The 117,737-nt window shown below is 40.8% G+C and overlaps 3 protein-coding genes and 3 long non-coding RNA genes across 9 annotated transcripts; 1 reads left to right on the top strand and 5 right to left on the bottom strand.

Moving 5' to 3' along the window:
- Positions 1-4,259: 4,259 nt before the first annotated feature.
- On the bottom strand, positions 4,260-37,482 carry fndc1 (fibronectin type III domain containing 1). The gene is given in 23 exon segments (XM_044049863.1): positions 4,260-6,142; positions 6,977-7,099; positions 7,215-7,376; positions 8,582-8,611; positions 8,909-8,988; positions 11,574-11,682; positions 13,833-14,066; positions 17,049-17,192; positions 18,133-18,207; positions 18,819-18,967; positions 18,969-19,155; positions 19,277-19,388; positions 19,718-19,833; positions 19,912-22,497; positions 22,585-22,773; positions 23,483-23,590; positions 24,116-24,303; positions 24,408-24,525; positions 24,628-24,726; positions 25,479-25,724; positions 28,692-28,760; positions 30,510-30,704; positions 37,316-37,482. Coding segments are annotated over 23 exon segments (5,508 nt in total). The 5' UTR covers positions 37,389-37,482; the 3' UTR covers positions 4,260-6,026.
- Positions 37,483-38,438: 956 nt separating this feature from the next.
- Positions 38,439-39,661, bottom strand: LOC122783687. The gene is made up of 3 exons (XR_006362069.1): positions 39,500-39,661; positions 39,156-39,346; positions 38,439-38,536 (listed from the first exon to the last, which is right to left on the bottom strand). It is a non-coding gene; the product is annotated as an uncharacterized LOC122783687 (long non-coding RNA).
- Positions 39,662-43,095: 3,434 nt separating this feature from the next.
- On the top strand, positions 43,096-105,628 carry otofa (otoferlin a). The gene is made up of 48 exons (XM_044048777.1): positions 43,096-43,374; positions 49,565-49,623; positions 59,778-59,866; positions 70,817-70,916; positions 73,624-73,823; positions 81,444-81,517; positions 81,871-81,997; positions 82,216-82,270; positions 83,475-83,606; positions 85,554-85,616; positions 85,967-86,051; positions 86,320-86,479; positions 86,721-86,907; positions 87,422-87,608; positions 88,312-88,535; positions 89,681-89,789; positions 89,936-90,122; positions 90,263-90,383; positions 90,676-90,776; positions 91,183-91,273; positions 91,671-91,787; positions 91,882-92,034; positions 92,214-92,406; positions 92,689-92,813; positions 92,898-93,032; positions 93,671-93,832; positions 94,554-94,625; positions 94,790-94,909; positions 94,997-95,158; positions 95,240-95,402; positions 95,866-96,032; positions 96,474-96,503; positions 96,642-96,776; positions 96,865-96,940; positions 97,743-97,861; positions 97,935-98,069; positions 98,152-98,289; positions 98,394-98,521; positions 98,665-98,835; positions 98,983-99,143; positions 99,491-99,633; positions 99,703-99,791; positions 100,043-100,141; positions 100,369-100,467; positions 102,141-102,382; positions 102,473-102,651; positions 103,112-103,212; positions 104,488-105,628. Exons 1-48 carry the CDS (start codon positions 43,293-43,295, stop codon positions 104,666-104,668), a joined length of 6,228 nt encoding a protein of 2,075 aa, XP_043904712.1. The 5' UTR covers positions 43,096-43,292; the 3' UTR covers positions 104,669-105,628.
- LOC122783863 lies at positions 53,461-73,793 on the bottom strand. Its single transcript, XR_006362108.1, has 4 exons — positions 73,731-73,793; positions 69,176-69,241; positions 54,041-54,095; positions 53,461-53,621 (listed from the first exon to the last, which is right to left on the bottom strand). It is a non-coding gene; the product is annotated as an uncharacterized LOC122783863 (long non-coding RNA).
- LOC122783862 lies at positions 97,857-99,735 on the bottom strand. Its single transcript, XR_006362107.1, has 4 exons — positions 99,676-99,735; positions 98,579-98,749; positions 98,107-98,453; positions 97,857-97,997 (listed from the first exon to the last, which is right to left on the bottom strand). It is a non-coding gene; the product is annotated as an uncharacterized LOC122783862 (long non-coding RNA).
- A 1,663-nt stretch (positions 105,629-107,291) lies between the features above and the next one.
- Positions 107,292-115,727, bottom strand: LOC122783861 (dynein regulatory complex protein 1-like). 4 transcript variants are annotated; one of them, XM_044048780.1, is made up of 16 exons: positions 114,247-115,725; positions 113,997-114,081; positions 113,260-113,387; positions 112,952-113,135; positions 112,730-112,867; positions 112,120-112,206; positions 111,890-112,012; positions 111,656-111,765; positions 111,452-111,577; positions 110,945-111,368; positions 109,371-109,457; positions 109,176-109,259; positions 108,927-109,054; positions 107,989-108,135; positions 107,790-107,892; positions 107,292-107,428 (listed from the first exon to the last, which is right to left on the bottom strand). In XM_044048780.1, the coding sequence occupies exons 1-16, from the start codon at positions 114,309-114,311 to the stop codon at positions 107,420-107,422; spliced, it is 2,028 nt and encodes a 675-aa protein (XP_043904715.1). In that variant the 5' UTR covers positions 114,312-115,725; the 3' UTR covers positions 107,292-107,419. The 4 variants fall into 4 exon arrangements, with proteins under 4 accessions (XP_043904715.1, XP_043904713.1, XP_043904714.1 ...); XM_044048778.1 differs by having other exon boundaries at positions 107,292-107,892; positions 114,247-115,726; XM_044048779.1 differs by having other exon boundaries at positions 107,292-107,892; positions 113,260-113,384.
- Positions 115,728-117,737: the final 2,010 nt, after the last annotated feature.

Raw genomic sequence — 117,737 nt, 5'->3', positions numbered from 1 at the left:
AAAAAGTCATAGTAAGTATGTCATCCAAAATCACTCAAAAAAGTCATAGTATAGTATGTCGTCCAAAATCACTCAAAAAAGTCATAGTGTAGTATGTCGTCCAAAATGAGTCAAAAAAGTCATAGTAAAATATGTCATCAAAAAGGAGTCAAAAAGTCATAGTATAGTATGTGGCCCAAAATATGAACAAAAGTCATATTTCAGTATGTGGTCCAAAATGTGACCGTTTTTCTTTTACTTTTGTTCAAAAAAATGAGCTAAGCGAACTGTGACAAATTTCCAATTTTTATTTTAAAAGTGTCGAGTACCCTTTGCTCACGTGTGTTTATATAGTTGGTCCTTTCATCAGATAGCCTATAGGTTGTGTTGAAAAAAGAAGATAGATACATAGATAGATAGATAGATAGATAGATAGATAGATAGATAGATAGATAGATAGATAGAAAGATAGATACTTTATTCATCTCACAGAGAAATTCACAGTTCAGCAGCTCAAAGAATATGTTACAAAATAGAAACATAAGAGGCATTCAAGGTACAATCTAAATATAATATGAAATATAAAAAAATATAAAAGATATAAAAAGACATTGAAAAAGAAATGAATTATAAATCAGGAAGTTCCGTCATTACAGTGCAAAGGTGAGTGTGTGCATGTACATGTGTGCGTGTGTGTATGTGTCATGTATGATGTAGGCTGAAGAGTGTAATGGCATGGGGGAGGAATGATCTCCTCTGTCGGTGTATGGTGCTGTGTAGTGGATGTTGTGGATTGGATATAAGACACTCTATATTGCACATTCTTATATAGCCTCTGTATAAAAGGTTTAACATAGTCCTGGACAGAAGCAGCCTAAATGCTCTGTGCTCTAAGTGTTAAATTAATCCAGTTGGGATTATGAACGGAGCAACAGACAAATGCCAATTTTAAAGTTGTGCTACTTGGTTAGTTACAGCACACAAAACCCTCAGTTTTGATAAATCACACTAATATAAACCTGATAAATCAAGAAATGTAACATTTACATGACAATACAGCAACAACAGTATTGTCATAGTTTGGTAATAGGGAGGTAATATTACTTATTCATAAAGTAATCACAAAGTCATAGATTGGTAATAAGAGTGGGAAAAGTGTGCAGCATTATTGTACCTGAAAACTTCTTGTTTTGAGTATCTGATTCTGACACATTTTCTTCTCCTTTGCTTTCCTCTCTCTCTTCATGCTTCAACTGATTCAGCCGATGATTTCAACTCTGCAGAATGAAGTCTAACTTTTTCCAGCATGTGACCCATTTCTATCAGGAAGAAACAAAAAGGCAGCATGTGGAAAACAGCTACAGGACTGCATTCTTTCACAACCACAAGGTTTTTCTTCTTCTTTTTTTTTTTTTCCTTTTTCAGATTTTAATTAAACTATTTTGTGCTGCCATATTCAAATCTATAGACTGTTAACTGTTTCTAAATGAATATAATAATGCCAAGAGTGACTGACCAGGCTAGTTTGAAAAGTAGCTGAACTTTTAAAGTAGGATCCATGTGTGGAAAGTCAGTGCGGCCTGGTTTCAATCAAGCAATAGTGGCCTCCTGCCCTTTTTTAATATAAAGGATCTGCAGTTTACTTCGAGCACAGACCTTGACTGAAAACTACAGAGGACATTACACACACTGGAAACTAGCTGACACACACACAGCGAGGTTTTAGTGCTGTGTCATGTCAATGAATGGATTTCATAGTGTTTGTTTGGATGAAAACGAGATAAATGTTAACAACTTTGGACAGATTTGAAATGATTGTGTGTGTGTGTGTGTGTGTGTGTGTGTGTACCCGTGTTTGGACCTTTTTCTGGCCTAAACACTGACCTTGTCAAGACCAGTAGTCCTCATGGAGACCAAAACCTGGTCCCTATGAGACAGAACCTTATTTCCGAGGGACTGGATAAGTTTAGGGATTAACGGATTATGGTTAATGTTAGGAATAATACTGTTGAATGGAATGAATGGAAGCCATCAAAGCAGGTGTAGTATATCGCAACCGCGTGCCACATCCCAAAACTAATATTTGTTAGTGATAAAGTCAAAGTTTAATGTGAGAAGAAAATGACAACAACATTTGGCATAGTTTGCTCTCATCGGCAAGATGCTTGAATGCAGGTGAATAGTTTTCATCGGTATGAAATTAAGTGGGGAGTACAAGTGTACCACTGAGTCCTCAGTTAGAATGTATTTTCCACGTGTGTGGTTCACTCTGTGTCTTTTTCTGCTTGTACAGATTTCAAGTATAACATTTATATTGCTTTATTTTTTTCTCTGGTTTCTGTAAGGAGTTGGATCCGCTCATTGCCCGACGCGCTGATCCAGTGTTGGCTACCGTGGAAACCTCTGTGGTTCCTCGCAACACGCCTCACAGTGACTTTGATGTCAAACTGACCTCGCAGAAACATCTACATGCGTCTTCAGAGCATTTAAATGTTCTGTGTTCTTATTGTGTTCTTTGTAACGGTGATATCTTGCCCTTTTGGTTTAGATCAGTGACTCATAAACAACATGCCATCGACCAAAGGTTGAGCCAAATCATCCGTTTGTTGACGGGCTGTATAAGTCATAAACTCCATGTTGGCAGAATGAAAATGATATTACATATCAAATCATTTCCCCAGAGACATTTTGGTAATTTGGGGTTGTTTGATCACGCTGGTGTATTCCATTTTTCTAAGTTTGGTTTCAATTACTTATTTGATTTTTACAAGATACAGAGAAATGTCATGATTGACTACTCAAATTATATTATCTTTAACATCTGTGTTGGATGTTCAGACTATCATGTACTAGTTTGTCCTCAGGTCTCTGCTGTTTCTTTTCCCCTTTCCTTTGTGACTCTTAGTGGTACTCATGTGCACAAACTTAGGTTTCTGAATTCAGTTGGTATTTTCCTTTCACACTGTCCAACTCTGGTCTCAAAGCAGGAGCGGGTGCCCCCGTGGTGCGGTGAGTTAGACCTATCATTATTTCCCCACTCAGGTTAAGAGGCACCATGCGCAGCCTGCAGCCAAGGAAAATATTTTGGTGCGCAGAGAGGCTCGTCACTCGCAGCAGGAGCTGCTTTCATCCACACGCAGCATGGCGGGGGAATATGTTTGCGTTTAATATTTGTCCGCCGTGGTGTTGACAAATCGGTCTGCTATTAACTCCGAGAAACGACTCCTGTCTCTTCATCCCTACCCAGGAGAATTCATTTATGCCCTCTCAGAACCTGCCTAATGTCTTTTAAATGTGACAGCCAGAGGAAATCACGGCCAACCTTAACAAACAGAAACTGTCTGTGCTGCTCAGATAAGAGACTGGACGTCAAGGGCAGAGTTTAAAGCTGTAGTGTGTCAAATGTTTTAAACGTAAACATAGTCCGTTACAACCAGTGGCAAATGAGTTCACACGACTCTCTGTGTCTGTGCTGCACACGCACAGTGGCACATTTTACATCATGACTGAGGTGGAAGAAACACACAATGTTACGCCAAGAATTGCTATGAGACGTTTTAGAAGCGGCTTCTTCTGCTAAAAATAAACCAGAGTGTTCAATGGGACTTCACAATCATCACGACCGAAAATGCTCCGCCAACAACTGCCTGACTTTGTGCCTGCACGATGAGCCAATTTGCCCCCGTGTCTTGCACATCTGCACCTCACACCTCTAAGTTTCCAGTCTGGACAGGTTACACTACAGTAAACGACAGATAAACAAAACACAACTTACTGTAGAAAAAAAGTTCTATGGACTTGCACATCACACTGTTTCTCTCTTCCTCTCTCTGTATAAAACTAGGTCATAGAGACCGCTGTGTTTTGGTAATTACTCAGAAGTCCACAGGGGGCGATAGAGGTGCCGCACTGTAGCTTTAAGTAAGCAAAGGAATAATCACGTCAGCCTAACTAACTGGAACAGACGTACTGCTTTTGGGAGAAGTTCTACATAACAGAGTTCTTCCACTAACTTGGGTCAAACTCAATTGATTAAACATCATCACAGTGGACAGGTTTTATTGGGGTTTTCCATGTGACACGTGGGATAACTACAAACTCTCTGAAACCCTCTTGAGGTTTTAAACGTCTGCTCCATTACCTGAGGAATGTGAGAGACGTGCTACATAGCTGCTTCTTCATATGAAAGGACAGCACTGGCTCTGCTGTTGGGCTTTGAGGAGCGCGAGATCAGTTTCCAAAATTGTGTAATGATTAATTAATGAGCAACAAACATGAAATAGAGCGATCCATTTATTTTGTCTTGTCTGTGTAAGATTTTCCAGCTGTGGTGCTGACCTGCTTCAGAGTATACTTTTACTATTTTCATCACAGTTGTTTCACACTGATGGACTATAATTCATGTTCAAACAACAAAAGAAACATTCTGGGCACCACAGTGGACTTTGGGGCATTAAAACAAAAAGTCTTTAGCCCTGTGAAAGATTTGGTCTGACCTTAAAGCAACAGTAACTGCACATTTAAGTCCACTAAGTCATTTGATATTGTTAGTTTCAAATCATCCAGAACAGAGAGCATAATCATTTAATTATTTTTTTTTTTTACTGCAGTCCTTTCCCAATTCAACAGTGCAGCTGTACTTAAGTATTCAGAACTTTGTAGCAACAAAGAAGCAAATGTGTCTGTTTCATGACAGATTATTAGGGATATATGTATTACGATTTTAAAGCCTGAATAATGTGAAATACTTTCCTTGCCAGAGTTTTCTGGGAGAGTTTCTGGTTGAAAGGGACAGGTGTAATATTAGCCACAATTTTACAAGCATCAGAATCATAAATCAGTGAAATCTTTACACTTTACAAATACTAATTATCGCTAATGTATAATATTGCAAATAAATGCCCATAACTCCGCTGACAAATTCCGTGCCTGCATAACTTCACAATTTTTAAATTGTTCTTCAGTCTACGTAATTAATTGACAGAAATTGCCAATAGTTCATTTGATGTGCTTAGTTTTCCCAAAAAAATCTGCAGTGAATTCATTAGTACCTCCACATTTTCTCAACAAATGCATGCATTACAAATCCAGTTTGTATATGTAGGTGTGTTAATAATCAACACAGGACTGATGTGACTGATTTGCTTGCGTGCCTAACACCAATGAATCTTTTTCCTTCTCACCGTCCTTTGTCTACTATACAGTCTTTTTCACATTTCATTAAACAGTATTTTTTCTGTATTAGTTGCCGTTCCAACCGGCTCATCCAAACTCCCTCTTACTCACGTCTTCCATTAGTCTGATTAAGTGGACCTGGATCACGTGCGGAGGCGTCTGCTAGGGGAAGAATGTGGCACCAGGAGAATTATGTTATGATTCATGTTTTTGGATTGTTGTGTGTGTTTTTTTTCTTAGCACCTTTATTCAATCTTCCACGGTTCCTGAGCAAGGATTTGGTCCTTTATTCTTTGTCTGTGTACATACACAACGTACAAAACTCTTAATGAGTTCTTGTGAATACCAAAAGGGTATAAAAACAAAACAAAAGAGGAGCTGTCAAAAGCTGTTACATGATCAAAGGCAAGTCTCACAACTGGAAATGAACAGACCTATACACACACACACACCTTTGGTTCTTTACAGCTCGTGCTTTGGTCCAATGTCACTGGTTTGGTTTGACCTCGTGTGGATTATTGGTGAGATAAATAACACTGGGTAAGGACCTGTCTCTGGCATAATTAGGAATAGTACAAGGACACTTTTTAGACAAGAGTTAAACAAAGCAAGAGCACACATGCTTCTTATTCCCTCATATACAGACTGCTTTATATAAAAAAAGTGCATTGTAGTGTAGTATACATTGAGTTATTTAACAGTACTATATTCTCTTTCGGTGAAGCTGTAATACATTTGTAGTGGTGTCTTCTTTTAATTCTCTCGTGGCAGGCAAAAGTCTGTGATTAAGGGCAGGACCAGTGAAGGTGTGAGCCTGCAACAGGATCTAGACCAGTTGCCCAAAAGGAAAAGTCTTCTCCTCGTTCCTCTTGTTACCACTTCCCGGGGATGGGCACTCCACATTCATACCAACCCACGAACGGATGGGATGTACGTCTGCCAATGACTCCGAATGTAACTGGCTCCTGTCTGTACGCGCGATAATAACCTGCAAATAAAAGGGAATGAATCAAAGTTCAAATTGACCTCAAGTTTTAATCAAATATTATTTCAGTATTAGAAGTTGGAGCATGTGAAACTTTCGGTGGCAAATTCTCCAGTTAGCCATAAATGTTTATAAAAAAGCGAGATGATGTCATGTAAAGAGAACCAGTCGAACCTGAAACAAACGACAACTGAGTGGAAAACGGAACAGAAATATTGATGTAATCATATTTATTTGTTGATTCAGACTACGTCTGCTTCCACTCCACTTAAAGACAAGTGTAAAAACATGTTAAGACCTAAAAACAATAACAAAAACACAAACATGCAGTGCTTTGTGGAGCCAGGCAAACAAACCAGGGAGGTAAATAGAATGAAAAGAAAGACAAGGTTCATTTTTAGCAGCTGACTCTCAAAGTCTTTGATGTCAAACTGTCCTTTAACATTTAAAAAACATTCTGCAAACGTCACTTACTCCCAAATACATAGTAAAAACCAGACACTGTTGTCATTTCTTCACTAGGAGAATATTTTAACCTTGTATAATTTGAATATTCCCCTGCACTAATATGACCTGAACCCAATGACTACCAGGAAGCAACCACAACTTTTATTAAATTTTAGAGTGGTCTACGCTGATGAAAAGCATGTGATATTCAGACTAAACACAACACAACTGCTTGATCTTGTCGCGAGTATATTAATTCAAACATCATTCGGCCCGTGTATTCTTTGTAGATACGATCGATCCACAACAGAGCCAAAGATCCAGATAGTTGGGAAACATAATAAAAGTATTAGGGCTAAATAAACAGCCATGTGCTGCTGCTTACTGTACCTTGTGCCGAGGGCAGATAGTTTGAGAGGTGAGCCGGGCCTGTCCTTCCATCCCTGTAGGAATCTACAAACTGGCAGTGGTCCTCCCCCTGTCCAAACGTGTCTCCTATACTATAAAAAGGCTCTGTCGAGGGAAGAATAATAAGGGATTTCCTTATTATTTACGGCTATCCCCAAATAATGGAGGGAAACACTGTTGTAAGCAGTGTTCCGATGGTCACATGCAGCAGACATGTTACCTCGGAGACCGTCGCCCATGAAAATCTTGTATCGCAGGGAGTTGCACAGAACCACGCCCACAAACTTCCTGTACCATGTCCGCTTGACGTACTGGCTGCCCTTACAGCTGCTGTGTGCCGAGTTGTACTTGAAGCTGAAGGGGACCCAGATGGGCTCTCCACCTGAGGAAACAACATTTAAGACATTCTATTTTTCCCCATGGGTACAGACACAATGCCGTGTGAAATAAATACATTATAAAACTAAGTCTATATATATACTACTAGACCAATACTAGAGTAAATAAAAACTTCTTTTATATCACCTAACCTCCGCCTAGAGTTAATTCACTGTATACAGGGTGTATTTCATTGTTTAAAATAGTTTGCTTACTACTCTAACTGTAATTAGTGAGCAGGGATGGATCGTGTTACCGCAGTAAACGGTGTATCCTTTAAATAGAATTATCATAAATACTTGTACAGAGAGAGGAGAGCGAGAGTTAAGAACAGTTGTAACTCTCCTCTGCGTTAGATCGCGTTTTTATATCTCGTAACTCGAGATGTTATGGTGATTTGTGCTGCTATGGGGTTTATAAATCACCAACTGTTTTCAGGGGCCAAAAATCCAAATTTGATATGCTGATAATGACCGATCCAGACGTCTCACATCATCTGGGACCAATCTGCTTACTGTTCCGGGAGTCAAAACAAATCATAATGCAGGAGCATTCACTTTTGTGTGTGTGTGTGTATCTCATGCATGTATATCTGGAGCAAACTGCCAGAAAACCCAAGGTCTGGGAGCTCAATTTTATTATCCTACTTACTGTTAATTATCGTTTCATTCAGTTGTTCTTATTTTATTTCTCATTTATACTACTGTTATATTTATGTGTCCTTTTATATTGTTCTCCATATCCTGCAAGTTATTTGAATTATGTGTTAGTCAGCGGTCATTTTTGCACATTTTAAATAACCCTAACCTAATGGCTGCCGTCCAGTAGACAAAGAGTGAATGTTGACCGTTTTAATAACCTTGTTCATGGTCACGCGGCACAGATTTGAACCCACATTGCTGACATTATAAGACAAGACATCCCTCTATACAATGGACTACTTACATATTTCTGCTATTCCCTATTCAACGCCAAAATATACACTGAGTGAACAGTTAGCAGTGAGCTACTACTGGCAGTTACGGCGTCCTGGCTCACTCTCCGGTCAGTCACTTATTGAGAGTGACATCTAAATGCATTGAGAGCAGTGTTACTGAGGGGAAATGATAAAGGAGGCACACTGCTGCTGAAGTGAATCCAGATGGTTTGTTTAACAGAATGATGGCGCTCTCTCTCTCTCTCTCTCTGAGCGGCTCTGGTCAGACTTACCAGGTGGCCTTTCGATGAGAAGAGGATCATCTGAAAGAGAAAGAAAGAATGCGATCATCTCACCGGGGATTAAATGCACAAAAACAGCACGGCAAGTTCAATCTATTCCCCTGATTATGGAAATAAAATGACTTAATACACAAAACAAATGCTGTGTCCATGTGAGAGTCTGCTGCTAACGCCAAATGTGAATATCTTGCGTTGCAATGAAATGAACACCACAGTAATACTTTCGTGTGCCCACATTTCTGTACAGGGAAGTGAAAATCTGACTGCAGTTAAACTGTGACAAACGAGGAACGTCGCAGGTGCCGACAGGATACACACCTGATTCAGTGACATAGGTGAGCGTCTCGCTGATTGGACCCAAACCAAACACATTCTTGGCCTGCACTTTGAAGTAGTACCTGAATGAAAAACAGAGGAAGGGCTTAATGAGAGATTTACTGGGTACATTCATGTCATGGAATATTTGCGACTGGGTGAAGGTGGATTAAAAAAGTTAATGACCGAAGCAGATGACGGGGGAAGCTTCAGTCGGGCTGATTTACTGTCGGGTCTATTTTATACCTGCATAAACCCAAAGCTATGTGCAGCACCAGAAAAGAGATATTTGGCTGCGGTTGAAAGGAGAAGTGGCGTGGAAAGAGAGGAGGGACGGTTGGTGAGCAGACAGCCGATAGGACGGCTGCTTTGTGTGTGTGTTTACTGTATGTTTTTCTTTAACTCTGCAAGGTCACACACAGTGAGTTCATGGTCTGTCAGTTTCTCAGTTTCCAGCCAAAGACTTTCAACGTGCACAGGCGCAAGGCCTGGATCCAATCACCCCAGCCATGTGACAACAGTGACCAAAATAATATCACCACAGTGAGAGAAGAGAGAGAAGGGGAGGGGTCACTGCAGCTGTAGGGAGATGATGTCATGAATGTTCAAAATGGAAAAACTTTAAAAAAAAGTTTTAAAAAAAGCAATATGCCAGTTTATTAAGAAAACAATGAATAGACGACAAAACGCTACATCGAGCCAAGCTGGCCATTTGAAACTCTCAACCTGATTCAGAGCATCGGACCCGATGTGTCATCACTCCGTCTAACATGGACCAACAGTGAGACTTGCCCTTTTACACGCTCCTCGGCTCAGCCACAAAACCGTACGGCAAATTCTAAGGTGCTTTTGCAACGTATTGTTTAAAATGGAGAGCAAAGAAAAAGAAAAGTTGTCCACCAAGATAATCAATTAATTAAAAAGTGGAGATACGACATAGACACCAGAGGGTGATTCTGGTGAAGTCTATAGGAAAATTTGCCTATTCGCCTATGTACATCTGTGAATTTCCATAGGGTGATATATATATATATATAGATATAGGGTTCAGATTCTAATGGTTGACTTCACAAAAGATTGTTACTTGGATAAAGAAAGGTAGCTGTTAGATGTCCCCTCCAAAATCTTATATCAATAATCTCTATCCAAACAGCCATCGAGGCAACAACAACAGATCATTTTGGAGACTTTAAAATCATCTTAGTTTAGGGAATCTGTCTTATTAATAGTGGTTATAAAATACTATGTAATGAAAGGGGCGTTAATTCAATAAACCTAGACTGTCTATGTAGATTAAAGGGAAACAGAGGATGTACATGTATCTTAGTGCATGTTTTCTTGCAGTAATTTGAATTATGTGTTAGTCAGTAATCATTCTTGGACATTTTAAATAACCCTAACCTAATGGCTGCCCTCCTGTAGACAAAGAGTGAATGTTAACAGTTCTTTAAAATTATTATTAGATTATCAAAACAGCCATAGATACAACTTTAACGGATCATTTTGGAGTTAAGTCTTTAGTTTCGGAACCTGTACTAACGATAGTTTTAAATTAATGACAGAACACTGAGCACAAATCTTTGGATCAAGGGAAAAAAAATACTTAATAGTCACTGAATATATAAATGTCCACAAGCGTGTATTAAGCTCAGTATATCTGGCAACCAGATGGAGTCTGCAGCATGTGAAATGCCACCACTCTCGCATAAAACCACACTAAGATCAACTGTAACCGCGGGAGACACACTTTCATGAATACAAGTTGGTTGTCAGGGAGGGAAGCCCCTGTTGCAGCCTCTTGGAAAACTTGACTCTTGCACGCAGCTCTGCTGTTTGTGTTCAGCAGCAGGTGTGTGGTTAAAGAGCCAAAGAGGAGACACCTGTCACAACACCAGGCAAAATGAAAACCACACACAACAAACAATACAAGCAACTATTAAATGCTAACATCATTTACACTGATGTGTAAAAAACGCATAGAAATGAATGAAAAACAAATAAGGTTGAAAAGCATTTCTGCCGCGGCATTGTTCTCATGCTTTTATTTTGAAAAGCGACACCTGCGTTTCATAAGACTTGGTTGTAAAAAACCACACTCTGAAACGACTGTGTTTGCGATGAAGAGACAGATAACGCGAGCTGCATTTAATTTCCACAAATTCTCCCTGTCACAACAAATGTTTCTCACATGTCACGTTTTGGTGCAGATTCAACTTTTTTCTTAAAATGTGATTCACGTCACTCCAAGGGTTTTCTGGTCCCCCCAAACAACAGCTTGGGTGTCACTACTCTTGTTGTGATTAGTTTCGGTCTGGTTTCACATCACAAATGGCAACGCAATTCCCACAACAACATCAACAGACATGAATACGTGAGCTCACACACAAACATTCAGACCATAATATGTATATTCCGCGCATTTATGTGATGACAGGATCTTATATAAACACTCTCTGGCAGAAATAAACGCGACAAAGCCACAGCCAAGAACTTGCACCTGCAGGCAGAAACATGATCATAAACAAAACACTCTGGTCAGAGATTATGTTATAACTGCGCAAATCTTAATCAATGTTGTTGTTGTTTTTTAAAGCATTGCGCATTAACTTCTCTCTAATTGTGAGTGTTGTGTGCAAACAGTGGGCAAACAACAGGTGGTACGTGTTACCTAGAGTTGGGTTTGAGGTTCTCCACGGCCAGGTGTGTCCCGCTGGACGATCCCAAGGACCATCTGTCATTGAGGACGTCGTCATACGAAGCACTGTGAACCATGTAGCCTGAAGGGACCAGTGCAAAACAACAAGAAGAGCTCATTTGTTGTTAGGGAAAAACACAAAAAATCAGATTCACTGACGCAGAAAGTGGAATTGGAAGAAGATGGTCTAAAATGAAACACAACATTTTTGAGAAATACGTTTATGTCCTTTATTTGCTCAGATTGGAAGCAAAATAGGCAAAAGTTAATATGAAGACACAGCACTGGCAGTTAAATTAGCTCAGTACAAAAAACATAACGGGAATCAGGTCCAAAGGTTACATAACCATTATACTACAAAGTATAAAATAAATGAAACACACTCAGGTGTCAAAACTGGAACACAAAAACTACCCACAGTGGTTTTCCGAGTTTTTTTTCTCTTGGATTCCTTGAGTCTCTGGCGGTAGCTTTTTATTATTCACTGTTTCTGCTAAGACTGTTTAAAAATAGAATATCTACAATATACGAATAAAACAGGAGACCTCTTTTTGTATTTGTCTAGCTTGGACTCACATGCCTTGTGGTTCTTTCTGAAATATTCACATTGTTTTCATAATTTTCCACTCGTTTTTTGAGAGTAGGTGGACATTCTGGCATGTCCTGTCTCTCTGTCCACCTGTCAGTTTTCTTCTTTCTCACAGTCAGGCAGACCAATCGAGTGGGACCAGCAGAATAACCCGAGGTCACACAGCAGCCCACGGTCATTCACTGTAAAACTTTGGAAACTAGCTCTGTTGCACATCAGAATTTCTGAAGGTTTCTATTGGAGTTTCAAGTTTGAGTCTCTATTTTTACTGGAGTCACACCAACATAGCTGGCTGCTGAGAGGAGGGAAGGGAAATACTAACTACTTTGTTAGTCTTCTTTCAGTTTTTCATCTCGTCTTCATTTAACAGGATTTAACACAGTGTTTTGTCTTTTCCATCTGCATTCTGGAGTTATGTTTTTTTCCCCTTCTTTCTGTAGAAATTCACTAATATGTTTGCCTGGAAGAGCCAAATGCAACACTCGCTTACTCTGTGATAAATGTGCATGTTTTGACCAAACCCTTAAAGCAAAAAGGGAATGAGAAGTTTGATTCATATTCCACATGCTAAAAGCTGTTTCTGTCCATTTGTTTTGAAAGCTGTGGCCCATAAGTTGCAAGACAAAACAGTGCTTTGTGTTTACTATAATTATATTCTGTATATCTTGTCTACTTTTTCCAGCCCTTAAATAGTTGACATTTGTAGGTAATAATCATCCATAATTTCACAGAAACGATCTGCTATAATAATTCACATCCACATATACTTAAAAGAAAGAAAAAAAAAGAGTTGTATCATGCAGGATATAATATGTGGCATTTTAAATGGAAGCGACTGGTGATCAGGTGCCACTGTGTCCAGACAGATTTGCTACATAATGTGGAAAATGTCCTGAGCAGAGAGGAAACACTGGAGGACAGATGGAAAACACCAGTGACAGTACAGGCCATCTATCTGTTTTACACATCAGAGGACGGACGGAGCAGCCCACAGCACGACCAGAAGCTTGTGTTTTACTGCCAAAGAAAACACAGACTGCCAGACTGCTACCTCTAGTCCATCATGTCTTATGTAGTAAGCGGTTATCATCAGTTTATTGTCTATCCCCCTTTTTCTCCTGTGCCACTTTAGGTTGTTGGTCAGGTGACAGTTTTGGTTCTCCCTAAAAAAAAAAACTCTGCGGGAAACGAGCAGCCCCATTCCACATGCTCACACTTCATTTTAATAACAACCTAGCGCTGGATTGAGTTTTGAAAGAAAGAGATTCTGGTAACACGTTCAAGACACAGTCCTGAATCAAAGCAGCCGCTTTTAACCTTCCTGACCACTGAAAATGCTTCACACTACAAGTCAAACAAACGTTCGTGGAGCCCTGTATCTTGCATCATTCATACCTCCTTATCCACATGCCCTTAATGCCATTTTGGTATAGTTAAAGTTTAAAGGTAAAGTACATTTTTATCAAACAAAAAACATTTTAGGCGATTAAGAAAGAGCCAGATTCTGCAGCGATGTCCTAAAAACGTTGGCACCAAAATGATCAGTTCATACCACAAATGTAAGCCTCTTTGTCAACATTAATGTAGTGCAGAAAGAAAAGCAAAAAGAAAAGGATCCGCCCCCCCCTCCCCCGAATCCTTACCTGACACCATATCCCCTTTCATCGGGAGAGCCCAGTCCAGGATGATGAATGAGTGGCAGCCCTCCATGGCGACCACAGTGATGTTCTGGGGCTTGTTCTTGGGAGGCTGGTTCTGAAGGGCTCCAATGTCCTTCTTCATCAGGTCTTCCAGGACATCGACCTGCAGAAACTCCAGAGCCTCGGTCAAGGAGCAGGGAGCACCTGGGTCCTTCCGGATATAGTTCACATAGGGAGCTAATGGCAGAAGACATTGAATACGTTTACCGCTCTTCATTTAGTAAATGAAAATTAGAATGAATTCAACTACTTTTCTACTTTTACGAGTATTCTGGCCATTCCTCCATGGTCCTTCATTTGTTGTGTCTCCTCCCTTTTGTCATTTGTTTTCAGTGACTCTGGACCTACAGCTGTGAATGCTTCAGAAATCCCACAATTCCTAAACTGACATGAATTTTGGAGGGAACCACTTGAGTCTGGAGTGGCTCCCACCTCCCCAGATGACTGGCCTTCTGCACAGGCCAAGAGGCTAACACGTGTCATGATCCACACATAAACATACCGTCTGTGAGGCTGTGCGGGATTAGACCATTGAGTCTATGTCGTGTTGCTACGTGCGGTCGCGGTAAGCAGGTTTACGTTGGTTTGTAGACACGGCGGTTGAATGCATGCGTTCTCGTACAGTATGAACATTTCCACGGTCTCTGCAGGCTTGTGCACGCTAATCCAGAGGATTTACTTTGAACATGTGTTCATTTTTAAACCTCCCTGCAGAGGCTCAACTGTCTTCTTCTGCTTGTTGAAAACCCCAAATCCAAAACACAGATTGACAACAGCATCCACAAACAAGCCTGACATGGATTAAATGTCACTTGGAAAACAACAGCCGGACAGTTCACATGATATCAGCTAATGGCTGTCTAGTCTGGTATAAAGTAGCCCTACAGTGGTCCAAATATCCTGGGATTCATTTTACTGTCAAATGTGCCAAATGTGACTCAAACCATCTGGTGTAAAGAAGAGTCGTGCAATTATTAATAATCGTTGCTAAATACTTTGTGTCAAACAACTGCCTCGGGCTCGTTTCAGTCAAACTAAACCAAACTTGGACGGAGAAAAAAACAATGATACGCTCTATTCTACACAGTTCTTGCAAAGCATGTCACTGAACTGTGCTCTTTCTGTGCTGAGGTCCGCTGCACTAACTTTGATGATTAACACCGCTCTCTGTGCCTGTCTGTTTTTGTCCTAGCACTTGGGGGAGTAATGGCAATCAGATGGCTCTCTATGAGAAGTGTGTGGAGACAAGAAAGCCATTGTTTATCAAAATAGATGGTGTGTCCGCACCATGAGCCATGTTATTTTTCCATGCTTGCCTCTGGAGCAGATGATCCTGATAGTTCCGTCACTGTACAGGTTACAACTGCAGCTGTAAATATCTCTGTTAACAAAGGCTTGAAGGAAATATTAATTTAACTGACAAGTTGCATTTAATCCGTCTATAAATGATACTTTGAATTGGCAACAGGCTCACACTAAAGCTAATGGCACTCATTACAAAAGTCCATCATTGTGACAGGCCTGAATCTGTGCTATTTTATGATATCTGCGTAAATCTGAAGTAGCTGCCTAATCACCATACTAAATTAAAGGGGCTCGACCGATTTTGTGTGTCAGAGTCAATTTAGTCAATATGGGGAGTATTACACACTGCCAGTGAAAACAATTGTACAGTTGTCTTTCTTTTTTCTCTGAAGGAACTTTATAAACTGAGATCATTACTAATGGGACATCTTTGTACCTTGGCTTGAGCACACTGTTTTTAATGGGAAGGAGGACATGGGAGTTTCCAAACAAAGTTGCTGATTTACATTACGGGACGTGTAGGATCAGGTGGTTTTAAACCTTTTCGAAGGACACAAGGTTAAAATACTTCCATCTGTCTCGGCAGAGAAGTCTATTCACTTCAGCTGTTGCAGGCATTATGGCCTCTGGCTACACTGCTGGTGATGGATGGATTGTCCCTATATTGCTCCGAGTACTAAAATGCCAACGGTCTAATTATGTTTATTATAAAAACTTCCAAAGCTGAAAGTATTTTCCTTTCCTTTTCTGTAATTACTAGAGCAACAATTTGTTATTGAAGCCTGTGGCTACATTATACATGGTCATGGTCAACTCTTTCAAGGACTAAAGAAAAAAAAGCCCTCCTTAAAAACCTATGTAGTTTTTAAGGAGGTTGCAGTTGCGTGGATTCTGTTTTTATGTCTGTCAAAAAAACATTTCGAAGTATGAAAGGCCAACGTAAACATACAGAAAATGTAAAAAGAAAGCAGGGGCCCAAAGTTTACTGTCAAGTCTCAAGACATTTAACAACGCGTCCTCAGTGAACCTTTATTATGATCCCATGTCATGTAAATGCCCAATGTGAGTTAGTAAGTTGCTCATACATGTTTATCCTGTAATTTTCCTCAACATAACATATGGAAAGTCATATATATGTATAAGTATATACATATATACATATATATATACATATATATATATATATATATATACATATATATATACACATTACAGTATCAGTTGTATGACCACCTCCAATTTGCACAAACACTATGCCGTAACATTTTAGATAGAAATGATGAGAAGAGAGAAAAAAAAGTTTTTATGTTTTTAAAATTTCTGGTTCTATAAAGTCAGACGGGGGCTATTTATTTATGAGGTATTGGCAAGATGGAACAAGTTTATTACCACTGCACAAAACAAAACAGAACTCCCATCAGCCTGTCATTATTTACGGCACTGAGATCATACACACACAGGGATGGTAACATATGATACTCAGAAACCAAGCATGTAAGATCAATTGGGCTACTTTATGTATCATTCTTGCTAGTTGAATTATAAGGTGAACATATAACCTATCGTAGAGATCTATGTCGTAGCAAGTACAAACCAGTAGAAATGTATAACCTGATCTCTTAGTATTTGGAGAAGCTAAGGTGATGGGTTTTCAAGAAATTACAACTTATTGTAGATCTGTCATCTGGTATTAAGTTCCCTTTCAAGATCCGTCATGCAAGATGGAAATACAGTATTAAATCATGAAAATTGACGCATTCAGTTGCACAAACTTGTCTATCCACCTTTGGAAGAGATTGCATTCAAGAATAAATGTAGGGTGAAAGAAGAAAAGAGAAGTACAGATTTCAGTACCTGTGAATCGCCTCTTCCCACTGAGGTCAAACTCAGATGAAGGGCCTTGGTTGGAAGGTCTTGTCTGTGGGGCTGGAGTCACGATTTCCGTGGTGGGAAAGGTGGTGGTAGGCGGTGGCAGGGTGGTCTGAGTGAAAAGCTCATCTAACAACAAAGCATGTGTCAGGGAGATTTTGAAAAATGTCTTTATATTGTTACTCAGAAATGCTGCCCGTGACTCATTAATCCTGTAAGTGTCACCATGAGCTGCATAATAAGAGAATTAAAAGATTAAATGAACTGTGGGATAAGATATGTGAGCTCACTTTGGAGAGACCCACCACCCAAGCCAAAATCATATTTTGCTACCCTCGTTTCCCATGTCATTTTCCCATGTCAAGTTTCCAAGGCTGAAAGTGTGAAAGGGTTCATTGGGTGAAATTCAATTAATTCCTTCATCTTTCATCACAGTTTTTTTCCTCTGTGCTGAATCAGTGGACTTTGCCATTACATCATGGTCCACACACATGCAACCAGCTTTGAGCCATGGCAGGGAAATGCTAAGAAAAATAATGTAATGCTCAGTGTGACTTTTCTAGCAAACCCCCTAAAAGGAAAACAGATAAAATATCACAAGCTGCTCACATGTTTACTCAATCAGATATCTATGGTGAAATCACAACATACAAACAACCAAACAGCAGTTTTCTATTCAGCTGAAGCTAGGGGTTATCTATAACATTACAATGCAATGTTAATCACTGCAAATTCATCACATCGGATCTTTAGCCGGGGCATTCTCTTAGTAATGCAGTTCACATGCAGTCTGAGTCAATGTCTTTGCAAGAAAAGTGATTAAAAACAGTCAGAATGGAAAGTATCCAATATACCAGCAGTGAACCAGGACCAAGTCCAAACAGATATACGAGAAGAGACAAAAAGCGAAGACCACAGGCAGTGCAAAGAGGCAGACGGAGGAGGTACAGATAAACAGATGGTAACCAAACGGGGCATTAGACGTTTAACAAACAATGAGAAAACAGTGCAGTTTAGTTCGTCAAGCCAAGTGGCAATAGTGCGGTCTGAAGCCAAACTCAGCCAATACCTTTCTTAAGAGCTAAAGCATCAGGCACCATGGTCACTGTAACCATGAAGTCCATTTCCAATCCTGAGGATTCCTCTGTCAGAGAAGTAGAACAAGCTGTAGCATCAATCTCATATGGCTATTGCATATATGTATACATTTCTGGTAAACTGGCATAGACACATACACATGCACACCCACACAAACCATCCTGAGCACAGATACAAGCACTTTAATATTTTAAGTGTCAAATGTGCACCTGAAGGTTTTGTAAAAAAATCTGTACTTTCTCAATTTTTCATGAATAATTGCATCATCAGGTCTTTTCTGCTTTTAGTTGAAACCCTGGCTACTGTGGATTAGGCATACAATTTACAAAGCATTTCAACTTCACACTGAGACTGAATAACAACAAAATTACTTGTTGACACCAGTGTGCTATCTATGAATAAGCAGTGCTCCAGTAAAACAGCCAGGCACCAGATGTGGAGACTTTAGTGTGGTTTAAGTGGTCTCACATCAGTCATGTTCTGATCTGATGTTAACATCTCTCTCATGGGATCCAGTTACAGGTGGACATCTTGGATGTGGTCTATGTGATTGGATCTCAATGCATCTAAATGTGTTTATTGTGGCTACTCATCAAAAATCCTTACTTTATTTTTGTATGACAATCTGCAGTTTGTGATGGATGAAGATAGACTCACCTTCTGGATAACAGTCCAATATTCCTTCTTCATCCAGAAATGGATACCCATACTCATTTGTTTTAGAAAAGGTTCCTGATGGACAGGTTGGGTATGGCATTGCAGTGGTAGGCTCCTCTGTGGTCATTGCAGTGGTGGTGGGTACAGGTGGTGGTGGTGGTGGTGGTGGTGGTGGTGGTGGTGGTCGATGTCCTGCGGTTAGGCAGGTCCAAGCCAAGCACAGGTTTCCCTCCAATCATGAGGACCTTCTCCTTTGGGTTGATCACAGGCCGACTATCTCTGCCATGGCCAAACAGTGCCATACCTTCCTGGTTTAACAGTGGACTGCCCCTGTGGTCTGGCAGGCCGCGAGAAGGATGGGAAACAGAATTTGCATGACCTCATCTCAGAACCACATTCACGTTCAGTCTCTATATAGTATGTTTAAATGTAATGTGAAATCGATGGTAGTGTATCACCAAAAATTGTGCGGCCATCCTCGCCAAGCACTATTCTCTTGGGTTTGCCTTGGGAGTCCTGGAGGATTTGTCCATCCTGGTTCATAAGAATCCCCCTCTCCAAGTCTGCCACCTAGATAGACACAAAGAACAACTATATAGAGTAATCCGTGTAAAGACAATGTGAACTTGTATTGACTGTGTGATTTAGAATCAAGCATTTTAATGAGAACATAGGATTTGAAGAATTTCAAGGACACTTTAGAAGGATGGAACAAAACTCAGCATTAAAATAATATTGCAATATTAAAATAATATGTCAGACGGTTAAAAAATAGATTTTACTTTGATATGATTGATTGTGATACTTAAGACAGCTTCGCTAACGTTCTCATCAACATTATCCTCTCATCTTTTCCTAAATGTTGAGCTTTTAAAAGTAAGGATTTAAAGTGGGGTTACCCATTTGGTTCCATCAGGTCCAGTGATGAACCTTTGACCAGTAGCCTTACTGGTTCCATGAGATGTGGAGGAATCTTTATTGTTTGCTGGTGTCAGGTTGGGTCGTCCATTTTTACCTGAGTGATCAAAGTATTACGTTTTTATTATTTAATTTTTGCTCATAAAATCTCATGCACTTTAACAACTGCGTTTACCATTTCCTATGGCAGGTTTGGATGAGCCTCCATTGGTTGGTTTCCCTCTGGTGATAGGGTACCGAGGCCTAGACCCCTGTCCCCTAAAGCTGTCTCTGGATGAAGAAGAAGCTGAAGATGATGACACTGTGGACTGTGAGTTTCCTCCAGTTTTTGCCTCTGTCTTTGTCTCAGTAGTGTCTGTGCCAGCTTCATTATCTGAAGTCAACACTGATTGAGGTGAATTTGATGAAGAAGAATCAAACGAGGATGAAGATGATTCAGGTGTTGACGAACCCAGTCTTGTGTTCTGAGCCGGTTGTGGTCTGAAGGGAATCCTAGACCCACCAAAATGCCTGTTAGCCGACAGAGGGGAGCGCACCCTCCCATTCGCCCCCACACCAGGACGACGGAGAGTTGGAGTGATTCTTAAAGATGTGCCTGTTCTAGTCTCAGAGCTACTTTCCCTTGTATCCACACTCTCGTTGTCCTCTATGTTTCTGTCAAGGTCAGTGGGTGGAACAGCAGGACTCTTTTGAGAGACAATGGGATTTGAAACTTTGTCATTTTTCCCACTAACTTCCCGACTCCCTACGTCAACAAAAGACTTATCATGATTATTATTATTATTGTTACGAGATGTTTCTCTATGAATGGTCCCGCTTGAGTTTCTGTGTCCACTCGTAGAATGATGGGAATTTGAAGAAGTGGATGGTGAAGAAGAGGAGGGGGTAATTGGGTTTTTAGAGTCACTAGATGCAATATTTTTATCAATCAAAGGTGGCTTAATAGAGCTTGCCCTAACCCCATTCTTTAGTGAGTCATCAGTGGAAGGAGCATTTAGATCTTCACTGGTCTCCTGTATTGTGGACACCCCAGAGGCACCTGTGGCACCTGAGATCCTGGTGGGTGTCCCCCTTAAGATGGGTCTGCCAGCCCCTACAGAGGATGAAGTCCTAGTCCATGCCGTCCTTCCATTCTGCCGGGAAGATGATGTCCTTGTTCCTGAAGTTCCTCTGCCTGGATAATGACTAGCTAGCCACGGAAACCTTTCAATCATTGATGGGCTAATTCTGGTACGAGAAACCGCAGGTTTTACATCAGTGCTCTCCTCCCTTCCTTCTTTCTTTACACTCTCCTCTGTGGGTTGTGTTTTAGTGCTTAACGTAGGCTCCTCACTAGGCTCCTCACTAGGTTCCTCACTACGCTCCTCAACTTTTGCTACTTCTGTATCAGCGTTTTTAATTTGACTGTCATAATTTCCTTTGCTGTATGTTAAATCTACCTCAGGTGATGTGTTTGAGTTGTGTGTGCTATGTGACGTTGCAGAGCTGTGAGAGCCTCTGTGTGATATTGATGGATGAGAACCAGATGTGGCGGCAGTGGATGGATGTTGTGAGCTGCTTTGTGATGTTGATGGCAAAATGCTTGAGCTTTGTTTATCTGATACTTTAACGCCATGTGACCTGGACTGTGAGCTAGTCTGAGGCCTGTCGGAATTATACGTATCAGATGTTGTTTGGCTGTTAGTCCTTTCTGGTACAGTGGATTGTGATGATGCTGAAATATGTGTCTTTGATGTTGCGGGGTTTAGAGTTCTGCTTGGCATATTCAACTGTGAGGTGATGACAGGTTTATAACCATTCAGCATTCGAGTTGAATTGCCTCTTAACAAAGGACGTCTTCGACTAAAACCATATCTAGAACCAAAGTTAGACCCACTGTTACGGCCTCCTGAAGCTGGACTTCTACCAACAGGGGCAGTCCCTGACTGCTGTGAACTGTCCTCTTTAAGAACTGGAGTGGAAGGTTTGTTGTAACTAACTGTGTCCTTACCAAAGGTATCTTCACTCTTGGGGTATGAAGATGCCACATACTCCTCTCTACTGGCTGCAGACTCTTGAATATGTGAGGAGGATGATAAAGAGGGTGAAGAAGGTGAGGTTGAGGGCGATGAAGAGGGAATGGAGGGAGAAGAAGATGTTGATGAATCAGAAGAGGGAATAGAGGAGGATGAAGATGATGATGATGAAGCAGAATTAGATGCTGTTTTTTTATGGACCCTTATTTTAATGGGCCTTCTGGGAAGTGGTTTGGGTTGAGCAAAAACTGGTTTATTTGGTGAGGGTGTCAAAACTTTGAGGCTGGGTGTTTCAGTAGTTTGCAGCTCCTCATTATATCTTGCGTCCTCCTCAAATTCAGGAGACACGTCATTGTCTGGTTCTTTTGTCTCAAGAACAACCTTCAATGTTGTTGTTTCTTTGACTGGAGGTGGTGTTGTGGGTATTGTCTCATCTTCCTTCTCTTCATCTTCTCTATCTTGACCCCTTCCTCTGGAGGAACCCCTGTTTCCCGAGTTCCTACCCAAGCCCCTTACAGAGGAGAAGATGCTGTGATAAGAGCGTGTCTGAGAAAGCGGGCGTTGACGCCTGTTGACGGATGCAACAGGGCGCGTCTGAGGACTGGTGACTGGTGACATTGTGGTTGGCTCCTCTGGTGCTTCTGTTGAGGGTTCAGATTCCTCATGGTCAATTTCCAGTTCGGAAGGAGTGTAGCTAGGCCTGTGGATGACCTTGGGTTTTGAGAACGACGAGGCAGTGCTGCTGGCTGGCAGTGGACACACATTGTCAAGAATTTAGGATTAAACTAATTTTGAAGTGCCCATGCTTGAAAATAAAGAGCAGCAATGCTTACATCCTGGCATGGCAACACTGAAGGCCTTGCTTTGTGGTCCCTGTCCCCTTCTATTGGTGGCTCTAATCTTGAAGATGTACCTGTCTCCCGGTGTGAGGCCCTCTACTGTGGCTGTTGTGGTGCTTCCACGGTATGACACACTTTTCATTCCAAATGGCTTCATGGCAGGAGCATAAGACATGATGTATTCTGTGCAGAAGTAGATGATGAACAGTTATATTTAAGGGATGTATTGACACCATTTAATATTGTAAGGTTGATTTAGGTTTTTGCTACGTTCATGTCCTTTTCAAGCTCAGGCTTTACAACAGTCAATATCTGCGATAACCCAATGTGCTCTTGTGTTTGTATTCCACTTTGAAAGCAGAGATGTTCTTCAGTTCTGATGTTGGATGAGAGGTTAAACATCTTCAAATTTAGCTCAAGCAAGTCCAGTTGCCACAGCTACAGTAACTAATGAAGAGAAGGAGAAATATCACTGACTTCCATTAGTTGATAATTTTGACACATTCGCAGTCACTGGCAGCTCCCACACTCAGTGATTTATTTGTACTACACATACATATATAGATACCTTGCTTTCATTGTTTTGATGGCAATTTACCTAATAGTCGCTATATTGAATAACTTTGTGGCTTTAGCACAGCACGCATTACCCACTTGAATCATGGCACTAAATACTAACATGCTGTGTAACACAAGGAAGTTGACAAGTGAATCACAAATGGCATAAAGCATATGACTTATTCTCATCCAGGTCAAATACAGTACCAACACTGTCAGTCAATAAGAAAAACAAAAGAAAAGAACAATATAGGTGGTGCTGGGATAGCAGAAAGTCAAATTTAAACATTTTCACATTTACTAAATAACTATTAACTAACCCTTTGTAACTGACCTCTTATCCTGCCATTGGGTTCCTCAGGTGGATCCCATGTTGCAATGACAGCAGTTCCTTTTCCTCGTAGTGGCTTGACTTCAAAGTTCTCCGGTGGTCCAGATGGTGCTAATGAGTGAAGGGAATACATGTGCATGTGACTGTAGAGACAACAGTTAAAGGAGGAGCAGCAGGACAGAAACCAGAAACCACACACAGGGAACAGCAGGAAGAAATTGCTGGTCAAATTAGGAAAAAACAGCAAGGATATTTCTGAAGGAAATACTGCTGCAATATATTGTCAGAGAACCTCCACTTGAGATCCTGTGTAGAAGCACAGAAGGACATATGAAATCTAAGACAGGTGCTAAATACTGACTTTAAAATTAACTGCAACTCTAAGTCTAAAACCTACAATCATGACAGATTGGCAGCCAAAGTTATATATATCAAATGAGAGAGTAAGATGAGAAAACAGGCACGAATGTGCAAAAGTAATTTCTATTCTGTGAGAACAATTACTCTTTTCATACTCTAAGGAAAGTGCAGGGCTTCGGCACGTTATACGCACCTACTTTTATTAAAAGTAAATAACTTTCCATCGCAACCTACAAAATTATAGTTCACAAGCAATTCTCAACTGGCAGTACAAACCTGACTCAGGAGTCCTTTGAAAGACTGAGACGCTCCACTTGCCATGATTTTCGTCCTGGGAGATTCTTACTGAGAATTCATACATGCTGTCGGCAGACAGGGACTCTATCATCATTCTCCTCTGGGTGCTGTCTTTGTACTCCCAGCGAGCCGACTCGCCCTTCTCCCTGTACCTAACTGTGTAGGATCTGATAGTAGAAGAGAATAAAAACATTCAATTTCAGTGAGACGGTGTCATTCACCCCCTCTCTGTCTCATTCACCGAACACATGTACTTTTAAATGGATCACACCTGATTTCCTCGGGGTCCACTTTCCCCATCTCGAGTGGGGGGTCCACCCAGGAGATAAGGACGGACTGAGGAGACATGACCCTGACACTTATGTCCCGAGCCTCGTACTCTGGTGGTTCTGGTGAACACATACACACACAAACAGACAACCGCACAAAACTGTTGAGCCATGTATTATTAACCTTACAAAGAAGAAGAGGGTGAAAATACCTGCAAATACCTGGTGTGGTTATTTTAGTTGCGACTGCTCTGTTGGCGGGTGCTCTCTTGCCCAGGACCTTCTGTGCCTGCAGTGACACCACATGAACGGACTCAGATGCTATGAATAAAAAGGGACACTTACACTTACACTATGGACACTAAAGATAGTACAAACAATATTGATGCATTTAGCTCAATTTATTCTATTTATTGTTGTTTGGAGACTCGGTCTCTTCATATGTATACATCATTATTGATGGCAACTTAACACTTTTATGCAGACCTGGTATTAACATCTGTGTTAGTGGACAGTGGACAGAATTATGACTGTTCACACCTGGCAAAAAAAAAAAAAAAGAACAAAATAGTGTTTTTAATGAGTTCGACTGTACAGATTTGAGTGTGTATGTGTCCGTCTGTGTCTCGAAAGACTTGTTGAGAGAGCGAGAGAAAAAGGGTCAGGAGGATCTGAGTGAATCAAAGCCTTATACAAACAGTAATAATAGGATAAAAGAAAGCATTCAATGATCAGTGTTACTTCTGTGGGGGCAGCAGCTACAAATAATTTAGTTTTGGCACCGGTGTGTGTAGAAATCGTGCAGTTAACAGTGAGACTGCAGCACGTCAGAGGATGCCAGCTGGAGACAGTTTCTGATCCGTCCTGTGGCCACATTCCTACATGCTCAGGAATGTGGCCACATGTGTCCTCAAACCACCTCCAAATTTCCTTTTTTGATCTGACGTGGAGGGAAATTTAGACGTGCTTACAAACCTGTACTTGGTGCTGTCACCATGTGATCGGACCACTCAGATGTTAATACCAGGACAGACCGGGGGCCTATAAGAGTGTGAGATGAGCAGTCTTCTTACTTAGTTTGGGCCTGTTGCGGTTCCTCTGATCCGATTGCGGTTTGGTGTGGTGGCGCTGTCTCCTCTCCAGCAGGGGGGTTCCTGCCACAGCTCTCTCAGGCTGCCTAGGACCGGAGGAGGACTGAGGTGCCCTCCTGTGTGTCCGAGTGTTGGAAACCCCTGATGGGTGAATCGTCCTGTCCACCCTGGTGGCCCTCTTGACCGAGGGCTGATTTCTGACTGCAGTTTGTGAAAACCTGACCGGACCTGTTGGTGGATGATAATGGAGAAGAAAGTCAAAATGAAGTTCATCTTCACCTTCATGATCTATAGTTCATTCATGGTGTGTGGAGAGATTCAACTGCCCTGGGAAATGAGTCAGTACAGCAATTCTAATCAGGACACATTGCCATCTTATCCAACTTTGAGTGTCCTGCCCTCTGATTTAATCCCACACAAGTAATCAGTCTAATTTGGAAAACAACTCAGGTTTCAGTGCTGAGCAACACAGTGCATTACTCCTTTGTCCCTCTTTTATCCATTTCTTATAATCACTGTCAGATGAAAAAGATTTGCTGTTTCCCAAGAGAGGAGCTCCATGCTAAATTCAAAGTCAGGTCCAAACCAGAGTGTGATGTAGGATTTCCCTGTCCAATGAGGATATGCCAACTGAGATATTGTGAGAAGGAGATTTTTATTTATGGGTTGTAAAATACATAACAGAAAAGGTGGTTTGTCTCAGTAAGACTTGGAGTGTTTTATTACGTGACTCTGTCTTTATCCTCCTGCCAGCACAGCTGAGCAAATTACTTTTTGTATCTGGAGAGAGCACTGACAGTTTATTTCGTAATGCAGCAACTCCCTTTTGAATCTTGCTCTTCCTCTCACATTTTTTTTGTTTTATTTTATTATCATTTTTCACTGTATCTGTGTCTGCACCTGTAGCATTTCTCTTGCTCCAAGTTCACCTGAGCGCTATCAAAAAACACTGGGGGCAGCCCAACATTGACTTTTAATGACAATTTAAAATCACTTCGACTTTCTAAATTGTTGCTGAGTTGTGGCTGAAAATAAGAAATGCATGCTTAAGTCAAGAAGGCAAATGTTATTTGCAGCAGTGTCTGAAAAGAACAATAATAAGTATAAAGCAAAGATCCTCTGCTGTTCCAGTGTCATCACAGGATCCACAGCTGTCTGTTTTTCCTCATACTATAGTCCGAGACAACAACGCTCGCTATAAAGCTCGCTCCATTTGGTTTCAATCAGCTGACTTTTCATTTTTCCGATTTTCTCCTTCCTGTCTTTCTCTGTCTGGAAAACTGTCACAGTGCATTCTTTGGTCTAGGTCGTCATGCCACGGACCGCTAAACCATTGACTCCACAGCGTTTTCACTGCCAGATCCTTTCTGTCTTTTCCTGGAAGCTCAAATGTCTAAAATGCTGCGAGTCTACAGCACACAGTCAGACACAGAGACATACCACTGTTGCAACAGAGAGCACCTCAGTGTGTTCAGGTTAAGTTGCTCTTGTCTCCTCCCTCAGTCTTCACACAACTCAAAGACTTTGGGCTTTAATCCTCGTCCTTTCAACAACTACACAAGCAAATCTAAACTTTGCAAATGTGATTTAGTGACTTTGGGTCTTACAGTGGATTATATTTCTCAGTTTTGCCACAGTTTCCTTCAACAGCTACACAAACAATCCTCAGTGGCTTTCTTGGAGACAGAAATAATGAAGTAAGCCAGAGCTGGCAGAGATGTCCGCTAACTGATGTCAAATAAACTACAGGATTATCTTTGTCATCCATTATTTTAGCCCTGATTATTTTTTATAAAGACATAGTAATAATATTGTGATAATCGGTTTAGATAGCATTTGGAGCGTTTTGTGACAATTAGAAACACAACTAAATAGAGTGAATCTTGGGCTTAAGTCCTGTATAATCTCCAAATGACTTTATATGGCAAACACTGTTCGTAGCAGGGGAGCTAAAAAAAAAACACTTGGTGACATTTGCAATGCCTCTGTGTTTCTACAAGGTTAAGTCACATTAACCTTCTTTGACTTCATTCACCAGAGATTTAACTTAACAATTATGTGCGTCTCCGCAGCAGCTAGCTCTGCCTTGAATAAATACGGGTGAAACTCTAGAGCAGCATGGCGGTTCAGTGGTTGGCACGGTTGTCTCGCAGCAAGAAAGTCCTGGTTCTGATGCTATCTGTGTGGAATTCGAATAGATTTGGTCCGTGTTCCCTCCACAAAGTCTACAGAAGTGGTTTGGAGGAGCTTAACTGTCCACAGGAAAAGGAAAAGTACAAACACAAGTGTGCGTGTGTCTACCTGTTCTACACTGCTGTGTGCTCCCATGACATACAGTGTTCTTTAGTGATTCATGACTTTGTAAGGAATTAAGAGGACAATAACAAAGGCCACGGGTCAAAGTGACGTACTTCCTTTCTCCTTTAACTTCAAAAACAACACATGACAAAACATCTCATTTCCTTTGAAGAGTTTAAATAACGGTTACACAAATATTACTGCTGCATAGCGATCCTTTTTTTTATATTCATTGTTTGATTATTTGGTCCTACCAATCCATTCATCATTCTGTCTAAAAATTTGCCAGAAAACCCGCACATTGTTTTCAACTGTGTACACGGAAACCAATATGTCCAAATTCTTGTCATGGCGAGGCAACAGTTCTGACCACTGAACCACTGTTCTGCTCTTTTGTAACTTTCTACATGTTAAAAATCCACATGAATAGTATCTCAAAAATAAATTGATAATAAAACTAAAACTACATTTGTTTGTACCTTTGAGACTTTTGCGCTTTGCTTGATTAATTAATTACTGATTAAGGGCAATTCATTTGCTATTCCTTGACTACTCAATTAACTCTCTGAAGTTATCCCCCTTTCATTTTACAGTCACTGAAAACAGTGACACATAAATAAGTGATAATTAATGAGGTGGTTCAACATGAAAAGAAAAAGAGAAGCCTTTCAAATAGATGATAATTTGGATCACGATGGGAAACTATGAGTCACAGACAAATGGAGACACAAACTTTCACCACAAGAAACAGTTAATCATCATCAGCTTGGATCTGGCAGTTTCTCTGATATCCAAAATGATATTTTATGATATACTTTCACATGCGTGGATGTCAGACTGAGATGCATCACTCCCTTCATGCTGTTGTTGTTAAAGACACCTTGAGTTCAGTTTTACCTGTTGATGAGTTGTTGACAGGTGCACCGCCCAACACAGCAAATCCATCCAGGTTAACCCATTCAGGGTCTAAAAGAAAGAGAAAATTATGGAATATATATAATACCAATGTTACACACTGGACCTTTAATGGAGGGTTAATTAGTAGAAATTGAATATACTACTCATGACATGTATAGATCCATATCCCAGATCCAAGTGTATAATTGCTTTAAAATAAAAACCATTTGGTCACATACATACAGTTTCTACGTTAAATCTGAAAGTGATCTGTTATATATATATATATATATATCTGACTTTAACATAGCATGTCTTAGAAAACTTGGAGCTGCGCGATGAAGGAAACAGCAGCAGCTGTGATTGGCACAAGCAGGCAAAGTTAGACAGCTGTTCATGGACCATTTGATTAACTTTATAACATTTTCAATATCTAAAGATCATGTTTGTGATTAAAATACGATTGTCCAAGTTTACATTTAGCAGTAGAATCCGCCACGGAAACATTTCATGGGCGCTTCCTGCCATTTTCAGCCATAGTCCAATCTCACTTGACCGTGCAGCTGCTGTGGTTCTGCTTTGCCTCCATCAGTTGTGACATAAAATGCATCACATTTCTCAGAGTGAGTTGTGTGGAGCTGACAGACTTAATCGGCATTGTGTGAAGTCATTTGACGGTCGTTTGAAAGCAGTACATTTGTTTACACTGGAAAGTTATGCACTGCAGCAGTATAAGTATAAACTGTCAATGTAGATTTATCAAACAATGTCTCCTACACGAAATCTTGTTTCATTTGGAAATACACAGTACAGTATTTGCAGTATGACTTATCACTGAGAAAACATTTGACGTTTTATTTATTTATTTATTGCCCCAGTCTTACACTTTATCTTTACTGTCCATCTTACTACTCCCCGATGCTCCGATCAAGTCACCTTTCATTCTTTGTTACTCTAACAGCCGCTGGCCAGGCACTTTCATGACGCGGAGGCAAACAGCGCGGCGTTATTTATGACGGCTGATGCTGCTCTCACGCTGCTGAGGGAACAACAAACACTCTGCGAGGAATTTCTGGAAAAGCCAATGCTGAGACACGGCTCTGTTGCCAGGGATTTATGGCAAACTGAACTGGAGCTGGAGAGACCACAGGGCCGCCACATCGCACACTGGGCAGCACACACACATCTATGGATACATATTTCTGAACACAATACAAAAGAATGCCTGACTTCATCATCATCACTTGGGTCCACCCGCTGCCACAGCCGTGACCAAACAAGCATGTTGTACACACACACAAACATGTACACACGCAACGTCAAGCGGCCACAACACAAGAGAGCGGGGTAATAGGATCTGGGCGGGGTTTGGGATGTGGAAACGAGGGGGTTGGCTACAGACTTTCAGCCACTCGTGAAGTATGGCTCTAAGATGGCAAGGCCAGAGGAAAATAGAATAATGACTAAAGCAGACGAGGCTGTGTCATGTGTATAGAAACATAAGGACCTGTCTTATGTTTTACAAGGAGGGATAAGGAATACCACAGGAATATCTAAAAATAATGTTCCTCCTCCAAAGCCTAAAATAACCTCCTTCTGTTGATCTTTCTTTCTTTCTTTCTTTCTTGCAAACTTGGATAATAACATATTCAATGATGGACTTACTCACGGATAACAGAAGTGCAGAACTCCACCACAAGCATCGCCTCAAGCAAACACCATGAAAACTGTCATTATGAACAACATTGTTCTCAACGTCTCACATCCTCTTCTCATTCACACCAGTTCTGCTGAAATGTCCCAGTGTCTCTGTCTTACCGACATCCTCCAGCAGAGGAGAGCGGACGTCTTTGCCCGCTTTTGTGAAGCGGTGAGGCCTCGTGGGTTTATTGGAGCTGATTACGAAGCGGTCCACAGGTCTTCCATCCAGATGGATAGAGGGCTCCCAACTCTCCCTTAGACCCTTGTCCGGAGAGGTCTGTTTTCCACTGTGTGTCCGCAGGGACTTCTCTGCTGCAATGCAAATGACATTAGAGTCAAGTTTGATTTTTGTTCCTTGTAGTAAACGTGACGGCGTGTTCTGCCAGTGTGTAATCCTGCAATTTGCTCTGCTCTATATGCTGTTAATACACCTCTGTATTTATTACACATGGCATAGTCAATTTAATCCTGATGAAGCATAAACAAATGTGCAGGGAAGCCTTGCAAATCAATCAAACAACCAAACTAGTTTGATTGTTAGATAAATACATGAGAATTTGTTTGGGAAGTAAACACTCAAGACAACAATCAGTTGTCATTTTTCTCTCCCAGAAAAAGTAAGTACTTTTTAAAATCTTTTGTGAGTAACACACTGTATGTTTTTCTTCCCTTCGTATTGTTTGCATGCACACAATGCAACGTGTGACAACACAACATCAAACAGGCCATCAATCCAATAATATAAAAACACAGAACATGACATTATCGCATCTGCGCAAGATGAGAATCCATCTCGCATGAAAAGGAAAATCAGCTTAAAGGCCTCAATGAACCACTTGAGATATTTACAATGGACTTGATTCATTAGGAACAGGCTGTGAGTGTAAGAGCTTGCATGGATGCTAAAAAAAAACCAACAACCCCTCAGCTGAATCAACAAAAGTGACACTACTAGGAAGTCTGAAATATGGAAGTGTTTAATGTGCTTAATCTGATCACATCTGCCAGAATAAGAGCACAATCATCAAAGTTGGTGTCCCAATCTGCTTAAAGGGGGGCCTGAATGGTTTCTTTGTTATGTATTGGTTTAGTTTTGAATAAACTTTGCATACTACCACTATGAAGCCAGAAAGGTTAGATTTCACTTATTGTCGCCTTATACTTTGATTGAAATGCTAAATAAATGATCGTGTGGCATTTTTCGATGCAAACATAAACTCAACAAATAAGAAGGTAAGAGGAAAATCCAGCCATCTTCTACCACTTTATCCTTCACATGAGGGTCGCGGGCATAGGGCAAAATGAGGGGTACAACCTGGACAGGTCGTCAGTCCATCACAGGGCCACATAGAGACAACCATCCACTTCAATCTGAGCAGTATGTGTGAGCATTTTTCTTAGTTAGGCATCATTTTAAACAGTATTAAACTGGTATGAATATGTTTTAAAAGCTGAAAAGGAGAAAAATATACCTTTACTTCTCTGCAACATTTTAGTGTCAATTAGGAGAAGCCTTTTAAGATCCACCACTGGCTATAGTACTTGTAATGCAGTCCTTGAACAAAAGTAGTGCACACTTTACAACAATTGCTGCCACATAACTGTGAGTGTTGTCTGTCCATCTCATAAACATCTGGTTCCTATGACTCTCTGTGCTCCATAAAGGTTTACAACAGCAGTTTTGCTTTCGCATCAGTGCAAAAATCACTTTATCCCTTTGAATTCTCGGTGTCTCCAGGTGTGCTGCCAGCTGTGCCTCCATTTTTCACATTCAGAAATCACCGCAACTCGGGCCTCTCGTGCTGCAGGACAGACCTGAGGTTTTAGTGGGTGCTAAAAGGATCATCTCAACGTTGCTTCTGCAGACTGTGGAGAGGCACCACTCTGGCAGCAGGCCTCGAGATTCAGACTCATGTCACGTTGTGAGTCACGGCATGAAAGAGAGCATTCCCTGTTATTTGAAAAAAAGAAGCTGTCCTCATTATTTCCTTATTAATTTGCGGTCCCAGTCGAGTTTTATCAGATATCTGCCGCAGACTGCGCTGACAAAAGTTTGGACCCACTTCAATCAGTTGCACCCTGCATCCAATAAGTCTGTGTATTACGTATGATGAGATCTGCTCCTCTGTCCACATATCATTCACTGATTTGGCCAAAGGCCTGCCAGATATTTCTGATTAAAGCGTGGCTCCTTCGAGCACAGCAGATGCATGATTACCTTCCAAGAATAAACAGTTTGGGGAGCAGTTAAGCAACTGAGTGGATGTAACATCATAATCTTGCAGGGGGACCCTTGGTTTCAGGGCGTTACCAAGGGAAACCAGAGCAAAGATACCACATTTTCTCTCCTGCATTTGTGGATGTAGAAGATGAATCGACAGAGTGTGATTCAGTTCGACAGTGGAAAGTATCAAGAATGTGAAGAATGGCGGCAAAACCTGAGGATTATTAAGTCACGATAGCCTAATGACACAACAACACAAGTCAACAGTGCAGATAGTTTTGTGCGCTGCCAATGTGAAACATCCAAAAGACAGACACGCACATGTGCGTGCATGTGTAGTTTGGTATAAAAACCATATGCAGGTAAACCCTGAGGTCAAAGGACTCCTGTAAAACGGCTCTAGAGAGTGCTGTCTCTCATGCACCTGCAATGCGCTCCACTTTTACAAGAGGACACTCTAGCCACAAAATCTCAGACGCTGACCCTCTGCTCACCTCTGCCGAGTTTCCCTTTAACCTCCAGTCACTGCCATTTTCCACACAGTCCCGTCAGTAACCCGGGATCACCAGTGAACGTGTGTGGAAGTATAGACATGTGTGAACGGGCTAATGAGGGAGAGGATGCAGGTTTGAATGATCATCAGATCTGCAAGCGCTTTGAAACGAGATCAGAGAAGTCATTTGCCGAGGCGTCTTGTCTTTCCCGTAACTGCAAATGATGCAAAAGTTTCCACTTTCCGATTGTTTTATGTTTTATTTGGTGCAGCTCAACAAGCCGTCACAAACAATTAGACATGTCTCTGCGGTGATTCTTTGCCAGGACGTCTTGTCATTATTTGTACTGTGTGTTCCTCTTAAAATTTCAAACAAAATTTAAGTTGCACAGTCCAGTCTTTCTGGTTAAGACTCGAAACCTAAACCTCCAGTAAAATAAAATGACCATAAAAAATGATTTTCTTATTCACCACTACCTCAGCAATGCAGAGATTTTTGCTTTTTTTCTTCTTTTGTCCAAGGGTTTTGTTTTGAGTCATCCGTCAAAAATTCCAGCCAGAATAAAATGGGGGAAAACAAAATTAGTTGTGGTTCTCACAACACAAAAAAAAACACAGCAACAGCTAAAGTCGACTTGGTTCTGCATATAGTCCCTATGAAAACAACAACACATTATCATAACAAAGACGCTCTCTTCCAGAGGTGGAGGCAAACACCTAATAAAACCTGGGCAAAAAAACGGCTAAATACACTGAGGAGGCACTTGTTCTACTTCACTGATCAGTGGTACTGAGGATCACATGTGTCTGTTTTCATTAAAGATGACACTAGACCAAGGAGACTTTTAACTTCATCAAAGACTAAGTCGTGGGAAAATGTTGTCCACTTAACACATTTTTGTCTCGTTCCTTTTAGTCTTAGTGAGGTTTAATGGTGCTGGTCAGCGGATTGTTGACTGAGGAGGCAGCAACTTCTGGTTGTGGCTGTATCGTTAACATAAAAGTAAAGAGTTTTAAGGAAATGAATCGATCTACAATATCAGCAACAAACACAACAATTGAATTATTACATCTGCAGAGGTCACTTCAAATCCTTCCACACATTCGACATAATATTGAAACTCGAAACAAAAAAACTGCCAAAAGAGTTGCACCTCTGTCTTTTGTCCATTTCCCCTATACATTACATTTATGACTATGATAAATTGCCCCTTTTTTTCCTCAGGGCAAATGTATTAGTTTAGAAAGCGAGAGATTTTATTGGAAACCACAAATGAAAATCTGTTAAGTGAAAAGCTCAACAAGACCAGGCAGAAGTTGACATCAAGGAATCCGATGGGAACAGTCAGAAAAAGAGTGAATCACTGTCTCCCTCTCATTACAGATAGGACAGCTGCCCTGCACATTATCTTTCATTTTTGACACAAATGACTTCACTGCAACAACAATATTATGTAGTGCAGAGAGAGTAATAAAAACAAACAAACACATAAAACCAATGGATGGTGGGCAGTGTTGTTCTTGAGGTGAAGGAATGTGGACACATGTGTCGCAGACATAGACTGTTTCCTCTGTGAAGTCAATCAGGAAGTAACAATATAATGAACATTGATTTCTGTTTGATTCCATCCATGGGAACTTTGCACATGGTTTATAACATCAGTAAACATTGTGCTGAGGAGTTAATGGTTTCAGTCACTAGTTTCAGGTCTTCTTCATAACACATGATGTCAGCGTTCCCGTTCAGAGGGAGACAGACAATTAAGCAGGGGACATAATGACATAAGAGTTGACACCAGTGTGACTGACAGCTGGAATGTCAACATGGCACCAGGCGAAATGAAATTTCTGATTCCTAGGGATGAGTGATGTGTGCGTTCACATTAGTCCCTACGGCTCTCAGCTGAGACTAATTCTAATGCCAGGTCTGAACACTTACCAGGCATGTCTAAAGTCTGGCCCCCGAGCCAATCACAGCCCTCAGTTAGATTTTGAACGGCCCGCAGCTTAGGTTTTATGAGGTATTATTTAGGACAGAAAACTTTTGCAACTTTTATCTGGCTCCAGATGTGAAAGAAAGGCCATTTAAAAAAGGATAATTGTGACCAGGAAAATAAAAATGGTGGTGGGGGTTGGTGTCAGATCTTGCCGGGGGCTACAGAATTCTTGGTCACACCCCTGTCAGTCTTAAATTCCACTCCCCTCTGACCTCCAGTAACCTCTCTCAAGTAGTAACCAACTTTATCATAAAGTCAACACACCATTAAAGCCATGGCTGTTGCCCTCCTCACACCAGCATATCAATCACCAGACATGTCAGACTACATTTTCTTGTTTTGCTGTTGTATTATTAGGAGTTATACGCCTGACACCGCTACAAACATTAGTGTGAGTTACTCTCACTAATAAGGTTTGACATGTGGCTGTGTTCGTTTTATACACCACACATAGTGTACCGACGTCTCCTCTGACAGGTGTGTTCTTAAGTCCAGGTGGCGTTTGTTTAAATAACTGGAACTGCATCTAGGAATGACATCATCACACAACACATGCCATCACTGGCAGGTTTGGCACTGGGTCAAACTGTAACAAGTGATCATTGTGGTAAATATTGGAAATACTAGGCACACGCTGCCCCTGCCCCTTTCTGTGATTCTTGTGTTCTCTCAAAGAAAAGGTGTGGAAGTGATGAGGGTCCTGAGGTTTCTGTGAGAGCTGACAGGAGATGTTCCTGCAGAACTACGGCTTTTTTAAGTGGAGCAGGAAAAAAAAAATTGAATTCCACTGGCCTGCAAGGACATGATTCTCTCTTTCCCCCTCACTCTCTGACCCAATTACTACATTACATTCAACTTTCCAGGGGCTTATAGACTGAATGGACGATGTTGGCATTGTTTACAATCCAAATAAAGTGTGTTTCTGTTCTAGGTGCCCAGATGCCCAATGGCAAAAAAGCTTTTAAGACAAGCTGATGACATGAGAGCAGAGAAAATTAATGAATAACAGTCTCCTGTCTCTTAATCATCCAAACTGTCTATGATGGAAGTTTAAATCCAAACTGCTCCACTCCTCAGCAGCAATGAAGTGTCATACTGAGCGGCTCCCAGGTGTGAAGGTGAAGACGTGAGTGAATGTGAAGCTGCAGGGGCGTTGCAAGTGTTGCAGGGGCAATAGTGCACAAGTGCTCTGAAATTGCTTAATAAAAGGGGGGACGATCCAGAGGAAAAGACCAACACAAAGAGCAGATGACCATAAGCACAGAAAGCAATGACCTCATACACATTCAAAAAAAAAAGAAAGACTGGCCTTTGAACTCAGACAAAATGGCTTAGCTTACTCCTCTCCAAGACTTCATTGGACTTTTGACATTTGGAGGATGTAGACTTTTGTTGGCCAAAAATTGATTTTACAAACAGGACTGGAGAGACTTCAAAAACATGTGTGCTGCTGTGAGCTGAAAAAAGAAACTTTATGTGATTAATCCCGGTGCAGACAGGTAGAAGTCTGTGATAAACTGATAAAAGCTTGGATGTTATCTTTGATTAAAAGCATCTTGATTCACTTTTGATTCGTTTCTGGGATACAGTGCAGTATTTCACTCACTGCTGACAACTGCTGCAGGGCTTCAAAGCCTTACAGCAACACAGCCCAGAGGAAGTGTGACAGACAGAGAAGTTGAACCCCTTCCACTTACACTCTCCCATGAAACTGAATTTATCACCGCCATCAGCTAGATTACTCAGCAATGCATGAAATTGCAACTAAAGCACCCCTCTTCAAAGTAGCCTGATTTCTATTATCATAATTTAATTGCTGATCACATTTATTCAGCTGTTTGAAGTAAATGAAGTGTTTGCTGCTCAACAGTACAGCGTCACATTTTCCACCCATAAAGTCACACAACTGTCAAAGTCCATATTTCGGGTAATTGCTCACAATTTCACATCTGCTACTATGCACTCTAAATAGTTCACTCTATTGCCTTGTATGTGAAAAATCATTTCTGCGCGCGTGCACATACACATTCTTGTGTTTTTTCCCTTTTTACAACAAACGTATGAGCATATACATACGTACACACATATATACAGTATATGAGATGTATATTAAAATGCGCAGTCTGCAGCAACATGTGTATACAAACTGCAACAGCAGACAGAGTGCAAAGTGTGCACCTGCGCAAGAGAAAGTAAACAACGCCTTTACCTGCCCATCCGCATCCTGGCGCGAGAAACGTGACGAATAGTGCTAAGAGCGTCCTGCTTGCGGCTAAAGCCATAGTGAGTGTGGCGCACCTCTGCAGCTGCGGAGCGACGCACCAGCTGCGCTGGATGCAGAGGGCTGGGACACACCAGCAGCCCTGCCCTCCCTTTCCCCTCTTCAGGGGTGGATAATAACTTCATGCAGCGTCTTAGAAAGGAGGGAAGACTTTCAAAGAAAAAAAAAAGAGAAGTTAATAAACAGATAAACATCCACAAACCGATTAAAAATAGGAGTGTTTTGAATGTGCTTCCTTTAAATTGACTTTATCTACATGTCACGCTTGTGCGTTGTTCAAATAGGTCTACAGTTCTTTGATTTTTGATTTATTATTTTATGTAAATGCCAGAATGTCTCCCTCTTCAGGGAGAGACACTGACTGGTAACAGGTGGAGACAAAGAAAGAAAAAGAACTGGCAAGCTTTTAATCAAATATGAGCTCATGGACGCATTGTCCACAATGTGTATATATATTCTTTAAAGAAAATCAGATTTTTAAAAGCATATTTGCTATGGCAGATTTAAGCTGCCTCTTATACAATTCTTATACACTATAGTCCCACCTGTCTCGTCCTGTTGTTTCTTTATTCTCCACGTCTGATTAAATATTTCCATGACAGCATCACTGCACCAGGTGTGAGACATCACGACTCCGGGCCAACAAACGAACTCCAACAAATGATCTAATTCTTGTGGACACAGAGTTCACAATTACATGCATTTTCCAAAAGGACGCTTTGACCACTAGGTGTCGCAGCAAAACCACATTTTTAAATACAGTCTGTGTGTACATAAGCCAAACTGAATAAATAGTATACATATGTATAGTATACTTATGTATATATCATATGTGTTATACATATGCATAACACATATGAGCGTGTGCGTTATGTAGTTAAGTGACTTGTGATAGTGCCAATAATTCAGTCCTAATATAATATTATTGTGCAACATTATGGTCTTTATTGTTACATTGTGTAGACAGTAAATTTGATATATGATGTACACTCACTAACACACCATGCGACAATATGATCAGCAATGGTCTTACCATACTGATCTAGTTACACATCAGTGTGTTTGTGTCTGGACTCCAGAAGAGATGAGTCCTCTGACGGTTGACGGTCATTCAAAGCAACAGCTCCCCCTGTTGGCTCAGCTCTTTACCTGCAAGTAAAGGTTTTAAAGTATACGACATGTACTGTACTTAAGTATCAAAAGTAATTTTCTGATATTAAATGTACTAAAAGGTATAATAGTATTAAAGGAAGGTCAGGAGTAAGGATTGAGCCATGGTCGCTCAGTGGTAGGGCGAGTTGTCTTTCAACTGGAAGATTGTGGGTTCAATTCCTGGCCATGATAATCTATATGTGTCCTTGAGAAAGACACTTAACCCCATGTTGAAGAATGTGACTGTCAAAACTGTAGTGTAAAGCAGCTCATCAAGACTAGAAAGGTTCTATATAAATACAGACCAACTCTTCTTCTTCTTCTGATTTTATTTGGTAGTAACAAATCACAAAGACATTTAGAGGAAGTGGAGTAAAAGTAAGAGTTGCTAGAAATATAAATAAAGTACAAATACGTGAATAATGTGAAGTACAGCAACACAGTATTTGTACTTTGTTACACTGCCAACAGGGGGCAGGTCTTTTATGTTTTATATATGGTTTCTGTGAGAGAAAATTCTAATCTTTATAACTCACATATTCTTATAACCAGACAATATTAACAGCCATAACTTATGGTGAGACACAAACTTCCTTTCTGTAGTAAACAAACCCACCAAGCTTATAGAGAACACTGTTGACTGAAGTGCATGGAAACTAGTCAGAGCAGATGTCAGCTTTTCTGACAGTGTCCATATCTTAGCAGGTCCAGACAGCTCGAATGCATCACTGCTAGAACATGGAGGTACAGAAAGATCCCAGTGCTGACAGATGATGTTCTGCTGCTCTCAGTGAGACTGCAGTACTCCTGGAAATACAGTGAAACATCTGGTGATGAGTAAAGTAATCATTCTTCATTTTTTCTTTTCCCCTCTCCAATAAAGATCCCAACAGGATGTGACAGGTGTCTTGGCACAGTTGCCTTCCTGCTGCTCTTTGATAAATGGATTATAGTGCTCACTTCAGTTAACTGGTGAAAACACACTGTGGCGTCTGTCGTTTGTTACCAGAAAGAAGGATCAACCTCGAGCACCAGGTGAGGTGATTGCCTGGCAATCTCATCCCTGATGTCAGCAGTTCTCACCCAGAATCATGAGGGAGGATTGAGGTCGCAGCCTCACATGCAGCGTCTGGAAAAAAGGCTTGAAAAGGGCACAGAGACGTTTTTAAACCAGGGTTTAAAGTCCATTGTTACTAAGTAACCAAAACCAAGGAGCTGGCAAGACGACTGAAGCTGCTGCGACTGAATCAACTAGCTAACTAAATTAAACTAAGATTAACAGATAACAAATCATTCACAATGTGAGGTGCAAATCACAGTAGAACAATTACAGGTAGAATTCATAACTTTTATAATACAACAAATTTTCTTGATTTTTTTTATGCATTCAACACTTCAGATCGAGTGGCCTCGGTGAAGCCCTTGTCTAAAGTACATATGAAAGCATATTTTAAGGCTATGAAAACCAAATGATTTTTATGTTGAAGTGATTTAAAATGAGATTGTATAATCCTTTATTACTCCCACAACAGGGAAATTTGCATTACTACAGCAGCAAAGACAGCCGTGCTATCTATAAATGTACAATGTCGAAATAACAAGATCATAAAAATATAGAATAGAATTTGCAGTATAGCAGGGAAGAACGACCTGCTATACTTGCTCCTTCAGACATTTAGGATGTTTCAGATGATGCATTATAAGGATTGTACGCTCATACAACCATGCTTATGGGTCTGTATATTCATTTTCTGTCAATAAATGCTCTTAAATGTTACACATAGGATGTTTAAAAGCTCCAGTGTGTAAGAATTAGTAACATCTAATGGTGAAATTGCAGACTGTGATAAATGGAGGACTCACCCCTCCATTTACCCAAGGGTGCCAGAAAAATACAGTGAGCTTTGGGTATAAGAAAGAATGTCATTCTTCATTAATGTAGTATAATACAGTGATTTGCATTCCTGAACAGAAAAAGTAGTTTTAGCGGTTGAATGTTACGCTTACGTTTTCTCGTTTGTATGACAGTTCTAAGTATGTTTAAGCACTATGTATGTACAGTGGGTACAGAAGGACCCCTTTACATTTTTCACTCTTTGTTCAATTGCAGCCATTTGCTAAAATCAAAAAAGTTCATTTTGTTTCTCATAAATGTACACTCAGCACCACATCTTGACAGAAAAAAAATAGAAATGTAGACATTTTTGCAAATGTATTAAAAAAGAAAAACTAAAATATAACATGGTCATAAGTATTCAGACCCTTTGCTGTGACACTCATATTTTACTCACATGCTGTCCATTTCTTCTGATCGTCCTTGAGATGGTTCTGCTCCTTCATTGGAGTCCAGCTGTGTTTAATTAAACTGATTGGACTTGATTAGGAAAGGCACACACCTGTCTATATAAGACCTTACAGCTCACAGTGCATGTCAGAGCAAATGAGAATCATGTGGTCGAAGGAACTGCCCATGGAGCTCAGAGACACAATTGTGGCCAGGCACAGATCAGGCCAATGTTACAAAAGAATTTCTGCAGCACTCAAGGTTCCTAAGAGCACAGTGGCCTCCATAATCCTTAAATGGAAGACGTTTGGGACGACCAGAACTCTTCCTAGACCTGGCCGTCCAGCCAAACTGAGCAATCGTGGGAGAAGAGCATTGGTGAGAGAGGTGAAGAAGAACCCAAAGATCACTGTGGCTGAGCTCCAGAGATGCAGCAGGGAGATGGGAGAAAGTTCCACAAAGTCAACTATCACTGCAGCCCTCCACCAGTGGGGGCTTTATGGCAGAGTGGCCCCACAGAAGTCTCTCCTCAGTGCAAGACAAATGAAAGCCCGCAGAGAGTTTGCCAAAAAACACATGAAGGACTCCCAGACTATGAGAATTAAGATTCTCTGGTCTGATGAGACCAAGGTTGAACTTTTTGATGTTAATTCTAAGAGGTATGTGTGGAGAAAACCAGGCACTGCTCATCACCTGCCCAATACTATCCCAACTGTGAAACATGGTGGTGGCAGCATCATGCTATGGGGGTGTTTTTCAGCTGCAGGGACAGGACGACTGGTTGCAACTGAAGGAAAGATGAATGAGGCCAAGTGCAGAGATATCCTGGAAGAAAACCTCTTCCAGAGTGCTCAGGACCTCAGACTGGGCCGACGGTTCACCTTCCAACAAGACAATAACCCTAAGCACACAGCTAAAATAATGAAGGAGTGGCTTCAGAACAACTCTGTGACCATTCTTGACTGGCCCCAGGGCCGGCTCTTGGCATAGGCGATATAGGCGGTCGCCTAGAGCGCCATCTGCTGGAGGGGCGCCCCTCCAGCAAAAAAAAAAAAAAAAAATTTAAAACAATGAAAATAAAAATGATTTTCTATTCCCAGTCGCCCTCATTTGTGTGTTCTCTCTTGAAAAGAGCATCAACCGTGAAGTGTCTAGGCAGGTGTCATTTGATGATACCATAGATGCTTTTCCTGCAAGGAAGTCCAGACGTGTACAATTTTAGTTAAAGTGAAAGACACGCTGGAAAGAGTTACCTGACAGTTTGTTGTTGTTGTTCAAATGAAACTGTTGTGATTGTTCTTGTGGTTGCTGTAATTCAATACTTGAAAGTTGTGATTTTTTGCTGTTTGCTGTTGTCAAATTTAACATGTGTGATTGTTCATTTGGCTGGTGTAATTCGTGTGTGTGTGTGGGGGGGGGCACCGGAGAGCAATCTCGCCTAGGGCACAAAATTAGGTAGAGCCGGCCCTGACTGGCCCAGCCACAGCCAGAGCCCTGACCTAAACCAATTGAGCATCTCTGGAGAGACCTGAAAATGGCTGTCCACCAACGTTCACCATCCAACCTGACAGAACTGGAGAGGATCCCCAAATCCAGGTGTGAAAAACGTGTTGCATCATTCACAAGAAGACTCATGGCTGTACTAGCTCAAAAGAGTGCTTCTACTCAATACTGAGCAAAGGGTCTGAATACTTATGACCATATGATATTTCAGTTTTTATTTTTTTAATAAATTTGCAAACATTTCTACATTTCTGTTTTTATTTAATAAAAAAAATCATTATTAATCATTATTTATTTTGTATATATCGTTGTACTTAAAGACTGCAGCTGCATATAGCTATATACTGTGTAGTAGTATAGTAGTATATTCAATTTCTGCCAATAAACCCTCCTAAATGTTATGGACTGGACCTTTAAGATGCTACTTCATAAAGAGCACATGCAGACAATGAACATAAAACATAAGGACATGGAAAGTCACATCTTTAAAGAACAATAAACATAAACATAAAAGGAGTCAGCGCTTTTCCTTCAAATCTCAGCGCTGGACTGAAAATGAGATCATCCACCGTCAGCAGCAGCAGCAGCAGCTCGCTGTAGATGAAGCCCACCCTCCCCTCACCCCCTCACCCCCTCACCCGCCCCTCCTGCACAATGAGCTGAGTAAAAAACCAAGTGGCAGCAGCTTCGAGATGCTCGACAGACTCAGCAGCCGCGAACCACGCAGCAGCAGGAGCAGCAGGAGCAGGAAATGTTGAGTGGAGCCTGAGATTTTTTTTATTTTTTTTTTATTTTTACATGCTGATCGTATGGAAACACGATTTATTTTGTGGATGCAGCGAATGAATCCAGAAGCAAAAGAAGAAGAAGTAGAAGAGGCTCACCTAAAACCCACCGTGCACAGATTGTGCGTGTCAAGTTTCACCTGCGTGGAGTAGAAATTACTCCCCCCGTCCGCGTGGACTCATGATGGCTCTAATGGTTCACCTGAAGGCGGTCGATCACCTTCGGGGGAAAGGTGACAGGATCGCCAAAGTTTCATTCAGAGGTAGGACATCGTCGCCCGACACATTTATTATGTAGATGTGGGTTATAACCTGATTTCACTGAGTTTGAAGTTTTAATATGACGGCAGATGATCTGGTGTCCTGTCTGCGTAAAAAGTTAGGGAACCACTGTTTTCTTTCACCAGCGCTGTTTGTGTATGGAAATGATGGATTTCTCCACCATGGAAGTCATTTCCTCACGGAAAGTCAAATATAAAGATACACATAATAATCCCTGAAGCATTTCACACTGCAATGTATATGGCTCTTATAGTAGATATATACAGTAAGAGAGCAGTGGCGTGCACAGGCACTTGTGGTTACAGGGGCTCATTTGAAAAAAAAAATCTCAATTGTAAATTATCATCATCATTATTATTATTATTTTCAAAAAGGTAGCACATCTGGTGCTTCAATCTTTTTTAAGCACATTTATGATATATTTAACAAACTTCAGCTTTAACAAAATGACTGCAAAATGAAATTACAACTCCAATTTTGATGCTATATGGGCCACAAATAATACTAACACTAATAATAATAATAACAATAATTGAAGATGATTGCACTCAAGCTCCTGTTTTTTTAAATACCTTAGCTGCAAAATTGCCGAAATTGACAAAAAGTGAATGTGCAATCCAAAATGGCGGTCTTCCTGTTGGGTTTGGATCATGGCCATAATGTAATTTTTTCTTCAACCCAACGTTTTATATATGTTTACCAATTTTCATGCATGTACGATAAACCTGCTGCTCTAGCAAAATGTTTATTGGGGGGAAGGCAGACTTATTTGCCCCTCCCACATCCAATTTTCACCGCACATTCATCAAACTGGCCACAGACGTAAAATTTCACCAGGACTGACTCGGATTTTTAAACTAATTACATTCCTGCTATTTATATTACCTACATAATAGAAACATTACTTTGTACCTGGAATTACCAACGCTGGAGTCATTTCTCTGTTTTTTCTTGACATTCTCAGACAGTGTAACGGTGTCATTACTTTTTTTAACAGCACTAAGGGCAAAAGCCACAGGGTTACATTTGTCTAGGCTGATGGTATTGATCACTAAGGAGAATAACAGATGTGTGTGTGTGTGTGTGTGTATCTTTGTCGTACCTTCATGGAAGCTGCCACTAGTCCATTTGGCGCTTTACAGTCTCTTATCATCATATCCTGTGCCCTGCTGTTCAGACACAACAGGAATCAGGAAAACGTTCTATGTATTATTTCATCCCCTGTGTGAATGTGAGTGAGAGTGAGAGAGAGAGAGAGAGATGGAGACACAGAGAGGGAGTTAAGAGGAAGGAAGAGAGGTGTGTGTGTGTTTCAGCACCCTGGACAGCGATAACTTTACTATTTACAGTAACAGATGACAGGTGTTTAGTCTCCGCTTATCTCCTGTCAGACATGAAGGCTGAGTTGAATGTCTCAAGACCATCATCCTCTCCCCTCCTCCTCCTCCGCCTCCTTTCTCAGCTCCAGAGTGTGAGTGAGTTTCACCACTGTGCTCTGTGCTGTGCTGCAGTGAACTCAGCTGTTCTTGCACGAACCATGTCATTCACTGGGAGAATTCCTTTGTGTCCCCACAGTCCGACTGTCAGTTCAGCATGAGCACAGTACCATTTGTGTTCATGCTGTGTTGTTTTGGTTTTTTTTAAACTCTGAATTCTGCTCCACATCGCAGATTTACTCAGTGCTATTTCAATTTGCTATTTACTGGCGTGCAGTCATTATACATTTCACTACTTTTAAATAGGAGAGACCGGAGCTCGCATAAAACCTTCCTCAGCAGAACAGGACAGATAACAGATGTCACTCGTAAAAAAGGTAACATGATGGTAAAATGTTACATACCCCTTAGATCCACGATGGAGGTCTTCCCAGGTTGTGCTTAAAATCCAAACAACAGTGTAACTCATACATATGTATACATATATATACATATGTATATATACATATATATATATATGTATATATATATATATATACATACACATATGTATATATATATATATATACATATATATATATATATACATACACATATGTATATAACTCATACTCACACGACTAATTGGGTTCTGAGGAGGCTCAGCTGTTCCACCGGTCACATAAAAACAAACACTGATCTTCCGCTTTAAATATTAATACGGTGTTGGCTATGCCAGTTCACATATTCAGTGGTTATGGAGCAACATCATCGTTCATTTAGAGTGAGTAAAATCCCATATTTACTCTGTGTTTGGTCCTGAGGGAAATACTAGTCTGATAAAAGCTCTATAATGTTCACAGCTCATAGCAGAGATAGAAAACCATTAATAACGCTTTTCCTGTATTTTAAAAACGTCACCTGCAAAAAACACAGACATGGCTATTGAAACAACACATATTGCAAATTGTATATGTATATTTCCCCAACATCAGTAAAGAAAAAATGTTTTGTCCAATACACGATTTATTTTACCCATTTTCCTCTCCGTTAGCTGCAGGTGTTGCACTGTTGTTGTGACTCTTGTCTGCTCTGAATGGGAAAATCATGTTATACGTTATTATATACTTAAATGTAGTGTCCAAATGTTTATAGTGGTAGAGACAATATGGGAAATGGGAAAAGAGACCTTTGGACTTTTAGACTTACAGAGAATGTAGAAATAGCCTAAAGAAGAGCGGGTGCATTTAATTTGCCTCTTGGGTTTTATGTCCTCGACTAATTAGTCTGAGATCAACTTGCTGTGAAGCATAAAGCTGGGGCGAGCAGCAGATCATTTCCTGCATATGTCCTTTAGTATGACCTCCTTCACACGGCCACATTTGAGACACTTCGTATAAAAAGGTTTCAATCTCAGCACACTTGTAAATACACTGTTACATATTCGATTCATCCTATCTTCATATTCTAATTGGGATAACAACAATAATCAGTCTATGATGCACTCATGATGGCGACTTATGATCAATCAAGTCTTTCAGTGTCTGGAAAGAAAGTGCAAATTTTTGATGTGTGAAATCATTATCATAAGTGCTTCTTTATTTATAGGCGGGTTGTTAGTGCAACCCAGAGGTGGTAGGCTTTATAAATAAATCGCTTAATCTGAGTTTTCAGGTGTAAAGTGGGTGTTTTATTTTGGTATTTATGGGTCGTGAAGAGCAGAGCGTCACAGGAAAGCGGTGGCAATTGAAGTGAGAGATTTAAAAACGGACACCTACCGCTTTTAAATCTCTCACTTTTGTTTACTTCTGTTTTTATTACAGCATGTATGGCATGAAATGAAAAGAAAATAATAATAATTGACAGTCATCTAATTACTGCAACTACTTTTATACACTTGACTGGAAAGAAGGAATTTATTTATCCCTGTCCCTTTTGCCTGCTTCCTACCATGGATTTTAATCATCTCATACATATTAATAATAGTTTTGTGTCCCAGTGTCTTCATCTGCTGAGGGTTGAGTCAAACATTTTTTCCTGTTGTCAGAGCTGACAACAATGCTTTCAGCTCAAACTTCCTGTCTGGAGAGGAAGGGGCCAGCAGGAAGTGCAACCCCCTTAACCCCGCCTCTTTCCTCCCAACAACACCACCCGCATATCAAACCCTAAATGAGCATTAGTGGAAATGGTGCCATTTTTTGTGACAGGGAAAGTGGCCTAATAGTGTCGCTCATAAATCAACGCACTGACTGCATTCATGATATAATTTAAATAGCAGTAATAACTAAAAAGGTGTCCCATCAATCTGGTCCATTATTATCTAAAACCATAGTCACTGAATAATGCAAAATGTCTTCAAAAGGCACATTGTTTTTATGATAAGTCTTTGATGATGAATCCTCGCTCGCTGCAGGATCACAAGCACGCGTTTAATGAGACATGACATTCGTGAGAATCAAACGAGAACTCGCGGCATTATTCCCACTTCGGTGAATCACATGTTCCGTTCCTCTCCATGTGCAACTCTGTTTTACCCACTTCAAACTCTCAGTCTCTAGATATCCACACTGCCGTGTGCACGGTTCATTTATTTCTCTTCTAAACTCTGACTCAAAATAGAGAGTGTTGTGCATCGCAGCGCATCCAGCAGACTTCGTTTAAATTCCGCTCCTCCCTGAGGTGTTCTTTTCTATCTGCTCTCCTGATATCCTGTAGATATTTACTATTGGTTATTTTAAATTGTGGCTCCTATTTGGGATGCAGACCATTTTCAGCTCAGGAATTGGTTTGGAAATGAAATCACAGCGTGGAAGAACAAGCGTGAGACGCCAGGAGGCGAGAAGGGAGTTTCTGATTATAGCCCGAACATTAAAGCAGATTAAAAGAATGCTGTTATTATTTTACTGATGTGTGTTCTTCCTCGCTCCAGGTAAAGCTGGAGAAAAACATCGGCTGCTTTTTTTGTGTGTGTGTTGGTTTAAATTGTTCACCGTGTTCTGCGTCCCTTTCATCTCCAGTGTCTGTGTTTGAAATAAAATAAAAAAAAGCTCCCTGGTTCCTTTTGTTTCTTCCATCACAAGTTCTTTTATCTTCACCCTGCCGTCTATCATTTTTATTCCAACCTATTGATTCCATCAAGGACGAGAGCTGTTGTGATTGAACAGAAAGCTGTGTAGCAGAGCAGCTTACGTAAGCTTCACATTATCTGCTTTTTCAAAGCCTCGTCTTTAGGCAAATGAAAACACAACTATGACTGCGATGCCTCTACTTTGAATAATGTAGGAGGGATATTTTCTCTCTCTCTCTCTCTCTCGCTGCCTCTCTGACATGTGAGTGGTGTTACAAAGGTATTACATTAGATAAACTAGATATTTCAAAGGATGTGGGATTTGTTAGGTTGCAGCCTCTTAACTCAAGGTTTCTTTGCCCTTGAATGTGAGATAAGATGCTTTCAGCACTGATAAATAACACAGTTATGTCGGAGTCTTGTTTGTTTTCATTCAGACTTATCATTATTATCATTATTACAGCCAAACCAACACGGGCTGCAATTAACTTTGTGGGTTCTTTTGTGCATGTGTGTGTGTGTGTTTGCATTATGTGCTCGCGCACACATCCATCCAACATCGACACCCACACAAAGCCTCAGACTCACAAACACAAGTGCACACACACAGAGTGCTCGGGCACCATTCACGAGTATCACAAAGCAGCCAGGTTGCAGCGATGCATGAGTGAGTCAAGTTAGTGTGCAGTGAATGACTGTTCCTGCTCTGTGTATAACCTGGAAGAGACACTGCACTAATACGCCCTAGTTTTAAAGGACATCATGTGGAAATCTGTCTATCTTTGTTTTATTTTGTCTCTACCGAAGTCTCTGAATCTGTTCTTTTTCTCAAATGGCTTGTTTGTGTATTTTTCAGGTCATTAAGTCATTCATTTGTATTTTTACTTGTCTTTAACTTATCCACATGTTATTAGTAACCCTATGACCACCGAGCATTTCGGCTGCTTTTTTACATGACTATGTTTAAACGTACAGAGTATACAGAGGCTATAAGAATGTGCAATATAGAGTGTCTTATACCCTTTTTTCCAGCACAACCTGGGCAATCTGATGAAAAAAAATGAAATCATTTCACCAACTACATCTGAGCAAAAATGTCCTCAAAATGTTTAAAATCGGATTGAATTTGTGAAATTTGGAAATACGTCACAGTTCAAAGTTCACTTGGCTCGTTTTTATAAACAAAAAGGAAAGACACATAAGAAGACAAAAAAAAGCACATGATTTTGTGCTGAATATGTGACCTATAAACATCCCTCCAGGCAAATTACCATGGGTGCACCTGTGAGTGAGCACTAAGGATTAAGAGAATTGATTGTGTAGAGTATTAAATGTTAAAAAGTATGAAGAATAGAGTATTAAACCTGTATCTGACAGTGATTGAGTACTTGCAGCCTGTAATTAAGTAGAAGGTATGAATACCGAGTCAGAATTTTTTTTTAAAAATGTGATCTGTATAACACGCTCCCTTACTGATATGTTAAAGATCTTTATTCATTATGCATCAATATATGAGCAATATGGATTGCATCAGATTAATAGGCAGCATTTATTTGTAAAGTGGCCCCTGCTTCATCAAGCTATAAGTATATATATATGTATATATTCTTTCTAAGTGAAACTTTATTTTGAAAAATAACTATAGCTGTGCTGTATTACATACATTTACTGTTCCTTGTTACCTTCCAGGTTTGTCCTTCTACAGTCGTGTTGTGGAGAACTGTGAGGATGTGGCTAACTTTAACGAGGTTAGTATCTTTCCTTTCATTCACTAACTCATCTTGATTATGACCAAGCGGCAACTCTCAATACATCAATTTGTCGTCCTCCTTCGTGCAATACGAGAATCGTACCGCCGACGCAAATATCGATACTTTAATTGAGGGAATCTTGGGTGGAAGTTATCAGGCCGAAGAAGAGGGAGTTTACAGCGGGATAATGGCGGAGAAAGCTACGTTCACGTTCAATACACAGACTTTATGCACGTTGTTGTGTATGTTGTGAATAAATAAGAGTAAGACAGATATCGCGACGTATTGCTGTCTTGCGATATATTGATTATCACAGAATTGTTGTATCGTGATATTATTGGTATCGCTTATCGTATCATGAGTTTTCCCATCATGTGATTCTCATCCGTAACTCAGTAGAAATAACAACTTTCCAATATCCCAAAAAGTTAGTGACATATGAAACCCATTTTTGCACGTCAACTGTCAACAAATCAACCTTATTGTAAGATGTCACTAATAACTGAGACGACCACGTACCATGCCTTATCTGCTTGTTAGTGATCTGAGTCATAAATGGTATGATGATTCTCATTTGCAAATGGCTGATGTCCTGCCAAGTGTCGGCTCACTGCTGCTCACTGATTTCCGATCAGGGACTGAAAGGTGAAGCAGGGATAGCAAACCATGCGTGACACTGAGCACTTGCTCAGGGTTAATTAAACAAGACACTCCACAGTCCACTCTCCACGGCTGAAGTGAAAAGGGCTTTGGCCTCGTTCAAAAACTGTAAAAAAAAAAAAGACATAATGAAAGCCCCTGGTCCTCTATCTCGCGCTTCTACACTAGAACTTCTTTTAACTGGAACATTTCCAATTTAAATCCATTTCAGGTTCAGTGGAAAAAGTCATTCTGTACAGCAGCACAGTCCTGACTATTCTTTTCAAAACAATAGGGTTTCACTTGCACCCCTGTGGCGCTGCCCCTCTTTTTCACTGCGGGTGAAATTCGTGGACATGTTCCCCCGTAGGATTCCTCCAGTCACACTGTGAAACCTGCATTATGTTGGATTAGAATGCAAAGAGTTGCATAAAGGAATATGGTGCATGGGGATCAAGAGAGAAGTGTGGAAGCAATCCTCACAGAGCAGAAGAAGAGAAGGAACAGAGGCATGAAATGACAGAAAATAAAAGAGAAAGTGTGCAAACACACACACACACACATTGCCTTCCTTGGGAATTTCTTTTTCCTTTTTTTAAACTGCATGCTTTCACGGAGAAAACTGTTTTCCCTTTGAACTCGGAAAAGAGGGAGCTGCTTCCTTTACTGATAACAGGCTATTGTTTTCGGTGTAATCAGGAGAAATGGTTAAGTGACTCTACAGTTAGGCTTCGTTTCACCGTCGTGCACGCACACACGCAGACACACGCGGAGGAAAACACACACACTTGTGCACAAAGGGGAAAAGTAGACAACGTGGATAAATGTCTCAGAAACACGTCATTTTATCCCTCAGGCCTGAGTACAGCGACTGGTAGAGAAGTCAGTGGCCGCGGCTGATCATGTGATCTCTTGTGACAGCCTTGTTAGCATCACTTAACGTCACGGCTTCCCTGACGATGACTTGTGCCTGCAGTAGTTCTGTAAACTGTGTGTACATTTGTGTGTACACACTGCTTTTTCCACGCCCACCATCACCATCGCTACCGTTCCAGATATCGTAACAATTCCCCATCACGTCCTCCTTATCCGACGTTTTCGTTGCCAGTCGTGGAACTTTTTTGGACGGTTCAGTGAGCTCAGTCTAGCCTCTGGAATCGGGCGCCCATTAGCATAGCAGAGTTGTGTCTCGTTACGTTATGCATGGACTAGCAGGGCGCCTTTGAACTAGTGTGTGGGGTTTGGCTGGATGGAGAATCTGTATTCATTATTCATTCCGTGGTGTGATTTTTTTTCTTCGCTTTTAGCTGCAGTACACCAGGGCTTCCCCCTCACTAGTGAGACATACTGTAACTGGAGCAAAGACGAGAAAGCCCCAGCAGCCACAGGGTTCGCTGCATTTGGCCTGTAGTATATATTATGGCCATATATACACATGTGTACGTGTCCATGTCAGAGTGTGCGGTTAGGAGAGAGAGAGAGAGAGAAAGAGAGAGAGAGAGAGAGAGAGAGAGAATGCTGGGGTTTGAATTGCTTTACAAACAAGATGTCGTAAGATCTGAACTATGCAGAACATGGCGAAGGGGATCGTTATTCAAACATAATGAGCACAAGTGTATTCCCTCTATGTCTGTGATTATGCGGCAGAATTTTTATATATATATATATACAGTATATGTATATATGTACAGTTGTGCACATACTGATAATAACCACGGATGACACATGAACGGTGGATGTGCGATGTTTAACAAACGATTGCAGATAGTAGTTCATATTTTGATGGTCTATCCTGTGGTAACGCTCCCGTCTTGTGCTACATCTATGACGTAGTAGATACTGAAGTAAAGCTTAACTTTTAAAGTCACATTCATTCATACATTTATAGTCTACTGCTTATGTCTACTCCACAGGGCCAACACAAAGAGACAATCAACCATTCATTTAGGGTGTGAGGACCTGGAGAAATGGTTAAAACAAACCTTCATATTTCAGTGCCAGGTTTGTATAATGTTAATAAAAACAAAAAAAACAAAACATAAACGCAGTCATTAGTTACAAGAAACCAACCCTTTGTTTTGTTGAAAATATGAATCGACGCTGACCTTTGCAGCTTCACTTTATTTTCTTCTTCACTTCTGACGGGAAAGCCAAACCTGTCTCTGACTAAATTACATTTATATATAAGTGTTTGTGTTGTTTAGAGGCAACATCCATTTTTGATTGAGAGGAGCGTAATAGTTATCAAGTAGGAGATCAGGACGGGTGGACGATAGTAGAATAGAATAAGCTTCATTATGTGGCTTTCTCTTAACAAGATTAGAAGAACTTACGTACAAGTAATAAATAAGAAAAATAGAGATTGCACCGACTATAAGAAGAAAATGAAAAATCAATATAAAATATACTACATGAAAATGTTATTGTATGGTATGAGAAATTGCTCTCATAAAAATTGTACATATGTACAAAAAAAAACTGCAGATATTAAGTTGCTCAGATGAACATAAATAGATAATGTACATATTGTGTGAGTGACTGGTTCAGTGTAGGGCTGCAGTGAGGTGGGGCTATGGATACAATCGCTCTAGGGTAAAGACTATTTCTCAGCGTGTTTTTATTGTTCCGATCCTCTTACCAGACGACAGAGGTTTGAACAAAGAGTGTCCAGTGTGAGTGCAGTCTCGGTAAATGCTGTGTGCTCTTGTCCTGAACTTGTCAGAGTAGATCGTGTCCAATCCTGGGAGTTCCACGCCTGCGATGCCCACGATGTGCTGACACTAGAGTTTGTGTCCTGACTCCGATCTCTGTTAACATTATAGCCAATAACAAAGCTGTGACTATGAACCTTCTCTGTCTCATACCTTAACCAAGCGCTGTGTGTAAACATGAAGATGAAGGATTCTGTTGTCACTGCTTGAGTTATTAACGAGCACGACAACACAAAAGTGTTGTGTTGCACCACTGGAACTCTCCCCAGCTTTTTTTGGAGACTCTGTGATGCCCACTGGAGGAGAAAATGCTGTACCAGCTAGAATAGTGATGATGCTAAAAATTTTATGAACTTCCACATTCAGGACTTTCCCATCTCTGACAGCAGAATTAAACCATGTGTGCAGTCACAGATAAGCAAATACAGACTGTAACAAATAACAATAATAATAATAAAAGAAAAAAACTAGAGTACTTGCCCATTTTTCTAGTGTGTGCCCATGTGCAACAGCTTGTAACGCCTCTGCTGTAACGAGTGTCTCTCAGGAGTGACGCGGTGCCTCAGGAAACACTGGCACAAACTTTTAAGTGGACGAATCCACTAATCCATGGAAAATGTATTGAATTATACATTATGTCTGCTTCTGTAAGAATGCACACAAAAAAAGAGAGAAGTAGGTCAGGTTACATTTTTTACCCCGCTGAGTAGGCGGAATGGATTTCTGTCTAAGGTAAGAAGCACTTGAGATAAGATTAGAAATTAAGAAATGTTCGATTTAAATATATTTACTGTACATGTGAGAAACAAAGAGTTGTCGCTTATTTGCATGTTGCAAGCGGCACTGCGCCAACAATAAGTGACATTGTGCATTTCTACATTGTATTATTCCCCCCAAAAATACCTGATATTCAGTCAAAACAAAATATACAACACGATGCTGCAAAGAAGAAGGAACAATCCACCTCAGCAGAATAAAACAACAACTTTTTAAATGAAGGGTTAGTGCCATCAACCAAGCACAGTGTTGTGTACTTCCTAAAAGGTACGGTATAGGCAGCTTACTTTGACAAGTCCGTTATTCATTATCTCAGCACCATCTGGTCCTCAACAGCAGGAACTGGGGAGATATTTTTACAGATTTATTAAAATCACCCCTGAAGCAAAATGACATTCTGTTGAATGAAGTGGATAAAAGGCTCTTACCTGTTAAGTGTGTAGAAAGAATGTGACTCCAACCCGAGTTATTTGCAATTTCATTCATTTCAGATACGAGTATTATTATTATTTTTTTAAATTTAGAAACAACAGTGCATGCTTTTGGCCGCCACAATCAAGTATAAACATGTTGTTGTTATTGTGGCTGTATGGAATATTCTGACTGGATTAAAATCACTATGCTGATCCTGTGACATTTCATTTGAGACTATAAATTAAGGGGAGAATGACCTATGAGGAACAGAGTGGGGACGGAAATGCAAACAGGACCAGACACTGAAATTGGAAAAAGTCAAATGAGACTTGATCAGTGCTGGTGGTGGAGGGCTGAGCATGTGCTGACAGCACTGTCAGTAAATTGGACAAGATGGATTTTCATCTTCTTCTTTTTTTTCTAAAGATGCTGTTTCATCTCGACACATACAGTGTAATCCACTCAAAATAGGATTTTTGTCCTGATGATGATGCTGGTGTTGAATGGAAAATCTGTGCGGGTCACAAACATCAGTCCGTCCTATAGTAGTCATTAGGATTCATCTTGAATGTCTAATGAAAATGTTGTGTGTTTTTCATTTCTTATATGAAAAATTGGATTTATTAATGAGACGTTTACATCAAATTGAGAATTCCTGACTGCAAATGTTGTTTCATATGAACTGAAAACACAGACCACAGATTATATACCATGTACTGTAAGTATTGTATATATCTACAATTACATACACATTGCTACAAAAGCAGTGGATGATAACTTTGCAAAATGCAGAACCAAATACTTCCACAAAAAGAGAGGAATATTATAGTATTTAAAGAAGCAGGATAATGAAAAGAGGAAACTCCTGTAGTTGGACTCTCTTGTATGTTACATGACAGCTACCTCTAATAAAACAGGAAAGTCTTTTTCTCCAAGTCCTAATTACAAAATAGCATGTGGAGTTTACAGATAAAGCTCACTGTAATGAGGTGGCTGCTTGTACTTCTCTTCTTCCTGCAGTCGAGTCCTGCATCGTTATAATATCACTACAAGCCAGAGAGGACTACATGCTGCATACAGTGTGGCCTCACTGTAAATACACATAACATATTGTTTGTAATTAATCACAGAAATGTTTTCACCTCCCCGTGTCCATGGTAACAGTGATGAGCTATCAAAGGCCAGTGTGCGGGGGGTTGTAGGAGAGAGGACGGCCCGGTCATTCATCTGTGCTCACCACTGTGCTGCAGCGTGGGAACACAGCAGTAATAGCTGCTCTTCAGCGCAGCATTTAGCCCCTGTGATTGTCCGCCGTGGCCTTAAAGCTTCCGGTTAACCGGATCGTACCTGTCACTTTTAATGAGTGGCCTCAGTTCGCCAATTAGGCTGCAACATGCAGCACAGGGGGATGATGGTGTGAATCTGGAGTAATAATGTGCTTTTTTTTCTTCTTTTTTTTTTAAAGAAGAAAAGCTGAGGATTTAACCCTTTAACACCTAAGTCTCAAAATGTCCATCTGGACTTTTTGGCTTATTTTGACCATAAAAGGACCAGAAAATGTCCAGTGAGTTAAGAGCTTTTGCCCATTTTTCCAGAATAACTTTCAATATCTGGCAGTTCTTTACAATTTACTGCATGTTTAAATAGTGAGTTACAATTTAAAATGAAAATAACACTGTAGTCGTACATGCACACCAGATTTTGCATGTTAAATTTGAAAGTTGAACAGTATAGAATTTGACTTTTTGTCTTAATGTCCAAAAACAGGCTAACAAAAATGGAAACTATGTACAGGCGTTTTTCCAAATCTCTCCTCTCTGGTGACAAATGCGCTGATTCACCGGCTTCTTGCAACAGCACGAGTGAATTTATGTTGCTTTTGACTTCTCAGTTCTCAGAAACCATTGGATTTTTCCCAGTAGCACAAACCGTCTGTGATACGCTCGGTGTTAAAGGGTAATTGCCTTTCAGATTATCAAACATTTTCTCATCCACATAATCTGTGAGACGCATTATTTCCAAAAAGACCACTGTTGCATTGTGTTGCACCAGGTTTACATCAGTCAGTGTTTGAAGAACAGTGACTGCAGACAGCTTTGGGTCCAAGCTGTGCACAATCGCCCTCTGCAAAAGAAGACGTGACCTCAGTGTGAGTTGAGAAGCTCATACTAAACTATTAGGACAGTGAGAGGCACTTTCAGTATGAACAATAAAGGTCTATGCAGGGGTCTCCATCAAGTAGCTCTTGAGTTATCCTTTCACACTCATTCAGTTTGTTTGGGTTGACATGAGCTATGAGGATAATATTAAAAATCACGAGTAGCTCTCGGAGCTCCCAGTGTCATGTGACTCACTTTGTTTACAAAACTTAAATTTAACAAATTTAAGAACAGTAGGACAAACACATTTTTTTGTTTGTCCTACTGTGAAAAAGTTCTATGACACCAGGATTATTCATGACATGCTCGAGCATGACATTCACATCACTCATCACTCATTATTTAATACGTGTGTAATAAATAAACAGCGCTGAGTAAAAGGGGATTTGGGGTGAGCGTGCCGATGAACTACCAAATTAAAAGCTAATACATAGGCTATTCCACATAATAACATGACATAATAAATATAGGGGAAAATGCTAAGCTTGACAAATGTGAATATTCTGCAGCTTAATGTTGCATAGCACAGTGTGGAATGGCTTGCATCTGAGAAAAGCAGCACCCTCTTTTAAAGAAGTGCACTGGTCAATATTGCAATATTGTCTCATGCCTGTAAACCTGTAACCAAACTCATTTGATCGGTTATCTATTAATACTTGTTTACAGCTGAAGCACATTACACCTTTCCTCCTTCTCATCTTAATGTGTTATCTGCACTTTGTGGGAGAATTGAAAGCACGGTAAGTACTCCCGTGTCCATCGTGGTGGCTCTGGACGCATTAAGCTAACATTAACTCCTTCACATTGTGGATTCTGCAGTAGTTAGTATGTGTGTGTTACACCAGAGATAAGTAGTCTCGAGCTGAGGGTGCCGAGACGCATGAAACCGAGTGTTGCAGGCACAGATTAAAATGAGGGGGTTTTTCCTTAATGTGGGGAAATCACTGTGGTCACCCACTGTCCCTGGAGTTAGATCAACGAAACCTAATCATGTTTGCAGTTTGGGGTCTGAACCAATTAAGGAGCATGTGTGTCATTCACGGTATACGTGTGTGTACGAGCTGTCGCTTTCTCCATTAGCTTTGCACGTGCGGGTGCAACATTAACGCCGTGCTAGGGCTTATTTCTCTTTTCCCTCTCGTGCAGCCTCTCAAATACTCTAGGAGATTTAGCCGCAAACGAGATGTGATGCAGTTCAGCCCTAATCTCAGGCAGCAAACATCATCCGCATGGAGTTCGAGCGCTGAACGCTGTGTGAGAAATTACCTAGAAGGAGCCAGCAGGGCCGGTCACGCCTGGATGAAGTTGAGGAAGAGAAACCACAGACTGCTGGGCCTCAGAGCAAGCGAGCGTCTCCGCAGACTTCCGAAGGCAGGTCGACCATTAGCAGGCGGAAACCCCAGGATCGGGTAATGAGACAGTCCTGACGGAGTTTCTGCCTGACAGTCTGCACAGTTTTCACTGAATTCGAGGCCAAGATACCAGCTGGAGGTGAATGAGTTTTAAATCACCTGTGCCACCTCTGTCCTTCATAGGCCCTGCTCATGAAATTAAACAGCAGAGAGACTCTTCGTTAGCACAGGAATGGAAACTTTGCCGTGAAATGTAAATCAGACTGTCTTTGATACTTTCATACATATCGCACTTCTCCCGTTGATGTAATTCTAATTCCAATTTTCTGTATGAAAGCGATTCACGTTGAATGAATAATTCAGCTTGCCAGTGCATAGTCAAATTTGACTTAATTATTAATGAAAACTTTTAAGGTGTTGGGTGCGTGATATGAACGGAAAGCAACCAAATGTGGCTGTAGTTTGCTCTATAAATGGTAACATTAGGTACAGATGGAGAAGATGTAGGCAATTAATTGTATTGAAAATGGTGTTTACGAGCGAGGAACAGTGGATTTATTGCTTCCGATCATCATGTTTGATCTTAGTGGAGTTTTAAAAGAAGACACTGAGTGTTGTGTGTGTTTGTCGCTCTATTACCTTGTTTTTACTGTTTCCTATTAACTGGTGGTGTGTTTCAGGCCGTATAAAGGGTATTTACTAATTATCTTGTTTGCTGTTGTTATGTCTTTGCATCAGTCTGTCCATGCCTTTGTCCTATTTGATGAAGCGTTAAGAATGACACGAGGGAATTCACAGATAATTCTCTCATACTCAGTGATGGTCTGACTCAATTTCAGTGGTCTCAAAGGTGAAGGTTTACTTTGACCTCAGACTTGATTTGCCATGAAGAACACCTCAAGAGAATTGGTTCAAATTTGAGACGAATGTTCACTTGTATTTGGGGATCAACTGTTTAAATTTGGCACAATTCAAAACCTTGGATTACCCCTAGAGAACATTAGTTTCATTTGAAGCCCTTCTAAGTCAACATTTGCACGTTATTCACTGTAAAGCTGGAAAAAAGTGTTGGAAACTCAAATTCTTGAGTTGTAAAGTCTTTTATCAGTGACTGTCACTCACTTACTGACACTTGACTGTACCTATGTTTTAGTAAAGATCTAAATCTTGTGGCTTCATATAAGTAGCAGAGGCACAGAATTGTTAAACGTGTGGGAAGAAAACAGAACAAAGTACTATAGTGAGTTTCAGATCATCCTAATGAATTCAATTTGTCATCACTGAGAGGAGCAACAACAAAAAAGCTTTTTCCTGTATTTGCCACATTAACAAATCAACTGAAGTATCTCCAGCCTGTTATTTCAGAGTGAATTTGAATAAAAATTCCAATGGCACAATTATTCATCAACGTTGCTTGCACCCAAAGACACCCAAGACTTTTTCATTATAATTATACGTTTTTCCTGACTTGCTTATGTTTTACGCCGCATAGAAGGCAATAGCCTCTTCAATATTCAGTGATATACTACCAGGTGATGTTTATAGTAATAAATAAAACATTGGGATCATTTGTTCCTCGGGGACAGCATCTCCATAGCTGGGAGGGTTTGTTAGTAAGTCAAGGACATTGTCTATATCGAGTGAACAGATGTTTTACAGACATGTGGCCTTGGGTCTGGTCCTGGACTCTGACTCCCTTAAACAAATAGAATACCTTTAATTGCTTTCTGATGGAGATCAAGAGTATTAAGATGAATATCAACTGAAAGGAGGATCTGGTTCAGTGCTGGCAGCGACAGCAACATTTCACTGTGTTTCACTGGATTCGGTAGTTCAGTGTGCAGAGATTCCAGAAACCACAAACTTTGAGTTGCAAAGACGACTCGCTCTGAGCACCACTGAGCTACTTTTTGCCAGCAACCAGCCCAGCTTCATGTTACCAAACAGATTTGAGAGCTTTTGTCACATTTAATCAAAAAGCGCACTGGCACTTCATTATTAATCATATTTTTGCGCTGTGTGTTGTACAAAAATAAACCATTTCAAGGCGTCGTATACCCACTTCATTATTTTCTCACCCAGTTTTTTTTTTTTTACAGACTTTTCGATGGCCCATTGCCAGCAGGCTGGATGGAAACGAGATGCTGGAGATCCAAGTGTACAATTACAGCAAAGTCTTCTCCAACAGGTAAGGCGTGCTGCTGCTGCTGCACTCACTTTCACATCCACCACAGCAAATAGGGTTTCACAGTAAACCGTGTCCGTGGTTTCTGTGCCTTTCCTGTCGAAGCCTCTGACCAACTCAGAATGACACGCAGCATGTGTTCTCCAGCTGAAACCAGATAAGCCCCATCGGCCCCGAGAGTGTGCTCCAAAGTGACTCAATTTAGAGTGTAACAGACTGCACACCACAGAGCTGCTCTCCACCATGAATGAGTTTCACATCAGGGGAAGTGTGGTAGTAATGAAATAGCCTCAGTTCCTCAGTAATGGGCGCATTTGTCATTTAGCACAACAACAAACACTCACATCCCGGAACACAGTGAGTTGTTGTGAATAAGGCTACTGGGGATGTCTTGATCAAAATGTCAAATACTTCAGTTACGAAGTGATTGTGATTGTACAGCACGCGTGTGATCTGATCACAGTTCCAACAGTTTGCTGCTGCTGCTGCTGCATTTCGCTGTGTTTTCACTGACAAATCACAACAGGAGGAGGTTGAATTTCGGTCACGAGCCAATAAGAGTTCTTACGTTAATGTGCAAAGTGGTCTTGAGCAAGAAGCTACTCCTGCACAGCACTGTAACTACTTTATCATCAGTGTAGAGGCACACATGTATAGAAACAGCAGTTCCCAGCTTCCCATCCTCAACTTTCTTCATCTTTTCTTTCCCTTGAGGGAGACAAATTTAAATTGAGACGGAAGGCAAACCAGTGCACTGGCAAACTACCTGTTCTTAGCATGCAACTGACAACAACCCAATTCTCCACTGCTACAAACTAAAACAGCCAGTCTGACTGCGAGAAGCCAGAGGTGTTTGTAACCAAGGAGCTTATGTGCTTAAAATTCTGTCACAAAGCAACCAAAACCTGGGAACTGCTGAGATGACTGACGTTGCTGCAGCCTCATTAAATGAATGAACACATTCAACTAAGAAAAACTATTACCACACATTCACATCTGGTTGATGGACGGCTCAGAGTTCGTTTCATAGTCATCAAAGGCCTGTCTGACTTCATTCTTTGCCCTCAGTATCAAGAAAACGCCCTGTGAGTGTTTGCTGCATTCACAATGCAATGTTGATATATGTTCATCTTGGTGCGACACAGAGGCACCCAGAAAAAGAGGGTGATGCAGTGACATGCAGTGAAAACAATGTACTTGTGTGCACAAAACTACACGTGAATGGCCCCTCAGAAGATTAACATTATTGTCATTGTGCCCTGGGCTGATGTTTCCACATTTGAGAAGTCGTCAGCTGGCCGTGCCAGTAATCCTCTCCATCTCCTGTATCCGTAACAAATCCAATCAGATCGTCGATGTGTCCAGACTAAGGACAAATTAGTACCACCCACTCAGCTTGTTTGTGTAGGTTGTAATTTGTGTGTGTGTGTGTGTGCGGTTGTCTTCATATTTTAGAGTCACACATGTCACTTTATGGAGGGTCAGAAAGTCTGAGGAGTTGTCAGAGAACTATAGTTCAAACTGAACTGGTTCTTCTTTGGAGTGTTCAGTTTGTGTCTGTCTGCCTGTCGGTCCCCATCACTTTTGTCCAGCCTTTAATTTCTCAGCAACACTGTGTGAAATTGTGTGAATGTATGGTGACATTACTGATCTCCAGAATTTATTTGGTGATCCTCTGACTTGTCCTGCAACTCCACTATGACACTGATATTTTTCAGTTTTGTTGATGATTCCCAGAAAGGATACATCCTAATAGAGATATTCAGACTTTTTATTCAGTGCCACCCTCATTTCGCATTTTTTCACTTTTTCAAAACTAAAAAAACAATCATGGTTGTCACATAGCTCCTTCCTCCTGTTGTTAATTTGATCAGCATGCAGATGTTAGCTATTCACCTCAAAGCACTCTTGAGACATAGCACCTAACGCACGTCTCAAACAGACACAAACTCCTCCATACTTGTCACCATGATCAGGGCAAAATGAAGATTTGTGTCCCTAGTATAGGCATCGACAAGCAGTTAGCTAGTGCTCATAAAAAAAACATACATAAATAAAATATGGTTTTAATTTGGAGGTGTATACTGCCGCCGCTTTGGTTTTTCCACATTTGCAAAGTCATCAAATGGTTGTGCAATCCTGTCCATCTCCTGTAGCCACAGCAAATCCAATCAGATCGTTATTAAATAATTACCACCCACTCAGTCATTAAAACTTGCCATGTCCTTGTGTGTCTATACATAAAACATATACATAAAATGTGGTTTTAATTTTCCATATGGAAACTTGTTACACAGTTTCAACCAGATGCAATTGAGAAACTTAATCGTACTAACACCACTTTGCAAGAACATAACATCACAGCTGATGTGTACACACAGAGACGCACTCTTGCATACACTTAAACAGAACCACAACCCAACACACGTTCATTTAAGTGGATCAATAATTCAAGGTGAGTCAAAGCTCGTGTTGTTCTCACACGTTCTCCATATGTCCCCGGGCTGCTTCATTACCACGGTAACTGATGAGCTTCAGCACTTCGGGGCACAAACACAAGTGTGTACATGGTCAGTGTGTCACACCCTGCGCCCACACGTCTGCGATCACGTTACCACGTCACAAAGAGGAGGCAGTGATGTGTGATGGTGTCTGTGCTGTAGCGGCATATAGATCCTGTTTTGTTTTCTGTTTTCCTTGGAGATGAGAGGAGGTCACATGATTGTGAGGTGTTTGACTTTGGGTCAAGGTTATAATAGTTTTGGATTAGTTTTAGTTTTTAAAAATGAGTTCGTTTAAATTAGTTTGAAGAGCAGGTTTGCTTGTGTTAGTTTTAGTATTTGCCAGGTGCAAGACGCAAAAAGGTCATAATAAGTACTGTGTCATTAAAACCCAGCAAAAGATGCCATTTTAAAAATGTATTAGGACACATGAACAAATATGACAGACTACAAGACAGTAGCCTGAAGTGAAAAATGTGAATTCAGTTTCAGTTAGTTATGTTTTTTTTTTTTTTAAACTCTAGTTTTTATTTTTATTTCAGTTAACGAAAATGTTGAAAATGACTGCCTGAAGGTTCATGAAGGACCATAAGAATACGATTTATTAAATTATTATTGTTTGTTATTATTATTATAATAATTTTTTGATTTGTCAAAGTGCATGAGCTGAATTAAAAAAAGGCTACTTTTCTGGCCTAAATACATCATAACTGGTTATGTTGTTATGTTATGTTGTGTCAGAAAAATAAACTCTAACTTGCAGCATTAGTGGTTTTGTTCCCAAGGCAAGAATCTAACATTTTTGCCTCGTAACTTTTAAAATTCAAAGGTCATACATGGCCGCTGTCCTTCGACGCCTCTGGTCCTCGACCATAAAAAGGCACAGCCATCGTATCTGTTTTAGTTTGAGACAGACTGACCACGGGCAGTCTTTATTTGAATGACACAAATCCACCGGTGCTGTGGGTTTTTCTACGACATGAAGCTACAGCAAATCAATGCGGGGCATTGTCATCCGAGGACCTGCTGTAGCTCATCGATCTCTATAACTTTGACATGATAAAGCTTGTATTTTCACTCTTTACTCTGTAATTGTTTTTTTACGGTAATCATTGCAAATAGTGAGCTATAATGTGTAAGTACTACAAACTGTCGTGCAGTGGTTTCGGCATCAATCGAATATAAACTCATTTATTCTTAATGCTTTAATGCAAAGCTTATTTGCGTTCAGAGGCGTGTGTCCCTCACTTGGACATATTTTTAATAATTGTGGGGACAAAGTACAGATGGCTAAATGCACTCTCCACTCACAAATGGAAATAATCTGACTCCTAATTTGCTTCTAAATTAATGTCCACTGAGCTGGAAACTAATTTGTAACGTCTGTTGAAAGCTTTCTTTTTTTTTAGACTGATAATAAAATTAAATAAAACATAAGCACAGGCTAATTATGCTGGTACACAGAGCTCATACAGTGACTAAAAATGTAATATAAATTGGGAGCAATTGAATATATTTGAATGCTATTACTATATCACTGGGTTACATCACTTCAGCCTTAACTGCTAGGGAGTGCATCCATACATTCCTCCTTTTTTCACTCATTAATTCTCCATAATCATTTACATCTACCTGTAAATGCCTGTCCATGAATCGTTTAATTGTTCAACAGGTCACTGACACGTCACGGCAACTCATCATATCAACCAAAATGACCCATTTATACGGTGGCCGGAAAAAACGCAGCTGCAACGACCCGAAAACCATGCAGAAGGAGAAATGAGCTGCATATTCACAGGCCAGATTCGAAAGCACAAACAAAAACAAATGCAACGCAGAAGAGAGAAGAAATGCTCTGCAAAAGAAAAATGGACTGCAGAAAGCCAAAACACATGCATCAACAGAAACAACAAAACCATAAGAAACCGAAAACACAACACACACACATCCTAAAACACAAGCAGTAGAGAAAAAACACCAGCTCTGTGACCAGCCGTTATGATACACAGGAACTACTTAATTCTTACTTTATTAAAAGACCTACTCCTGTATTTGCTCTGGGCGTAGTGAGATTTTGTTCACAAGTGGTAAAGCGTCGTCACGTGACCAGCTCGACCAGCTTTTTGTAAACACAATCCACACCATCCATCTTCTCGACTTCGACCACTCACAATCTCGTAAAATACTAGCAAAGACGAGGAAAATACTCAAATAGTCTGCAAAAAGTGATCGGAGGGGATTATAAAGGCTGCTGTTCGCGTATCACATCCATGTAGAATGAACAGCCAAATAGACAATAAGGTGAACTTTGTTTCCATACCTGAGCATAACCTACGTCTTTTTTCATAGATAATCAATGTAATGTAACCTCAGGTTACAAATGCATGTATAGCTATGGAAAGAAATGGTTTTTTTAGACACTTTTTCTAAGTTCACCTTTTTGTCCATTTGGCTGTTCATTCTTCAGCCAATGTACACAGGTGTGATTTTAAATACAAAGATGACCGTGTCCGTGGTTCTATCTAAACTCAAACACACAAATGAATATCAGTTCTACTCTGCTGGCAGAAACTCTGTCATACTGATCGATGAGAAGGTATTTTAAAATTCTAGCAGTGCAGCTCCATGAATCTCACACATACTTATAGTATGTGTGTGTACATTTCAAAGAGATTATATATATATATAAACATATGAAACTTCTGAACTACTTTCTCGCTTATTTTAAAAGTGAATGTACAGATTCAATATGTTCGGTTTCATTAATGTTGTATTGCTTTCTGCATCCTGGTCAGATGAAGTGTGATAAGAATGTTTACAGATAATTCACATAGCTGCCTCTGGCTTAAATGAATCTTCCTTCCTTTCTTTCTCATCTCCTGATTTCAGCACTAAATCGAGTCATTTCCCCCCTTGCCATTTGTTTTCCTTCCCTTCTTAAGTTTCTCTTATCTCCACATCAGCTCTCTGGTTTTCATTAAACCCCAGCGCTGAGATTTGTAGCCAAACAACAGGGCTTTTGTGGGTCACAAATAGTATACTCTAACTCCCTCACATGAGCTTGTAACGGTTGAAATTAATCTTGTTTTCCTTCTGTTTTAAGCATTCAAATGAATGGTTTTATGTTTTTCTATTTCACCAGAAGCATGAACATATTTTGGTCCATACTGAAATTCCTCAACAGACACAGGATGAATCTTTACTTACTTGGGTGATTCTTTACATTTTCATGTACACATCTAAATGATCTAACACAGGGGTCTCAAACTCAAATGACCTGTGGGCCACTGACTGTCTCGTCTGGTCAGTCGGGGGCCAGTCAAGTAAAAAAAAAAAGCCCAACTTTTTTGGGAAAAGCAACAGTTGCGGTGGAAGTTATGAGCTCAAAATTACCTATCAATATGCTGTATTAATTCCTTTTTGTATATATACTCTTGCCTCGTGTGAGCTTTTTTATCCATTATTCTGTACTGCACTTTGGTCCACTGTGTTTGTTTTGTGCTTTACAAATAAAGTTGGATAAGATTGGATCATTTCAAAAATATAAGGGCTTGTTTTAATATGCAACAATAAAAAAAAACATATTTATGATGCAAAATTAATCTATTAATTTAAAAATAAAAACATACACTTTACAACTTGATATTGTTTGGAGGGCCACATGAAATCGATTGGAGGGCCACATGTGGCCCCAGGGCCACCACTTTGAGACCCCTGATCTAACAGCTTAATTTGCAAAAGACATATATTTGCATTTGTTTTTTTTTTTTATTCATTAGTGGTTTCTGCATTTGAACTATTAAGTGCTTTCTGTCCTTTTACATTTTAGTCAACATCTGGGTCGAATTTGGATTTTGGATAGGATTTTTACCACCCCCATGTTTCATTTCTCCCATGATGCATCTGTTCTGTGCAGCAAACAAAAAGCTAAACAAAACCACACACCTGATGGACAGTGAAAGCGGACACAGACATAATAGCTTTCTCTGTTGTTTGTGGTTGGAAAAAAATCTAGTGTGTGAGCGTGTACTTGTGAACCAGTAGAACAGGGGACTTTGGTGTTGTTATACACTCACAAACAGGGGACTCCACGTTAAACAGGGGACATTTTTTCAGTATTGACTGTTCCCGTTTTTCTTCTGAATTGTTTTTTTCTAATATGCATGTGGGGTCACCGACAGGGGAGGCATTGGTTTGCAGAGGATTTTTCCCTGCTTATCAAAGGCCAAATCTCTCTTTCTCCCCTTCTCTCTCTCTCTCTCGCCCTCCGTCTACACATGCACACTGGTTTGTTCAGCTATCCTTTTAAGGCCTCCCATTCATTTAGACATCCTAACCAAAGCCTTATCCGTAACCTTAACCTAACCACAATTCAAATTTTAGTCCTGATCCAGTGTTTATACCAGAAAAGGTCCTAAAGAGGAAACAAGTACACACACCCACACACACACCTGTCTGCTGTATCATTTCCATTTCACACTGTCCACACAGCTGAGTTGCCAGCAGCTGTGCTGGATTAGTGCAGCCTTGAGAATCATCCTGTCACTCGCGCTCATGTACCTTCTCTCCAGAAGTTTCATTAGTTTCATCTTGATTTTTTTTTTTTATTCATTCATTTATTTTTTTTGTAAAAAGAAACCTGAAGCTCACCAGTAATACAAACTGAAAGGGAAGGAAGCTCTGAATTATGAAGCAGATGAAAGTAAATTGTTTGAACCAGCCACAATAAATAATGAATGCCGCCTTTTGAAGTGCTAAAAAGTGAGCCAGAACATGATAGGGCCTCGGCTCAATTATTCAACACGTGTACACACATTACAATGACTGAGAGGAAACGACAGACCCTTTGCTTTTCCGATTAGCACTGGATACATTGATCACCACTGTCCCGGTGAAGGAGAGCGACTTTATTGTGCAGGAGTTTAGATCTTTCAAATTGAATGTCTCTCCTTCAAAGAGAAATTTTGCATCAAAGCACCATCAATAATATTGTGAACTTTCTTCTAAGCTTGGAAATATGCAAAGTTTTTTTTTCCAAACAATTTTTTTTTCTGGTCTCAAACAACTTTTCTTTTCTGGTCTCAGTTTTGAAGCATCACTTTCTGGGGGGAGGGTTAAATTCATCACCACTGACTCAGGGGAAACATAAACTACAGGTGAGGACAGGGATTTATTTCAGGGCTGAGGGAAAAATAATATCAGAGGTTAAACACTGCCCACTCTCTATTTGCTTTGGTGATAAGATGCCGCATTTATTGTTGGTTTTTCATACTGAGGTGCAGGTGTGCTTGTGTGCTCTGTGTGTTTGTCTGTGTGCACTGTGTTGTTCAATTCACTCTGGCTGTCAGCTTCTATAGTCCCACTGGGACACTCGCATCATCACTATGTTTGTGTGTGTATGTGCGTGCACACAAGCATGTGTGGTTAAGCTATTGATTGTAAGCTTTCATTTTATGATATTATCGCTCCCCGTGGCCTCATATCCAGCCCGCTGATTGTGTCTGCTCTTTAATGATCGTCTTGCGATACCTTCCACTGTGTGCCACATATGCAGTGAAATTTAAAACACAGTGTGTCTCACCACGTGCCTGATCATTACAGCAGATATGACATATGGCCGTGTCTCCGTGAGGGCTGGCCTGCATGTTTGTGTGTGTGTTTGTGGCAGATTGCACCCAACACTGTTTTGGGGGAAACTCTTTAAATTATTCACCAGCTCTAATTGACTCGCTGAATGGGGACTGTATTGGGTTTCTTCCCACTGTTTTGCATAATGCGGGATTCCTGGGCAGCATAGCAATAAACCTGATGTGAAATGATTTTATACTCTATATGTAACACGAATAAAAGGTTCAATTATAACATTTTGGAAAAATTCCTGTATTTATGACTTGGTTATTTCATCATCTGACAATTTATGTCATCTGTGTAGTTGCAGGGCGGGTTATTAGGGTTTTAAACTGTAGAGCAGAGGTTTCAAACTGGTGGTCCGTGGGCCACATGTGGCCCCCCAATCGATTACATGCGGCCCATCACTTAATATCTCGTTATAATGAAAATGTGAGCTCCTCTTCCTTTAAACACAGTGAGGTGATAAAACATAGAGAGAGTATAACACTTAATGTATTTGCTATAAAAGTAATAAAAAGTAGTTTGTAATTTTCACATATCAAATGTATTACAGTCAACATAACATTTACATAAACATTTGTAAATGCAGCTGTGCACATTATTATTCAGTTGATTTTAGATGTATTTGTAATTATTATTATTATTATTACTATTATTATTGTTGTGAACGATACATCGTTCCATATCAAAACAAGCACTTTTACTTTGAAATTCAGGGAAATATCATCATCAATATCTTTATTGCATTATAATATTATAATGCAATAAACTGAACAGTTGTTTTTTTTCCCACTAGACGCTCATTGGCCCTCGTGTCATTTGAGTTTGACCCCTGCTGTAGAGCATAAATATATATATATATATATATATATATATATGAATAATTGGCCAAAACCATGAACGAATATGTTCACACAAAGCCTCTCAGCTCCACACTGCTCAACAGCATCATAGCATTAGTCATGTGAAACGGCTGCAAACTGGCTGGTATATTACAAAAAACACAAAGAAGTGGCCTTGAAAAGTCGGTCTGTTTTCAGATGAAGAACGCAGCACACAAATAATGTGTTCTCTTTTCATTGAGCACCAAAAAAGGCACAACAATCACTAAAATGTTATGCACTGCAGCTTCAAATACAGTTCACAGCAACACTTTATCCAAAAATATTGGTTCAATTACCTCGAATGTTGCACTGCAGCTCACCCACAGGCATGTGCTCAGCTGAAGTGATGTCTCCTCGTTGACCTAAACATTCATAAGAACAAAATTGAAATCCATTACTTACAGTTTCCCAGATAAAATGTACAGTATAGCAGGCATAAAAATACTATAATATTACATGAATTCAAGTAAAGTGCTAGTGATTGGTAGTTTTCATGCAGGTTGGCGTTTGACTCAACAGTCAATTGGTTGTTTAATGTTTGTACAGTATGTTGCCCCTGAGAAAAGGCTGGTAACTTGTCTTATCCAATGGATGAATGGATATGACCAAAAATATGAATGATTACTTATGGGCTCACATGCTGAATTTGGCTCAAAGGTCAGTGCTTCGCCTCTGCAACCGTCAGCTTTAATTAATTACAAGAAGAAGTAAATGAATTAAAAGTATTTTTTCACTTGGAAATTCCAAGTAACAGCCAGTTTTGTCAAAACAAAAGCAAAGATTAATCCTTGTATTATGTGTCCTTGGTAAATTAATTGTGTGGTCTCTATGTAACAAGTTTGCATCTGATGTGTTGAAACCTTTGAATAATGTGCAGTCAGAAATATAAACAGCCCTGATTTTGGGTATTTCTAAATCATTTGTTTTAAATATCTCATGCAAGTCTTCATATTCACGTCTTTGGAGGTGCTCTTATAGGAGCTCAAGAGACAAATACTACAGATTACCACTTCAGACAGGATAGGAAGCTTATATTCAGTGGGACTATGAGTGGTTGCCCCGGTTATCATCTGGCAACAAGTCAGAGCTCCCATAGTTTGTCTGCTATGTTGGACAGCAGTATACTAATCCATGAAGCCTGCCAGGAAGTCATTAGTAGAAAAGAAACACAACTCAGGTCTATAGATAAAGTAAACCAGCAGAAGCCCATTAAACTTGTTGTTTCTTATATAACTACTGAATTCACATATATGCTGAATACATCTTTTGCCGTTGTCCTTAACAAATGTAAACTATCTGGAAAATTAGCTCAAACACAACACAGACACTATGAATATTTAATGTGTGATTATTTTAAGTAGGTTACATAAGAATTGTTTTCCTCTGTTGTTCATATTGTTGAGTGGTGTTTGAAAGGACGGGGCCTAATTGATCTGCACTTGTCGCATTTGTGTAGGCGACACAAGGTAAGAGGAGAAACTAGGTGAGAAGGGGTTGATCTGCATTGTGTTGGTGTGTTTGAGCTGATATGTAGTTATTGTGAGCTGCTTTGAGACCTGACACACTGTAATGAGCTACCGACAAAGGCAGTTCAGCACTTTCTCAGTGTCTGTCATGGCACGTATTCATCATCAGCAGCCGCCTGCAGTGTGTTCACCTCTCTGTCACTGGCACACACTCTGCTGCTCACTGTGAGACTGGGTGGTGCAGAGCAGATGCTTTTGGTGAATAAAAAAAAAAGCACAAAATGTCAAAATGTTCAGCAGTCTAACTGAAAAAAAATGACGTGGTGTGAAAATGACTAAAACGACTTCCACAGAGGTGAACAGATGGGCATCATATGAGGAACAAAGGACAAAAACACATAATACACCATGTATTGATCTGATTGATTTCTGTTAATGATGTGTGGCTCCCTGTTGATGTTTTTCCCGCAGACTGGTGGGGACTTTTTCTATGGTTCTTCAGAAGGTGGCAGAAGAGGGACACGTAGAGTTGACCGACACACTCATAGATGATAACAACTTTTTAATAAAGGTAAGTCTGGAGTCTATAGAGAGACATTTTGAAGAGCTTGTTCATGTCATGTCCTTGGTAGATATTATTTCACATAAGGATTTCTCTGTTGAATGTTTATAAATGCTGTCAGATATAGATAAAATGTCTAATGTAAATGTAAATGCATATTTTATTGCTTCGTAACTACTGGATGTGCGACTAGCCAACTCCATATACAGTATAAATGGTGAAAATGATGACTACTTTGAAGGTATATTGAGCTCCACAGCTATTCTACCAAAGGCACTGTATTAGGACAGCCAAAACAAAGCATTATCCTTAAACTTATAACCATAACCAGTCAATGCCTAACCCTAACTTTAACCTTAACCTGACCACAATTCAAATCTTAACGTCCATTCACACCAGCCTCGTTTTAATTAAACTCTAGTTCGATGCACATCAGAGAAGAGAACTCTGGTCTGCCTATAAAACGTAGGTCTCGGTTCGCTTCAAGCGAACCAAATGCAGGAAGTGGACTACAACACAGGGCATTGTGGGTACAACACAACCAAAACATATGCACGTGTAGAACGATAGCCGGGAGAAATGGCTGAGCCCATTGTTGCAGCGTATATGTGTAGTATGTAGGATATAGGATTTGATGCAGCTCCATGTTTTGCTCTTATGTGTCGGAAACAGAAGTTGCCCTACATTAACCAATAGATGAGCGAGTTTTCTTGTTCATTGTTTGTCTCGTCTTCATTTTCAGTCATTTTTGATGCAGCGCCAGGAGAGGAGGGGAATACGTTACGTCACTAAATTGCTAAAGTGTGTAAGCAATCTCGGCCCGGCTCAATGTTGTAACCCTCAATCATACCGAGTGTAGCGGAGGTTATTAGGTGTGTTTTCTGAGGAGTTCCTCAGAAATCGGAATCTGGACCAGGTTTTGGTCTCCATGAGGGCTACTGGTCCTGACAAGTACCTTCCACACACATACACAAATGCAGAGAGAGTGAATAAACTTTCTTTTAAACAGTGTATACACATTGTTCATTACTGTACATCCTCGCAGTAAGACACTGGTAACTAAACCCTGAACAGCAACTGTGTTACTGACACTGGTGCGGTTGCCATCGAAACAAATCCAAGTCCTTGCGGACTACGGTGATTGCCTTGCAGGGGTGAAAGAATAGTGACAGCGAGAGAAAGAGGATGGTGGAAGATTGGGGGGTCGAGGTATATTTCCTCCTCATTTGTCTTTGTCAGTCAAATGAATTGGCCTTTTCATAATCAGGTCATTGTCAGGAGGATAATGTTTATCGAGTGACTCCTGGGGCTCCAAAGACAAACTATAGTGTCATGTTTCTGGCTCACAGTGACATAAACTGTCAATGTCAATCCCCGCGAGCAAATACGTGGTGTAGGAGACGAAGAGATGAAGTTCGATTGAGTGTGTTGGGAACTCTGTCCAAACACAATTCAACAGACTGATACGGACTCGCCAAGATGGTTATTGTTTTTGGCTGGAGAGGATTTAGTTTGGCAGCTTCTAGTTTGTCGGCTGAGTTCAGCAATTAAAATGAAATGTCTTATTAATGACATAATAAAAGAAATACAGTCTACTCACTGGGTATGAATCCATGGTATAAAGTGCTTCACATAACAGATAATAAAGATCATTTGTTTGATATGCTAAAACCAGCATGCAAACACACTTGTGTTTAGCAGGTTCAGTCTTTGCCATGAATGAGGCAAATATCCCAAACTAAAGTTCAACTGAGGCTGATTGGAAAAGTTGATATTTGTGCATAAATCTAATTAAAACTTTGGCCCCGATGATGCATGAACCGTTCATGGATCATCGCAGTTATTACGGAGGCATTGCAATGGTCTGAATGAAGGCATGGCTAGACGTCTAAGACTAGAAGACACATAACTGAATAGAAGATTAGAAGATATTATGTGAATGAGTAATGTGAAGAAGAAATTGAAAGGAAAATAAATCATTAAATCGGTTCAGTATTTTGTCAGTTGATGGGCTATAAATTACCACAGTCATCCAAACAGAATAACAATTTAAATCATTGAATCTTTGGCAGAAATTGGCTGCTTCATCTTTGTAGATTATTAAAACTATTTTGGATTCATTAAGCCAAATTAGATATCTGCAGCATGACATCTGTGGAAGTTAACCCTTCGAAACACAGAGCATTTAGGCAGCTTTTTTTTTATACTATACCATACTGTTAAAATGTATAGACAGGGCTATAAGAATGTGCAATAAAGAGTGTCTTGTCCTTTTTTTTTTCCAGCACAACCTATAGGCAATCTGATGCCATGATTTTTGTTTCCATGTTCACCAACTACATAAACACACCTGAGCAGAAAGTAATCACATATGTGAAATTTGGAAATACCTCACATTTCAAAGTTTGCTTGGCTCGTTTTTAGGAACAAAAACAGAAGAAAAATTGTCTATTTTGTGACTTCAGCACAATTATCACTAGTATATATAAAATCAATCACAATTTTGACAACCCTTGAGAAGACGAAAAAAAAAGCCTGGAGATGTGACCTATAAACACACACACACCCCTAGGATGTCCATATAAGAGTTGTGTATTATTCCCACTGCAATTTACCAAGGGTACACCTACGGCACACATCTGTGCCACGTGAGCACTAAGGGTTAAGATTATAAGATTAAATGAGCTAATTTTCATGAACTTCCCCTCCCTTTCAGACCAGTGTGACCATCGAGATCAGATACCAGCCGATGGACAACACAGTCGGAGTGTGGAGTGATGGAGAGCTCCTGGATGTGCCTGACGACCGTGATGGTTTTTTTACCTTTGAAAGTGACAGCCTGCTCTCTGGACACAGCCCCGGGTCAGGGTCCTCCCCCGGTCGAACCTTACAGGGATCCATACCGACCTTCAGAAAGTGAGTCAAACATAAAAGGATATAGTCAGGCTGTGAAATGCTGCTGGTTTCAACTCGAAAATGTATGGTTCAATTTATTTTATGATGTTTCAGTTGTGGTTCAACGCGGATGAGGAAATAGTTTGGGTGTACTGGAGGTTTACAGATGACTCCAACATTCTTACACTGACGAGGCCTCATGCTGATGTCGCACTGTCGTTATTACACTGTCAGAATGTCATTAGGTTCATAGCCCGCTTTCATATTAGCTCTGATAATTATCTCATAAGACAAATTGGAATTTGGCGCATTTGAGTTATTTTATAATGTGCCATTAAATAAATTGAAAATGTGCTTTGCTGATGTAAACATTGCATTGTGAGTGTCACGCTGAATGATTCTGCTGTCAGAATTCATAGCTTTCAATGAGAACCTCCCGAACAGCACACAGGGATTATTCATGCAGTGTTGGTGAAAGGTGTGTGTTCCCACTTCAGGAAAGTAGGGATAAGACAATACTACTTTTTTGTGTCCGATACTAGTATCACAAAATATCTACCGATACCGATATTAGTCAGATACACTCATTTTAGACCATTTTTGAACTATGGAGCTGTTAACAACACATTATTTGTGCTGAGTCATTTCAAAGATATAATTCTCCAACTCTGTAGAAAATATTGTTTCCCCAAAAAAGCAGAAATAAACAGCCCCAAACATGACTCGGCTAAAATGCTTTTGCTGATTTTTATTTACATTTTTACAGTCTGTGCGGCCAGATACTGACCAATACTGATTCCCATCCCTAAAAGAACGGAAAAATGCTAATTAGTTCAAGTGTTCTTTTTAATAAAAGGCATTTTTGTGAATTTTTCTCAAACAAAGAAAAAACAAAGTATATTTGGCTTGTGGACAGAAACAGCATTTAGAAGATGTAATTTTGTGGGTTTTGGAAACGCTGAGCCACAGTTTTCCCCCCTTTTCCTGATCGTTTTTATCGAGTAATCTACAAATGAATCAGTAAAGAAAACTATTGTCAGTTGCAGCTCAAACACAATGCACGGCTAAAGTACTTTAAAGTAAAGTGTGTTACATAATAGTCGTTCATGAATCAGTCCCAGGCTGTTCAAGGTTTGACGGATTCAGTATGCAATATTGTGACCATTTAAGACACTCTCGTCCTCCTTGCACTGCCACTCTCTGTGGTTGCTTGTGGTGTTCTTGCTGAATGGTATGTGAAATAATCTGTGGGCTGTATTGATTTCCACCGAGACTATCTGCAAAACCAGAGCCCTAAATCCATCATTATACTGCATGCTGAAGAAGAGAGAGGGAAAAAAGTCTACGCTTCTCTGTGTGTGTGTGTGTGTGTGGCTGCTGTGCTGTGCATGTTTTTGTTTATAGACACTGAAAGCCAATGTTTCACTGTCTTATATGGCATTAAAAACTGCTCTGGGTCTGCTGATAAGAGACTCAAAGTTGCCTGGGGAGACCGAAAAAAAAGTTGACTAACAACACTTTTAGATGATCCCATGGGTGTTATATAATAGATGGAGTATTTGGATTCGGTCAAGAAAGGAAAAGAAAGTATGCTTGTGGTAAAAGTACTGTACTATAATATTCAGCAAAGAGGTAAAGGTAGGTCACAATATTAACTCTAAGATTTAACTCCAGCACATGGATTTGTATGTCATTTTCTTCATTCTGGGCTCCTCACCTTGTTGCCGTGGCAGCACAGAGGTATCAGACTTTGCACAAAGGAAGTGAGTTGTACGGGAAACAGCCCCACCAACAAATCCAGCTCTAATCTGCCTCACACCAGTGTTGGCCTGACTGACAAGCCCTTGAAAGGTTTTTTTAAATAGTCTTACCACTTTTCATCAAAACCTTTTAGATTATTCTGTCCGGTGATGTTGCATAACGGTCAGAATTCCTTCTTCTGGTAATGAAGCGTGACTTTACAGTTCACCATCACCGAGGATGACTTCCTTAATGCTCCAGGGAAGATGATGAGGAGGAGGAGGAGGAGAAAGAGGATAATAATGTAATTAACAGTTTAGCTTCCAGCTATATTTTACACTGCCATGTGTTTGCTTTTACCTGAGCTTTGTGTTTTGGTGCACGTGTGTGTGTGTTTAACCTACTTTCCTGGCAAGTTTTAGAAGATTTTTCTTGTTGAATCTGGAGTAAGTTTGTTTCTTTGTTGTTAATTGTTTACACGTGAGCGCAGAGTGAATGCAGCTTCAGCCACTCCTATTTTCTTCTGGTGTATCAGCTGTGGCCTCTAGGTCATGCGCGCCACTGTTGTTGTGGTGTTTTTGCACACAAAGCAGTTTTCACTGGCTATCAAACTTAATTATCCCTGTACAATATGACCGCACTGGAACGTAGGTGGATTATTGGGGCACACTGGTTCCTCAACATCCCCGTAACTGAGTGAAAGGTATTGTAAACTTGACCATCTTGCCGCTCCCACCTCTTCTCTACCTCCCTCCTCATTGTATCTGCAGGATGATTTATTGCTGAGCCCATAAAGGATTCTGTTCTCCCTGCGACGCCACAGTGAACCGGCTCCGCCGCGCTTCTGTTATTACTAATATATAAATCACCTCCTGACTGTTTTTTTTACTGCCAGTGAAGCAGATCTGCTGAATAGTGCATGCAGATGAACACATATGTCAGGCATGAAGGCCCCAGTTGATGTCATTTGATCTGTGGACACCAGATCCAGATCCGTGATCCTGTTTTCACACCATTGCGGGGGATAATGAGCTCACCTCTTGTCCTGCTGAAAGAATGCATGAGCCCGATGGAACAATATTGCTGTGAAATAGTCATTGTGTTGATTCAAACCATGCAAATATGCATGATTCGTTTGCAAAATATCACTCAGGAGACAATTCAGCCTCAGGACTATTGATTTCTATATATAATTTGAGTGTGTGATTCACTTGTTCATCCCTGACAGGGCTCCGTGCCGGTTCTGGTTTCAGAAAAGCAGAAAAGTTGGTTCTCAGCTGGAACCAAAAAAACTGTGTTTTTTTCTAGTGAACCGTGACATCATCAGTGGGCGTGTCATATTTTGGGTTGAGAAGACGAGCAGAAAGTAGAGGAGATTTTGCCGGTGTTGCGTTGTGTGGCTGTCTGAAAGCTTGTGAGCTTGTGATCCTTTAGCGACAAATAGATGCAATAAAACAGAAAAAAACACTTCTAAGTGAATACTACTGAATATTTTCCTACTTACCCTGATGTTTCATTAGGAATAATGGCAGAGATGGTAAAGTGGATGATGTCATTAAAAGGCAACCAAATCCTTGAATAGAAATATGAATTCCTGTGGATTTAAAGAGAAACATGTTGGCTGATTTAAGTTACACTACACTCCAAAATATAACATGTTAGTCATGCTGTTTTTCAATAATTGAATCCAGACATGTTACACGTACCTTTAACTCAGCACTAAATCTAAAATGTGAAAATGTCAGGTAACGCCAGTCAAACAGTATAACTGTAGATCGACTGCTCAGCTTTTGTGCCTTTGCTATATCTACCTAGGTTAGTGAAGGCCCCACCGACATAGACGTTATGGTTCTGACTATGGTTTGTTTTTTGCAATCCTTTTCACGCCTCTGTGCTTTAAAGCTATTATGTTTTCAGGTTGTCTGTCCACCAGTAAGATTGTGTTTGTGAACCTAAAACTCCGTTTTATTTCACACATTTTTTTTTGTGCACTGCTGTACTGTTGCTGTCAGCTTGCAATAGACTGTAACTCGTTGTCAGCAAATGAAAACTCATCGGATCAGTGAATTGAGACACTGCTGACACACTGCAATAAAAGATAAGGCTTCACAGAGTCTCTTATCTTTCTGGAGCTAAGATAAGTGCTAAGAAAATATATATATATATATATATAAATACTGCAAAGTTTGGTTTATGTGCCTCTGGTGATGATAGCTGAAGCCAGAGATTCTCCACGGCCGCCTGTCTGTCTTCCTCGCGAAAGCAATAGCTCAAAAACACTGTGGGCGATTTTTCGGCAAATTCAGTACAACGGGTCACCAAACTCAATTTTGGTGGTCAGAGGTTAAATTTACTGTGACCTTGCATAATGTCATTTTTGGTCCAGTGAACACAATATTTCCTTAATGGAAGCTGATTGTGGTCAAGGATCAAACTCAGTGTTAACTTGCAAAAGAAACATAGTTGCTGTTGTTGTTTTTGCCATTACTCAAAAAAGATTCCTTTGTACCTTGTTTTATATTCTTTGAAGGTTATACTGCTTTCTTTTCTAGTTCTCCTGCTTGTTTTCTTCTGAAGACACGTACCAGATTGAAGCAGTTGTCTTTGAATCTTTTAATGTTTCACATTAATTCTTCTCTTGTAACCTCGTTCTCTTGAAGGATTGCACTCGCACTCCGTTTTGTTCGCTCTATACTGTCTGATGTGTTTTGCTCTAGTTAGCCGCAATTCTTATTCTGAGCTTGTGAGACCGTTCGGTCTGTGGCGATGACGATGACGTGCAGATAAGATGCATGAAGATTACATAAAAAGAAAATATCCTTTTGTTCTTGTCTGGTTGATGCAATAACAGAATAAAAAATGCAACAGCACTATTTGGCTGGCATATTAAAACATTAAAATGATGCAAGCCTTCATGCTTTTCCTTCATCTCTCTTTTCTTTGCAATTCATTTTCATTTTTTTGTTTTGCTTTTTGTCAACCCGGATATATTTATTCTATAAATTCTTATGGACAAAAATCAGTAATAAACACAATATGTTGCCGTGTGTAGGCCACAAAGGCTCAAAGCACTTTTACTTCTAAACAGGTGAAGCTAAAATATGATAAAACACCGAAATTAAAGCACGAGCGATGCTAATATCACAGATTAAATGCTATTTGTGTTGTCGGTTTTTTGCTCTACAAAAGTAAAGTTGCGAAGAACACCGCTTGATATCCTGAGCCGAGGAAGAAATCTGCCAGGGTGCGAGGAAAATCAAGTTTTATGTGAGAGAGGGAGCGAGGGTGACAGAGCACTCAGTCAGGTTTCAGGACTGATTCAGTTTTCGGTTCAGTGAAGGTTTTCATTCTCTTACTATATTTACACGTGCTGGTGATCGTCGTCTGGCTCCAGTCCAGAGGATCTGAATCACTGCAATATGTACGTTCATGCAGTCCATTGATGTCCGAGTGTGAGTAGATATCGAACCGAGCTCCATTCAGCGGAACCTCTAGAGCTGAGTGTGCACTGTATGTATGTCATTGAATTATTGATCACTGATGGTTTTTTTTTTCATTCATTTGTCTTTGATTCATCTGGGTTCTGAGAGTGAAATATCATCACAAAGGAAGAAAGGTGAAATTAAGTCAATATCACTTTTAAAACCAATGAATTCATTCCATTTTGAAAGATTAAACAAATCCAGAGTTGAGATACGAGGTCGAGCATTGTTATTATTCATGTTCTCAAAATGAATTAGTACATTAATAAGGCAGAGGACATACTGTTCATCTACGTCTTATCAAAGAGTGGCTACCATTCTCTTTGTTTGTTTGTTTTTTTTAATCTTTTTTTCATTTTGTAATGCATTTTTCATTCTCCACCTTTTCTCTCCTCGTACAAACGTTTTCACGTTCGACCTTCTCCCTGCTGCAACTTCAGAGCTACTTCCAATGTACTCACTCGTCCTCTGCTGCCTTCCCTCTGCCTGACATGCACATTATATAAATGTATGATGTTATATTATATAGATGAAAACATACACATGTGTTTTCAAAAGCCCTGTTTTATGGAAATAACCCTGGAAATAAATCCGCTTCAAAGTTGAACGATTTTATTCATCTTAGTTGCAACCTAGTCAAGTAATAAGACCATGTATTCATGCTGTAATACATTATTAATTCACTCGCAGTCATTTCCATACATGTAGTATAGTTCATTTTTTGCTTTTTTTCCAGATATGCAAAAGCTGTGATTTGCATACAATAGTGAATTTATTTTGCCTACAAAGCTTAAATGAGCTTTTCTTGTCATTAAAAGGTGTGTGTGTGGCTGTGTTTGCAGTGCATGTTAATGTTCAAGTAACTAATTAGAGTCAGTGACGCTTTTATAGTTTTTATTTCAGATTGTCTTTAACCGTGACCTTAGTGAGGAGATGGCAGTTCAGAAAACATCCATTTTCAGAAATATCATTTAGAATATATGGACGTCATGTGTGTTTTTTTTTCCAAAATTTAAGCAGGAGAAACCTTCCGCTTGTATTTACAATATTTTAAACCTTGTTTTAGGGTCAGGATTATCCTCCAGTTATACTCTGTGGCTGCACCAGGGTAAGATATTGTAAAATATAAGAATAACACTTCTGTTGAAGTTCTTACCAGTCTGCTTTTCAACTCTGAAGGCTGTTGGGTTTCTCGTGGTAGTGCCCCGCCCACTCCTGTCATCCTGCTCCTCTTTCTCCTCTCTTTGCATCTCCAGCCATCTTTCTTCACCTCCCTCTGGCATCACCCTCTCATCTGTCCACCTGTCCTCTGCCTGGTTGTCTGTATCTGCAAACAGAGTAGAGGAGCAGAATATGGAAATATTGTTCAAAAGAGAAGGCAGCTAAGGGCAGTTTTATGGTGATCTGACGTCTTTGTGGAATTGAGTGGTGATCGCTGGGGTCTTTCATGTGGTATGTATGGAAAAACTACTACATACTGTGTGTGTGTATGTTGCCTTTGGTATCTTTTATTTGCGTGGCGATCAGGAAACAGGTTGGAATAATTGACCATCTGATTGTCATTCAATTTTTCATGCCGTCTTGCAGATAATTAAGAAAATGCTCATTTTCTTAACCCAAAGTGACAAATTCAGATCTAAAGCGTAGATTGAAAGAGCCGTTTTTATACAAGAAAAACGTTCCTTCAGTTCTACAAACTTGCCCGTCAGTGGTGTCTTCGATTGTGCTCGGCCTCGGTTTGATTCGACTGGGAGAGCTTTTCTCTTTTTTGCTTTAATAAAGAATTCCTTTCCTGAAAGGATTTGACTTTTAAATTCATGTTTGGCACTGAATGAGGTGTTGACCATTTCTCCACATTTCATGAAGTGAAGTCGAAGGTTGACAGATAAAAGCAGAAATACCTTCGACTCTGAATGATGGAGGAAAACAAAGGGGAAAACTTCACTATTTATTTATACAGCGCCATGTATCCATATCTGCGGCAAATTGAACGGCCGTGGTCATTTTTAATAATTAAGGTCCCTCATTTGTCGTCCTTCTGCTGGCATCACAAGCCCTTTGTTGTAGTGGTGATATGTGATCCAGATAATGTCAATGTGGAGACACTAGATACTCTTGTGACTGAGGGTTGGGAGAATTGGTGCTTGTAGTGCTGGTGATGATGGGGATTAAACCCAATGGAATTAAATGTCCTGCCAAGTTAAAAAGATGTCTGTGATATATGGACGTTAGGTGTGGTTTTGAGTTGCATGTCGACGATGTCCACAAGTGGGCTGAGCTTACTGATGGAGAATGAACTTGTGTACAGAGTTGACTGAGCTGAGGATGGATCCGCAGTGAATCAGACACAATTTCAGTTTCACGAGATTAAATCCCCGTCCTCTCTCCTTCCATCTGCTGTGTGTTTCTCCTGCATCAGAGCGGGGAAGGGAGTTTTCTCAGCCATGAAGCTTGGCAAGATCAAGAGCTCCAGAGACGATCACAAGAGAGGAGGTAAAACTGCAGACAATACTATGACACGTTCCACTAATTATCTAATTTCAACTTTTTATTTTATTTACATCTTAAAAGTTGGCTTGAGAAAAACGACACACTGAAACTTATTCCTCGAGGTTTTATCGATCAACATCGACCACAGCAACAAAAATGGTGTCCAGTTGTTGGCTGTTGGCACAGATTATCCTCTCCCGAGGAAATCTGGACACCAAATATTCAAAAACCTGCTAATAATTAACGTTAACATATTGTGTTTCCAACATGGACCACAAAAATGTAATGTCCCAAAACCCTTTAAGAAATCCAAGTGTTTGTTTTGACAGTTAAATACCTTCATTTAATTTGTCCAGATGAGCCCGCAGTCCTGGACATGGACGACCTGGACAGGAAGGCGATCCGTCTTGCTGGAACTCTGGAGCCGGACACCATCTCTCTGGCCTCTGTCACCGCGGTCACTACCAACGTGTCCAATAAGAGGTGTGATGTTAAACTGCGTGTATCTCACACTGCTGATGGCGACAAAGTCGGAGTAGAACTTAACAGTCATATAGAGCATTTCTTTCATTTAAACGTCCATGTGAGGGAATGGGATGACGAGAGTTTTGACGACCTCAGATTCATGCTGTTTATTACAGCTTGTGCCTGTGCTCACTGTCACTGCGCCATGGAAAAATCACTGATCTGTGTTTCTTCAGGTCAAAGCCAGATATCAAGATGGAACCGAGCTCTGGGCGACCAGTGGATTACCAGGTGTGTGTGTGTGTGTGCGTGTATTCGTGTTAGCATACTTGTGTGCCAAGAATTCTGCTTTCAAAACATACTTCCGTTATGAAGCCTCAAGTTTCTGAAACTTCAAAGACTTCACAGACGTCACCTCCTGCCGACAGGCACCTACTGGACAAAACTAGCTGTCGGTCACACTGGCATCCTCTCTATGTGCCCAACATTGTCATCTGTTTTCCTCCTAATGGGAACATAAATCCAGCTGCACCAGTACAAACTCCTCCTCATGACCCATGGCGCCCTCAATGTCCATGCCCTTTGCTGTATTATTATTATTATTATCATTGCACGCTGCAGAAGATGAGTGAGATTAAAATGTGACATTTCTTATTGAAGAAGAGCTGAAACTAGCAGTTGAGATCATTAAGGCGGCAGGAAAATCTTTACTGACATTATAAATCAAGTGAGACTCACTTTTCCATAGAGTTCTATTTGCAACTACAGGAGTCGCCCCCTGGTGGCTAACTGCTTCTTCTGTCCTATTTACAGTGTACGGTGTTAGCGTACCTTTGTACACTCTATATCTGCAGGGTAATGATGTATAACACATACTTTATTCGTATAGCAAAAGGAAGGAAAAAATACAGAAAGTGTATCTTCAATGTCCAAACAAATAATTCAGTGTATTACTGACGGATAAAAGTTAGATTTTGGAGGGAGTCACTTATTCTCCCTCTTGCTGATACAAGATCAATACCACACTTATACTTTAGTGTTAAGCACTGGGCTGGAGCCCGGAGGCGATTAGCTTAGCTTATCATTGAGACTGGGAGCTGGTGGAAATTGCTATCATGGCTTTTTTTTTAATTATTTTTTAAATCCACCACCCAGCATCTTTATAACACACTAATTAACATATTGGATTCTGTAATCTCACACTAACTCTTTCTTGGCAAACCGAGACAGCACAGGTGAAGACGCATGAACTGTTGCTCGGTCTGAGCTCCCTGAAAACCACAATATCATTTTGCCATTTATAACGTGTAGAGATGTCGCTTCTGACTCACTTCTACCATGAGTTTGTGTTCACTAATTTGACATAAACATGCTATGTTTTCTATATACAACCGAGGCTATTTTAATAGTGTATTTACTGCTGGTTGACTCACTGTTCGTTGACTTGTTTTGACGGTCAGTCAGATCCGATGTGCTAACGTTTCTCTCTCTTCAGATCAGCATCACAATCATCGAGGCTCGGCAGCTCATAGGCCTCAACATGGACCCTGTGGTGTGTGTGGAGGTTGGCGATGACAAGAAGTACACGTCGATGAAGGAGTCCACCAACTGCCCGTACTACAATGAGGTGAGACTTTTTAAAAATCCATACGTGATAAATACATCATTTATGCCAGAATAAAAAAATATTTCCTAATGTATCATCTTTAAATCTGTAATCTATCTATTCTTTTCTAAATTCACTTCTTTTGTGTCAAAAAGAGAGAGAAATATTGAATGGTGTTTCCCAAACCTCTGTCTGACATAATTAAATGTCTTGCTTTTTCCAAAAAACAAATATATTCTGTTCATATATTCACGGAGCAGCAAAGACACCTGAAAAGGAAAGAAAATCTCATTTAATGAAAGCAATAATGAAGCAGATTTGGAATAGATTTAAATAATGAAAACAAAATAAAATCCAGCACTGCACATGTACACTGTACAAAAGCACAGAAAAGTGACCGTGTTCTGTAAAATAATCCCACATTTGACTCCATAACTCTGCAGCAGTAATAACAGTTTGACTGTTATGTGAAGGGAATAATTCATAGAATTATCAGCCGACGTGTAGCACCTCTGGCAGATGAAATGTTCCTGGGCAGCACAGGGATCTCTCTCGTTGTTAGACAGCCTTGGTGGGATCCATGCAGACGTCAGCCTCAGGGCCATATTCTGCAGGGAGTGAAGTGGCAGTCTGTCGTCTGTCTGCTATCGATTTGTTCTCTTTGTCTCAACCCCCCCCCCGTGGATAGGGAAAAAGTGGGAACCAGAATAGAGGAGATAAAAGTCCAATAGGCTCTTTGTCCTCACACTGAGACGCCGATAGTTCAGGATTCTTTCGGGGTCTGATAAATACAAATGAATGGCTTGTTAGTGCCTGCGGCTGCAAGACATACTAGTTACTTTTTTCTATTCAGGTTAGAACGAGAAGGAACTTGTTATGAGAAAGAAGTGACTGACATGAACATCCACAGCCACATGCTGACTACATCTTAAATAATTAAAGTACACATAATTAAGTCACACATTTGAGGACTTGACTTAGACTTGACAAAAATGACTCGAAATAACTTAAATAATATTGAGGAGTTAACATTACAATTTGACTTCTGAAAAAACACGGGAAAGCATTGGGTGTCTGCTTTTGCGGCCTTGCGTGCAAACCTGGCAACCGAGCGACACCAACAACACAATGTGAAATTCCATTCAACACTTCAAATCACACAAAGGAATTTTAATCCAAATTCCAATAGTTGGTTATGATTAGTGTGCGAAACGTGTCTTTTTTTTTTGCCTTATATTTGAAATGCATCTCCATGGTTTAATGTAAGTCAGTATTCTTTACATTTTAGGCTCTGTGGTTTTATTTATTTTCAGTTTATTGATGTCATAATTCAGTTGTGTGGGACCATGACTCAGTCCTTACATTGTATGAGTAATACAGTGTTTTCTTGGCAGATAAAGCTTTAGCATTTCAAAATGACTGCCCTTTTTTAACATATTTACATCTTCATCTTCTACATCCATGCGACTTGACTTGTAACTTGCTTGATTTAAAGCAGAGACTCGACGTGACTCGTTCGATTCTTGCAAGAATGACTTGGTTGAGACTTGCGCGTTGTCTGTGTGACTTACTCCCATCTATAAGTAATTATATTAAATATAAACACACCAAAAGCACTTTGATGAAGATGTAAAAGTCTCTCCTTTTTGCCGTGAATAGGCTGGAGCTATATCCGTTTAAAGTTCTTCTGTTTGGTTTTTTTTTTCTCTGCACATTATCAGATAAAACTCACACTGCCCTACAAAGCCAGCTGATCCCCTGTGAGGCCGATGTGTTGAATGAAACGTATTACATTTCCATTCACTGCCTCACATCCTCACTTGAACTCTGCATTTGTTTTTTTTTTTATCTAGAAACGATTGTTTTGGCTTATTTATTTATCTTTTCACTCCCACAGCTCTTGTGTTTTCTAATGAAGTGGAGGTCAGAGACTATATTGTAACGGACAAACTTTTTCTCCACCCACAGTATTTTGTCTTTGACTTCCACGTCCCCCCCGACGTCATGTTTGACAAGATCATCAAGCTCTCTGTGAGTAATGTGCAACGCAGGATAAACAGACCCTCTTCTTCACGTTTGAGTGTTTTAATATAAAGATTGAGAATATATTTCATTAACGAGGACTCATGCTTGAGCAGTTTGATATGAAACTGAAAGTGATGTGCGTTTGTGGGAAGAAGATGGAAAGCCATAAAAGAATATGGCAGCTTACTGCATTAATGAGGTGAATTATTGATCCCTCAGAGCCACTAGTTGTGTTAAATGTAAAAGGAAAGATATAAAAAGATATTAAGCATCTTAAGTATGATTTATGATGATATCCTTTTATGCAGTGATTGCTTGGGAATGTGTATTTTATTCTCTGTACTCTGCGTTCTTAGGTGATTCACTCGAAAAATCTTCTCCGGAGTGGGACCTTGGTGGGAACTTTTAAGATGGATGTCGGAACTGTTTACTCTCAGCCCGGTAAACAACAAGCCGGATTTTCGTGACGAGAATATTATCATATCACAGGCAATAACGTTACATGTGCACATGGCTTTTGATTTGTCTTTTTTTTAAAGTTCATTGAAAAGGTACAGTGTGGAGCGACATCTATTGGTGGAGCATGTGTATATCTCTGACTTCACTGTTTATAAAACAACATCTGCGCCTGATGTAAACATGAAAACAACGACTCATATAAGTCATAGTGTACTCAAAAAACATGAAAATGATTTGTTATTATTGACAGAACACCAGTTCTACCACAAGTGGGCCATCCTGTCGGATCCAAATGACATCACGGCCGGATGCAAGGGATATATAAAGTGTGACATCGCCGTGGTTGGAAAGGGTGACAACATCAAGACTCCACACAAGGCCAATGAGACCGATGAGGACGACATAGAGGGGTAATGGACCGTCAGTGATCGGACAGCATCGATTTGTGAAAGATTTGAACTTTCTTTCTGTTTTCTTTCAACTTTACTTGACATATATAGTATATATAAGGGTGTAACAGTAGACTATAAGAGGAAATTTGAACGGCACTGAATTAAAATGAGTTATTTTCTGGTAAAAAATGGTTGTGTTTGGTAGGTGATACAAATCCCTATCTCCCAATGATAGTTACTTTTGTCTCGTGTCTTCCAGGAACCTCTTGCTCCCAGAGGGAATCCCCGCAGAGAGGCAGTGGGCGAGGTTTTACGTGAAGATCTACCGAGCTGAGGGACTTCCCAAGATGAACACCAGCTTAATGGCAAATGTGAAAAAGGCCATCATAGGAGAGAACAGAGACCTGGTGGACCCGTATGTTCAAGTGCAATACGCAGGGCAGAAGGTAAGTCCCTCCACGTCTTGCATTCCGCTGCTATTCATTGCTACTTCTACCAGCTGTTATTACTCCCTCAGGTGTGAGAACTCCTCTTTTAGGACCTCGTTTTGTGTTTCATAACGCATTAGTACAGAATACGTGTGGGTAAATATACTGGTTTTAATATTGGCTTATTATCGAGAAACCATTGTTTACTTTTAATTTAACTCATTTAAAACGATTCAACTCTTGGTTTAAATTATTCAATAAGATCAGGTACCCGAAGGTTTAGAAGCACTGATTTAATTAATTGTTACTGTTAATCTAATATAATCACTGACACTCCTCCTGAATAAATGAAGTAATTCACTTTAAATCCTGATGTTTCCCAGTTTGCTGCAGGTCAGATTTGAGGTAGTATACCCACTCTAACGTTAAGGCCGTATCAGTAACGATCAGATCAAGACTAGAGCCACAGTATTTATTGTTACTTTCCAGCACTATATAAGCTCAGTGTTATTCCTTTATCGTGTGTCCCCAGGGGAAGACTTCAGTCCAGAAGAGCAGTTATGAACCAATCTGGAACGAGCAGGTCATCTTCACTGAGCTCTTCCCTCCACTCTGCAAACGCCTGAAGGTCCAGATCCGCGACTCGGATAAGGTCAACGACGTTGCCATAGGAACCCACTTTATTGACTTGCGCAAGATATCCAATGATGGTGATAAAGGTGGGTCAAGCATGCGGGGGGCAGCAGTTTGTCTTTTCGCCATTGATTAGCTGCTGGGCACGATCATTGGTCAGGAGTTAACTTGTTAATATTTTACTGTATGTTGTAATTAGCAGAGCCAGATGTGAATCAAACCTCGTGACCCCGGCTGACCTCGTGATAATAGCTGTACCAATGTAATTTAACGGCACTCAAATTGACTTATAATCTAGACATAAATGATCACGATGCGCAGAAGATTCTGTTTTCAAATGAATAACCAGTGACATGTGTTTGAGTGAAAAAGTGTTGAGCACGGCCTCTGAGCTCCATATTTGTGGATAATATTATAGTGTATGTATATTACTGCCTATAAACTATGACCTTTAACATTACAACAATCTATCTGCTGTAATAATGAGGAGAAAAGAGTGGAAATAAAACTGTACAGCACAAAGTTGTACAAACTAAAAGACCTAAGGAGAAGTTCTGCTGGATGAAATTACTTTCTCTAACTTGTATTGGCACAGCTGGCTCTGATGAAAAGTCAGGCAAGATTTGGAAGTAGTTATAAATCATAAGGACTGAAATATTGACTCAAAATCCCCAGAAGGAATTTGAATGGCATTTAATTCTGTGCATTTATCCGAACAAACCCTACTTTGTTCTTTTTCCTTTTCTGTTTATTACCTTGCCGTCTCCTTCTTATGGTGCCATTTCCCAGGGTTCCTGCCCACCTTCGGCCCAGCCTGGGTCAACATGTACGGCTCCACGCGTCAGTACACACTGATGGACGAGCACCAGGACCTGAATGACGGACTCGGGGAAGGTGTGTCCTTCAGAGCACGGCTCCTGCTCTCCATCGCCGTGGAGATCCTCGACATCAGCTCGCCCGAGATCCTCAGCTCCACGGACGTTCAGGTGGAGATGGTTTCCAACATCTCAGAGGTGAGAAGTCCTGAGTGATCGAAAAAGAAAAGAAAATAGTTTTCATGTTAAATTGTCAAAGAACAGCTGTTATCTTTGACCTTTTCTCAACTTCCTGACCTTACAATAAACAGTGCACCAGCATATGTTCAGGTTAACTGCTCTCCAGGGAAATCAGGAACATCAGATGTCATGCTTCAAGGCAAGTTTGCCGGCAATTCAATTGAGGCTCCTGGCTGTTTAGTGTGCAAACGTCTCCCCCAGGATTCTCAGTCACTAATTGCAGCATTGGTGCGTGCACTTGTCAGATACTTTTTTTTATTTGGAGGAGTTAGATTACAGATTTCAATAAATCCATGCAAATAAAGTATGTAAATTTGCTCCATCGCTTCTTGTCACCGTTTATTTATCACACTCAGTAAGGTGTGTGAGCGAATCATTCACCCGAGAAGTGAATTTGTTGTCTGGTGTCCAAATTTCTCCTGGTTCTTGGTGAATATATAACTTTAATGCCAGACTTTAGATGATACAGATTAAGGTCATACATTTATATTGTATTTTCAGCAACCAGGCCACGATATGATCTTCTCGCTGTTCAAAGCTTTTTATATGAAATTTAAGTTTAAAGTAGGGGCTTCAGTCGTCTCTCTGATGCTAGCCCTGAAGGTAAACTAATTTTTGGTTAAGGAAATTCTCATTCCCTTAATATGATAATGTTCCCAGTTAAAGCTAAAGGTTTTAAGAACGGCAACAAACTTCTCTTTTTAATTATAGATAAGGTGCTCCTGACGTCACTCGTGTTAAAATCCTGTTCAAATGCAGATTCGCATAGTCGTTTGTCAGAGAGTCGAAGTCTCCTGTGACGATGTAAAAATCTACCGCATGGATATTTACTTAATAATGAATAACACATGCTGCATCTGAGCCAGGTTTGGAAAGTGTTTTTGAGAGACTGCTCCAAATAGAACCAATTGTATGATTAATATATTTTTTCAATAACAATCAAATAAATGATTAAATGTGTGGCACGCTGAACTAATTAGCTCAGTAAATCAGAGACTGCTTATGAATAGTGGGAGTACACGCTCTGTATAAGGAGCTCCTACAGTTATTGTTCCGTAGACACAGACAATAAAATCTTCCATTTTTTCCTCTCACTCCATCAGAGCGCCACGGGTAAAATGGAAGAGTTCTTCGTCTTCGGTTCCTTCCTGGAGGCCACCATGATCGACAGGAAGATTGGTGACAAACCGATAAGTTTTGAAATCACCATAGGTAAACACAAGACTATGTTTTTAACCCTTTAAAATTCACCTGTACTCTGTTAGGTTGCAGTAAAACAATCCATTTCGAGACCGAAATAGTGGTTTACTGCAGCCCCCGCACACCTGAACGTCCCGTAATTGTCTACCTTCTGACAGGTAACTATGGCAACCAGATAGATGGCGTAAACAAGCCCTCGTCGGTGAGGAGGAAGAAAAAAGACACGGAGAACGAAGAGGAGGAGAGCGAGCTCATCCAGAACTCCAGCGAGGACGAGGCCGAGGAGGACGCGGACCTCGTCTCCGTGTCCACCACCCCACCGATGAAGCCCGTCATCACCGACAGGTCAGAAACCAAATGGTGTTTTGCAGTTATAGGTAATTACTAATAATTAGCTGTAACAGGAAGGCAATTAGACAATTTACAATGACGATAAGGGTCTGTAAAATAATTCTGTGTCAGTCATTTTGTTTTTTACTTAACAGGAATTACTTCCATCTTCCCTACTTTGAAAAGAAGCCCTGCATCTACATCAAAAGCTGGTGGCAGGACCAAAGACGACGGCTCTACAACTCCAACATGATGGATAAGATTGCTGACAAGCTGGTCAGTGTGCACATTTGTTTCCAGTGACAGCTGACGAGGCGTTAAACCTGATGTGCTGCGTCATCAACAAATGAATCTGATGATAAATGATCGCAGTCACTCATGATAATAAAACCCAAGTTAAGTGAGTAGCAAGTACAGGAGCTTTAGCTGCTTTTATTGCCTCCACTGCTGGGTGCAAACAAAAGGTATTTGGTAAAAGACACTGTGGCTATAAATCACCTTGAAGCAACTAACTAACAACTTGTTTTATGCTAAGTTCCAGTTTGTGTGTGTGTGTGTTTTTCTGCAGGAGGAGGGTTTGAACGATGTGCAGGAGGTCATTAAGACGGAGAAAGCCTTCCCAGAGCGCAGGCTCAGGGGCGTGCTGGAGGAGCTGAGTGTTGGTTGCAGGCGAGCTACTTAATAATATTCACTGTCAAGGTCTTTTATCATAACTGACGATGAGACTAAGGCAGAGATTTTCCTCTGTACAGCGGGAGTTGTAAAATAGCAGTGAGGGCCAAATAATTGTGATGGCTTTTCAATGAAAGCTTCTTTCACTTAAAAGATACGAGCTGAAACTACAGCAGCTCTCTGCACTGAAGTGTCCCTAAACCTGAGTCACTGCAGTTGTCATGGTGAAAGAATCACAGAACAGCAGTGTCCCATTTTTTTATGCGCTGTTTTGGGAAACTGTTAGTGAGTTCTCAGTTCAGTGATTGTATGTATGATGACAGAAGACCAACGTTAAATATTAGCGATTCAATTTTTAAAGAACGTTTGTGTTTCACGCTTAATATTCTCTGGTCATTTTCAGCCGCTTTGTGACCCTGGCTAACAAGGACATAGGCCAGTCAGGCAGAACCAAACTGGATCGGGAACGACTCAAGTCCTGCATGAGGGAAATGGTAGGATTTGTTTTTCACAAATAAGGCGGAGAAAGGAGAGGTTGAAGGAACCGTGGGGAAATAAAAGGGAAAGAGGAGAAGAAAGCATCAAATGCTGTTTCTCAGAGTCCCCAAACACTTGTAGTAAAAGCTGACAGGAGCTTATCTATATGTATATATATATATGCAGATAATTCCATACATTCACAATGCTAACTCATTTAACTATGCCAGAAAAAGAGTAAAAGAAACAGTTGTAATACAGCGATAACATCAAATAACCCTGTTACAGAATATCTGTTGCAAACTGAACTACCTGGAAAAGTTTTGGATGCATGAACAAGACCCTGAATATACAGTAGGCACAGAATACTGTATGTGTGTGAGAGCTCGTTATCACTGACCTCTGCTCCTTCAGGACAGCATGGGTCAGCAGGCCAAGCAGATCCGGACCCAGGTGAAGAAGAACACCGTCCGAGACAAGCTCAAGCTGGCGCAGAACTTCCTGCAGAAGCTCCGCTTCCTCGCGGATGAGGTAGATACACTTAAAACTCTCAAAAATGTGCACCATATGATACCAATACAAACGTCAGTGGTCTTACCGTACGTCTGCTGTCTTCGATGTCCAGCCTCAGCACAGTATCCCGGATGTTTTCGTGTGGATGATGAGCAACCACAAGCGCATCGCGTATGCCCGCATTCCCTCCAAGGACATCCTGTACTCCATGGTGGATGAAGAAACTGGTAAAGACTGCAGTAAAGTCAAAGCTGTCTTCCTCAAGGTATGATCATACTCTTTGCTGTCACTGAGAAGAGATGAGTCATTAGAGGGTGGAAATCAATTGAAACATTAATGTTTAAGCATTAGGTTCAATGATCGGCTTATGGTAATAACACCAAAGATATCATGCAAGGCACAAAGCTTCAATTATTGAGTCCTTTTTCTGTTCTGTGTCCACAGCTGCCCGGTAAGAAGGGCTTCGGTCCCGCAGGCTGGACCGTTCAGGCTAAGCTGGAGCTGTATCTGTGGCTGGGCCTCAATAAGCAAAGAAAGGACTTCCTCAGCGGTCTGCCAAATGGTTTTGAAGAAATGAAATCTGCTAAAGCTGGCCTCAGTCTCCACACCATGCCTCCTGTCAGCCTTGTTTACAACAGTGAGTACCGCCAACACCTACTTGAGCTGAGTGACAGTATATGGCACATTAACATTCACTAAATGCTAAAGATACTACACCGGGAATTGATGAGCCGTTAAAGTTTACTGCCATTTAGTAGAAACTAGGAAGTTTTAAGTGTGCTTTTACTTTAATGTTTATGAGTCTCTTTAATGCTCAAGGTTTTCTATTTGGTGAAAAATGAAATATAAAATACTGGCTTACTCACACAGACGCTGTAACGTTGTGGTGTACTTTTCTACCTTGACGTGTACCCCACAGTGAAGCAGGTGTTTCAGCTGCGAGCACACATGTACCAGGCCCGCAGCCTGTTTGCCGCCGACAGCAGTGGACTCTCGGATCCCTTCGCTCGGGTCTTCTTCTCCACACACAGCCAGGTCACTGAGGTGAGACCAATACTCTCATTACGTCCAACACTCACCGTACAGTGAACAACGAAACTCTCTGTATGGGTTTGCTGTGTTCTTCAGGTCCTCAGCGAAACTCTGTGTCCAACCTGGGACCAGCTGCTGGTGTTTGACGACGTGGAGCTGTTCGGCGAGGCCAGCGAGCTGAGGGACGATCCGCCGATCATCGTGGTCGAAATCTACGACCAGGACACTGTGGTAGGATCCTGTGCCACGCAAATGAATGAAGGCAACATTAGAGAAAGTGTTGGGGGAAAAAAACCTAAAAGTGCTTTGCTTCTCTATCCCTCGTCTCCTGTCCACCTTTGTCTCACTCATCCATCATGTCCGTCTCATTAACTCTGACTCGCTCATGCTTTCCTGCCCACTAATTAGAGTGTGAATCTATACGTATTTCGACGCCTGTGTGAATTAGAAGCTTTAATAACTACTTTTGGCTGTCTTGGCGTGAGATGTGTGGTTCATATATCTGCTAATGAGTTCGGGAGATTTAGGAAAAGTTCCTCCATAACTTTCCCCCATGTCTTATATAACAATGAAAAGTGGCACTAACAGTGATGCAGTGGAGAAAAAAGTACTTCACTATACTTTATATATTTATTTAATACTATATTGAATGAAAGGGTTAGGGTTATGAGTGCCTCTCTTTGACTCCCCTCTTTTGTTGTAGTAGTAATACTTAAAAAAAAATCCCTTATTTGTTGAGAAAATTCGAATTTTCTTTTTTTTTTTTTTTTAAACCACGCATCATGCCCCTCTCACTGTCTTGTGTCCGACTCCCTTCCCTTGTTCCCCCTGACTGTCACAAACGCCTGCTGTCACAATGTGGTGTTCAGGGCAAGGCAGAGTTCATCGGTCGGACCTTCGCGAAGCCCACCATCAAGATGTGTGAGGAGCACTACGGCCCCCCGAGGTTCCCGCCGCAGCTGGAGTACTACCAGGTTTACAGAGGCAACTGCACCGCTGGGGAACTGCTGGCCGCCTTCGAGCTGCTGCAGGTACGATACGCAAGAACACGCTCACTTGGACTTTGACGGACTGCACCTGCACACTCACACGTGCAACATTATAACAGTAAAATGAATCAAACATATACTTTAGATATTGTGGTAACACTTTACATTACAGTACAGTAACCACATGGTAATTAGAAAGAAAGAAAGACCATATTTTTTATGATGCAATTTCCAGCTTAGCCATAACAGTGGTTGGTAATGATAATGTAACACCATGTTATTTTCAAAGTTATAACAATATATAGTTTGGCCATTAGAATTAGTATAAGCAACACCTAACTATAAATAATAATAATAATTGATAAATACCATGTTGTAAAGTTAAAACATATCATCCTGTATGTCCAACACATTTTCCATAGTTACAATCAAGTTATTGGTGATTACTGCAGTATAGGCTGGTATTACCATTATAGTACCTTCCCATTACGAAAGTATTACAATACTAATACCATATTGTTACTGTACTGTGATGCAAATTGTTGCCTGTTTCAAAAAGATCTCTCGCTCTCTCCTTTTATAGCTAATCTGCTTTGCCTTTTTGCGCCTATCTTCCTCCGTCACTTAACCCACGCGCTCCTCTCTCGCTTCTGCTTTACCCTCGCTCCACATTTCACTCGTTCTGTTGTGTGACCATTTCCCTTCACATGCTCTACCACCATCACATCTATTCCCTCCCTGCATCTCCTCCTGCTTCCTACAGATTCCTTTCAATATGGAGGAGATAAGGCGAGCTCTCATCGCCGTCCATAACTTTGCTGTACCTCAAATCAAGGTGCTCTTTTCATTCTCCTCTCATCCCTAAGTGCGTCTTATTCTGTGACTTCTCTACTGCAGTAACTGTCTTTACCCTCTTCCGCCATGACATTAAACTTTCACTTTTTCTGCATTTCCTGGAGCCGTGACAACCTGGAATTATGAGATTTTCCTCCCTTATAGATTGGTCAAGGAGGCAGAGCTGACCTTCCTCCCCTTGAGGGACCGACAGACTCTGAGCACGGGCCCATTATCGCTGTGCCGTTGGGCATCCGGCCTGTCCTGAGCCGCTACCGCATTGAGGTAACCCTGTGACAAGGGACTCTTGTCTTTTCACCTCTAAAACATTATCTTTCCTCACTGGTAGGCCACTGTTTTTCTCCGGTTCAGGTTTTGTTCTGGGGGTTACGAGACCTGAAGAGGATTAACTTGGCTCAGGTGGATCGGCCCCGCGTGGACATAGAATGTGCAGGTAAAGGCGTCCAATCTGCTCTCATCCAAAACTACAAGAAAAACCCAAACTTCAGCACCCTGGTCAAGTGGTTTGAAGTGGTGAGTACGACGATTAAAAAGTCATATTTTAGATGTAACAGCCACATTGTTGTAGTAAAACTTACCTTATTCTGTCGTCAGGACCTGCCAGAAAATGAGCTCCTGCACCCTCCTCTCAACATCCGGGTGGTGGACTGCCGGGCGTTTGGCCGCTACATCCTGGTGGGGTCACACGCCGTCACCACCCTGAGACGTTTCATCTACAGCACCCCAGATAAAACATCCAACAACTGGGCCACTGCAGGTGCCGACACTCACTGGCAATAGTACATTCATTAGTTGGCAAGGAGATGAAAAACTGTGATGTTTGTGTGCACTCTGCAATCTGTATTTCGTTTTCCTATCAAACCATGAGCAAAACAATGTTTGCAAATAACTTCTAGACGCTGGTTTAACCTTTCCAAATGCCAGCTGGTTGAACATCCATAAAGGTTTAGATCATTAAAAGATGCAGAATGTCAAAAGAGGTTTAAAACAATCTTTTACAGTTTCAATTTTTTATATTTCTGACCCAGCTCTCTGCTCACTAAAGAGTGGATTTCCATTCCCTTTTTTTTTTTTAACTCTGCTGATTTCTCTGCTTGCTTTTCCACTTTCCACTCCATCCTCCCTCCACCTATCCTCTCTTCCTCTCTTCCATGTCATCGGCTGTTCTCTCTGCTCCTTCCTCCTGCCGCCATCCCTTTAACCTTCCGGCCTCGCTCCAGCTAAGCTAATGAATGGCTACATGGTCCTTACAAACGGCGGCTCCCAGCCTCGCTCCTCACCCAGCCTTTCCTCCCGCACCCCCTCTCACCCCACAGGTGACATCATAGTGAACATGGACACGGAGCCTCTGGTTCGCAAGATGGACACAGTTGTCAAGTTAGATGCTGTAAGCTCGTCTTTTATACATAATGTACTGTAAAGCACTGTGTGTTTATATAGACTCTCTGGCCACTTTATGATGTACACAGAACACATAATGAAGTGTCTACTGTGGTCCAGTTACTGTTGTCTTTCTATTATTATTATTTTAAACTAGTTTATGTTATTCTTCTCTGGCATCAACAAGGAATTCTTCCTGGGAAATCTCTGGTTAATATGTGAAAAAATATTTAATAAGATCCCCTTTCTGAAGCTTGGTTTGTGCAGCTGAACAGGTGTTGTTATTAGTGGCTGGTGAGTGCATGCAGATGCTGGGAGCAGCAGCTTTATGTCCAGTCCTTTTTTCTTTCTTTTTTTAACCTGTCTCTTGACACGTGTCACCCCTACCTGCATCGTCCACTGCGTCTAACTACCCTTGTGTTGTTTTGTGTAACGCCTGCCGTCATAGACGTCCGACGCCGTCGTCAAAGTTGACATGGTAAGTATAAGCAACGTTGGCAGCGAATACATGTGCTTGCGTTACTCGTGGCTCAGGGAGAATATGATTGAACCGGAGCTACGTCAGATCACTCACAAGCGTCTGACCGTTTTTTTTTTTTTGTTGGTTTTTTAACAGACTGAGGAGGAGAGTGACAAGAAGAAGAAAAAGAAGAAGAAGAAGAAAGGAGAAGTCGAGGAAGAGGAAGAGACAGACGAGCGAATGCTCGACTGGTGGTCCAAATATTTCGCCTCGATAGAGACACTGAAGGAGGTTTGTTTAGTCGACCCAGGACTCTTCCTCACTTAAGAATCCTATCAGGCTTGCTCTTATTTTTCCTGCTTCTTCTTCTTTTCTTCAGAAACTCAGAGCCCAGGAGGCAGCTCAGGCCGAGGCAGAGGAGAGGGAGGACCTGGAGATAGCAGCAGAGGCAGCAGGTATCGAAATCCCCCCCAAATCAAACAGGCTGTTACAACAGTATGCCTCTGTGTTTACTGCTGCTGTGCTGTGTTTTTAGTTAATGGCCTTCACAGTGAAGAATATGCAATATCAGCTATAATATCAACAAAGAGTCAAACGTCCTGTTAGTTAGTCTGAAGTGAAAGAGTGAACAGGATTCGTTTTAGATGTGGCTCTGTGAGAGAGGAGCATGCAGAGTCTTGTTCTTCCTGGTTATTGATTCCTTCATTCCATGCATCCATCCTTAAGTCCATGTCCCGATCAGACTCCAGCATTATCACATTCGTGACCATCTCCCACACTCGTATCACCTCCCAGCTCTGCAGTTCACATGAAAGCTGGCTGATACAGAGTCACCGTTATATTATATTCCCTTTAATTAGGTAAAAGCATGAATAACTTGCTGAAATCCACATTATTGTTATATTTTTAATGAATTTAAAATATGGTAAAAATTATTATTATTGAGAAGATTTAAACTACATTTCAAGTTAAGTGCTTCCTGCTTCTAAGCGACAGTATTTGTCACACTTTTATCGATCATTTTAACATTTTTATGCAGCCTCACAGACTATTTTCAGTCAAAATGATTCTGTCCGTGCTTTCATTATTGACTACATTCCCAAAACCTGTCAGCTTTCATGTTAAGTGATGTGTGTCGTGCCGTGTGCAACCCCTGCCTCCCATCTTCACAACCCCAACCCACCCCTGTCCACCTCCACCTCCACCTCCGCTCACCCACGGACTCAAACATAGAACCTGATGACCTTCTTCTGAAAGGCTCCAAGACAAAAGAAAAGAGCAAAGACAAGAAGAGCTCCAAGGACAAGAAGAAGGGTCATCAGGCTGCGGACGGAACTGACAATGAACCTGTCAAATCGAGAGTGGACGAGCTGGTGGTGAGTACGATTCCTGCTTGGGCAGATACAAACCACACAGATTCACACCTGGTGTGTTTGACGTCCTGTCCAGGTTTACAACAAGGAGCTGGAGAGTGAGTATGGCACCTTTGAGGACTGGCTTCATACGTTCAACCTGTACAGAGGTAAAGCTGGAGATGACGATGAACACGCTCTGGATGATGACAGGATTGTTGGCAGATTCAAGGTTTGGAAACCTCGTGGAAACGTGAATACATGCTTACCTGAGAGACGTTTACGGTGTAACCTGCTGTCTCTCTGTGACGCAGGGATCCCTGTGTATGTACAAGCTTCCTTTGTCTGAGGAGATCACGAGAGAGGCGGGGTTTGATCCCAATATGGGCATGTTCCAAAGCATCCCACATAACGATCCGATCAACGTCCTCGTCCGCGTCTACGTCGTCAGGGTGAGGAGCCGTCTCTACACGCCACGTCATGTCACACATCGTCGTAAAATAAACAGAATCAGATCAATATTCTTCATCTTCTGTTTTGTTTATACGGTTGCCAGGCTACAGATCTTCATCCCGCCGATATCAACGGGAAGGCCGATCCGTACATTGTCATCAAGCTGGGCAAGTCAGAGGTCAAAGACAAAGAGAATTACATCTCCAAACAGCTCAATCCTGTGTTTGGCAAGTGAGTTCAGGAAATCAATTTTCATCATTTTATCGTGTTGTGGGAGGAAAGTTTAACCTGTTTTATATGGTCCAGCATTTGAGACCAGAATCTGGTCTCTTTGTATTTGAATTCACTTCTGTCCTCTCTTCCTCGGTGTTCAGATCATTCGACATCGAGGCCACTTTCCCCATGGAGTCCATGCTGACGGTGTCCGTGTACGACTGGGACTTGGTGGGAACCGACGACCTGATCGGAGAGACAAAGATTGACCTGGAGAATCGTTTCTACAGCAAATACAGAGCCACGTGTGGCATTTCCGCCAACTATTCAGTGTGAGCATCAACGTTTCTTTGACCTTTTAGAGAGATGTTTAATGAAAAGAAAATATCTACTTGTAAATCTCATCAAATAAAGTTCTATGGTTTTAATTGTATTACCTCAGAATCTCAGTAACCACTTTGTTCTCCATTTATTATAAGCCATGGATATAATGTATGGCGAGACCCTATGAAGCCCAGCCAGATCTTGGCTAAGCTCTGTAAGGACGGCAAGATTGATGGACCTCATTACGGGCCTGGAGGCAAAGTCAAGGTGGCAAATCGAATCTTCCTGGGAGCGACGGAGTTAGAGGATGAGAATGGTACAGCTGTATTTTTCTACACTAAGGTTGTTAGGTCACTTAAATTTCCTCCATAGACAACTTAAAATATACCTTACATACCTTATACCCTAAATACCTTAAAACATAGGAAAGATGTTTGTTGCTGTCAAGCTGAAAAACATCAACTCTTCATCTACACTACTAAAGTAATTAAAATTTCTGGTGTACATTCGCCATATGTGATGACTCATATACTCATTAAGTTTGTCAGATACTGGAAATCCTATTATTTGATTCTAACAAGATAGGGCTATGAATATCTTAGAATAAACGTGTGTTTCATTCTTATGCTTTTTGTTTCCCTCCTTCCTTTATTGATCGCTCAGGTTTGAAGAAGCAGACAGAAGAGCATTTGGCTCTGACTGTGCTCAACCACTGGGAGGAAATCCCCCGAGTCGGCTGCAAGCTCGTCCGCGAGCACGTGGAGACCAGACCCCTGCTGAACCCGGACAAGCCCGGCATCGAACAGGTGAGAAATGACCCGCATACGACAGATAAAAGTGACACTCACAATATTGTTCTCTCTTTGTGTCCAAAGGGCCGTGTTGAGATGTGGGTGGATATGTTTCCCATGGACATGCCTGCACCTGGACCTGCGATAGACATATCACCACGGAAACCAAAGAGGTACACCTGGAGAAGAGTAGAAAGATGTCATTTTGAATGTTGTCTTCTTGTATGATGGCGAGACATGAAAAGGTTTGTTTACGGTGTCTGGAGGGTGTCTAAAATTCTGTAGTTTGTTTTTTTTCTCCAACAGAATTTGTAGTTTTATCCCCAGGTTGAATTATGGTGAGTCTGTTTCACTAGCTAGCTATCTACTGACTGCCAAGTCCAACGATGTGTGTGTATGTGTCCCTTCCTGCCCCCCTTACCAGATATGAGCTCAGGGTGATTATTTGGAATACAGACGAAGTAATACTGGAGGACGATGATTACTTCACTGGGGAAAAGTCCAGTGACATATTTGTCAGGGGGTAGGTACAGCGGGTCACGGCAGTCAAGCCTCGTCCCGTGGGTGTGAGCTGTGTGTGGACTTCTTTTTTTTTTTGCAGTTAACCATTATTTTTGTTTTGTTTCCATTTTTTTCTGTGTGCCTGTTTGTACCGTCTGTCTTTGTGGTGTGTCTCCTCTCTGTCTGTCTGTCTGTCTATCTCGTCCCTCTCTTTTTCTCTTCTCTGGTCACTGCTCTGCTGGTGTCCAGCTTTGAGCTTCGTGTTGTTATTTGGAACACTGATGACGTAATTCTAGAGGACGATGCTTTCATGACAGGAGAGAAGATGTCTGACATCTATGTCAGGGGGTAAACACACGATCCCATCGCATGGCTCGTGCAACTAACTCCACCCACTTCTCTTCCCCTGAAGCCCTCCATTCATTTCTCTGTCATCTCTCCCATTGTTTCCCTTTTTTCTGTTCATGTAGCACGCAACCACGCCTGTCTCTATCTTTCCTATCAGCACGCTCTAAAATAATACTGAGTGGAAAACCTGTACAGTAAGGACCAAACCACATGAGCCTATAATCTGATACACAAGTCTAATCTGATCAGATTGCAAAAACAATGACATCATAATTGATACAACACTGATACAGTATATTATAACCTAAACCAGATAGGTAGGTAGGAAGGAAGGAAGGAAAGACTGATAGTTAGGTAGTAAGGGTAGGTATGTAGGATGTATGAAGCAAGGAAGGATTGATAGTTAGGTAGGAAGGCAGGAAGGATTGATAGGTAGATAGGAAGGAAGGAAGGTAGACAGACAGTCAGTTATTTGATGGATTATATTGTCTGTAATGTATGAAACAAAATAATTCTTGTGGTTTGGTCCCGTACTGCAGTTGCCATCAGACAGTACATCTTTCCAGGTATAATTATTTAAATAATAAAAATAAAAAAACAACATTGCATGTATATGCGAACAGTATGCATGCCTGTATGACAAAGTGTTTTTAATAACACTGTCGTTTTTTCAGCCTGGATATTTGATTACTAATCTAAGGTGTTGGTGTTGGTATGTGCTGGAGTCTCTATTTCACTCCTGCATCTCTTAACCAAACTCACTGTTGCCTGAGCTCATGTGGCGTCACCTGTGGATACAGTACGGCCTCAGGGCTTCACAGTAACACACAGTACAGGGCGCCATCCTCAAACAACCCCAAACACCTGGAGGATGATGAAGCATTTTAGAAATCAAAACCACTCGTGTTCTCGGCGGCAGCTTGTGTAGCTGCTGATCCCAATGTGCCAACATGATAGTAAAGGTAGAACAACTGGGCTTGTTCCAGGTGAATCCAATTGTTGGGTTCATTCTGATGAGATCAGGCGTGTTTGTGCCAAAACATCCCACGGCTTTCTCCCTGCAGACTAACGATCGCTATTGCACCTCAGTTGCCAAATCAAAGCACACCCTTCTACATTTCAGTATTTATGCTTCAGGCCGACACGTTTCGAGACCTGAGTGTGCAGCTTCTGTCCTGCTTACACTGACTAAAGAAGCCAGCTTCACTCAGCTGTTAATGAAAGAGCTCACACTAACCTCACGGTCTGATCAGCTGATCTGCTTTCTGCATCCAGACACTAAAGATGAAACCATTTTTGTTTTCACTAATTCCTTAAGCTTTGCATTTGCATGGCTTTTCAAGACAGAGTGACACTCCCAACATCAAATCATTTGAAATATTGCTGAAGAGCATTTATCTTTAATATCGCACACACATTAATGAGAATTTGGGGAGTAACATGGTGTGTTTTGACCTAGTAGCATCATCTCTCTTGTTCATAGTCGTGTTTGTTTCCGGCGCCCCGTGTGAAATTGACCAAATTAATACACAGCAAGTGGCAGACCAGTGCAAGTTTCTACACAAATAAGTGCATGACTGATCAATCTATCCACTCATCTCAAATAACCCCGATCTTAAAGCACTGCTCTGGTCTATCTCTGTGGCTCTTACATGCCTGTGACCTTCCCCCAGGTGGCTGAAAGGGCAGCAGGAGGACAAGCAGGACACGGACGTGCACTATCACTCCCTCACTGGTGAGGGCAACTTCAACTGGCGCTTTGTCTTCCCCTTCGATTACCTTATGGCTGAGGAGAAGATCGTCATCTCCAAGAAAGAGTCCATGTTCTCATGGGACGAGACCGAATACAAAATCCCTCCTCGCCTCACGCTGCAGGTGTGGGACGCTGATCACTTCTCCGCTGATGACTTCCTAGGTGAGGACAGATTGGATCTGAATATGTTTTTGCACCTCCTCTCTGTTGGGCTGCTTGTTGTCTGACTGCTTCGACCATCACTGCACCCAGGTGCAATTGAGCTGGACCTGAACCGCTTCCCCCGCGGTGCCAAGACGGCCAAGCAGTGCTCCCTCAACATGATCCGGAACGAGCATGAGCTGCCCACCATTTCCATATTCAAACAGAAGAGAGTGAAGGGCTGGTGGCCATTTGCTGCCCGTGATGAGAACGACGACTTGGAGCTCACGGTAGGTGGTGAAATAAAGAACGTGCAGGGGCACAATCAGAATTGGCACTTGACAAATATTCATCTCAAAAATTGTCTTCCCAAACACAAGTTGGAGAGACACTTGAGGGAGAAAGAGATAAAGTTAAATTAGCAGTCTGGAGAAGGACTTCCACTGACTGGCTTTGTACAGAAAAACATAAATAAATACAAAAAAATATTCATTCATTACAATGAAACAATCTGGTATACAGCTCCTTTAACCAATGAATAAAATAAAAGTAAAACAGACTGAGAATTAAGGGGCATATAATCAAGCAGCCAAGCCAAGGTCAAAAAAGTATGTGTTCCCAGTCAGCCACCAACAGCTTGACTCCACCATTATCTAATAGAGAATATGATGTGACTATCCCATGTATATAGTCATATATTTGAGTTAGGAGTAGCGTTACCTGTAAAGAACGTTGTCAATGCCATTACAGGGTAAAGTTGAAGCCGAGCTTCACTTGGTGACAGCGGAGGAAGCAGAGAAAAGTCCTGTTGGACTGGGGCGAAATGAGCCGGATCCACTGGAGAAACCAAAGTAAGAAATGATGCAAATGCATAGCATGTCAGATCTGTCACGAGCACTCATACAGCATTTTAAAAGCGAGGTGTAGACTAGAATAAGGCACAGACTTGAGTTAGCCTTGAATTCTGTTTAGGGAAATCATTCGAAACAGTGCAAAAAGCAGAGTAATAAAAAACTAAAACACTTCTTTCTGCACTGTCAAAAAGTCACGGTTACACTTTCACACTCTTTTCTCCCCCCCTTACCATCTCTTCAACTGTCTCCCTCTGTCTCTCCCCTCCTTTCACTCCTTCCATCCTTGTATGTGTATGTGACTCCTCTTCCTTGCCCTTCCTACCCCACTCCTGCCAACGTCTGCCTTCCTTCCCTCGTTCCCCGCCCACCTTGGACAAAAAGTCGCCCGGACACCAGTCTAATGTGGTTCCTGACTCCTCTGAAGTCCATTCGTTACTTCATCTGGCACAATTACCGTTGGCTGATCCTCAAGACCCTGGGGCTGATTCTCCTGCTGCTCATGCTGGGCCTCTTCCTCTACTCTCTCCCTGGCTACCTGGTTAAGAAGATGCTGGGGGCCTGACGCGCTGGTAGCCTCTGCCCCCTCCTCGCTGTCTCTGCTTCCCTATGTAACCCCTCGCTCCTTGGATTGTCTTGTCCTACGTGTAGCACCTTCTCTTTCTGTGCCTGTGTTGTGTCTTATGCCCCCCCCCACCCCCCGCTCTCTTAACTGTAGAATAGTGTCCTGTCTTGCTGATGCCTTTTGCCACAAAGTGCCATCATCACACATCCGTGACCAACCGTCCAGTTCTTCAAGCCACAACTGATCCTCACTGATGTGCACATTCAATTTTGACTCTACACGGGAAAACTGTCGATCCAAATACTTTACTCTTTTACTTTAATTTTACTGACATGTGTTTCTCTCCTCTGCTAGTTAGCTCAGCATATTTAGAAGAATCTCTACCTATAATTAGTATCAAATAATGTGGGTTTTTTTCTTAAAGGAAAGTTCACATTATTATATAAAGGCAAAGGAAGTATTTGGAGCTGTTGGTCAATCATCCATCATCCATTTTATCAACATTGCCATCGTGCATATGTTTCCAGAGTAAAGCTTTTACTCTGTGACGTGATATTTGCATCCTGCGAGACGTGAGCATGCTGTTTCTTTAAAAAACAAAACTCACTAATGCAACATGGGCACACTAACCACTAATGCCGCCTCTTTTACTCCATCCATGTCTCATCCGACTTCTCTTTCCTCTCCCACCATATTTCCACCCCTTCCAGTCGCCCAGACACCACCTTCCTGTGGTTCCTGAGTCCGCTGAAAGCCATCCGCTACCTGGTGTGCAACCGCTACAAGTGGCTGATCATCAAGATCGTGCTGGCCCTGCTGCTGCTCATCATGCTGGGCCTCTTCCTCTACAGCATGCCCGGCTACCTTGTCAAGAAACTGCTGGGGGCCTGAGAGGCTGCTGGGAGGACTCGAGGGAGGGACGTGTGGATGGATGGATGGGTGTATGGATGTATGTATGTATGGATGGATGGATGGTTGGATGGGGTATAGGGGAAATAGTGCAAGGTTTCTCTCTCTCTCTCTCAGTCTCAGAAAAAAAGCACCTTTGAGGTCCAGTTGTCTTTTGTTGCTCACTCTAATCCACTCTGATCTTCCTACGTAGCTTGCCACCTTCCATCTTAGCTCTTAGGAGAAGAAGAAAACGCCTCTGCAGCCTCAAGACTGACCATTACACTGTCTTTACGAGACTCCATCAGCAGTTAAAACAATTCTGGGGGGGTGTTTAAGCAGCGTTACATGACACTGAATGTTTCTTTATCCGTTTGTTCAGCCTTTAATTGATTACTGATTGGACACATGTATTTATTTATTTATTTATTTATTTATTAAATGTCCAGTGTGTCATAATTAATGACATCTAATTGGGAGCATAGACAGTCTATAAACAAGGTGGACACAGTTTGCCGGATGAGGCCAACCTGGAGGTAGCAATGTACTGAATAGCCACCAGGGGGGCGAGACAGCTTGGGAAATTGACCCTACTTCTCACTTGATTTACAATGTCAGTAAACATTGTCCTGAGGAGTGGACACCTGTGTAATTGGCTGACGTTTCCGGTGACTTCTGTGAATTTCCTGTTGCAAAACCTCAAATCTTGAGGCTTGTAAGTGGCCGTGTCATAGGACTATGGTGGCGTTTACATACCAGAAAGGATACAGTCATACAACGAGCACTGACGAGGTTCCCATAGATACAGATCATTTAAAGTTTCATGTATTTAGATAAAATCTGCAGGTCATAAGCGAAGGAGATTTTCAAAACACTAAACACTATGGCTGCTGTCGAAACATGGCTGCCTTATTTTAAGGCTACAAACCCCAAATAATTTGTATTTTAAAGCAAATAAACACTTAAATAAACATACTCATGGGTAATAAATTAAATTTCTGCCAATAGACCCCCTCTAAACATTACTTAATGGACCTTCAATTGAGTTACATTCCTCTGTTTTCGTGGTCAGACACTTGCATGGACCTTCATTTAAAGTGACGCTGTAATGCTTCCCATTACTGCTTCAGTTTCTGCTACTGATGTACATTAATATGGAACAAATTGACAATATTTTTGGTGATACTTTGCTTTAACCCTGGTATTTAGCATATATTAAATCTATATAAACTTTTGATAAAGGTTCAACACACTATAATGTAGTTGTACGCACATAATGAGGACAATGTACAGCATTTGCGAAGACATTTAACCTGTTTTCTCCTATGATCTCCTTCATTTGTCAACACAAACACATTATTTTGTGTGATAAACCATTAAATGTTTATATCCTGCTTTCAAATGCTATATATGGGTGCTTGAAGCAAAGTGTTACTTTTTTCTCTTTTTTTTAAACTATTATAGCTCTTGCATTCTTTGCACACTTCAAGAATAATAATGAAGAAACAAAAAAATAGAGAGGTCTATTTTCCTAATTATATTCAGTGAATCATAGAACAATATTACTTAAAAAAAAAAAAAAAATGATTGAGTAAGCTTTTTACTGAGTTAGTTCCGCTGTAATGTGTAAGCTCTTGTATCAAAGCAACCAAACTCTACTTTGGTCAAACCGTTTCTGCAAATAATTTGAAAAACTGATATTATTATTATTATTATTATTATTATTAGTATTATTTAACCCAGCATTTTACAAGCACAGCTCAGCCTTTTCACCCAGAATACCCAACACTCAGTCAGTATTACGAGTGGCTGTGTAAATGATTACATGTTTCACAGGAGACTCCAAATCACGGTTAATACTGTTATCTACCTAAATGTAGAATTACATTGTATGTCAGTGTGCATGCATCATTGTGGTATTGGCACGACTCGTCTTTCCAGCCTAATATAACAACCCAACGCACCAACTGCACTGTCCAAGGTGACAGAGACTGTATGAAGTTGAGCACTCAGAAGTGGTGAAACAGGTTCCGAGCTGATCCTGAGACTGTGGCTCTGTCTACACGTGCGATGACATTGTTTGCCGTGTCCATTGTCCCTCATTTAAGAGAAGAAAAAAAAAAAAAATCTTGCTTGAGCTTGCCTTTCTTTGTGTTGCACTCTGTTTGTGAGTCTTTACCAATTCCTTAAAGTTACTGGTTGCACTAAATTTGCCTGTTTTTACAATGAATTTTGTGAATTTATATCTGTTGAAACGTACGTGTGTGTGTGTGTGCGTGTTATTTATTTATTTTCTTCTGCTTTGACAATTTGAAATAAACTGAATTCCACGGACGATGTGTCTGAGGTGAAGTTTCTAATGCCTCGAGTGTATGTGTGTTTCATTGTTGACCCCTGTAATGATTTTCACAGGTTACATTTGAAGAATCTCGGATTCCTTTCAACACTTTCACCTTCACCCAGTGGTTACACATCTATTAAGTCTCATTTATTATTCTTTCACATGTAGTTTCATGAAGTCGTCCCAGTGCCAGCATAATCGTGGCTGCCATAAGCTCTTCTTCTCTCTGCTGTCTGAAATGATTTAACTTTATGCGTGTAAAAAACCTACAAACTGCAAGTGTAATACGATTAAATAGAAGATTTATTATTAACCACATGTGTAATAATAATTTTACAGACATTGATCATGGACATTGGACATGACCGTAAATGTTCTGATTCTGCTGATTCCGTATTGATTATGTGCAGTTCTTAGCTGACCTGTGAGGGAATACAATATGTCAGATTCATTTCTACTCTCAGGTTTTAAGATTGCTTTTTTTTTTAGCCAATATTTTTCAAACGATGTAATGTTGAGGAGGGAAAACAGAAAACCTTCACCTTGGACAAAATATTGTTAAAAAATGACTGTCTTTTTTTAAGTGACAAACCAAATGTTATTAATTTATGTACCAGCAGCGTGAACCATCCAATTCATGGCATTCACTTAAAATTATTTTGAATGATCAACTGACTGATTATAATCCTGTCAGCCTTAAAATGACTATCATACTGCATCGCACTATTAAAGACTACACTGCTGTTATTTGTTTCTCCACTATTGATGGGTGACATGACATACTTGCGGGTTGAGAGATTGTTGCAGCAGCATCCTCAGCTCTGCGTTCTGCTGCCTCAGGCTGTCAGTCTCAGTGTCGAGCGCACAAATGTCTGTGAGGATCACTCTGGATAGACAACGCAGATACAAAACAAAAGACCTTTTGGTCACTGGAGGCAGTTCATTTTCTGTGTGTGTGTGTGTGTGTGTAGTTGTTACTCACATGTACTGTGTTAGTGTCTTCTCTGCTTCTTCCCAGAGTTGGACTTTGCTATCAGGAATGACATTGCCCAAACTCTCCCAGTAGGCTTTGTCCTCTGAACTACCCCGACCCTCTGTGTGCACAACACTGGACTGACATGAGTTTTGCCTGAGGAAGCAACAGAAACACATCACAGCATCCCATAATATGATTGAATACATGGACGCTTTCGGAAGTATGCGAAGAAAAGATACACTTAAAAAAGATATGAATATTTAGCAACATGAATAAATGTGAATCATTTACAACTACACTGGGAAAGAAAAACTGATCTAAATTCCAATTAAAGCAGAAAAATAATAAACAACTCCACTGTGAGTAGAATAGAAATGTGAGCTTATGTCTTTAACACAGGGTTAGTGTATATATATGATACATACATTGCTTAATTTGATTATTTTAATTGTAACATGGTGATATATATATATATATATACATACATACATATATGTATATATATAGATATATATCTATAGATATATATACATAAACATACATACATATAACATGGTGATATTTAGCAGTCATTCCATAAGTGACTGATAAGTGAAACCAAAGAAAGAGGACAGAAGTAGCAGTTAGCCACCAGGGGGCGACTCCACTGATTACAAAAAGAACTCAGTTTGAATAGAAGTCTTTGACTTGAATATTAAAAAAAATTAAATATTTCCCTGAGGATTTAATGGTCTCAATCACTGGTTTCATCTCTTCTTCAACAGCACATGATGTCAAGTTTGTAATTCATGTTTCCACTTGGAGTAAAACAGATCATAAAGCCTGGCACGCATGAGTGTGATTGATAGCGAGTGTCTTATAGGTGCCTGGTTGCAAATACAAATGTTCCAATTACACAAACACCTCAACATGAAGATGTATAAATAATGTTGGTCGTGTATCACCTGGACTTCATGTACTGATTGAGGAAACTTTTAAGAGCAGGCAGGACATGGTTGGGATGGATGAGGTCAGAGGTCGGATCAAATGCAGCAGCCTGGTCACTGGATTCACCTGTCTCATCACAGACTCTCTGCAGCCACAAACAAGAGACATGGTTTAGTCCCAATAATGTTGTTCAACAGACATTCAAGGCCATCATTTGCACAAGATGATGACGACGATGATGATGATGATGACGATGATCCATTCACCTCTGTCTGCTCGCTCTGCTGTTGTCTGTACTTTAGGAGGAAGTGAGCCAACTTGGGTAAATCTTCCTCTTCAATGCCAAAAGACTGGAAGAGGAAAAAACGACTGACTGGTGGTCCTGTTAAAGCAGCGTGTGTTTACCGCTGTGGTGCATTTATACGAGGAATAAGCAAAAAAGCATCTGGACATGAACTCACAAAAAGAAGAGAACCAAGTTTTATAGCAGTCTGTTCTTCCTTCTCCAGGGAAGCCAGCAGTGTAGGATCGTCCTCCATCAGGAAGCCCTGACAAGACACCAAAGGAATTCTGGGCTGACATGCTTATACTTTCCTTTTATGCATATCCAACGCATTCACAGCTACAGACAGGCCCCTTTTTGAGTGTAAAAGCAGCAAATTGGGACACATTAAAGGCCATGTGGAAAACATCAGCTGACCCGCAGCTACTGTTGTATTCTCCTTGCAAAGGAGGAAAGAGGAACGGAGGAGTCGTCAAACATCATGAGAAATAAAGACGAGAAGATTTATACCACTCGTGCGTGTGTGTGCGCGCATTACATCGGAAGGTACAAAAAATATCTATCAGCACCTTTAAAACTCACTGTCTATGTCTATGTTACGGGACAGGTCTTGTCTACATAAGGAGGTTACTAGGCAACCAGAGTAGATTCTGGCATATTAAACTGAAAAATATGAGTACTATTGATCTAGCTCTAAGGAAAGAAAACAGGTTATTGCATTACTCAAAATGTCAAACTGTTTTCATATAATGTGCACACACACACACACACACACACACACTGTGTATTACAGTTCAGTAATAACATGTTAATGTTATGGCTATAGTGTGACAAGCAGTAAGGGTGTAGTATTGTGGTAATACCGTCTTATTTTTATAGTCATATCCAGGTAATTATGTGTTAATAACAAAGAACTGGACAAATACACAGACGGTTATTTCATAGAAACTACCACAGTTTACAACCTGCATTACACATAACGTGAACAGTATGAATGTGAAACTGAAGATTGTGTTGACCATCGAGGAGGAGGGATTTTCATTTTATTACATCGCGAGTGCCAGTTTTGTTTAGCAAGCATTTTCATGTGCTACCAAGGTATTACTTGAAGATTATTCAATATTTCCTCCCTATTACCATTCTATTGCTAACATAAAGTCAGTCAGTCATCAGTTTTCTACTAGGGCTCTTGTCACAATTCAATTGTCTCACAATACTTGCCAGTTCCAATTTGCATTGCCATTCTGATGTACTGTGATTCTAAATGTTTTCAATTTCCTTTTTCTCCTGACTGTAAATCAAAATGAAATGATGCATCTCTTGAGACAATAATTTACATGCACATTACATGACATTCCGTAAGTAAGACATGTTTAAATTGATAGAACAGTACATGACGTGTATAAAATGATTTTCTTTGCTACATTTAGCTGCCTTTGCTTATAATAAAATAGAATTAAATACCATCAGGCCAAGCAGGAAACAACGTGTTCAGTCAATGTTCACTGAGCTAGTGCTGTAAGAAAATAAAATAAAAATGCTGGGCCAGAATGAATGGAGCCACTCAAAACAGCACTCGTCACAAAGGTGAGCCTTCAAATGAACATACTTTACTCTAATAAACGGTACTTTTTTAGGTAAATTGGCAACTTTTAATTGAACTAAGTAGAAATATCATGAATTTGGGGGAGAAAACGATTCCTAAAATCATCTTTAAGGAAAATGTTGGTCACTCTCGACAATAACTCTCACCACTTCCTCCCACAGCAGCTCCATCACTTTTGTCACCGTCTCCAGCGTCAGCGTCCCGTCCTCCAGCTCTGCGTCCCCTTCGCTCTGAGTGGCCGTCCCTCCCATGGACGCGTGGTCCACGTCTGCGCTCTCGGTCTCGGCATCGACCCCCATCGTCGTCCTCTGGCTGCTGCGCTGCAGAGACTGCTCGGTGTGGTACAGCTGGGAGACTGCCCGGCGGGCAGGTCTATGGGTCTGTCTCTCAGTGTGGAAGGAGCTAGAGGAAGCCGCGAGGGGCATCGGAGGTCGCTCCCAGGCCACGCCAAAGTGCTGCCTGCAGATCAACGAGTCGATTTCTAAAGCCCTCTCAGCTAGTTGCCTCACCTCTGCCTCAACTGTCGCCCACATCTCCTCAAACGTCCTAGCATCAGCAACCACAATCTGCCTGCATGAAGAGAGGAGTCAAAGATTCAGGTACGCCGCCAAACAAATGTCTACTACTTAACACAGAGCACAGTTAAGACTCACTTGAGTTTCTTCTGTAGACGCTCATATTGCTGGACGCTCTGTTTGTAGTCTTTGCTTAAAGATTGGCTCGTCTTCCTCGGCTGATTGTTGGGTTTGGCGACTGCATTTTTCTTCTCAGTCTGCAGACTGAAATACAAATCACTCACTAGAAACAAAGTGTGTGTATGTTCGTTTGAGAGAGAGAGAGAGAGAGAAAGTGTCTACCTGTCCACCCTGCTGCTTGTAAGGACCTCGAGTTCGTGCTTCTCCTTAATTTGATTCAGTCTAACGACGATGATGGAGGCCAACGTCTTCTGATGCTCTCTCTCCAGAACCTACAGACCCGAGATTTGAAGAGCGAGACATTTGGCAACGAAAGGTGAAATCACAAGTGCGTTAATCAGATACAGCTCACGGCACAGACGTCTCTGGGATGTAGGCTGATGTTTTTGTTCAAACCTGCAACTTGGCGTTCTGTTCGATCTTGGTCGCCGTTTGCTTGTCCATAGTCTCGAATATCAGGCTGTGAATTTTGGCCTCATACTCCTCCACTGTCTTCCTTCTCTGTGCCAGCCTCGCTTGCTAGAAATAGATTAATTATTATTAGACATAAAGTGGACATTTGTAAGACGTAGAATCTGAACACGAAGACAACAGCATGTGTGTGTGTGTGTGTTGTGTCTCCTGACCTCTGTGTCCCAGAGTTTCTTCATGCGTTGTTCCCAATCACTCGTGTCGTTAGTAAGTAGGTCTTTGGTTTCCCGCTGATTAACACTCTGCCAACAACACAAGCACGATCAGGAGAAAGAAAAGAAATAAGAATGATAATATTATAACAAACCGTGACACGGTTAGCAACTCTGTGAGGCTGTTTTTTGACACCATGGTGATTTGAGTTCAATTTATCATGCTATTTACAATTAAATACAAACTATATAATTGGGCACGTGCAATTTCTACCTTAATTATCCTAAGTTTTGTACGTATTTGGTAATTTAGAGGGTCATTTAGAGGGTTTATTGGCGGAAATTGAATTAGATGCCACATAGTCCTGGACCAATAATTGGCAAAGACATTACAGTTCACCCTAAAGAGGATATGAATGTCTGACTCAGGTTTGATGACAAGCTGACGATCTTTGCTGAGACACGGCCTTCATAATCACGTGTCAATTGTATGGTGGGGTGTGAAGTAAATCACCATTAGCCTATGTGCACGTTCATCCAGTGGTTCAATATGGATCAAATGTCAAAACATGGAGGTACAACGCTTGTATACTCTCGACAGATCTGCTTGTACCTGAGTCTGGGCCAGTTCTTCCCTGTAGGCTTTGGTCAAAGTCTTGATCTGGTCCTCCATCCTCTCCAGCATCAGGTCCCGCTCCTCTGCCTGCTTCTTGAGGTCCTTCACAAAGTGATCGTCTCCAAGCTTCAGCTCCTGTGCAGGCAACACATGAGAAGTGATCAAATTCTTTAAAAACAAACAACACAATAGCAACACAACAGAGTGATAAGAAGTTACCTGTTGTAGCTCATCGATGACTTTCTTCTTGTCTTCTAACAGACTAGTGAGCAGCAGCTGCTGGTTGTTCAGAGCTTCCTGCAGCTCCTGAGCACTCACCTTCTCCTTAGTCAAAGACCACCCTCTGGTTATCTCCTCAAATTTTTCCTGGCTGGATTTCATATCATTTTCCAGCAGCTCCAATCTGTTTGCCAATAAGAAGAAACACAGAGGCCAACAGGATGGGAGAATCAGACAAGAATGGTAGAGGATTTTATTCAAGGCATACGTTTGATTGTTGTTTTTTTTATATTTTGAGACCGAATGACCTCATTTTGCGAGCCTCCTCCAGCTCCTTCCTTCGCATTGACTCTCTGGCGTCAGCAGCAGTCTGGATGTTGGTGACTAATGTTGTCAAGTGTCTCTGAAGGTTGGTTATCCTCCGAGGAGAGATCTGCCGACATAAAAGAGGACAGTTAGAACTCGTGCTGTGGCACTGCTGATTTTACATTACATTCATCGTAAGTGGGTCACATTTCAGGTGTGTCTTACAGTGTAGTAATGCAATTTGACATGGAAGCTACTGAAAAATGTATCCTTAGATATTTATATTCATGTAATGTATAAGAAGCACTAAAATCCAAAATACAGACATGTGCCCTCTTTGTTATCAATAATATCTAATAAGACTTGAACTCAGTGATACTGAGATACACATGATAGGGAAGCTACTGCAATCCTTTACATTGGTTCCTGTGTACCCAAATGTTTAAATGCACTTTTGTAAGTCGCTTTGGATAAAAGCGTCTGCTAAATGACATGTAATGTAATGTAATGTAATGTACATAATAAGGCCATGTTGCATTAACCCCACTGGTATTTATAATGCATGTTTATTACCTTTCCTTTTTATTTTAATTTTTTAGAAAAAATGTGCAACATTGTAAAACTCCCTGTAGTGGGATTAAGGATAATCTTGTGACTTCATGTCAAATTATCTAAACAATTACATAAAATGATGACCTTTAATGATGAAACTGATCCCTTGGATGAGTAACAGACAAACCTTTTCCCTTTCCTGCAGCCGTTTCTCTGACATCTCTCCACTGAGCTCCACACCAGGGTCTTTGTCATCCTCTAGTGTGAAAACCCTGCACGTGCACAACATGATCACTGAGTGTTACGTTTCAAAACATACAAAAGCTCGAGTGTATGAATTTCGGCCTCTGGCACAATTATTACACAGCGTGCTACATAATAATTATGATATTGGTCTATTTCTATACAGTGTTTGGTAATAGTAAGGATTAAATTACCTGCTCTTAACTTCGACGTTTTCAGGTTCAGACGCCTTTTCAGGATCCATATCAACTTCCTCCATACTCGCACTTCGCTGTGTGAAGTTTACTCACACAAACTGTAACGTTTCGCGACGACGTTTCGCGGAAAAAGTTGTGGCGCGACAAACGCAGAGCTCCTTCAGTGTTTCTACAACGTTGCCATGGCGACGAAGCATCAATTAGCATGTGTCGACTGCGACCTTCAGGTGACGCGGGTAAAATGGGGACACACCATATTCACAACAACGCAACAACAACAACGCTATAAACTGTTGTTGGGATGTTATTATTCATGATCCATTATCAACACAAGTCAACACAAAGTTGCAGTTATTAGAGCTGATGTAACTTCACATGCTCACTATAAAACACACTATGTGTGGATTATACTACACTAAGGTCTTTGGATAAGAGTCAATAGGCCTCATTGTTGTTTTATGAGATTACCTTCTGTTTTTAATCGCCTAATTTAAATGTCCAATGAGTCATTTCTGCAAGAAAACAACTCAGCTAAATTATGGGACTCAAATTAGATTATTCTGTCTCTTGTGTCGTTCTTCTAATATTCCAGCATAGGCTGGTTGACCTCATTTTAGAGGAATTAGCACAGAGGAAATCTTGAATGTGTGGATTGAAATGTTGTTCGAATGTGGAAACACCAAAGCAGAACAGAGTCTGGGATCATTGTCACACTATATTATATACAGTTCAGTGTTGCCATCTAGTGGCATATTTCAATTTTTCCAAACCTCTGGATGTTTGTTGGAGAGGTTCAACACTTCTGCCTTTTTCTGTGAAGCTTTGCATCCACCGCTTGCATTATGTAGTTTCATTGCATATACTGTTATTTACATAAGGTCAACTACTGTATAAATTACTAAACAATACAATAAAAATCCTATAAAAGGCCTTCATTTTAATCACACCAACAATTCTAGTGAAACTTGGTAAAATATCCCAAAGGATAAACATTAAAACAAACATAAGTCACAGTGCAAACAAACAGGAGAAAAAGTGATTACATACGCTTATATTGTAGCACGCTGGTCAGCAAATGGTGGCCCGTGGTCCAAAACTGGCCCCACCAGCATGGATATCCAGCCCATAGATTAATTAAAAAATCAGATTCAGGTAGTTTTTTTATGCCAAATTCAGGTCCTTTTATTCTGAGAAAAAGACAAACTGAGTCAAAGGGCAGAAGACGTGAGTAACAGTCTGTGGCAAATTGAAGTTACTTTTTTTAAACCAACACGTCTCCTAAATTTGCCATGTTTGTACAATAGAACAAAGGATGGTAAGAAAAGGGAGGGTTTGCCTGATTAAGATGTGATGTTTTGGCCCAATATTCAATTTTTGAGGAATTGACTTGCGGACCCCTGTTGCAGCAGATCATTGTAATGGTGTTTATATAGGTGGTTTAATGTCTGGTAAGGACATTTTTGTGTTTGTTAATTAAAAAAAAAGTCTATTTTTCTGTCTATTTTTAACTTTTAATAATCATAATCACTCTTCCCCATAGAGCCGTAACAGTGTGTGTTTAATATCATTTTCAGATGCTGACTTTAGGTGGCACTACTGCCTTGTTATGAAAATCCTACTCTGGCTCCACTAACATCACTGAAATCTCACGTGCACAGATTCAGGACTCGGTAATTCACACGCACTCCCTGCACAAATGATAAATGTCTTCTCAAGCTGATGGCAAGATGGGCACTCTCTGTTTGCCCACATAAACAAACCCATACACAAGGGTCAGATGTTCCTGCCCTAAAGAGTGCCCCCCACTATTCCGGCCGGTTGGCAGCTCAAACACTGGCGCTCACCCTTCACCCCCGGGGGGTGGGCACCTCACCGCTCTTTTGGCCTCAAGTGGCCTCAGTTGCTGCTGTTGAGCTGCGAGGGATGTTAAGTCAGACTTGCAAAGGTTTGTGACATATGATCCGGCATCTGTGATGTCACCAACAGCTGACTTGTCATAAGACCTTTGTGAGGAAAAGGGGGGTAAGAGGCGGGATGAATGAGGAGAAGGCCTCATTTTCAGCAGACCCTCGGCTGGAACGCGGAGTGCTTTTGCATCAAGCCACTGAGATTATAAACTGAATGACTGCCATTAGAGAGTGATTCTATAATCTATCATAATACCATAAGCTTGGGATTGACAGACTTTGACCCCACTCACAGGTGTATAATAAGCCCCATTCACTCTGCATATGTTCTGTGCAGGAGGGTGTGTGTTTGTGTGTGTCTGTGTGTCTGCTAATTCCAAACCCCAGGGGCATATGTTTACTCCTTGTTTAACAAAGCATCACATTCATTACTCAGGGGTTGAGAGGTGCATAATCTAAGCCTGACCTTCAGCCAGTTAACTAAGTGACAGCTTAGTGTTGGTGGTGTTGGAGGTGGGGTGTGGGGTGTGGGGGGGGTTTGCATAACAACCAAAGTCCTAACTAACAGTTCCTTAATATTGTCATAAGAGAGAGATATTAGCTGCTTTGCAACATGGGATGCACATACTCACTCTCACAGAAGAGCGCGGGGTCAGCGGCGTGGGGTAGAGGACGGCAGAAAACCCAAAGGTATTCAGGCAGGAGACATCCATGACCTCGTCACAGTAAAGCAGTCATTGAACAGGAATTAGTTTCAGTGAATGAAAACGGAAGGCCAGATTCAGAAACAACATGAAGTGCTTCCAGATCCGTCTCCATTAATCATGTAATGTACTAAATTGAAGGTAACTTTTGCAAAGATGAGTGTGTTTTTGCCATCTTCCAGAGCAAACAGGTAGTTTATCCCTTTATTTCTCTTTTCATCGTAACTCCTTTTACCTCTTACGGCTGCACAATTTTTAGCGACGGAGACAATGGTTATTATGCCAAACCTCTATTCATATGTAGCCTGAATAGTAGTAAATAAAATGGTTCTCAAGGTCTGTGTAGTGGAGGCCACTTGCATGTCTCTTATAGAGGAAACGGTTCTTGTCATGTTTTAGCCTCTCAAACATCAACAATCCTCAGTTCGGCTTCAGGCGTCATGCTCCCACATTCCTGCCTTATTCCCCCTTCCTAAGCTTTAAAGAAGTCAACTAACATGTTTGCACATTATTAGACTTGGAGCTCAAGAGAAAGGAAAGGAGCACAAAAACATCTAATTCACTGTCAATGAACTCAGTGTGATATGTCAGAATATTCAATTTAACCACAATTTCATTTACCCGCTCATCAATCTCAAATACACTGTTAGTTGAAATAAAAAAAGACATTTTGTGATTGAATATCGTGGTCTTTATACTTTAAACCAGCAAGTGGAGCAAGTAGTCAAGATCAGGTTAGTTCGCAAAATCACATCAATTTCTACCATGTACCTTGAGACATTTACTGTAAAAGTGTCCACAATTTCTGGTGGACTGTATTTGTCTGGTCAGTGCAGTGAGACGGTACATCCGCCTCCGTCACTGCAGCGTATTACAA

The sequence above is a fragment of the Solea senegalensis genome, linkage group LG17 (assembly GCF_019176455.1).
Source record: "Solea senegalensis isolate Sse05_10M linkage group LG17, IFAPA_SoseM_1, whole genome shotgun sequence".
NCBI classification, from domain to species: domain Eukaryota; kingdom Metazoa; phylum Chordata; class Actinopteri; order Pleuronectiformes; family Soleidae; genus Solea; species Solea senegalensis.
Note: the sequence above shows the minus strand (reverse complement) of the source record. Positions and strands in the feature narration are given on the sequence as shown.

Excerpts from the sequence above, each read along its gene's own strand:
- LOC122783861 (XM_044048778.1), bottom strand. The coding sequence starts at position 114,311 with ATGGAGGAAGTTGATATGGATCCTGAAAAGGCGTCTGAACCTGAAAAC. Across the intron at positions 112,013-112,119 it reads AGAAACTCTGGGACACAGAG|CAAGCGAGGCTGGCACAGAG; the intron begins GTCAGGAGACAC and ends ATCTATTTCTAG. Across the intron at positions 109,260-109,370 it reads AACTTGGTTCTCTTCTTTTT|TCTTTTGGCATTGAAGAGGA; the intron begins GTGAGTTCATGT and ends TTCCTCTTCCAG.
- otofa (XM_044048777.1), top strand. The coding sequence starts at position 43,293 with ATGATGGCTCTAATGGTTCACCTGAAGGCGGTCGATCACCTTCGGGGG. Across the intron at positions 81,998-82,215 it reads ACCAACGTGTCCAATAAGAG|GTCAAAGCCAGATATCAAGA; the intron begins GTGTGATGTTAA and ends GTGTTTCTTCAG. Across the intron at positions 89,790-89,935 it reads AAGTTTTGAAATCACCATAG|GTAACTATGGCAACCAGATA; the intron begins GTAAACACAAGA and ends ACCTTCTGACAG.